The sequence below is a fragment of the Notothenia rossii genome, assembly GCF_949606895.1.
Source record: "Notothenia rossii genome assembly, chromosome: 1".
NCBI classification, from domain to species: domain Eukaryota; kingdom Metazoa; phylum Chordata; class Actinopteri; order Perciformes; family Nototheniidae; genus Notothenia; species Notothenia rossii.
The window spans coordinates 45,293,958-45,438,136 of NC_136912.1; the positions used below are offsets into that span (position 1 = coordinate 45,293,958).

General features: G+C 42.0%; 4 protein-coding genes and 1 long non-coding RNA gene across 24 annotated transcripts in view; 2 read left to right on the plus strand and 3 right to left on the minus strand.

The window, feature by feature from the left end:
* LOC307030494 (E3 ubiquitin-protein ligase TRIM21-like) overlaps positions 1-3,957 on the minus strand; it is a 12,001-nt gene extending 8,044 nt beyond the window's left edge. The window contains exons 1-2 of one of the 4 annotated variants that reach the window (XM_079666967.1): positions 2,360-2,378; positions 933-1,023 (exon numbers count right to left, since the gene is read on the minus strand). The gene's annotated coding sequence lies outside the window, so the exon portion shown is untranslated. Of the gene's footprint in view, positions 1-924; positions 1,024-2,359; positions 2,379-3,872 lie in introns of those variants that run through there. The other 3 variants (XM_079666966.1, XM_079666965.1, XM_079666968.1) reach the window with 3 other exon arrangements.
* Positions 3,958-29,608: 25,651 nt separating this feature from the next.
* LOC307033882 (uncharacterized protein) lies at positions 29,609-89,270 on the minus strand. Of its 3 annotated transcripts, none has more exons than XM_079672513.1 (26): positions 89,146-89,270; positions 63,113-64,883; positions 61,243-61,304; positions 60,298-60,327; positions 59,815-59,972; positions 59,375-59,476; positions 55,695-55,876; positions 54,806-54,892; positions 53,945-54,133; positions 45,131-45,229; positions 44,909-44,943; positions 44,750-44,796; positions 41,564-41,595; positions 41,239-41,355; positions 40,863-40,994; positions 40,661-40,702; positions 40,182-40,319; positions 39,883-40,047; positions 37,979-38,572; positions 37,372-37,827; positions 37,105-37,269; positions 36,509-36,704; positions 35,514-35,858; positions 32,775-32,897; positions 32,562-32,683; positions 29,609-29,855 (listed from the first exon to the last, which is right to left on the minus strand). In XM_079672513.1, the coding sequence occupies exons 1-26, from the start codon at positions 89,157-89,159 to the stop codon at positions 29,814-29,816; spliced, it is 5,445 nt and encodes a 1,814-aa protein (XP_079528639.1). In that variant the 5' UTR covers positions 89,160-89,270; the 3' UTR covers positions 29,609-29,813. The 3 variants fall into 3 exon arrangements, with proteins under 3 accessions (XP_079528639.1, XP_079528638.1, XP_079528640.1); XM_079672512.1 differs by having other exon boundaries at positions 41,239-41,358; positions 89,146-89,269; XM_079672514.1 differs by lacking the exon at positions 54,806-54,892 and having other exon boundaries at positions 41,239-41,358; positions 89,146-89,268.
* On the plus strand, positions 84,946-86,160 carry LOC307025198. The gene is made up of 2 exons (XR_013804109.1): positions 84,946-85,092; positions 85,700-86,160. It is a non-coding gene; the product is annotated as an uncharacterized lncRNA (long non-coding RNA).
* A 13,124-nt stretch (positions 89,271-102,394) lies between the features above and the next one.
* LOC307014786 (sterile alpha motif domain-containing protein 3-like) lies at positions 102,395-118,561 on the minus strand. Of its 15 annotated transcripts, none has more exons than XM_079642939.1 (8): positions 115,664-116,104; positions 113,267-113,337; positions 113,027-113,095; positions 109,420-109,518; positions 108,869-109,147; positions 108,266-108,421; positions 107,435-107,527; positions 102,399-107,003 (listed from the first exon to the last, which is right to left on the minus strand). In XM_079642939.1, exons 4-8 carry the CDS (start codon positions 109,489-109,491, stop codon positions 106,698-106,700), a joined length of 906 nt encoding a protein of 301 aa, XP_079499065.1. In that variant the 5' UTR covers positions 109,492-109,518; positions 113,027-113,095; positions 113,267-113,337; positions 115,664-116,104; the 3' UTR covers positions 102,399-106,697. The 15 variants fall into 15 exon arrangements, with proteins under 15 accessions (XP_079499071.1, XP_079499065.1, XP_079499064.1 ...); XM_079642938.1 differs by having other exon boundaries at positions 109,774-113,095; XM_079642941.1 differs by having other exon boundaries at positions 108,869-109,138; positions 109,774-113,095; positions 115,664-116,050.
* A 16,210-nt stretch (positions 118,562-134,771) lies between these two features.
* On the plus strand, positions 134,772-140,324 carry LOC307022462 (uncharacterized protein). The gene is made up of 5 exons (XM_079655269.1): positions 134,772-135,585; positions 136,050-136,127; positions 136,227-136,293; positions 136,433-136,516; positions 139,363-140,324. Exons 2-5 carry the CDS (start codon positions 136,067-136,069, stop codon positions 139,496-139,498), a joined length of 348 nt encoding a protein of 115 aa, XP_079511395.1. The 5' UTR covers positions 134,772-135,585; positions 136,050-136,066; the 3' UTR covers positions 139,499-140,324.
* Positions 140,325-144,179: the final 3,855 nt, after the last annotated feature.

The window sequence follows — 144,179 nt, forward strand, 5'->3', positions numbered from 1 at the left end:
GGTGTCGAAGATCTCATGATTTTACCGTAAGGGCTATACTGTATATGAGGCCCTAAAGCAACTGCTCCATTATCTGTATCTAATGCAAATATTGATGCCACCAAATGACACAATACAAATAGCAATTACTTAATTTGAATTTATTTACATCTTAAATTATTAATGTAGGCCTACACACAAAGATGTTTACAAATATCCAACCTTCAAATTGCTATTTTAAATCATAATTGCTCTGCACACTTGCTAGAGAACATTTTTGATGAAATCTCAGTTATAGGGCTGCGAGATTATGGCCAAAAGTATGCTGTACATTTCACTGTAAACCAGCGTTTCCGCCAGGGGGGCGTCTTGCCGCCATTTGACGCCCTTATTCAGCTCGGGACGCCCTGAACGCGAGCTGAGGGCGTCAAAAAATATTAATAATTCGAGAGAAGATCGAGAGTTTTTATTGCTTGAAATAACAAAAAGGAAAAAGGACAAAGACATCCCTCTGTTGGAGGGGCAAAGGAGTCTGGTGGGATTCTTTTCGGAGTATTGAAGATCGTTTCCCCGACATCGAAGGTGCCTGCTACAGTACAACACGGAACGTGCACGATTTGTGGAGCACGCGCGTGAGCTGCGAGCGCCAGAGCCTCGCAGCGGCGAAACTGAGGCTCCGTTGTAAACTGTGGCAACATGAAGAGCCGTTTGGGAGCCGAAACAGCCGGCGCTTTAAGAGAGCAGAGCCAAATGATCCGGCTCACTAACGTAAAAAGTCAGTATCAATAAGGGACGGCTCAAGTCAAAATTCAAAACACCCCCTCCCGCTCTCGGGGTGGACGCCCTCTCAGCCCTGGTCTGGCGGAAACACTGCTGTAAACGATTTAATCATCACCAAAAGTAGATGTTATTATGACCGATCAGAACTCAGCTTTATGCACTCACATACATACACTTAGCTTGGTTTAGGAAACGGGCTCCGTGTTACAGGATGGGTCGCGTGGTTTCGCGGAGTCCGGGCGGGGGGGCTGCGGGCTGCAACTCCTGATCGGAGCAGAGACACACGTTCACTAAGCCAAAAAACGATATCCGGTCACAGAGATCTGCTATTTGAAAGTAAAGTCAATACATATCGACACTATAGTCTATATTAACAACGAAAAAAGTTTTAACATAGTTTTTTGTATATGACACATTTGCGAGGGTGATGATGTCAGACCATCGTCCTATGTGCCGGGGCTGAGCCCCGGACAGCCCCGGCCCAATTTAACCCCTGTAGGTAGGCTACTATAATAATATTATATATAATATGAATCATTTATTTTCAGTGTCTGGGTCCCTATTCCCAAGCTTCGTTTGGGCGTCCCATTTCACATGTCTCCATCATGTCTTATGATTGAACTTGTATATTTTTTTAACTTGTGAATAATTAGTGTGGATGTTGTGTTGATGTTGATTGGAGATGGTAATACCTAATTGTAATTGTCATGAAAAAGTTAAACATGGCAACAAAGTCGAAACGTGCAAGTCATCCACATCCACAGCTAAAAATAGTGCCAGTCAAACGCCAATGTGTTTCTGAAGTTTACCAAGTTATACATTTGTTTGCTTGGGTTTAAAGTAAAGCAAAAATGTTGTTACAATAGAGGCAGAGTATAATTTATTCTGATTGGTTAGCAGGAGTGCAACTGGTTTCCGGGGTTGATATGTTCCAATTGTATCCTGTTGTCAGAAGAAAACAGTAACTCAAACTGAACAGCTAATGAGTCTGTAACAGTAATATCAATATGATGTCACAGTGATGTCACCAGGGTTAGGTCAGTTCACACTGGGAGACATCAGATTATAGTGCAGAGCGCAACTAATGACAAATTACCATCTGTTACTATTGCATTAATACTACTCACATTGCAATGATCAAGGTGATTTTAGATTGTATGACTTTGTAGTTTACATTAACAACAACATTATTGTAAATAAGTGTCAGTGTAATAGCTCTAATAGTTACATAATATTTCCCTGTTACTCTCATTGTTTGCAATGTGTTTGTAGGAAGTATAGTAAGCAGCACACACACACACACACACACACACACACACACACACACACACACACACACACACACACACACACACACACACACACACACACACACACACACACACACACACACACACACACACACACACACACACACACACACACACACACATACACACACACACACACACAAACACACACACACACAAACACACACACACACACACACACACACGCACGCACACACGCACGCACACACACACACACGCACACGCACACACACACTCTGTTTTTGTTTTACCCGTACAACGTCATATTTTGATGAGAAACTCTACCTGACCTTTGTTCATGTCACATATTTCTGAGGGATCAGAATGGCTGATAGAAGTGTTCCCCTTCACACAGTGGGCACAGTTTGGGGCTCTGGATGACACAACGTTTAGTAAAGAGAGTGCTGCTCAGAAACATAAAACACATTCAGGCTTAATCTGACTAGATTGGATTTATTGTCCAGACACTTCTGAAAAAGTGCAGCTCACAGTGGGTTCCTCGTAGATGCCAGTCTGGTTGTATTATTATATAACTACCACTTCTCCAAATCTCAGATTATTATCTTTCACCTTACAGAGGCCCTAACAGTCATACAGTATATTTTTGCCTTTAGGTTTTTCTTATTCTTCTGCTTTATGTCTGTATTAGATTAGAATACCTTATTTATCCCAATTTGGGAACATCTTTTGTCACAGCAGCATGATCACAAGGCCTTGCCCATATATGAAATGAAAAAGCTAACGTTAATGCTAATGTTTTGCATGATGCATTTAGCGTTCTCATTAACCCTTTTTAGCAACCGCTGTTTTTAAGACAAACAAAAGCGTCCGGCATTCAGCAGCAGGTATTTAAAAGTTAAAATAGTTAAAATAGAAACATTGAGACAAGCGTACCCAAAGTGCTGAAAATGTTGACTAATTTCCGTGTTTTATGACCCACTCCTTAACCCCTCTAATGCAGGGAAAATTCAGTATTCAGGTGCATTTTCAAAGCTCTACGTCCTTAGACTAGGGCAAAAGGTTGACTTTGATTAAATGTTTTATTTCAAAAGATTTCACAAAACTGTATTAGGTTAGTTGAAAGCAATACTATTAGGTTTATATACAAATATAAGGTTCAACTTAATATTAGTGCTTCCAACTGACCTATTACAGACTTGTCAAATCTGTTGACATCGTTCAGTTCTTTCAGTGTGTGTTACTAAGAAAGATTAGCCTATCTTAGCGGAAATACTGAAAGCAGAACTATTGTTATTATGATTGTTCTGATCAGAAATGTCCCAGGCATGTTTGTTTGTGTTATCCTGCCAACAGCAGCATTCAGTGCATTGTTGCTAAACTAGTCATGAGTGGAGTTGTGCATGGGGAAACAATAAAGCTAATGCAGCAGGCTCCAGCAGTCTGCACCTGTATTATCTGACACTCTTTCAACACATTGGTATTACATTCCTTTAGCTTTTGTCCAAAGCAACATCGAGAGGTGCTCAGCTCAAACTCTGTACATATTGTGTACTTACTGTTGAATGTTATCTCACATTAGATAAGAGACAACAGTGTGGCTTTCTGCATGTTTTTAAAGTACGACAGACTGCTGAGGCCATTAGCACAATTTGATCCTAAAACAGTATATAAATAACTATGTTAAGAGACTATATGTGAGAGTTGGTTAACCTAACATTATGTGAAGTCTTGAGTATTAGTTCACTTTATAATATGTTAAGAGACTGTTAGTGGTAGATAAGTGTATAATAAAGAGTGGGTTAACTGTATAATGTATCAAAGTGTGTGTTAAATGTGCCTTACCTGTTGAGAGGTGGTTTCTGTGGTGCTGTATTCCTCTGAGTCCTCTGTGTCTCTCCCTCTCTACAGTCAGTCGTGTTGTTGTTCCCCCCCCCCCCCCCCCCCCACACACACACACACAGACACTATGCAGTCCAACCTGCTCTACAGGTGCAGCCTCTCTCTGCTCTGTGAATCCTGACACCAGGCCAAACTGTCAGAACTGTTACAATCACACTTTGTGAAAGTGTGAATAGTATGGATCAAGTGAGCCAAATAAGTCTTTATATATTAAATGGGATTTAAAAAAGAGCTGTTTGATTTGAGTCTTTAAATAAAGTAATGTGTCTTTTCCATGAGTCTTGTTGCATTTCTCTCCACACTGAAGCTGCAGGGTGTTCACATACAGAGTCCACACTGTTGCTTTTCTGTAACATGCATTACAAAATCTAATTCTGGCTTCATGAAAGCCTTACTGAAAAAAGTACATTATGATAATAGGCATATCAACCTTAAGAAAAGGATAAATTAAGTGGAAGAAGGAAATCTCCCTTAAATTGCATTAATAGAGTAACGGTATGTCTCCCTAATGTAGAAGTGTGCACAAGTTTAAAATGAATACAAAATGGTTTTAATTTGACTCAAATGTACCTTTGTTTTTCCTTTTGAAAACGGTACTTTGTATTGTTATTTTCTCAGAACATCAAAACAAATGCAGATGTATTCTCTTTAAATTAGCCAAACCATTGGGCTGGTTCCTTAGTACAAAGTTAGTGTTACCATCTCTTTGTGTAACACGCTATCAGCAAAAAACTCCCCGTTTTTCAAAAGTGAATTTTGACCATGAATTGCATGGCCACGAAGATGCAAAGAAAACAACTGGAAACCACTGGACAATGGACATCAGTAATCAAATATAACTACCTCCATGTACACTGAAAGGAAACTGAAACGTTGACTTTAATTAAATGTATTGTGTCAACAGATTCTACATAACTGTAATATTAAGTTGAACACAATATTTTTGATTTAAAAGTATATTATTATAAAAGAGGTGGAGAAGGGATGGATAGACCAGTATGATAGAAGCAGAGAGAACAGTGTAGCACACGTTATACAGAGGGGGGTCCCAGCTCCCTGACAGAGGCTTTGTCCATGCTTTAGTTAAGTGTCGGTCAGTTGTCAGATTTCATTCTAATAATCCGGAAATCATGTTATAATACAAATAATAAATCAAGTAAAACCCCTCTGATTTCTCTGACCAGTTTGTCATGCATTTCTTTATTCTTACGTGTATTTGTTTGATCTGCCCCCCCAAAACACAGCTAGAATTTTAAATCTTGCAAAAAATCATGATTAGTCATTTTTCAACCCTATTGTTTATTCATTGTCTTACCCAGAGGTGGAAGAAGTACTTAGATCTTAGAGAAGTACCGGAGTGTATGAGTACCCAAGTAAAAGTAGAAAAGTATTAGCATCAGAATATACTTAGCAACAGAAAAAGTAGTCATTGTGCAGATTGGTCCATTTCATAATAATATATATGATGTGTTTTATAATGATTGATCATTAAAGTGTTCTCAAAGCTGGTAAAGGTTCAGCTAGTTTGTACCTCTGAATTGTAGTGGAGTAGAAGTAGAAAGTACCCTTAAATGTAAATACTCAAGTAGTGTCAAATAACCTACTTAGTTACTTTAACCCGCTGGTCTCACCAAATATATAACATTTCCTAAACTCTACTACACAGCTTTTGATTTGAGCTCTCGCTCTAACATGGCAGCTTCCCAGTCCTGCTGAGGAATAAGAGAGCCTGCACTGAGCTCCCTACAGTGGACAGTGTGAACGCTGTAGTTGTCAAGTCAACTTTTATAACGTCCTTGAGGAAAGGCATCAGAATGAATGGAACCACATTAAACACTAGCATAACCAGCACCATGCAGATGATGTTCACCGCTCTCTTCTTCTGCCGGTTCCCCTCCTTCTCTTTTTGCCCCGGGCCGGGCCTCCTGAGGACCCTGACGATGGACGCACTGCAGAAGAGCTCCGTCAGGAGGAAAGGGACCATGAACAGGAGGGCAACAATGTAATACAAAGATGATCCTTCCGGGAGGTGGACATGCATGAGCCCACAACCTAGAAACCAGCAGAGAGACTGACAATGGAGATCTTAATTATACTGAACAAAAATATAAACACAACACTTTTGCTTCTGCACCCATTTTTCATGAGCTAAAATCTAAGATCTAAGACTTTTTCTATGAACACAAAAGGCCTATTTCTCCTAATATTGTTCACACATTTGTCAAAATCTGTGTAAGTGAGCCCTCACACAGGGATGTTCAAAAAAAACGCCAGTATCTGGTGTGACCGCCATTTGCCTCAAGCAGTGGAACACGTCTCCTTCACATAGAGTTGATCAGCTCCCAGGAACTGTGAACAGATCCTGGAGGACAAGTGGCACCAACGGCCTCCTCACGGTATCTCTGTGAGTTCAGAATGCCATCAATGAAATGCACCTGTGTTCGTTGTCCATACCATACGCCTGCCCATACCCTAACCACCCCGCCACCATGGAACACTCGATTCATAACGTTGACATCAGCGAACCGCTCCCCCACATGACGCCATACACGTCCCTACAGTCAAAACCGTGATTCATGGGTGAAGAGGACACCTCTCCAAAGTGTCAGACGCCCAGAGGTCCTGGGACGGCTTATAGCGGAGAAATAACATTACACAGGAAAGAGTCCTGGTGGACTTTCCTGCAGTCAGCATGCCAATCGCACGCTGCCTCAAAACCTGCAGCATCTGTGGCGTGTGATAAAAGTGCACATCCTAGAGAGGCCTTTCCTAACCTGGGCAATGATCATGCTGTCCAAATCAGCACCTTGATATGCCACACCTGTGAGGTGGGTTGAGACACATTTGTGATCAATACCTGAGAGAAAGAGGCCTTTTGTGTTGATAGAAAAAAGTCTTGGAGCTTTGATTTCAGCTCATGAAAAATGGGAGCAAAAAAAAAAAGAGTTGCGTGTATATTCTGCTCAGCGTCATCTTTGGAATAACCGTTGATTGATCTTTGCTTACATATAATGAGCAGCCAACCAGCAGCCAGACAGGCACACCGATACTTGATCTGTTTGTACCTGAAGAGCAGGGAGGAGGAGGAGGAGGAGGAGGAGGAGGAGGAGGAGGAGGAGGAGGAGGAGTAGTAGAAGGAAGAGGAGGAGGAAGAGGAGGAGGAGGAGGAGTAGAAAGAGGAAAAGGAGAAGGAAGAAAAAAAGGGAGGATGAGAAGAAGGGGAGCAGAAAGAGGAGCATAAAGAGAAGGAGAAAAAGAAAGATAAGAACAAGAAGGAGATGAAGAAGAAGTGGAATAATAAATAGGAATATAAAAAGAAGAGGAGAGAATAATTCATTCATTTGTACATTGAAACACTGAATTATTATGTTAACAGATTAGGTTAGTTGAAAGCAATAATATAAAAATTTAAAACAAACATATTAACTTCACTTAATATGATTGCTTTCAACTACTTATGTGAAATGTTCTGAAATAATCATTTTAATTAAAATCAACTATTCCGTTTTTACAGTCAGTCTTTCTATCTGTGTGTGTGTGTGTGTGTGTGTGTGTGTGTGTGTGTGTGTGTGTGTGTGTGTGTGTATGCGTGTGTGTGCGTGTGTGTGCGTGTGTGTGTGTGTGTGTGTGTGTGTGTGTGTGTGTGTGTGTGTGTGTGTGTGTGTGTGTGTGTGTGTGTGTGTGTGTGTGCATGCGTGTGTATGTGTCACCTGAGGAAGACAGTTGGGTGCAGCACAGCCAGGTACCGGTCCACACACATGTGACACTGGAACAGAACCCTCCCCACCACAGACATGGCGTGGTAGAACTTCACTATCAGGTGGAGAGAATGCACACGGCAAAAAATAGCGACGAATGAAAAGAAAAAACATATGGAACACATGTTTTCCATGAACAGCAGGTTCAGAGTGAGGAGCTCTGATTGGACGAGGCTCCTCTTCCCCGACACGATGAGCCTCAGAGCCCAGCTGTTCAGAGGCAGACCCAGCAGGTTGTCAGCCGAGCCCACCAACAGGTAAAAATACAAATTAGGGGAGAGGTGCCTCGCAGATATGTTGGCCATTTCCTCTCTCTGAAGATCAGTCACCTACAATTAAAATCAGAGGACACTAAAGGGAAGAACAGTGGTGTAAAGTATAACTAGTACATTTACTCAACTATTGTACTTAACAACACTTTTGAGATACTTTCCATGTTATGTTACTTTGTACTTCTACTTCACATTTCAGAGGTAAATGGTGTACTTTTCCTCCACTACATGTATTTATTACCTTTAGTTACTTTACAGATGTGGATGAATGATGTGAAATATAATCAAGTGTTGAATCAGACTTTAGTTCCACCTGGAGTAAATCCACAAGCTACCCTGCAGTATACAAAGTTATTCAAACTAGCTGCACCTTTACCAGCTTTGAGAACACTTTCATGATCAATCATTATAAAACATATATAATATATAATATGTTCCCTCTGGAACTCACTCCCACAACCCATCAGAGACTGCACTGACCTCACCACCTTCAGAAAACTCACCTCTTCAATCTGGCTTTTAATGTGTGATTGTTTTTGTATTGCTTGATTTTAATTTGACTTTAACTATATTTATTTGTTGTTCTTTTCTTTTCACTATCTTTGTAAAGCGACTTTGAGCACCTGTAAAAGCACTAACAAAATAAATCTATTATTATTATTATTATTATTATTATATATATATATTATTCTGAAATGGACCAATCTGCACAATCACTACTTTTACTTTTGGTACTTTCACTATAATTTGATGATAATGCTTTTCTAATTTTACCTGAGGAACATTTTGAATGCAGGATTTTTACTGTAACAGAGTATTCCTACACTCTGGTACTTCTACTTGTATTTAAGATCAAGGTCCAATAAATAAATAAAGTTTTCAAAAAAAAGAATAAGATCTAAGTACTTCTCCCACCTCTGGGTAAGAAAACAGTTGCAGAGGTTGAAAAAGTACTCAGGTCATGTACTTAAGTTAAAGTAGAAGTACCAGAGTGTAGGAATACTTTGTAGCGTTCTATGCTGACTATTTACAAATGTTTCTATTCTAGGCTATTCCCTCTAAATGCGTCATTTCTTACCGTTCCAGCTCTCAGACCCACATTTTTATTATTAAGTAATAATATACATTATTATGTTTATAGTGTTTTACTCACCGTTCAAACAGTCTGCAATCTGGATAATAAAACAGTAGTAATAATAATAGTGTACATGCAATATCTATCATTGCGTATAGCTACATTTAAAAGTGCAAACACTTACCTGCTGTGTGTGTGTGAGTGTGTGTGCAGCTGGTTCTATTCAATCACAGATTTCATTTGATACAGAACACTTTGCATGTCTGGTTATTTGACTAAAGGCTCACTTTTCCTAACGACACATTATGAAACCTCTTGGGAAGCATTAAACAAAACACAATGAATAACTCATTCAAATCAGATCACGGAAACACTGTTCCTGCCATGTTCACGCTGCTGTCAGATTCTGGGCTTCAACTCATCAACATGATGCTGCCATTAGTTTGTGGTCTTCTCTCAGGTTCAAACTTGCAGACAAAGATAATGTGCAGGTGATTGTGATGCATGTATAAAGTATATGGAATATTTTTTCCCATCAGACATTTGAGTAAAACGTTAAGCTTCATCATCTAGTATGCACAATATATACCAAAGCAAATTCCGCATATGTAAATATACTTGGGAATAAAACCAATTCTGATTCAGATCTGTGCATTAGGTGATGATAATCTCATACAATGTATCGACATCTGCTGTTAAATGAATAACACATTTTATAAGATTTATACTTTATTTCCCCCCTCTTTAGCATTATTTAGAAAACAGCAAAATGTTATGAATAATACTTGATCAGTAATGTTAAAGTGTTTAGGATCGGTTCTTCCGGTTACGGGGGCCACGTAAGAAGACGAGACACACACAGCTCTGCTTAAAGTAACGGCCCGTCCACACAGCGGCGTGCGTTGAAGCTTGCTGGCGGGCGTGTCTGAAACTCGACCAACAACCAATCCCATGAATCTCCCGCCCCCGACATACAGTTTACGAAGTAAGATTGCCATCGCTCGAGTACAGAAACGGAGAGTATTCAAGATAATGAAAGGATTTGATAGAGAAGGAAAGTGAACGAGGGGGCATGAACTGAAATTGTTCAAACAAAGAGGCAGAACAGAGCTGTGACGGAATGTAATAAGCCAGCGTGTAATGGCGTCCACATGGCGGCGTGCGTTGAAGCTTCAACGCTTCTGCCCATTCACTTTGAATGGGGTGACGTCACGCTTCGCCGAACTGCATTGTGGGAGCGTCGCTACGCGTTGCTCGCTGCAAAAGTTGAGCAATGTTCAACTTTAGAAGCTTCGACGGAAGCTTCAGCCATTCAAATCATATGCCAGTACAAGCTCTATCCAATCAAACCACGTGCCCTTGTGTCCGGGGCGGGAGATTCATGTGATTGGTTGTTGGTCGAGTTTCAGATACGCCCACCTGCAAGCTTCAACACACACCGCCGTGTGGACGCTGCGTAACACAGGACTGCAGCAATTTCCGGCAAATCTATAAATAGCGCTACAGATGACCATGACTGAATATTAACTCGATTAGAATTCATTTCAGAGATAGGAACAACTCACAGGCTATGCCTATATACGGTGACTGCGCTGAGTGAGTCTCGCAAGTAGAGTTTCGGATAGCAAACGCTGTGCACGTGGCTAGCTATCAAGCTAAGGTACACAAAAGTTAAAAGCAAAACCCTGAAAACCAGATCACGTATGAGCAACCGAAGACTGTAGTGAATCTTCCGGAGGGGGCTGAGCGATGGGACCCGTGTGCATTTTTGGAAAAATTGATTCCGGAGGTGCTGAAGGAAAGACACTGCAATCCCCCCCCCCCCCCCTCCCCCCGAGTCATAGAACGGACGCACCGCATCAGACTGGTGAGGGACGCCGAGCAGCCATTGACATTGATATTGAAGTTTCTCAACCACAAGGACCAGCAGGCCATTACTGCGGCTACACGAGCTGCAGTGGACATTCAGTACAAGGACCATGTGAGACTGATCGTTGAGCGGCCCGACCAAGCAAGGAGGCAGAGAGTTCAAATATAACCCGGTGTGGGAATTTATTACTCCTTGTGGTACATGACACAGCCACAATCTTACTGTCTCATGTGAACACAGTCACCAGCAACAAGGACCTCCCACACACAAACAGGAACCACAGAGCCTAAATACCCACAGACTAATCAACCAACAACACACAGGTGAAGGGGGAGGAGACAACACAGGGAACCAGGTGAACACAATCAACAACAATGAAGCTATACAACCCGTAACGGAGACCGAGATCTATGGGCCCAGAGATCACCTCCGTGACAGACCAGCAAGTACGATTTTATTCGGACCTGGCCACAGGAATACATCAACTGAGGAAACGGATCGACCCGGTACGACAACCGAGGGATCAAACACTTGGGAAACCATGCTGGCAAAATGTTGATAACCCATAATTAGTGAATTCCCGGCCGAGGAACAATAGTTTATTACATTTTCTGTTTCGAAAGGTAAGCTGTGCATCCTAGTTAGAAATGTCTCAAGGAGTAAAGCTTAATGTTATTTATTTGAACTGCAGAGGCCTGCAGAAACTTAGACAAGTCAAACAGGTGATGAATAAAATAAATGATCTAGATTCAAAAATGTTGTCCAGAAATAACTCACTTAAGTAAAAAAACTCATCTATTTGAAGAGGATGGTACAAAATGAGAATACTGTGGCAGGGTAGTGTATTCACAGCGTCATTCTCATCCCAGGCTAGAGGAGTTATGATTCTTATTCATAAATCAGTCCCATTTCATGGGGATCAAAGATAAACGAGGAAGATATGTGATTGTTCAGGGCCCTCTACTGGACTCTATGGGTACTCCCCTTGATCATATCATGCAAGCATTCATCCACTGAGACTTCTATAGACGTAGCCGGCCCCGGGGTGGGCCTACCTGAATGCACGCATCTCACCGCATAAAAGGAGGCCTCGCCTCCTGACTGTCACCCCTTTCTCTTCAGCAAGCAAGAGAACAACTGAGTGAAGAGAGACGGAAAGAGAAAGAGAAAAAAAATGGACTCACCATTACTGGAGCAATGACCCTGCCCTTCGTGCCTGGGCGTAATTGCATAATCTGGCGGCGTGTGGAGGCTCCAGTGGCAACATGGGCTGGAATCCCAGTGTGTGTCCCAGTGTGCCCCCCTTCCACAGGCAGCCGGGTGGGCAAAGGGGAGAAGGCCCCTGCCCCCGCTGCCGCGTGACCGTGAAATCCTGAAATATCTGGATAGGATGGCGGCGGCGGCCAATAACCTTGGCGTGTTGGGAGTCTCGCTCAGCAGGACATCCCCGCCTACGGACGGGAGTGATTACTCGGACCGCTGCGTGGGCCAGATGAATAATCTGGCGTCGCGTCACGTGTGGCTAGGATTGATCCTGCACATAACCAAGTTGGGCTTTGCGATCAATTGGAAGAAGAACACCCCCATACCTGTATTTGGGAGTGGTGCTTGATGCAGGCAGGCTTCGTGCCACCCTGTCAGAGAGCAGACAGGCATCCTTGCTTCGGGCCGGGCCCAGCGCCACGAGGGGGCAAAAGGGGGCATTGCCCCCTCAGTTGTCTTATTCACCTTGAGCATCATTCATCCATCAAAAAGTACAATAAATGTCACAATTATTAAATAACTTTAAATAATTATTTTTCCCAATGTTTAGATCAGATATGTGGACCGGCAGTCAAGCAACATGTAAAAAAGCCTCAACCCCAAGTGAGCTTGTAGTCTTAATGTTAGCGTGTGTGCTTAGCTGTAAACACAGTCGGATGGGTGACCAAAACGTCCCTGTTTTCCAGGCAAAGTCCCCGTTTCTGGTGGCCGGTACCCGGTTGAAACTCCCAAAAATGTTCCCATTTTTGAATATGTGTTAAAAAACAGAGCAAGGTGAAATGAAAATGTTACATGTCAGTAAAAACAGAGTAACAGTGTTGTGCCTTTTTGTAGCGTTAGCGTATTTCTTCTTATACTACTTATTCTTCTACCTCTACTTCTCCTTCTTCTTCTTCTACTTCTTCTTCTACTTCTTCTTCTTCTTCTTCGGTGGTGGATGTGTGTTTGAAGAGGGAAGAGGGAATTTCAACTTTAACTCTTGTGTTTCTGTTTCAATCGTTTCTTTACTGTATGATCTTTCGTTGGGATTTTTGTACCCTTTGCAAGTATGGTTAATTTGTTAATTTAGTGTTTTTCCGTGCCTCGTGGCGGGGATGGCGTCCTCCGGGGCGCCGCCGGTGTCTCTGAGACACGGAGTGCGGCTGGTGGCTCAGGCCGCAAGCACAGTGGAGCAGGTGCTGTTGGCTGTGGGGGATCAGGTCGGTCATGTAAATATCTCCTATGCTACCCGCATGAACAAAGCGGTCGTGGTCTTTTTGAAAGACCAGAAATATGTGACGGAACTTATCGAGAGCGGATTAATGATAAACGAGGAATACATTCAAGTTTCACCGCTGGCGACACCGTCCACGCGGATCACTGTGTCTGGCGTTCATCCCGAATGAGGCGCTGGAACGGGAGCTGAAGCGTTTTGGTAAGTTTGCCAGTAGTCTCCGCACTGTTGCTCTGGGGTGTAAGGATGAAAAGTTAAAACATGTCCATTCTCTGCGGAGACAGGTTTTCATGTTTCTGAATTGTCCCACTCAGACCCTAGATGTGTCCTTCAGGGTGAGGCACGAAGAGGGTTTTTATATGGTTTATGCGAGCTCAGGGAGCGTAAAGTGTTTTGAGTGCGGGGAGTCGGGTCACAAACGTGTTGCATGTCCACAGAGACGGCACGCCGCTCCGCCAGGTGCGGCTGGGCCCGGGGCCACCGAGCCGGGGGCCGCCGGGGCAGCTGAGCCGGGGGCGGCCGGGCCGGGAGCCGCTGGGGCAGCCGAGCCGGGGGCGGCCGGGGCCGCTGGGGCGGGACCCAGTGTCGCGGGGGCTGCTGCTGCACCCGCCGGGGCCCCGGTGGCTGCGGAGGAAGTAGGGATGAATATCGTGAGAGATGAAACAGGGACTGTAGAGAGTGTGGTGAGTGTGAGAGGAAAAATTGTGGAAACAGGTAAACGGGTGAGAGATGATGTAGCAGGGCAGGTGAGGACTGGTGCTGTGGGACAGGTAGAGGCTGTTGGCACACAGAAGGAGCTGCCGTCTGGCTCTGGGCGGAAAAATGAGCTTCAACAGGCTGCAGACAATAATGAGGTGACAGAGATGGACACAGACGGTGAGGGGGATTCTGACTGTGGTTCAGTTGCAGATAGTCTCTCTCAGAACGCAGAGATATATTCTTTGGAAGAGATTAATGTCTTTTTAGACGAGTCTTTTGGCAAGTCAGTGGAAGTGAGAGATTTTTTCCCTGACATTGACAAGTTTCTTCATACAGTGAGAACTCTTCAGAAAGTTGTAGGGTTAGACGTGCTGGATGAAAAGAAACGTTATCGTCTCAGGAGGCATGTAACTGCTGTGAAAAAAGATACGCCAGGAAGCAAAAGAGGGAAGAAACTGAAAAGGTCTAAATAATTTCAACATGATCATGCAACACTGGGTGTCTCCTCTCTGCTGTGTGTACCTGTCTGTTCTTTCTCTCTGTCTCCTTCCTCTAATGCAGGCTTTAAGGGTTGCTTCTTTGAACATGAACGGGGGTAGAAGTGCACAGAAAAGAGCTTTAGTGTTAGAAGTCTTTAATCAGAAAAAATTAGATTTGATATTTCTGCAGGAAACGCACAGTGATAGCCTGAATGAGACGGACTGGGGGATGTGGTGGGGGGGTCAGTATGTACTCAGTCATGGCTCAAACCTTAGTGCTGGAGTAGCTGTTTTATTCTCCCCCTCTCTAAATGTAAAGATTTTATCCAGCACTGAGATAGTGGCAGGTAGAGCCTTGATGGTGAAAGTGGAACTGTTAGAGTTCAGTTTCACCTTTATTAATGTGTATGCACCCAATCAGGGCCCTGCACGTGTATCTGTGTTTCAGTTATTAAAAGACAAGCTAGACACTAGTGTACAGGGGGAGTGTGTTATACTGGGGGGGGACTGGAACGTTTGCACTAATGTCACTTTAGACAGAATAGGACGGGAGCCTCATCCTCAGTCGTCCCTTTTACTGTCACAGGTGATAAGAGAGGCTGACTTAGTGGATGTGTGGAGGATGAAACATCCCTCCGTTAAACAATACACCTGGATGAGAATGCTAGATGGGGGCGTCAGTGCAGCCAGGCTAGACAGATTTTACATGTCTTCTTCTTTTATTACTCGTGCAGTGAACTGTCACATCCAACCTGTTGGTTTTACAGATCATCAGCTAGTTTCTTTGGATTTGGTTTTATCCAACACAGAGAAACTTAGATCGTTCTGGCAGTTTAATGATAAAATTTTACAAGATTTGATTTTCTGTGAGAATTTTAATTTGTTTTGGATCAACTGGAAATCAAAGAAAGAGTCTTTTCCCTCCCTGAGTCAGTGGTGGGAGGTAGGAAAGGCTCAGATTAGAGTGTTCTGTCAACAGTATACAGCCTACTCCACTGCAAACACTAGGAGAGCTATAGAGCAGTTAGAGAGAGAGATCAGAGAGTTAGAGAGTGTGTCTGCTTGAAATATAGAGCAGTCCCTCCTAAAACAACAACAGCTTAACTGTTTTCTTCAGGAGAAAGCCAAGGGAGCTCTGATTAGAGCCCGTTTTACTTCCATGAGAGACATTGATGCACCAACCACCTTTTTCTTCAACCTGGAGAGGTCTGTGGGCCAAAGGAAGCAGATGGTATGTCTGCGTCTTCCCGATGGACAGGTAACCTCTGAACCTGCTGAGATGAGGAGACATGCAGTGTCCTTCTACACCAGGGGTTCTCAACCTTTTTTGGGCCAGCGCCCCCCTGTCCATTATCCAGGTCTCTTACCGCCCCCCATCAAAATAAGTAGACTTATTTTCTTCCCTGAATATTAATGTTGACTAAAATTCTGTGTTATATCATTTAAAAAGAATGTCACTGAATGCCAAATAATAGATTTGATTTAACTGGGCAGTTGGAATATCATTATCATTAGTTTACCAGAGAGCAGAAAAGCCATGTGAATGTGAATTAAAATGATATTTATGAGTGTTAAACAAACTCAGACAAGAGCAGAGAATACAAACAGACTGCTACGGAACAGCAGCAATTTCACACATGTCCAGTGCAGAACAAACAGTAGGCTACAAAACTGTACATTAGGCCTACAGAACTAACAGGTCGGAAAGGTGTTGCATTTCGCCGAATTGCGGGGGGGGGGGAAGGTTAGTGTGAGCCCTGCGCTTGGTGGTTCTCCGCCAGTTTCTTCACTGCGGGTTGCAGAGAACTTAGTTTCAGTCGCAGTGCACCTGAGGCCGTCAAGTTCAAGCGATTGCGGTACTTGGACTGCATGTGGAGGACCTGGCTGAATCCCTGCTCCACGAGGTATGTGGTTGGGAAAGCCAGAAGAAGCAGCCTCGCTTTCTCCCAGAGAGCCGGGTAACGCTGAGAGTATTTGACCCACAAGTTGCCCCAGCCAGAGGTGCGGAAAATAGCCTGGGCCTCATCGTCACTCTGGATGTCGATGAGATGCTCCTGTATTGCTGGCTCGCATTCCGCCACGTCCGCCTGAAAGGGCTGCACCACCCAGGTGGGAACATCGAGGTCCAAAAGATCTCTGAAGCGGATCTTCAAATCGGCATTCACCATCCTCAGGTGGTCTGTGTAAATGAGAAGGCGCTCACCGGTAAGAGCCTCAGACACCTGCAATGAGTATAACCAGGAAATTGTTATCGGTGCAGAATGTTACCATCCGATTTTAAACTGGTTATTTTATTGCTAATTAGGCTAGTTTACTAATTGATGTTTCTTTATTCTCATAATACATTCAGAACATAAGTTATTTATACTAACCAGGAACACAAATATAGTGTTGCATAGAGTAGCCTACATTTATTACATGTATTATTTATTATTATCATTATTTAGTAGCCTAGGCTAGATCACCTTGGTCAACAGCGGGAAATGAGCAAACTGCCTCCTGCCTATGCTCTGCCGGTATAGATCCAGCCTGGAGGTGAGACTGTGGATGACCGCCTTGCTCTGGATCAGAGTAACTCCTTTTCCTTGGAGCTTCAGCGTTACTTCATTCATTTTGCCAAAGAAGTCTGTGAGGTACATGATGTCGCAGCGGCTGGATGACACCTGTTCCCCGAGAGCTGCATCCACCTCCTCCAGGAACTCCACGATGCTGTCAAACAGCTCACAAAAACGAGCAAGGCAGTTTCCTTTTGAGAGCCAGCGGACATCAGTGTGGAGAAGAAGACGCTCAAAGGTCTCATCATTTTCCTGACACAGCTGTCGGAACAATCTGTTATTCAGGGCGTGGGCTTTTATTTTGTTTATTGCCTTTACTGCAACATTGAGACTTGTGGAGAGGTGGACTTTTAGATTTGGCCACAAGGTTGTGGCGGTGCAAGACACAGTGGACTGTGAGGACATGCGGGACCTGCTCCTTCAGCAGAGTGGTGAAGCCACGGTATCTGCCAACCATGGAAGGGGCGCCGTCAGTAGCACATGCGAGGATATTGTTGATCGGGATTGACTTATCCTGTAGATAAGCATCCAGTGCATTAAAAATGGTCTGGCCCTTGGTGTCTGTGACCAGATATTTGGAAAATAAAAATTCCTCAGCCATCTCCTGACTGTTGGAGGTGCTATAGCGGACATAGGCCATCAACAGAACATTGTTGTCAGAAGTGGTTGTCTCATCCAGCTGAAGGCTGAATGGAGTTTCCCGCAGGATGGCACACAGCTGCTCCTCTGTATCAGCACTCATTTCATCAATCCTGCGTGCTACGGTGTCATTATTGAGTGGGATGGATTTCAGCACCTGTGTGGGATCACGCTCCATCACAGTAGATATGACCTCTTTGATGGCAGGGAGTACCAACTTCTCTCCGATTGTGAACGGCTGCCCACATTTGGCTATCAGCAAGGAGATGTTATATGACGCTATTAGCCCGCTGTCAGTCTGGGTGGTCTTCCTAGCGAAGAGACTGCTGATGGTGCTCCTACCATGTTTCTCTTTGAGGGCCTGGAAGAACGGACGCTCCTTATCTGCCTTATCCGGGTGGATCTTGGTAAGGTGCTCCTTTAAACGTGAGGGTTTCATTCCCTCATTGGAAAATACATGTTCGCAAAGTAAACACATTGGGAGTTGTGCATTGGTAGGAGACGGTATGAAGCCATAGCTAAGATATTCAATAGAGTACTGTCTGCATTTTATCTTTTTCGCGGCCATTTTGCTGATGTGATATGATTTTTGTTGTTTGATGATGCTAATATTTAGGGGGTGGGGGGTAGTGTCACGATAACGCTAGAGGGCTAGCTGGTGACATGACAAGACATCGTGCCGGGAGCGGACCGGAAGTCGTTGTAATTTTGAACAAACATAGCTCTGTGTGGAGCAGCCTGGCTAGCCAGCTCTTCCATGTCGTAGCAGACATAGAAACGGGTATTATTTTCATAAACTGACCACTTAGTTCGAATCTGTTAGTGGAATTTGTCATATGAAAACATATCAAAATTTAACAAAGTGACACAGATTATTAACAGTCGCGATCCCAAAATTACAACGACTTCCGGTCCGCTCCCGGCTGCTTTTTGTAGGGTACGTTCGTAAATGCGCTCAGAGCGCTCCGAGCGTCCCCGTTCCACAGTCCAGAGCGCTGCGCTCTGAGCGCTCACAGCTGGGTGCTCTGGCGGAACAGACGGGTTGTCCGAGCGGACTGACCGTTCGTGCATTTACGAACGTACCCGTAATAACACTGCTGACAGCTGACCAATCGCAAGCAGAGTTGTGGTTTCCTATAGCAACAAAAGATGCTGACAGCTGCTTTTTGTACAGGAAAAGACGCTGTGGCTAGCGTTTTTCATGACAAAAAGACATTATTCGTGAACGCCCCCCAAGAACACCTCAACGCCCCCCTTTCAAAAATATTGCTTCCAGCGCCCCCCGACGTTCTCTGAACGCCCCCTGGGGGGCGGTACCGCCCCCGTTGAGAACCAGTGTTCTACACGGACCTGTTCAAAGCCGAAGGTTGCGACGTGGAAGCCGCTGATGAACTTTTTCAGGGTCTTCCACAGCTGAGTCCAGCCGAAAGGGACACCTTGGGCTCTGACATTACGCTGGAGGAACTGACCTCTGCGGTGACACAGATGGCCTCCGGCAAGGCTCCGGGCATAGACGGTTTACCTGCAGACTTTTTAAAACATTTTTGGAGCATTCTAGGACATGATTTGTTGGATGTATTGATGGAGTCCTTTGGGAAAGGGACTCTTCCAGCTTCCTGTAGGCGTGCAGTGATTTCACTGTTGCCTAAGAAAGGAGATCTAACCCTGCTGAAGAATTGGAGACCTGTGGCTCTCTTATGTACGGACTATAAGATACTGTCAAAGGTTTTAGCTAACAGACTGAAGTGTTTTATCGAACTTCTTGTTGGTACTGATCAAACATATTGCATCCCTGGCAGATCAATTGTGGACAATTTGTTTTTGATGAGAGACACTTTTGATGTTTGCAAACTGTACAATATAAATGTTGGTATTATTTCTATTGACCAAGAGAAGGCCTTTGATTGTGTGGATCACACTTTTCTGGCTGCCACATTGCAGGCTTTTGGTGTTGGGGAGCATTTTTTGTCCTGGGTGAAGTGTTTGTACAGTGATGCATGTTGTGTTGTGAAAGTGGGGGGAGGGCTGAGCAGACCTGTACCAGTTAAAAGGGGGATCAGGCAGGGCTGCCCTATCTCAGGCCTATTATATAGTATTGCCATCGAGCCACTTTTGTGCAGGCTTAGAAACCGGCTGAGGGGCCTGAGTCTGCCAGTGTCAGCTCAGGGCCCCCCGGTGGTTGTATCAGCTTATGCTGATGATGTCAGTGTTTTTATCCAGGGTCAGCGAGATATCCAGGAGCTACAGGACAGTTTAGTTTTGTATAGGAAGGCTGCCTCAGCCAAAGTTAACTGGGAGAAGAGTGAGGCAGTTTTGGTAGGTCAGTGGAGTTTAGAAAATAGGCCCAGTCTTCCTGGTAACCTCAGCTGGGGAAACGAGGGTTTAAAGGTCCTGGGAGTTTGGTTGGGGTCTGAGGACATGGTGGCACAGAACTGGGAGGGATTGCTGGGAAAGGTGCGAGCAAAATTAGCTAAATGGAAATGGCTGCTACCCCAGCTGTCCTACAGGGGAAGAGTTCTTGTAGCCAACAATCTGGTTGCCTCATCTTTGTGGCACAGACTCCAGGTGTTAACCCCACCGCCGGACCTCATGAAACAACTGCAGCGGCTCCTCGTGGATTTCTTCTGGTCGGGTCATCACTGGGTGCCAGCATCGGTCCTGTACCTCCCTGTGGCGGAGGGGGGGCAGGGCCTTGTGGACATTACTGCGAGGACTGCTGCTTTTAGACTGCAGGCAGCTCAGCGGCTGCTGTATGGTGCCTCTCCCTGCTGGCTGGCTATGGCCCGGCTGTTGCTCTGGAGGGCAGGGGGCTTTGGATTTGATAAACACCTGTTTCTGCTGAAGGCCACTGCGTACAAGATAACTGGACTTGCACCTTTTTACTGCTCAGTCATCAATGCCTGGAAGATTCTGAGTTTTACCAGACCACCCGACCCCCGGCCTGGGATGTGGCTGTTTGAGGAGCCCCTGTTTGACACTGGTTTTCTTTCCGGAAGCATTTTCTCTTCAGCCGCCCTAAAAAATGCGTTCATTGAAGCGGGAGTGGTAAAACTTGGCCATTTGACAGGGATCTCCACGGAAAAACTGGCTGAGGTGACGGGCATTCGATCAACTCGAGTTCTGGAGAACCTGGTAGAAGAGGTGTGGCAGTCGCTGTCGCCATCCCACCGGACTTTTGCTCTGGATGCAGATCTGGCCGACCAGTGGAGAAAGGGACATGATTATGTTTTTCCTGCCTTGAGGGTGGGTCCTGCGGTGGGGGAATGGAGAGAGGAGGATGGTCTCCTGCTATCACTGGGGACTCTAACACCTGGAATGTTCAGCTCCTGCAATGGGAAGAAGCTATATCTTAGCTGCGTAAAGGTGCTAAACCTCAGCTCGCTCGCAGGCGTCAGAGAGTCGAGGTGGACAGATGTGTTTGGTTTGGGCTCTTCCCCTCAGGGCAGCTGGCAGATCCTGTATAAGTCTCCCGTTGAAAAACGGATGGCTGACATCCAATGGAGAATTATACACGGTGCAATAGCCACTAACAAATACAGGGCTCATTTTGACCCAGGCACAAGGGGGGGCTGTCCGTTCTGTTTTATGGCAGAAACATTGGAGCATTTAGTGGTGTCCTGTCCCCGGTTGGCTGGTCTTAAAAAAATGTTACAGGAGTGGGTGGAGGGGTTCGGGGAGGTTTTCTCCATACCACTTTTTGTCCATGGCCCCAAATACATCCTGAAAAAGAAGGAAATCCTACTATTGATCAATTTCTTGTTTGCTAATGCAAAATTAGCAATCTGGAAAAGTAGGAAGAACAAACTTGCTGGAGTAGGGTGGACGGATGCAGTGCTCTGTCTGAGGGGGCTGGTGGCAGCGCGTCTGAGGGTGGAGCATGCATACTATACGCTGATCAATCATCTACAGGGGTTTCTGGATGTGTGGGCTGTTGGGCAGGTTCTGTGCTCACTGGGGGAAAATGACTCTCTAATATTGAAGTTTTATAGGGTAGGTGAATTTTTTTGTTTTTGAAAGTGTGTAAAAGATGATGTTTTGAAATGGGTAAAACGTTTTCAAATGACATTTATTTGGTAGATGTGAAAATCTGTTTATTTATTTGATTTGTGTAATGTTTTTTGTTTTTTGTTTCGGTGTATAGTTAAAACAAATGGAAATAAAATGTGTTTTAAAAATCAAAATCTTCTTCTACTACTTCTTCTGCTTCTTCTTCTTCTTCTTCTTCTTCTTCTTCTTCTTCTTCTTCTTCTTCTTCTAATTCAATGTACCTGCTGGCGAGATATTGGACAAAAGAAACTTGGCTAGTAGTGTAAACTAAATCTATAGTATTACAACAAAAGTACTTTAAACGAGGTAAGTTACGAATGTATGTTCTCAATCGCCAAGTATGGGATTGAATTTGATTTTTCTCATGGCAGTTTGACTCTAGAGCAGAGTCCTGCACGGGTCGGATTTTCAAGACCCGCTCCCGCCCGCACCCGCAACGTGCAATACCGAACCCGCCCCGCTACCCGCACATATTGCCAATTAGTTCCGCAACCCGACCCGACCCGTCGGCACAAGAACCGCAACCCGACCCAAACCCGCATAGCCTATGAGCAGTGAAAACGTGCAATTATTAACACACGCAGTTGCATATTTGTCTCAAAAAGCGTGGGATGTTGGTTAATTTCTGCATCTAGGATGACACCAAAAGCCGCAGACGTTGGATTTCGCTCTTGAGGAAGTGTTATTGAAAATGCTGTATTCTCCGCTAGAGAGCTTCACCTCAGCCATTTCGAATGTGGCGCGCTCAGCTGCAGATTGATGCGCTGCTGAGGTTATGATTATGCGCGGTCCCGCGGGGAAGAGGTCAGGATTAAAACATTAAACACATTTTTTTATTATTTTAATATATTTATTATGCAACACCCGCATCTTCTTTGTTTAACCCAGAACCGAACCCGGAAAAAAGCGTTTGAAAAAATACCACCCGCAAACACTTTTTTTGTGGGACCGATGCAGGACTCTGCTCTAGAGACAAACCAGGGGACTTTACTTTTAATCTGTGTCTGTCCATTTGGTGTAGTGTTTTATCCAATATGACATTTGGTTTATATATTAGTCACTTTCTTATGAAATGCCAGGTTTTAGGTCTTGGTCTGAACATTCAATCCTGGAAATAAAAAATTAACCAGATACATTTTTATAGATAGATAGTAAGTAAGTAACATCTGTATAGGAAGATGAGTTATGGGATAGAGGAGAAAAGGCCAATTTATAAATGGAGGAAATCAATATTAGTCTGTTAACCAAAGTGCAGCCATCTAATAATGTACTATCTGTTATTAAAGATCAGAGGAAAAGAACAGAATGAGAGGGGTAAATCCGGAATACAAATAAAGAAGCAAAGAGATTGTAGACCAGTGAGAAGGAAAAAAGCTTGGTGTGTCAATTGATTACATTGCCAGTATTTCCGTTGTTGTGAGAAAAAAAAATCGCCCCCTCGGATTTTTAACAGCCCCCTCAGTCATTTCATCCTGGAGCCAGGCCTCCTTCGGGCAGTTTGCAGACTGCGACAGGGGGCAACAGTGACAGCTTTGCAGTCAAAGCATGTCAAAAGTCATGCAGACTCTGGGTCTCATGGCGGCTGCTCACGTTGTGGTCCCGCTCGGGTTACTGCATATGCGCCGCCTGCAGAGGTGGTTCTCCAGCCTGCATTTAGATCCCAAGAGGCACAAACGGCGTCTGGTGACCATCCCCCCCTCAGAGGAGGGCAACCTCCGGTTCTGGGGGTCCCCGGATCACCTCCGGAGGGGGTCTGCAGTGGGACGGGTGACCTCCTACATCACAGTGTTCACGGACACATCCAGAACAGGATGGGGAGGGACCTGTCTGGGGAGAGCTATAGGTGGGCGCTAGTCTCTAACAGAAACACGGCACAGCAACCTCCTAGAGCTAAGGGCAGTAGTGTTGGTCCTCCAGCATTTCAAACCCTTAATTCGGGGGAGACATGTACTTGTCAGGAGCGACAACAGCACCACAGTGGCATACATCAACAGGCAGGGCGGAGTCCGCTCCGCCGCTTTGTTGACCACAGCGGAGAAACTGTGGTTATGGGCTTCAGAGGTAGTGTTATCTCTGAGAGCCCTCCACATCCCGGGTCTGGAGAACCTCATGTCGAGGGGCGGCCCCCTGCCAGGCGAGTGGGCGCTTCACCCGGGGGTGGTGAAGCAGATCTGGGCCCAGTTCGGGACAGCAGAGGTGGATCTGTTCGCCAGCCGGGGCAACAGCCACTGTGCCCTGTGGTTCTCCATGGCCCTAAGTGACGACCCGCCCTTGGGGGTGTACGCGTTTGCACACGAGCCATGGCCAAGAAAGCTGCTCTACGCCTTTCCACCGCTGCGTCTCATTCTCCCTCTCCTCGGGAGAGTGAGGCGAGAACGTCTGTCAATCATCCTAGTGGCTCTGGATCGCGTCTGGGCTCCGTGGGCTCCGTGGCACTCAGAGATGACACAGATGAAGGTGAGCCAGCCCTGGGCGATTCCCCAGTTCTGGGGGGCGATATCTCAAGAGGCAGGTGCAATCGGGGAGTTACCCACTCTGGGCCAACCTCTCCAGGCTTGGCTCCTGAGAGGGACAGGCTGAGACAGGGTGGATTGTCTGACAGTGTTATTCAGTCTATCCAGGCAGCTAGAGCGGGATCCACCACAGCCTGTTACAGGCCGAAGTGGCTGGGATTCCAGCAATGAGGAGCGGAGAATAGAGCCCTTATCTTGTGAGTTGGGCTCTATTCTTTCCTACTTAAAGTTACTGGTGGACAGAGGACTTGCTCATTCCACAGTGAAAGTGTATGCAGCAGCCATCTCGTCCTGCCATGAGGGATTTGGCGGCAGGTCAGCCTTTAGTCAACCACTGATGTAGCGGTTTTTACGGGGGGTCAGGACAGGAGGCTGCGCCCAGTAGTGCATTCCTCTGCCTCGCAGTGGGACCTGGCGCTGGTGCTCGAGCAGGGTCGGCGTTATGGCGTCATGGGGGGGCACAAAAATGCACGCACAATTAGCAAGTCAGTGAGACGAAGCTAATGCTCTCACTGACTCTGCTTTAATCAAAAACAATCAAGCTGCTACACGGCCTCCTCCAACTCCTCCACCGACTGAAAACGAAGGGAATGCACCCAGCTCCAGCATCGTCGGCACCACCTCTGAAGAGCTGGAACGGTGCTCTTCGACCAGCCAATATACACCTGCTAGCCAAGCCCATCCACCTGCTGCAGCTAACATTAGCGCTGGAAATCAACCCATAGATGATCTTGGAACTGATTAGCACAACCAAATTGTCTTAAAACAGTACCCTTACAGCATCCTCACTGGCAGGAGGCGTTCGTTTGTCTCTGTTTGGTATCACAACCGAGACTGGCTTGAATACAGTGTCAAGGCCGATGCTGCGTTTTGTTTCTGCTGTCGGCAGTCTAGCAAAACCCGGAGAATGGATGCATTTGTGACTGTTGGCTTCCGTAACTGGAAAAATGCGGTGGAGAGAGACAAGGGATTTCATAAACATGGAAATTCAAAGGAGCATCTCTCTTGCAATGTGGAAGGAGCGAGAGGCGTGCCAGCACTGGAAAGGAGATTTCTACACTTGTTAACGCAGACCAACTACGTAGAAACAGGTATTATATCTCCTCTGTTATTGATGTTGTTGGATTTCTGGAGGAAAACCAGCTGCCTTTACGAGGATAGAGGCTTTTGATAACATGTCAGAGGGGGGCAGTGGCCTTTTCCTCTCCCTGCTGGACTATACGATCAAAAAAGACCCCAAATTGGCTGATGTAGTGAAATCAATCCCTCCACTTACACTTGTCACGAAATGCAAAATGAACTCATAAGTACACTCAGCAATGTGGTGACTGAGGCTATAGTGGAGGAAATAGAAGACTCCTTTTACACACTGAAAGTAGATGGAACCTGTGACCCCACGGGGTGTGGAAACATTTAGATTGTCATTCGATTTGTAAATCAGACATATGACGTCACAGAGCGCCTGCTGATTATATTGACAGCTGACAAAGGTGATGCACAGACATTAACGGACACAGTCGTGGCAGAGCTCAACAAAGTTGGACTGGACACATCAAAGATACTAAGCCAGGTATTTGATGGGGCTGCTCTGATGTCTGAGGAACATGGTGGCGTCCAGAAGCTCCTGTATAAAAAACTAGGTCGTGAGATTCCTTATGTACACTGTTTGAACCACCAGCTACACTTAGTTGTAGTAGGCTATGTCAGCAGCAGGGCCGTTTCTAGCTTTTTGGGGGCCCTTTGCAAGATGCTGTTTGGGGGCCCTAGTTCTTTAAATACAATGGGGGGGATTCCGAAGCCTTTAAGATGATCTGTGGAGATGCATCAATCTGTTACACTTTAATAGGAAAACAGGCTAATTTAACATAAACCAAGCATTTGAAAATTATAAAAAAAGTGATATTAAAAAGGTAAACAATAAGGCTCCTCTATGTCAATAAATGCAAGAGATGCAGCATGCTCTCAACAATGTTTAATTTACATTTTTCATCTTCCTCAGACTTCAATCATTGGCTGTAAGCCCAACGATGATTTGGACTTTATTACCCCAAAAACACAAGCCACACCATTGCTATCATTGCAGTTTAGTCGTGTTTATATCCTACATTGGATGTGTAAGCATATAATGCTTCACCGAACACAGGAGGGGGCTTGGCTGTCTACAAATAAAGACGGCTCATTTTAATTCTCCCCAAACATATTGAGGCTGAACCTGAACTTTGAATTCTCTGCTCCCATCCTAATCTTGGCGATCTTGTTAAAATTGTGAATGCAGAATTAGAAATACTATGTAACTGGTTTGCAGTTAATAAATTATCCCTTAATGTGGCCAAAACAAATTACACGTTATTCAATACAAAGTCTGAGAGTAGAAATGACTGCATTATACGGATTTGCAATACCGAGAAAGAAAAAGTTGGTGCATGTACATTTTTAGGAATGCTTGTTGACGAAAAACTCAATTGGAAGCACCATATAAATTATGTACAGACTAAACTGTAAAAAACAATAGGTATTTTGTATCATAATAAGAACATTCTTGAAGAAAAAATACTCTTTATAACAGTCTATTTCTCCTTTACCTTTACTACTGCTCCGAAATATGGGGAAACACGTACTCAACAAATCTACAAAAAATAATAACATCCCAAAAACAAGTATTACGAAAAGTCTGTGGTGTTGGTAAATATGAACACACAACTCCCATATTAAAAAAAACTCAATCTATTAAAATGTGTTGACATAGTACAGCTTAAAACAGTACTGATTATGCACAACATTTTCCATAAGAAAATGCCTAATAACATTCAAAAGCAGTTCCAAACCACAGCGTGAACATATGAATGTAAAAAAGTCACTTGAAAATAAGTGTTCACAATGTTTTTGCAATTATGCATATATTATTATATGCATATATTATTATTATTATTATTATTCATTTGCCAAGTACATGTGTACATATGTATATATTTATATATAGTATTTCCATTTCCCAAAAAAGATAGCGCTATTGACATGTGCAGAAAATGAACCTTGTATTGTGGGGAACTGTCATGCTGGAACAGAAAAGGGCCTTCCCCAAACTGTTTCCACAATGTTGGAAGCATAGAATGGTCCAAAATGACTTGGTAAAATGAAGCATTAAGAATCTCCTTCACTGGAACTAAGGGGCCCAGGCCAACCCCAGAAAAACAACCCATAGCATTATCCCTCCTCCACCAAACTATACAGTCGGCACAATGCAGTCAGGCAGGTAACGTTCTCCTGGCATTCGCCAAACCCAGACTCAATAGAACATCTTTTATAATGTCTTCTGGCCAATCAGAATCACGATAACGGCGTGGTGTTGTTGAAGGAAGTCCCCATGGAGAATACTTTTGCTGTAGTACATCTCTATATACATCGATACAACATTACGTGTTGATAGAAATCAACACGTAATGAAATAAGACCCCACGGTTTGATGATTGATGGGTGTGTGGGCTGTCTTTCATTTTGACACACAGAACAATGGGGGCTATCCACATCCACCCTTATCCACAATGTAAACTAATTCACACAGCCTCTTTCCTCTTCTCTCTGTGAGGAGCAGCAGGTTCAGCTTTCAAAACAAAGTAACAAAAAACTAAAATGGCATTAATCTTTTTAAATATGTCGTGGAGTAATAGATTTATTTATTTTTCTTCTCAAGAGAGTACCAGAATCTGTATTTTATGTTAGTATTTCAAAAAACCTCCGGGGGTTGAATCCCCCCAGACCCCCCTGCAGGGGTTGGGTTTTCAGCATGTCTGTGGAGAAATTGCAGGACTGGCTCCAGGTCGCCCTTTTTATTTACTACAAGACAAATGTGCCTTTTTATTTCATATAGTTCAATTTGGATTGAGACAGGGAAATAATCTAAACCTCACGCATGGCGTTTCACTGTCAAGGGGAGCGTGTATGTAATTACATTGCAAATACTGACTTGAGCCCCACCACTGTAGATTACCCAACAAAAATACACTGCTCCCCAGAACACGTTTCCTCCAGAGTCCAGTGGTGCTTTACACCCCTCCATCTGACGCTTGGCATTGTGCTTGGTGATGAAAGGCTTGATGCAGCTGCTCGGCTAGGAAAACCCATGAAGCTCCAGTTTGGTGCTGATATTAATGCCAGAGCTGGAACTCTGCAGTTGAGTCAGCAGAGCCATTGCCACTTTAACGCACTCTGCTCCTCAGCACAACTGTGGCAATGGGACTGAATGAAACCTGAATTCAGAGGAGTGTCCTACTTTTGTCTAGTGTATTATAATTGATATATGTACTGTATGGCACTACCATTATCTATAATTGGGAGAATCAATGTTTTAAATTTTTTATATTTAACCAAAATTACTTTATTTCGAAAATATTCCCCTGCCAACTCCATTAGATCTTTTCTCAAAAATTTAAAAGAAAATGGTTAAATTAATATGGAATACTATGAGGTCAGGACTTCCTTTGTCTTTATTGTATTGACCATATGATGGAGGAGGTGTACAGTGTCCACATGTAATTTGGCACTACTGGGCTGTGAAATGAAATTTTAAAACCCATGATAAAGATCTGGTATAATGTGAAAACATATTTCAAATTCGAATTGAAGAGGAACAAAGGTACTAAGATTGTTTTTCGTATGCAATGACTGGCTGGCACCATGCAGTTCACATTTAGAGACATTCTGATCACTTGCAGAGATATTATGCAGTAAACATAAAGCTGTGTGCAATAGAGTCATGTACAATATGCCCTCATGCAATTTACACCTTATTTTCTTAAAATGTATTTATAATCTGCCAACAATACGTTGTTATACAGCATATTCCAGGAACTAGACAATTTATGCAATGTTTAAAGTTGTAAAAAAACGTGTGTGTAACCTCAGGTTGGGCAATCCTAAAAACTGTTCCTCTACTAATGTAGCATTCTGCAATGAAAAAACTGAAATGTTGACTTAAATATCAACATTATTAAATGTATTACTCATATATTCTCATAACTGTATTAGGTTAGTTGAAAGCAATAATATTAAGTTTAACCTAACCTTTTTATTTAAGCTTAAAAGTATTGCTTTTAACTAACCTAATACAATTATGTTAAATCTGTTGACATGATACATTTATTAAAGTCAAAGTTGATTTTTTTCAGTGTGTGTTTGGTCACAACTGCGAACAAGTATGCAGTTAGTGATCTGAGAAGAGCGAACTCCTAGTGACGTTCACTTTGTGTCAGAGCTCTAACCGTGTGAACAGACGCAATGAAGGAGTGATAACGCACAGTTTATTCAAACAGTTTATTGATTGTGCACAGTTCTTACTGCCAGCCATCTTCAACATGTTTCTCTTAAATCGTAAATGAAAAATCTATAATACATATTCAAACTGACACTAATCTACATCAACATGAGAATCAGGAACCTTGAAATTAAGAGACAATACAAGAGGAGGGGAATGATACATTCAGTGAAGATGTCCAAAGCCACATTCAGGTATTCAGGTTGGCTGTGTCCATGCTGTGCAGGTGTTTCTAGAAGAGAGAGAACAGGGAAGCAGGATTAGACCTTCAACATTTGGCTGTTGGAGGTATTAACACCGCAAGTGTCCATTTGTTCTTCTTTACAGCCAACAAGAGTCATTGTACACCTCCAGGCTAGGTTTTTTTCTCTTTTGTGCCATTACATCTGTAAAACTGCTTTGGTGCCTCTACATCGAAGTACTTCTTCCACCTCTGATCATGAGGAACAAGGTTTTTACAGAGTGAGGGCATTTGGTCAGTCCTCTTGAAAGGTTTATCATGGAGTGGTAAAGAGTCTAAAACCTGGAAAACACTTATAATTTGAGCACTTTCCGTTACCTCGTCTTGAAGTTTTTAGGAAAGTGTGTGGTTAACACGAGCTTAAGAAAATGGGCACGTTTTATTCTATGACATAAAATACGCCAATAGATGCTTCACTCCTGCATATCCGAAGCTTATTCAAAATGTTGGTTGCAAACAATTAGCTAAATCCGGCAGTGGCTCAGTCAGTAGGGGCTTGGACTGGGAGCTGTAGGGTCGCCGGTTCAAGTCCCCGACCAGACCTAAAATATGGAGTGTGGACTGCTACTTGGAGAGGTCCCAGTTCACCTCCTGCCCTGCCGTGGTGACCTTGAGCAAAGCACCGGACGCCCCCCTTCCCCCCTCGTTCCCCGGGCACTGTACAATAGCTGCCCACTGCTCCTAGTACTAGACTACCGGTATTAGGATGGGTTAAATACAGAGAACACATTGCACTGTGTGTGCTGTGTGCTCTGCATGTGTGACCATTAAAAAGAGGGTTTCATCCCTCCCAATGATATTCTAAATAATCTTCCTAAACGTCATCACGGCAACATAATCCGCCTTTACCTGATATGTAGCCATGTGACCGTGATGTAGTGTGTTTTTAGCCTAGCGTTAGCTTTTTATTTCAGGTCAATTGTATTTGAGATTATCCTGCTGAACAAAACGTGTTGCGTATCATAAGCGTGTATTAACCACTGTTGAGATATTCATATTAGGTTGAATAATTAAAACGAAAGTTAGTTATAACAAAATATAGTCAATTATATTCTTGTATAACCCACAATGAAAATGCTTCATATTTTATGATCTTCTATATTTACAGTATAAACAAAACACAAGTGGTTTGTTAAATTGAATGTGTAAGGCTTATAATGGGTTATGGGTGTCACTGATAAGAGGAGAGACAGTTTCTTCCCTCTCCCCTCACAGCAGTACACAGGGAGGAATACATTGAGGCCCCAAAAAGGTGGTTATGTCATAGCCGAGAATAATATTTTGCGAGTCCTGCAGAGTAGGAGTCATGTCCTTTTTACACAAACATGAGAAGGTGTGTCTTATGCCATAGCCATATAATATGTCTGGTCATGTCCAGTCCTGTACATCAGAGGCCATGCCCAGTTTCCACAAATATGGGTATGGAGGAGGTGTCTTTAGGTTTTTATATCCTGTTGTTGAGCATAAAGACACTGGCGGAGAGGGAGCAAACGAGAGAGAGAGGGGGGGCTCCCCTGGTATACTCTCTCCCGGTAAAGCTCTCTCCCTGAGAGTTCTCTCAGACTTGGTCAATATCTCTCAAATTTCTTGGTTGAATGCTAAGTGAATTTCTTTGTGAAATGAGTAGAATGATTTGATATTTGATGTGTTTGTGAATATTAGGCCCGCCACCTGTGAGGAATCTTCCTCCGAATTCATGCGGATAGGTATGGGTTTTTGAATGTTATTCCCGCCACCTGTCGGATAGGTATGTGTTTGTGAAGATTAGGCCCGCCACCTGTGAGGTATCTTCCTCCGAATTCATGCGGATAAGTATGGGTTTCTGAATGTTATTCCTGCCACCTGTCGGAAAACATAGGTATGGAATTGATGTTAATTAATTTGGTGAACGAAAGTTTGAATGTGCTTTTTATTATCACCGGTCATTGAGGTAATGCCTTTAAATTCGATCGGGAGATTTAAAAATCACAACTGAATTCGGCAGTTGAAGTTACAATTTAATGTAATAAATGTAAAACTGTGAATTTTAAAGTTTCATATTAGAACATGATCACAGCATGAAAACCCTGTATACGTTTGGACCTATTTTTCTTCAAATAAACTGATCCCACCTTTTGGACTGGGACAACTTAAAAGACATCTGCGCTCTACTCTCCTGCTTCAAAGGTAAGATTGCACCCTGCCACACTCACCCTTAGTATAGGGCCACACCTCATTTACTGATATCAAAATCCTTCGGGATCGCTTAAACAGATTAATAGGGTTGTCTGAATTGAAACAGCAGTTAATTGAACCTGGTTCTTCAGGAGTTAATAGAGGTGCGATCTCGCTGACGTTGGTGGATCTGAGCCAAGCAGTAAACTTACATAGACTCAATAACTTCTGTTAGGTTAATTAGTAGGTCTGAGTAATTTGCCGGAATAAATTATCAGCTCCTCCCGACTCTTACACCACAGAGCATATTTTCTGCAATATACCGGAACCCAGAGGGGAACTCTCATAGCTTTTTGTTGAAGGAGCCCTGCGATGCTAACTGTCAGGTCTGGTCTTCAAACATACGTCATCAGTGCACTCTATTAGACTGAGTTTAGAGAAAGGCTAAGGGTTGGGATTAGTTGTGATTAGTATGGATGCAATATGTCCTGAGGGTCCTCACCACGAAACCACTACAGGTATGTGTGTGTACATGTTGCCTACCTGCAGGCTCTCGTAGTGTTTGAGGGTCTTGCAGTGGTTTATCTCTGCCTCTTTGGTTCCGTTGAAGAACCTGTTACACACCTTACAGAAGAAACCCGTCTTTGGGGTCAAGAACTCCATACCTGTGGGAACACACACAGGCAAAAAGCTGATGAACACTTTTGTAGAAATATAATGGCAGGCATGGTAAATAAATACAGACATGGGTCTTACCAACTGGGCTTGTGGGGTCAAAGGGAGGGAGGGAGTAGCCTGTGCTCATGGCAGTGTCCATCTTTTTTTTCTTTTTCACACACTCCTCTGCTGTGTTTTCAACTTCAGACATCTTGTGCTTTCCTGAAGAAAGAAAGAAAGAAAGAAAGAGAGAGAGAGATCTTATTCATCTGGAACAGGGAGTGGTTCCAGGACCTTGTGCTGCTTTACTCTGCATCCATCCTAGCAGCTACATAGCACACAGATTAAGCACCATCCTAGATGAGGACAATTAGGACCGTAAGCATTACATTAATAAATATAGGCGCTTCGTTAAATACATCTACATGTTGTCCTGGTAACAAGCCTGAGTGTCTACCCACTAAGGCCCAGCTGCCACTCACATATTCTAATACACTGCTGCTTCTCAAACTTTTGGCTACAATATGTCAGCTCCCTCTAGTGGGACTTTGCGGAATCCCTTTAATATTTTTAAAGAAAACGATTATTTAAAAAATATGTATTATATAAAAGACTAAATATTGAGATCATAGAATTTAAAATACAGTATTAAAATTAATGCTGTCAAAATTATCGTGTTAACGGCGGTAATAATTTTTTTGAATTAATTGCGTTCAAATATTTAACGCATGCGCAGAATGGCCCGCCCCATATATCCCACCAGTGGCAGCGCCAGGGTATGGCTGGGGTAGGCTACACCCATACCAATAAATGGCCTAGCCCCACCTGCCCACCATGAAAAATGATGTTAAAGTAAGCAAAATAAAGTCTGCCAACTCGCGGAGTAAATTGCACAGACAGCAGTTAGTAAGATTGATTTCAGTAGCCGCTTGCCAAAGACTAGAAACGGTTTTGAAAACTTTTGTCACGTAGTAATTGTCTTCTCAATAGAACATATTTGATAATGTCTTCTGGCCAATCAGAATCAAGATAACGGCGTGGTGTTGTTGCAGGAAGTCCCGACGGAGAATACTTTTGCTGTAGTACATCTCTATATACATCGATACAACATTACGTGTTGATTTCTATCAACACGTAATGAAATAAGACCCCACGGTTTGATGATTGATGGGTGTGTGGGCTGTCTTTCATCTTGACACACAGAACAATGTACACACACACACACACACACACACACACACACACACACACACACACACACACACACACACACACACACACACACACACACACACACACACACACACACACACACACACACACACACACACACACACACACACACACACACACACACACACACACACACACACACACACACACACACACACACACACACACACACACACACACACACACACACACACACAGGATGCCAGAAACTGACCATGATCAAATTCGAAAATCGGACAGCCCTGGCGAATGTTAATCGATTATTCGCCTGCGCTGCTGGCTTCCTCCAAGTTTACAGTAAAACAACTGGTGGTGTGACCAATGGCCATTTACAATTATTAATACTATTACTATTATTAACATTAGTCTATATTTTTGGTTGAAACTAAGCCAGGAAAAAAAAGAAAAACATAAATAATAATAAAAAAATATATAAATAAAATCGAATTTTAAAATAATTTTCAATTATGGAGACTAACGAATACTCGAAAAATCGCTGGCATCCCTAATACATACTGTATGTTAAATGGATATATCCACCTTCTTTCATTTATCTTTCCATTCCCACAACAATATACATAAAGAAATGGCATATTTTGGACATAGTTTGAATGGTGATTAATCATGATTAATTAATTTTGAAACTGTGATTAATCTGATTAAAAATTGTAATCGTTTGACAGCCCTAATTAAAATACATTTGTTTTAACTTTCCCACAATATTTCTATTTCACCATGCTTAGAAACCTTTTCAGTCAGATTGGTTTACGAGCTTAAATAGTAGACACTAGACAGAGGTGAAATTCATCTTAATTTAATGGCAAACAAGTAATCTCAAAAAGTGCAGATCCAGAGGAGAATATTTTGACGGCCCTTTTAACTCCACTGCTAAAGTCTATTTAACAGTGGTGTGACGATTTCAATACTGAATAGAAAATCATTTAAAATCAGATTTGGATCTTCAGAATCAGAGCGGGATCGGCAAGTCTCTCATTATTTGTTTAACACCCCCTTATTTGAACGTTTCTGAAAATAACTATACAATAACTATCACATCGACTGTGTTTACCAAAGCCTTCAGCGGCGCTTTCCTAGACACCATGGCCACATCTACTGCGTCTTTAACAGAAACACTGCACTTGGTGGCTTTTGCAGTTGCCAATGTGCTGCGTTTCAGTTTTCATTATAAAAAAAAGAATTGGAAACTTATATGGCTTGCTCCATTTCCAAAAACATATATGAGATGTATTAGTTTGAGACCATGTACCTTATATATGTTTTTTATGGTAATGACAGTTGTCCTCTTTCAAATCACCTGTAGTTATTTAAAAAGCAGCACTTGAACATTGACATAAACGCCAGGTGTGAATTTGATTCCAACAGCTTTTCCAATTTGTCACTAAGCGATTTAGAATTGAAAGTGGAATCATGCCATCTCTACTATTAAAGCAGCAGCAGTGAAGTCTCCACAACAATGCAAATGTTCCAAACATGAGGTACCTCATGTTTGGATTTAGCTCAACAGGGTAGTCATGTATGTCACGTTTGTCCTGATGGTGGTAAGTCTAATCTTTTTGGAGATGAAACAACTGAAGTCAACCCTACCTGTCTCAACAGCAGGAGCGCCCGTCTCTTCGTCCTTTATCTTTTCCTGCTCCTCTGTTGTTTCTTGTTCATCATTCATCTTCTCCTGATTCTCGGCGTTGTCCTCTTCATCCTTCAGCTTGTCATGTTCCTTTGTCTTTTCAGTTTGATCCTTTATCTTCTCTTCTTTCTCCGCTTGGCCCACTTCATCCTTAACCGTCTCATCTTCCTCAGTTTTTGCTGACACCATGTCCTCTTTCTCTTCTCTTTCACTCTCTGAAGTCATTGTTCCTGTTGCTGGTTCATGTGTTGAGGACTCGGCTGCAGGAAGCACTTCACCCTCAGTGTTGGAGTCCAGAGTGGCTTCTAAACAATAACAACAGATTTCAGCCAAAATTATCAACAATGTTAAACAATCAAAGGTCTGAAGGTGCGTTGACACCGGACGCGAAGCACATTTTTGCATTAATTCACTTGCGCGAGTTTGGCTGGGGTATTAATTTGTGTTTACTCGCGTCAATCACACTAGACACACTGGCGAGGAGGCGGGGCTTATCTCCATGTAGATACCATGGTAGATGCCAACAAAAAAAGGCACATTGTAATACATGTTTCACAATGATGCCGAAATAACTACATACTTATACTGGTTAGTTAAAAACATTAATTAATGCTTTGGTGAGTGTGTCTGCAAAACTGCAGACGAAACACTTTTAAAATAAGTGATTTCTGAATGAAGATAAGATCGATCAGGCTAGGTTAAGCTAGTCTAGTTTCGGAACAGATATGAGGAACTGTGAGCTCGGTGTACCGTTGCCCAGAGCAAACAGCTACTGTACTGGTTTGGTTTTCTGATTCAATAAAGTCAGTGACGAGAGGCTGAGATTTTCCCCGCTATTGGCTTTCACAAGACAGCATTACGCAAATCTATCACTCCTTTGCGTCCGCTGTGAACGCACCTCAAGAGGCTGTTTCCTTCTCTTCATTAAAAAGGTGAAATCAGTGTGACGCTGTACCTGTGTCAGGAGTGATTTCAGCCTGTTGACATGTAGGCACGTGTGTTTGTGAATCTGCTGATTCTGAAGACACTAAACCATCGGAAGTCTCAGCTGTCACCATGGTCACAGCTTCACACTCTGATGCGTGCTCTTCCGGCCGGGGCCCCGGGGTCTCAGACATCATTGTTTCGGTTGTGACCTCCATGGGCGTGTCCTACAAACAGAGAACATGAAGAGGACCATGTTTTCATTGCATTGTGGAAATGGAAGTGAGAAGTTTGATGTATTCATACAATATATCCTGTAAAAAAGACACTAAAAAGATGTCAAACTGATACTGACTATTCTTGTAATTTCTGTAATTAACATGAAGAAGCAATTTGTAATTTATTCTATCACTCTTTTACTCTGAAATGTTCATGTCGGATTTTTTCTAAAAAGGGAAACATTACTTTTTATTTGCATCATATTAATCTTTATATCTCTTCCTACGTATTATATTACTCCTCATGTCAACGTTTTGTGTATACAATGTACATCAAACATTGTATGTATTTTCTTGAATAAAGGGGGGGGAAGGGAAGTTTGATGTATTAATAGGAGCTCTACTTTACCTCTGGAGTGTCCTGCAGGACAGATGTGGGAGCAGCCTCCCCCCCCCCTGCTGTTTCAGTGGGACCAGAGGGAGGAGTGGAAGGAAGGTCTGCCACATCTCCAACTTCATCCAGCGTCACAAAGTCACTCATGTTGAAGGGGAAGTCGTCATTCTCCTCCTCCTCCTGAGTTTATGACGGGACAATAACATAAAAAGCAGTAGAAGTGAGGAAGAGGATGAAGAGGAAAGAGTTCCAACACGTCTTCAGCTCACAGCTGCATCTTACCGTTCTGTTCTTCGGTTCCTCCCTCCAGGAGCTCTGCTTGTACCCCCCTGATCTTCCATAGGACCTTGACCCCTCCCCGTGCGCTCTCTTCCTGTCCCTTCTGTCTCTGTCCTTCCTCTCCCACCTGGCTCTGTCCTCCCTCTCCCTCCTGGCCCTCTCCTCCTTATCTCGCCTGGCCCTCTCCTCCTTTTCCAAGGCCCTTCTCTCCCTGTCCTTCCTCTCTCTCTCCCTCACCTCTTTCTCCTTCCTGGCCTCCCTCTCTCTTCTCTCCCTCTCCTGCATCTTCCCCCCCTCCTCTGTGTTGTTGTTGGTGGGCTCGGTTGTCTCCTCTGCTGTTTTCTCCCGCTGCTCTGTCTCCGTCAGGATTTCCCTTGGTTCTCCATTAGCAGCTGCTCTGTTGTTGGGATGGTGAGTTCTGCACTCCACAAGCAGTGCGTTAACCATCGCTTGAGTAACCTGATAACAAAAAAAAGGTGGATTATTATTATTATTATTATTATTATATATATAATTTTTTTTGTACAATGGAACTGAAACTGAAATATAAACTAAGTTATAAAATAAGATGTTGGAGGATTGAGACCTGAGCTACAGAAACAGATCTGACCTTAGGGAGCTCGGGCAGGGCCGTCTCCTGGGAAGCTGCTTTCCCCTCAGATATGGATGGCCTTCTTCCTGTATCAGCAGGAATCACATCATCTCCTGCTGTGGATGCAGTGACGTCCATGTTCTCTTCCGAGGCCTCCAGGACAGTTTCAACTGAATCTTCCCTGACGTCTGTCGCCGGGCCTGCTTCCGGTTGGGCCTCCGGTTGGGCCTCCGGTTGGGCCTCCGGTTGGGCCTCCGGTTGGGCCTCCGGTTGGGACTCCGGTTGGGACTCCGGTTGGGCCTCCGGTTGGGCCTCCGGTTGGGCCTCCGGTTGGGCCTCCGGTTGGGCCTCCGGTTGGGCCTCCGGTTGGGCCTCCGGTTGGAACTCCGGTACAGCCAGAGAGTCAGAAGCAGGAGCAGGAGGCTCGTCCTTTTGGATCACATAGTCTTTACTCGACTCTTGTCCCATGACTTCACCTTTAAAAGCTGTATTTGTCTCCTCTTCCTGCCCGTGAGCGTCTCTTTCAATCACCTCCAATGGAGATTCAGAGCTCTCTTTATGGACCGACTCTTCTTCAGCTGTTTCCGCCTGGCTGCCTTTCAAAGGTGTATTCTACAATCAAGGGGGAAAGAATAACGATACGTCAAACATCATGTCTTAGAAACTGTAAGGGTGTGAGGAGTACGGAACTTAGGCGCAGTGGTGGATCATAAATCAATTATTTGATAAACTTTCACATATCATTTTAGGTGAAGATATTCTGCAGCGGTATTTCAATTATTTCAATTAGTTCTACAATAAACAACAGTGATTAAAACAATTAATAATCATAATGGTGACCCAGTATCTCTATATATTTACGATTCTGAAATGGGCCATATGGACTACTTTTACTTGAGTAAGATTTTGAATGCAGGACTTTTACTTGTAACAAAGTACTTTTAAAGTGTATTATTGCTACTTTTACTAGCGTGGAAAATAGGAGTACTTCCTCCCCCTCTGCTTTGGCGCGGCTCCAACCTAAGCAGCACGGTCTAACCTCTACCACTTCCCAGTGAACCAGGCACAACCAAGCACCACTACTACCTTATATTAAACATGAGAGAAGGCTACAAATAGGATTGAAATGTATCCCAACACCAGTGGTGGAAAGTAACCAAGAACATTTACTCGAGCACTGTACTGAGGTACTTGGAATATCATTTTTTTTTCTGTGCCACTTTATACTTCTACTCCTCTACCATCAGAAGGGAAATATTCTCCTTTTACTTCACTAGATTTATTTTACAACTTCACTTACTAGTTACTTTATGATTCAACGATCTGACATTATATTTTTGAACACCTAAAATATTGAGTGGGTTGACAGAAAATAAATTCAATACAATCAATTTAGCTAACTGTTGGTATTTTTGGAAAGTTCTAGTTCTTTTTAAAATATGTTTTACAATTTAGAGACTTTTTCTGCAATGAGTATTTTAACTTCAAATACTTTAAGCACATTTAATTTGCCGCTCTGTTGAAAAGAGTACAACAAAGTTTAAGTTAAAAATAGCTGTTACTAGCAGCATCACATACCCTCTCTCATGGATATGACAATATTAATGTTAAGCCTGGAAACTTTACAAATAATTAAACACTTAATCCTAAGTACAGCAGACTTTAAACTTGAACCAGCAATATTGACTTATCTTTGGTTACATATTAGCAGCTATATTTGATTACATAGACAAATGTTATAACAAAAAGCAGAAGCAAATAATATAAGGTATATAAAGTGCATTTTATAACTTTCACTCCTCTTCCTGTTACGTGTATCCACAACAATACATACAAAAGCTGCAGATACGATATGATAACGTATCGAAATGAATTTCCCACAACTCTTTACAACCATTCTAAATGAAATATCAGTAACCCACCTCAGATGGATCATAGGATTCAGTGATGACTTTGGTCTGTGTGCGGGCTCTGGGGTCCGGCTTGCGGGAGAAGAACAGAGGGTTGTTCTGGATGATGCACGGAAAATTCCTAAAGCGTTTCAGAACAGACAATGCCATAGCTGCTGTTGCCATCTCACAAACGACCTGAGCAGGGAGATACAGATCGCTATGTCAACAACATTTGAGATGTGTTTGCCTGATGAATAAAGAATTGAGACAGAAAGATTGACCATAGCTGTAAGTGTTGGGGGGCACGTGGTAATGGTGAGCACCCTCACCAGTTTGTTGAGCACTAGGGTCTTGATGACGGTCCCAAAGCGTCGCACCAGCTTCTGGACCTCGGAGCAGCCGGACGGCGTGTTGGGAACGTTTCTGATCACCAGCAGGCAGTTCCAGGCGACTGCAGCAAAACTCTCCTGCAGGACGCAGCAAGTCCAGTTAAAAACATAAAGAACTCAAGGCCTCAGCAACTCCACTGCTTTTAAAGGTTTAAATGCCCAATTCATCACAGCCTTTACGGTGACATAACGCAGCCACAACTTACTGACATCAAATTTGTTCCTAAACATTTTTCATCATCAATTTAACAATTTTGTCTTTTTTGCCCTACATAATTCTGAATAATCAATAACATGAATATTGTAAAGGTAATACAAAACAAATGTCATTTAGATGACTTATTATGAATGTGCACTGCCCCTGTTAAAGGGATAATAAAAATGAATTAGACAGAATCTATACTGGATGAAATACTCACTAATGGGTCCACTGATCCCATCAGAAGATTGTAGAGAGCCACCTATGTAAAGAGATGAAGAGTATTCATCTCTGTTATTGCAGAATGGTTACTGTTCCACACAGTATCATACCAAAGGAGGTGAGATAACGGACAAAGAACAGAAGAGATAAGATGGTCATGTTATTGTACAAGAAGATGGGATAAGGGATGGGAGCCATACCGGTGTTCCGACACTGATCCGCTGGTTGAGAGGGATCATCTTCAGCTCTGAGTCATTTATCCTGGCAGGAGTGAAGGAGTGGACTTTTACCATCTCTTGAGCAATCTCCATGTCTGGCACTGACACAATAACCTAACATACACAAAGATAGTTTCATATTAGTTGTACGCACATCAACGTTTGTTACAAAAATGTAAAAATAAAACAAATCATTTATTTGGACATTTCTATTACACAGCTTTGCAGCCAAAACAGAAAGTGAACTATCTTGCAAAAACAAGGTACTTAGAATGTGTTTTAGCTTCTTTTACTGCTATCCTGTTGTGTTTCTCCCCTCCGGGAAACAGCAAAAGCTTCAGATGAAACTGTGTCCAACCTTTCCGATGTGTGCTGCCTGGATGATGTCAGAGGGAGTTCCAAAGGGCTGCACCAGCTCAATGATGCTGTTCTCTGACCAGCCGCTCTCAGGAAGTCCTGTGATCAACACCATGGCCTTCTGTGGCAGAGATGTATTGGAAGTTAAATGGGATGCCAAATGATTTAATACCATGATTCTATTATTACACAAAAAACCTGGATTGCACATCCAGGTACAATAAGATACAATAAGGCAGAATGTGTCAGCTTGAGAGTTTGTTTGACACTCAGCAGGAGATGAGCACACAATAATTATGTTATACAGGGTATGTGTGATCATGTACCTCATCAGACGTCTTCTTTTCAGACTCAGCTCCTGCAATAGAAATTGAGGGAGGAGATCGGGCAAAGAGCAGAGAGAGCTACATTAGAACATTTTCAAAAACCACAACCCCACTAATATGTGAACATGTGCATAGCCCTGTGGGACCAGAATTCACAGGGGTCAGTTGCATTGTGAGCCAGGCAGCAGGTTGAGGGCACGGACAGACAGATAGTGAGGGAGGTGGATTGCTACCACCTAGATATAGTTGGGCTAACCCAGGGATCGGCAACTCGGGCCGCATGCGGCCCTTTAAGCCCTCTGCTCTGGCTCCCTTGAGTTTAGACAAAAATAAGAAGGATATAAAATAAAAGTATTTGTAGGACTATTTATATTTTGTTGCATGGTTGAAAATGTTTCGTATCTTGTATTTTGAGGTGATACTGTGACACATAAATAAAAAACAAAACGGTTTTAATTAGGTCAATTAAAATATGCGTCACATCCTGCTACGGTCCCGCGTGAGCGCCTTTTCTTGGAGGCGAATAACCTGACCCCCGGCTCGATGAGCGAACTATGGATAAATCAAAGAAAAGTATTTGAGGAACACAGGATTTAATTCTGCGTGGACAGAGTGCTATGCTTTCACAGCAAACGATGCTGGTTTACCGGTATGTTTGATATGTGGAGAGAAGTTGTCAAAGGTGCTGCAGCCTTTAGGTGTCGAGGAACAACACGGGAGAGGAAGACAGCTGACGATCTTCAGTCATAATTCAATGGGGTATTTAATTTATTTCAGAAAACACTTTTTGTTATATTCAATGGAATGCTCTTAACGTCCCGATAGCAATGAATATATTAAATGCTTTGACAATAAATACATAAACAAATTAATCTGTGGAAGCCGTAGCGCTGTAAAAAGCACGAGGGCTAAAATGATTGGATGGCCTACCTGCCTGTCAGCCTTCCATCTGTGCACAAACTTATCTCGTGCCCTCATTGGTCATGTGTGCGTTCGTGTGTGTTGGAAGAGGGACTCTGTGAGAAAGTCTGAAGGAAGAGGCATATTTGTTCCGGTTGTGTATTTTCAAATTCTAGCGCACTCGAGCTGGTTTCTCCATTCTTACCTACCTTTAACTCTTTTTAGGGTGCAGCTATATGTTTTATTTATTTCAAAGTGGGCCCATTTTAATAATATTTCTTTTTCCTTCAAATGTGCAGATGACTCCTCAAGTGCTGTGTTTAATTTATTTTAAAGTAGGCCTGTGTATTATTTCTAATTCTCCTTATAGGAGTTCTTTGTTTCTTATTAGAGGTTAACAGTTTTATATAATGTAATAAATAGCCTAATAAATGCAAAAAAAAAAAAGTTGTGTCTGGTATAACAATAAATACAACTTTATTAGCTATCAAGCTATGAAATATGTTTTGCGGCTCCACACAAAAAAATGTTTGGGAAAAAGGAGAAAAATGGCTCTTTTGGTCAAAAAGGTTGCAGACCCCTGGGCTAACCTCTATAAATAGGTTTAGGAACTAAACTTCTGGAGATGGGCAGGGTTATTCATAAATGCCCTGGTAGCAGATTGTTAATTGACTTGATGAGGGTGGACTTGGGAAGTGTGGCTGAGGCCATGTTTGTGAGGTTTCCAGGTCCAAAAACTCCACTTAGGAGGAGAACCAAAGGGGAACTTATGCTGCAGAAATAACCTGCTCCAGATCAGGTTATGTTCAGAGTTTAGGCTTGAAATCAGCCAACTTTGCTGTTTACCAACTAGTTCTTTTTAGATAGCGTGCCTTTGTATTCAATCTATGAGGGGTAAATATTCTTATCAGAATATATTATTATTATATTGCAGCTAATACAAAAGCCGATTAGAAAATTGATATGTCTATTGTATCACAGATATAATTTAATCAATACATTTCATTTAAAAAAGGACACTGTCCAACCACATATATGCAATTTTAAATATCTGTGTTTTGAATCTGCTGAATCAAGCTTATAGAATAAACCGGAGGCACAGATTGCATCGAGTGGTAAATTAAATACATTTCTCATGTGTTTACAGATTAGTATATTTCTTCCAATACTCATCTCCTTTTTGAAGTAACAGGTCGGCTTATGCTGTGTTTTAATTTGTTGTATTCTTATAAGGCAGAAGTGGGCGACTATCAATTGCTTTCATGCGGTTCATGACTCAAATGACGCACAAAACGCAGCTTTTTATGTGAACAAGCACAGAGCCTGAGGAGGAAAGCCTGGGTTCACAAAAACAGTTGATAACCACCTTCGTAGTACCACTTATCTCTGAACAGGGGTTTTGGTTTGTAGCCAGCGGAGTCAAAGACACCCTGGCTCTGTTGAATTCACTTCATAGTGTTAGAAGGATGTTTGTGCCTGACTTGGCTGCAAGTCAAGTACCGTAATTTTCTGACTATAAGCCGCGCCTTTTTTTCGACGCTGCGGCTTATATAACGGTGCGGCTAATCTATGGATTTTTACAGCTAACGGCCACCTCCTTTAACTCTATGGGCTCTATGACCGGTCCGCACCCCCCACCTTTAAGCGGCGGGCTCCAGCAGGAAAAGCTGGAGGCCGGAAGAGAGTGAGACAGGTAGCGCGCAAAAGTAAAAGTGGAACCGAGAGTGGTACGAGAGACAGAACGAGAGCAAGAAAGACAGACATTACGAGAGCGAGACAGTTTGTCCCCGTACTACTGGTTGAAAACCGCTGCTGTTGATCACTGCCGGTACGTGCGCTGGGATAGCACCGTTTAAGTTTGAAAGTTGAAAAGTTTGTGTGTCTGAAACGCTATGTGATACAGTACAGTTTACACAGCACAGTACATGTTCTGTAGCTACTATTGAACTAAATGGTAACACTTGAATACGTTATGCAAATATGCAACTTGTTTGTTGAAATGTTAATAAATGGGAGCTTCCTCAAACAGCCATCTCTTTCCCGACAATCCCCTCTGTGCACGAACCCTTACATATGGTAATTAAACATTAAAACACCTGCGGCTTATAGTCCAGTGCGGCTTATATATGTACACATCATTCAATTTAGCTGCTGCGGCTTATATTCAGGTGCGCCTTATAGTCCGAAAATTACGGTACATGGTTTAGTACCTGCAGAATAAGCTACGGGATATATCAGCCATGACTTATTTTATTGGTGGATAATAATCTCTGCTACTTGTCCTACCATAGTCTGGCCCAGCAGCCCCACTGTCCGGTCCTGGAGCAGGTATGCTGTGAAGTCACAAATAGAAATAGTTGAGTGAAACCAGAACAGTTCAAAAATTGGTATGGTAACCATCCGGGGTTAATACGGGGAATGCTAAAGAAGATAGCTGTAACAAACCTGTTAGCTTCAGAAGGCCATACTATTTCAGGTTTCTAAAACATAGAAATAGAATGTGTTAACTGAAAGTGTGCATGAGATGACATACATGTGTCCAAAACAAAGGCTTCTTGGTGGAAGCTCTATGTTTTCCATGTATCACAAGTTTTAATGATAGAAATGCCATTAATGTTTTATTATAAATATAATAATGTTTCATTATAATATTGTGATTGAAGGTACCTTGGCTGTTAAAGAAGTGATCTGTTGGTCTCTAATGGAGAGATGTGTGGAGTTGGCCAGAGCCAGGGCATCTTCAGCCCTCATCATGCAAACCGATGCCTGCAACAGGGGAATGTGACAATGTTATAGTGTGCACAACCTGAAGAAATGGCCAAAATGAAAATATATGTTTTTTGCTGGTATGTTATAGCCTTTTCTGTAATATTAACATAATTATTGAATGAACAAAAAACATCTCTGTAAAATTCCTTTAATAGCTCATTTCTTTCCAAATGCAGGGTTCTTACACCTTTTCCAAAGTCAAATTCAAGCACTTTCCAAGCATTTTCAAGGTGCATTTTCAAGCTTTTCAAGCATCTTACAGCTGTTGTAAATTACATATTTATATACACATACTTATACTCAAATGATTATTTCCCTACCTCACATTAAATCAGATTTTCTTTATGCTATAAACAACCAAATGTGTGTTTCGTGATGGCATTTTACATGAGGATGAAAAATTAAAGAAAAGAAAACTAAGTTTAATATTTCAAAATGAGTGATCTGTACGTAGACTGGGCATCCCATATAACCTGGCTGAGCCAATATAAAACAATCAGCCAAATAACTTTTAAATACATTATCGATAAACACAATCAACCACCAACAGCAGGCTCACCCCAATGGCGTTCACATTGTTGCAGGAGATTTCAATAAGGCCAACCTAAAATCTGTCCTGGACTAAATTCTACCAGTATGTCAAGTGTCCGACCAGAGGGAAAAACACTCTTGACCATGTGTACTCCAACATCAAGCACGCATACAGAGCCATAACTCTCCCCCACCTAGGCCTGTCAGATCATATCTCCCTGCTACTGACCCCTGCATACACCCCCCTTAGACGGAGAACAAGTCCAACAAGAAAGTCTGTTACAACCTGGCCTGAGGATGCACTTGCTCAGCTTCAGGACTGTTTTGAACACACCCAGTGGGATGTATTTGAACATCAGCACCAGGACCTGGCAACCTACACAGAGACGGTACTGTCCTACATTAAATACTGTATCGACTACGTCACTAGAGTAAAAAGCATCATCACCAAACCCTGGATGACTGGCCGGGTCCGCATGCTGCTCAAGGCCTGTGACTCAGCTTTCAGGTCAGGGGACAGAGTACTCTAAAGTGCTGCTCGAGCCGACCTGAGGAGAGGAATTACAAAAGCCAAGACAGACTACAAAATAAGGATTGAGGAGCACCTCACAAGCAACAACCCTAGGCAGGTGTGGCAGGGCATTAAGAACATAACCAACTCCAGGGGGTGTGACATGGCAACTGGGGACTCAAGCGTGTCGCTAGCAGAGGAACTGAACTGCTTCTTTGCTCGCTTCGAGACACCACAGCAGCAATCAGCAACTCCACCCCAGCCACCAACCGCCTCCAGCACCCCCCCACTTACTGTGGAGGAGCATGATGTGAGACGTGTGATCAAAGCAGTGAACCCCAGGAAGGCTGCTGGTCCAGATGGAGTACCTGGGAAGGTGCTCAGAGCGTGTGCCAACCAGCTCTCACAGGTCTTCACCAGCATTTTTAATCTCTCCCTGAAACTCGCTGTTATCCCACCTTGCCTTAAAACTGCCACTTTCTACAGAGCAAATAGATCAACTGAAGATGCCATAGCCATAGCTCTCCACTCTGCACTGAGCCACCTGGAGCATCGTGGGAGCTATGTCAGATTGCTCTTTATTGACTACAGCTCAGCGTTCAACACAATCATCCCGGACATTCTAGTTTGCAAACTATCAAACCTAGGCCTTCCCCCACCCACCTGTTCCTGGATCAAAGATTTCCTCACTAACCGGCCTCAGTCTGTGAGACTTGGCCCCCATCACTCCTCCACCCGCACTCTCAGCACCGGCTTTCCTCAGGGCTGTGTGCTGAGCCCTCTCCTGTACTCGCTCTACACCCACGACTACAGTCCAGTCCACCCAGAGAACATCATCGCCAAGTTTGCTGACGACACCACTGTGGTGGGGCTCATCTCAGGAGGAGACGAGTCGGCCTACAGGAGTGAGGTACTGAAGCTCTCAGCATGGTGTTCAGTGAACAACCTGGCACTGAATCCCACAAAAACCAAAGAGATCATCGTAGACTTCAGGAGGAATACTACCGACCACGCTCCCCTCGACATTAACGGCGAGTGTGTGGGGAGGGTCCACACCTTCAAGTTCCTCGGCGTCCTCATCACCAACAACCTTTCCTGGAAGGACAACACCACAGCTGTCATCAAGAAGGCACAGCAGCGTCTGCACTTTCTGAGGGTGCTCAGGAAGAACAACTTGGCCACTAAGCTGCTGGTGACCTTATACCGCTCTACCATCGAGAGCCTATTACCATACTGCATCACAGTGTGGTACGCCAGCTGCACTGAGGCCGACGGGATGAGGCTCCAGAGTCGTAAAAGCAGCACAGAGGATCATCGGCTGCCCTCTCCCCTTCCTGATGTACATTTACACCTCCCGCTGCCTCAGTAGAGCCAAAAACATTGTCAAGGACAGTTCACACCCCGGCTTCCACCTGTTCAACCTGCTGCCCTCCGGCAGGCGCTACAGGTGTATCACATCCAAAACAAACAGACTCAAAGACAGTTTTTTCCCAAGAGCCATCATTACTCTTAACACCTGAAATCATACCTCTTAATCATCATAAATGTGACTCTGTACATATATGTACTCAAGAACATCTGAGTACTTATACTTGTACTCAAGTACAACATCTGAGTACTTATACTTTCACTACAATGTCTGAGTACTTATACTCAAGTACAACATCTGAGTACTCAGACCTTGTAGTGAAAGTATGAGTACTACTTATACTTGTACTCAAGTACAACATCTGAGTACTTCTACTTTCACTACAAGATCTGAGTACTTCTACTTTTACTCAAGTACAATATCTTGTATTGAGTACTTAGTCCATCTCTGGTAGCGTATTAGCTTGAATTGTAGCCACAAAATCACGCAGAGCTGCATAAAAATAGACTCACAATGGTAACAAGTGGAAAATAATGTTTAAAAATGTGTACAATGATTTGTAGGTAAGGTTGACTACTCAAGACACCTGACTTATACATCTTCAAAGGAAGACTGTGTTCATGTTACAATTACATGGGATTAAAGCAAAAAGTAGTTTTACTTGTATAATAATTCAATTTTATATAAAAGACAGTTTGTTTTCATCTGTTTTCAAATAAAGAAAGTATTGGCTTTCCGAATATTAAACTTGTTTCGGCAAATTCAGACGATAAATACAACTTTGAAGCTTGTAACGGCATAATTACAAGCAGAGAACGGAGTAATGTAACGTCACAGCAAGCATAACAACAGCCGATGTTTCTTGTGAGTGTTTCCCCGGTACACAAACGCAAAAATACACACACACACACACACACACACACATTTGCGAGCTTCCCCCGAACCAGTAATACAAACGAAAATGTGTCTTCGTGTCAATGTGACTGATTTCGATAGAGCAAGTCACATTTGGTTTAGACACGAAACATACTACCAGTAGAAATACATTGCTTTTAAAATTGCTCTGTGTCGAATCAATAGATTATATGTCGTGACTATAACACGAAATGCCGTGAGTGCTTTATCCGCTTCATCCTCTGAACACCACAGGATGGCGACTGACATAACATAGGTACGCTCCTCTGAAAAAACATACTTGCCAACCCTACCGCTGTAAGCGGTAGTCTACCGCTTTTGACATGTTTCTACCGCCTACCAATTTAGCTGGCTTTTCCTACCGAATTTCATTCTTCCCAAATTATACAAAATAAAAATGACACTCCATAGACACTGGACTCAACTTTTAGCGGTAACCGATTGCAGCGTGTCTGTGGTCCCATCATACAAACAGTCCTCTGTGTTTCTGAAAGAGAAACAACGTGCAGAGCAGCGTTTCCGCCAGGGGGGCGTCTTGCCGTCATTTGACGCCCTTATTCAGCTCGAGACGCCCTGAACTCGAGCCGAGGGCGTCCAAAAATATTAATAATTCGAGAGAAGATCGAGAGTTTTTATCGCTTGAAATGACGAAAAGGACAAGGACATCCCTCTGTTGGAGGGGCAAAGGAGTCTGGTGGAGAGGAGTGCACCCCCCTCTCCGCTCTCGGGGGTGCACTCCCTCTCAGCCCTGGTCTGGCGGAAACACTGGTGAAAAGGAAGGGCAGCGTTACCCCCGGGGCTGCGGTCAAGCCAGCCTCCACTTCGGAAAACACAGTCAAGCCAGCCTGCCGCAGTCCAGCGGGACTGATAATAATCAGTCATCACTCCCAAATGAGTTTAGGGGAACAGAGACGAGGCATTTGAGTCCTGCAGGGTTTCCCCGTTAATGTCAGTGTCTCGAAAACAAATGTTGGCGACTGATGCGGCTTTCAAACCAGCGCTTTTCCCTTTCTAGCTCCGAGATAGAGCTTTTCTGGTTCAGCTCCGGTTTCCCTTTTCTGCTCCCGCTCTGTTCACACCGCCCAGAGCCCGACTGGTGCAGCCGCTGCTGCGTCACAACGTCACCGTTTACATCGCTGATTTGCTCACCAACGGCGCTCACAACAACAACAACAACAACAACAACAACGGGGGACTGCGTCGGGTCGATGATCGTGTTGCTTTTAATCATACGAAGTCGGATTAAATAAAATAACGACTTCTCCAAGCTTATACTTTTCTCCAGAGTGCCGTGGTTCATTGTTTATTAATGTGTTTCAGCGGCATTTATCGACCGCTGCAGTGCTGCTCGTCCACTGGAGTTTATTCTCCCGTTAGCTCTGGGTTAGCTAATACTTTAGAGCGGCCTCTACCTCTGCCTCCCCTGTCATACTCCAATGTAACAGAAAAACAACTAAAGAAAAACTAAATAGTAATAATAATAAAATGTCTCCACTGATCTATGATGTAAGTGTGATTTATGTATGATTCCAATCGCTTTTTAAAGTCAAAATCAGCCAATTTGCCAAGCTCCGCTACAACTACAGGTAGCGATGAGAAGTGAGGCAGGGACGAGCTCTGCCTTTCGTAAGCCCACAGTAACTTGCTGGAGCACGGGCACTTATTTTGTGCCCGCGCTCAAGCCAGTTACTGTGGGGTGAGGTGAGGCACAGATGAGCTCTGCCTCACCTCAGAATGTGTCACCCCACAGAAACTGGCTGGAAAGCGGGCACTAAGCGCATGCCTGTTACCATCTCACTGTAGGTCACCAATGTAATGTTTGTAGATCCCTTTATTACATTTATTACATAGTCTCTAAATAAGTTATTTAACGTATATATGATATTTAGGCTCGCTGGTCTCATCATATAACGGCAATGAAAAAAGCAGCAGGAGAGGCAGCCATAACCTCTGCCGCACTGAAGGGGGCGCACGTGAGCCCACAGGTTCTTGTTGCTACTGTTATTCTACGCAGAGACGGATAGACACAAACAGCAAACTACACTTTTGAAACTACAGGAAGATAAGGAGGACTTTTACAAAAAACTAATAGAGATTGTTGTCCAGAAGGAGAGCATGGACTTAATCAAGGTAAGACCACAATTGTAATGAAAATGGGATCTTACTAAGAAAGAACAATCCAATATTTGGATTTTGGGTATCCTTTTGTTGAACGGTTTGTTTAAAATGAATCGAAGCATCAGACTAAAAAAGCTTTTGAAAATAACCGAATATTTTTGATTAAGGTCAAAATATAATATTTGTAAATCTGACTCTGAAAGAATTCAGTGCCTCACCAACCATGAACCTCACCGCACGTCACTGCCCTTAAGTGAATGTGTGTCAGTCTGAATTGACGCTGTTTGGCATCACAACGCTGTTATTAAAGTTTCTCTGGTATAAAATGGGTGATGTTAGCATAGTAACCGAAGCTAAACTGACTACTTGCTATTGCTATTCTATTGTGGCATAATCCGTTTTCTACAGGCACATTTTACCGGCGTCTTTTTCATTATGATTCTACTTGTGATAGTTGGACATGACAACCTGTGCTGCCCATGTATTGATTCCATCCGATAGCTGCTATAATACAAAACAAAACCTCTGCCTGCTCTCCACAATGATCAATAACAGTGAACGGATGATCAAAGTAAGGTACAAATAAACAGAATCACACAAAGCCTGGTTAGTGTTGCCTGACTTTATAAAGTGTGTTTTTTTTTATAATTGTGCGGTTGCCTTCTAGTCACTTTGCTCAGCACTACTGCTTGTAGGCAGGCATGATGAGACTCTTCAGTCGACCCATGTTCAGGGGAGGTGGGTTTAGTTTCCTGCACGCCGTAAGCGACGCCGCCTCTTAGCTCCGAAGCTCTTGCCTCTAGACCAGGGGTCGGCAACCCCTGGCACGCGGCACCGTAACCAGTGGCACACTAGGAATAAGTGGAATAAGTGTGCAAAATATTTAAATTAATTTTCGGATCCTGAACGCGAGACCGCCGCCAGAGCGCGTCTCCCCGTTACCTGCAGAAGGAAGCCATTCACGCAACGCAGCCCAGCTCTCTTTATCTCCAGTTGACTTTCTGCCGCTTTCCTCCGTGGTGCAGTGCTGATCGTTTCACCACGGAGGAAAGCACTTCACTAATTGCAGTACCCATAAGGAGCTGTACAAATGACGCAGTTTTTGTGTGGCTGTGTTTATTTAGTTGAAAGCCCAGTGGCGATCTGCTCATCTCTCATCGAAATAATATGCTACAAAGGGGCGGACTGGCCATCTGTGTGTAGAACTTTCCTGTCGGCTCCCAGACCGTAGTCGAGGAGGGCAGAAGCAACAAGCTTCAGGTTCAATAACCCACTTTAGAGAGAGGCGAGCTCTTCTTGGGAGGACGTTGCATTCATTTAGCTGTTCTTCTGTTTCACAAAATACATCACAGACCTCTGTTTTTCTGCTTTCCCGTTTCACTTCCAGAAACATACACACGTTCCCTCACTGTCGCTCTACCATTCACAAACACACATGCACAAGCCGCACCCCTCTCTCTCTCTCTTAAAGGGACAGCGATCTCATCTCACTCTGCATGATCCTAATATCATAACATTTGTGCTCTGGAGAATCACAGAACGGACGATCGTCCTTATTATTATGCCGTTTAAACAAATTATTTAAATGTGTTTGTTAAATTCGGCATCATGTAAGTTGCGCTGACAGGTCCACACACTGCTTCCCCGCAGCGAGGCTCCCCCGCCCTCCTGCTGATAGTTGACGAGCGTCAAGCTCCTCAACCCCCCCCCCGTTGATAATTATCGATCGTTTGCACGCTGATAACATTTTTTTTTTTTTTAAATGGCACTTCATATCAAAAAGGTTGCCGACCTCTGCTCTAGACCGACAATTTTTTGGAGCTGAAAGTGAACCGGATTCTGGAGCTAAGAAGCGGCGCCGCTGCAGTGTGAACAGGAAAAAAACTGTACTTTTCAGGCTGTAGCTCCGAGCCGGAACTGAAAACGCGTTGGTGTGAAAGGGGCATGAAAGACATCCAGTGTTTGGTCTTTTCCTGAAGCATCCTTCACCTACAGTGTCTCAACTGAAAGAGGACCACTTACACACAAAAAATATAATACAATTTTGAGATTTTGGGATATTTATCTCCCATTCTTTCACTTTTTCGGAAATTTTCAACACCAAACATGTCGTTAATGTCTCTGTTTAGTGAACTACAGCAATCTGAAAGCTTGTACATTATTTATATCACACTTTATCAGTAGAGAAATGCAGGAAATTACTTTTTTAATGCAGTATTTTCTGATTTATGGCGCAACACAAAGATATTTTGCTATGTGCAAACCTTTGACTAATATGTCAACAACATGGAACAAGAATATGAACCTGGCTTTATCCAATGTTCACAAGAGTTCTGGCTTTCCTACATCCTTACAAATCCTTCATACACTGTCTCAACTGAAAGGGGACCAGAAACACACAAAATATAATAAAACGTGGAGACTTTGGGATATTTATCTCCCATTCTTTTACTTTTGGACATTTTACAGGCCAAACATGTCGTTGATGTCACTGTTTACCAAACTACCACCTTTTCTGAAAAATGCATAAAATGATGCAATATATGTTAAATAAATGGTTTATACATGTAATTACTCGGGTTCTAATTCTTCTGATTACCTCATTTGGGCGTGCACATTTGCCACGCGCAAACCTACCTCTTTTGGATTTGGAAAGGTTGGCATGTATGAAATGATTGTCCCCTGCAATTATTATTATTATCCCTCAGCGAGTTCGCTATTCAGCTTGCTAAACGTAACATGCAACATTAGCCTAATCTAAAATGCTCTACTACGGCGTACCTTTCATTTGGCTCGTCAGCGCAGACTCTCGCATCGTTATTTTTGCAAACTTTGCAGGAGGCCACTCGTGGGCTTGACCCTCGTCTTAGCCATGGCTTGTATTTGTCTTCTGCTAGCCAACGCTCGTTGAAAACGGCAACCTCCTGGCATACTGTCATCTATCACTCATCAGAATGCCCAGGTCACACGTAACAAAAACACTTGCAGGTCGCGCGCATTGCGCGGGAAGGCCGGAGCGGAGATGCTTTATGTAAAAAGCGAAGCAATTAAGCGCGCTCCGACTTCTTTATTTTCTTTTAAACTAAAAAGCAAAGTAAAGCATTTACAATTTCAAGCACTTTATCCCAAATTCAAGCACCATTCCCAAAATTCAAGCACTTTTCAAACCTTGAAAACACCTTGTACAATTTAAAGCATTTTCAAGGATTTCCAGCACCTGTACGAACCCTGCAAATCACCAATAACCATTATGTCACATAAATATCACCTTCTGCCCTTCGTCCTTCTGGCTCTCTTCCTCAGAGCTTGGCATGAGGATCACGTTGTTGATCTTGCCGAAGGACCCCACCAGGTCAGTAACTTCCTGTTCAGATGCATCATTTGGGATGCCAGTCAGATAAACCAGACCCCCAAAACCCATTTTCTTCTTTTTCTTGGCTGGTGGAAGCTTGGCACACTGGAAACCAGCAAGCAAACACATTACATTTCAGAGACAAACCGGACAATATCAAGTAGGGCTGCAACAAACGACTAATTTGATAATCGATTAATCTATCGATTAATGAAACGATTAATCGATTATTCAGATCGTTAAGGTTTTAACTGTACTACTACTTATATCAATACTGCTTATCGATCCGGTCCTTTTAACGATAGTATTAACGGTTCTTTTGACAAGAAATAAGGTAAACTAATTAAACAAATTGTGAACAAAACTAACATTGCTTTTTATTTGAATTAAATGCATAATATTTCACATCAAAAGAAACAACAATGTTTTAACAAATCATATTAAATAATGTGATGACAGAACTGTAAACAGAATAGCTGAAACTTTAACAAAATAACTCAGTTACCTCTAATCCTTAACCTATGTTTTTATAACTGAGTTAACTCTGTGTGTTGCTGCTAGCATACATAACACCTGACGTGGAAACGTTACTCGTGGACGGGGCTACAGAGCTACTAGAAAGACAGTCGAAACCGGTGCATTCCTCTGTCTGAATCTGGTGCACTTTTGCTAAATGTTTAGACAAATTGCTCGTTTTATGCCTTTATATGATAAACTGTTATTGCACTTTTGGTAACGAGCATTGTCCACATCGAGACGGCTAAAGTTTAACCACACCTCGGAGCGCGTTCTCTCCGCCATCTCCTGCGTGTGTGTGTAAACTGCCCCGCCCCCTCGCAAGCAGGCGGGGGAGAGATCTCTCGTCTGAATTGGGAAGATCGAAAATACATTATAGACGCATTTTGTAGTCATATTGCATATTAGAAACTGAGTTGGCGACACTAAGACTGCGATATAATGTTTATGTAGCAATAATACATATGACATATGTTTTAAATGTCTCCTGTACCGATAAAAAAAGAGCGATAACGTTGGAGCTTAACGGGGTGTAGAACACATGTGATGACGTCACCAACGAATCGACGACTGAATTAGTTGCCAACTAATTTGGTAATCGATTTTAATCGATTAAGTCGATTAGTTGTTACACCCCTAATATCAAGTACTGCACTCTGAATCTTTTTGTCACAAAAGCATTTTAGTTGTCTTTAGAAATGTTGATATTAACTTATAATATACTGTATTAACTCATTAGAAGTTAATTATTTCTAGAAATCATCTGCGAGCTGCACTTAAAAACAAATGCTTGAGGTCCTATTTGCAACACCTAAAACGATGTTAAAGTTAGTATCTACTGGACTGATTTTTAATATGAATAGTTCAAAAATATTTCCTGTTACTGTTTGTTTACTGATATCACATTGACTGTGTCAATCAATATTTCACTTTACCAATGAGTCACTAAACTCGGACAAAGCCACTAAATGAACACAGTTGATTTCAGACACACTAGCAGGTGTTTTTGTGTTGTTTTCATTTTTGCACTCAAAAACATCTGTACGATGTACCATTCCTTATAATCCACACAATTAGGTGTGAAAATGCAGAAGACAAAAGAGCAGACTTCTTTGTGAAGCGTCGCACTACTCGTGTGAAAAACACTTACAGCTCCAGGAGGCTTGGCACTTGTTGTCTTGGTCGTCTTTGTTCCAGGCCTGCGTCCGCTCTTGAAAGTTTTGCCGAAAGAATGTGGCGGTCCATGCTTGAAGCCCTGACCCGCCCTAAAGGAGGACGGATGTCGGCTGATGTCATCATGTGGATGCTTCACACCACAGCGAGCGTAACCCCCTGATCATGAATTAGAGGGAGAAGGACAGGGTTCAAATAATTCATTTACAATGAAATAAAAAACAGAAAAACGATTAATTTCCTGCATAAGAAAAGATAAAGAAAGCAAATGGTTGATCGTTTCAAGCTTTTGTGAACACAGTTTCGTTGGGGTTTTCTAATTTGGGATGTAAGCATATAGAACATTTATAGAAAACGGCAACTACTTTGCGCAATATTATAATGTATATAGTGTTGTATATATTCACTGGTGAATGGTGTGTTTACTTCTTTCAGACCAGATATAACCACGTGAAGACACGTTACGCTCGTGTTGTGTTCAATGAACCTGTCCTTGGCCAGGAAAAACAGGCACTCGCTTGTTTAATTATTTTTGCGATCTAGATTTCTTCTTCTTTTTTGAAGTGACCGGACGGACGGACTGACGACGACCACCCCCCCCCCCCCCCCTCAAAAAACAAAAAATATTCGGTTCTCAACGAATTACACAAGTCACCCAAATCAGCGTTAAAAAAGCGGGAGGCGCCGAAAAGCGACTAATTTGCATCACTGTGATAAACGTGTGGAGAGTATGTGCTGCAGGGAGGTGGAAGCACCTCGCACAACGCACCCAGCAACGAAAGCTAGCTCCGGTCCTTTTTCTGTTAGGGAAACTGTGGACTCGATGTCCTGACAGGCTGGAGTTTGTGCAACCTGCACAAACACAGGCTCACCATGATTACAAATGGTGAAATGCAATGTAAAATTACCGAAACAATACCAGCTCACTAAATCACAACCGCTCAAAACTACAAACTACTACCGCGGATTGGGCAAAAGGAAGGAGTCCGAGAAAGTTGCTCCCCCATGTGACGTAATATGACGCGTTTGACGTGTAACGTTAAAAAACAAAGCAGTTTTTAGTAGCAGAACTCAAAACGGCTCCTTTCCCTCTGAATTCCTGCCCTTATGTCTCGTAAAACATATCAAATCCTGCATTAAATTTTTTAATTGTAATTTTCAGGCAAGGTTAGGCATAAATGTAGTAAAAAAAAAACCCTGCAAGTTACTCTTTAATAACTTTCATTACGTGTTAGAAAAATAACATAAGGTTTGACAAAGATGAGGTTGTTAAACGGGCAGCGGAGCCGCTGCTTGTAGAAAATCAAAGAGAGAGAGAGGCTGAACTGCACCGATCAGCTGATCCAGAGCATAGAGAGAGAGAGAGAGAGAGAGAGAGAGAGAGAGAGAGAGAGAGAGAGCTGTGGTCCGCGGGGACACGGACAATTTACGAATTAGTTCTGCCTTTTGAAAGCTGAATTTATCAATAATTTGTCAATAAATATGGGTGAAAAATGTGGAATGGAAAGATGTACTTGTCCGATATTGTAAATAACACGTCCCGGAAGATCGGAGGTGTGCTTTTTCGCACACTGTGTATATATATGTGTGTAATATCTATATACAGGGTTCATACACTTTTTCACCAATGATTTTCAATTACTTTTCCATGACTTCTCAATTACTTTTACCTAATTTTCCATGACCAAAAAAAAATGACCACTGAAAATGGTTTATTTTAACATGGAACAGGAAAATAAGGTCGGCATATGAAACATGTTGTGCCTATCTAAAACAAATCAAATAGTTTACTAGCTTACTAGCTTCTACACGCTTAAAGCAACTGTAGTCAGGGATGCAAACTCATCAGGTATGAAAAAGGTGACAAGGATTCGAGCCCCCCGACCCCACGGAATATCGGCTTTAAAATGAGGAATAACAGAGGATTTTAGCAGTCAGAACAACTAAAGCAGTTAATAATAACAGAAACGCCAAAGAGTCACATCTAATAGAAATGTATAAAAGCTTTTACTTTAATTGTGTAGCAGTCAGTTTATAATTTTGGCAGCACTGTTGAGCATTTTGAAAATGTATTTTCATGCCTCTGTGCAAGGCTTAGTCTTTTTATCTGTATAGCCACTGGTGTTAAGTTCATAAACTCAACAAGTACTATACGGGGGTACGGTTTTGAGATACTTGTACTTTATTAAGTATTTCAATGTTTTGCTACTTTGTACTTCTACTCCTCTACAATTCAGAGGTAAATGGTTTACTTTTCCTCCACTACATGTATTTAATACCTTTAGTTACTTTACAGATGTGGATGAATGATGTGAAATATAATCAAGGGTTAAATCAGACTTCAGTTCCACCTGGAGTAAATTCACAAGCTACCCTGCAGTATACAAAGTCATTCAAACTAGCTGCACCTTTACCAGCTTTGAGAACAATTTCCTGATCAATCATTATAAAACATATCATAGATATTATTCTGAAATGGACCAACCTGCACAATGAATACTTTTACTTTCGCTACTTTCACTATATTTTGATGAAAATACTTTTCTACTTTTACTTGAGGAATATTTTGAATGCAGGACTTTTACTGAGTGTATTCCTACACTCTGGTACTGGTACTTTTACTGAAGTACACGATCTGAGTACTTCTACTTTTACTCAAGTACAAGATCTGAGTACTTCTACTTTTACCCAAGTACAAGATCTGAGTACTTCTACTTTTACTCAAGTACAAGATCTGAGTACTTCTAATTTTACTCAAGTACAAGATCTGAGTACTTCTACTTTTACTCAAGTAAAAGACCTGAGTACTTCTGATTTTATTAAGTACAAGATCTGAGTACTTCTACTTTTACTCTGGTACAATATCTATACTTATACCACCTCTGTTTATAGCCTATGAAAAAAACTATTAGAAAACGAAGGCTAAAGCTAACGTTAGCAGATAGTGACAATGTATGCTAGCTAGCTAGCTCAACGATTCCTTAAATGATATTGCGACAGAAAAGGTTTTCAGTTCACATCACGCTCTGCCGCTCTGCTCTGAACACCTGAACGGCCTGTTCTAACAGCTGTTCGCCAGCGGTGCAATCTGTACCACAGTGACTCCGCACAGTTAACGAACGCACCATAGATAATGTAGCTGACCGGAGCCGGCCCGACAGGCAGGAAGACTCGAGCACACGGCTCGCGCTTCATATATAAAAAAATAACACCATGCGCGTCATGATGGCACATAACAGCTCGCGACCGCAGATTATTTCAGCTATTAGATCAAATGTAAATTATATTTGACGCAACTTTAGTTACATTTCCATGACTTTTCCAAAACTTTGGGAAAAATATTGTTTTCCATAACTTTTCCAGGGCCTGGAATTTGCATTTTGAATTTCCATGACTTTTTCCAGGTTTTCAATGACCGTACGAACCCTGTATATATATCTTTCTACTGTTGATGTGTATATTTATTGTTTGTTTATTTTGTATCTTTTTATATTGTTTTATTTTAACTCATTTTTGTTAACATGCTGCTTTGACAAAACGCTTTTTCAATTTTGGAAAAATAAAGTTTATCTAATTTAAACAGGTTGAATGAAGCCAGGATATGTTTATACATTTTCAAACAAATAAATGGTTGTCTCCAAATCTTGCAGGCATTACCTGATGCCTCCCTGTCTCTCCTTTCAGGCCGGTTCTCTCTGAAGAAAGGGGGGACTTGGTGTGATCGAGTGGGGTTGCGAGAGCCGGGTCGATAGCTGTGCTCTGAGGAGAGCAAAAGAACATGGTTGAGTCTCTCATCCCAGTCATATGTTACCGAGTCTAAAGCAATCCGTATGTCCAATAATGAATGAGCAGTGCTCAACTAAACTAAAACAATTAAATCAGTATTTTTATTCAAATACAGCTATGTATGAATGTACCTTTAGTAGTAAGGTTTAAAGTAAACAAAGGATACTAAATTAGAGAGAAAAGCCTATTTCAATACATTTCTAAATCCTAAAATCCTAAATTGATATTTAATATAAAATCTTCATGACATGTTATTAACATTATTGGAATTCTTGCAGTAAGTTTGAGTCACTCTCTTGCAGACAGTCTACCTGTGTAGGGTTGGTGTCGAGGCTGGTCAGGCGAGTACGGCCTGGTGTACGGCCTGGTGTGCGGCCTATGGGGCACGAGCCTGCGTCTGCCAGCAGGAGGAGAACCAGAGAGGGACCGAGGCACAGAGTGGGATGGAGAGCTGCCCTGTGGTCCGCCCCTAATGGATAAAAGAAAACATTCATCAAGTGGAGGAACTGGTGAGGGCATCTAAACTGTTGTTAATACAATTTGCATTGGTAACGAGCAAAATAATGATGGGAAAGAAAAATGTAGGAATATTTTAGGTTCTAAAACATGAAAATAACTATGCTTCACTTATACACTAACCCATTTATTCACAAGAAATGTAAAACAATTAATAATAATTTTTGGAAAAGGATAACGAAATGATCTGTGTCAATTTGCCGTTTTGTTAAATGTGTGGGACTGACTCACAGCTAAAAACTGATTATTGGAAACATAACAACAAGAGTATAACTCACCTTGGTGGATTTGGTTTCCAGTCAGGGTACCTACACACACACACACACACACACACACACACACACACACACACACACACACACACACACACACACACACACACACACACACACACACACACACACACACACACACACACACACACACACACACACACACACACACACACACACACACACACACACACACACACACACACACACACACACACACACACACACACACACACACACACACGATGCCAGAAACTATCAAATTCGAAAATCGCCAGGGCTGAGACCGAGGACTTTTCTATCAGGGTACAGTGGACTAAACCAGCAAAAGGTACACCTTAGAAACACAACTTCACACAAAAATGAATACTGAATACTGAGGATTATAAATGCATACCAGCTGCACATTTATAGGAAGTACATTTTAAAAGACAGTTTTGGCCAATGGCTAGGTTGCAGCGGAGAAGGAAAGGTAGTGCGATGCATACAGTATGCGCTACTGTAATTGCGAGGCTTTACTTAGTGGCATTAATGTGATCTTATGGCTCAACATGATTACATTTAAAAATGATTCCCTCAGCTGAGTATAGGTACCACTTACAGATTGACTATAAAGCCAGGTTATTTTCAAAGGATCTAGTTAGTGCTAATTTCAAGCCTAAACTCTGAACCTGGTCCAGGGCCACCTTGGTAAAACAGAAAACGGCTTGGTGTTGGGTCAACATGCCTCCTAACCAACTAATTTGTAGTACACCCTTCTGGATGTGAAAGAAGACCATTGAACCAAAAGCATTAAGAGCCTCTCTGGGTTGTGTTTCCCATATTTTGTTTCATTCTCTTTAGAAATTCCTTTTTTAATGTTGACATGCTTTTTTCTGAGTAGCTACAGCATAATAGTGAATATATACTGATGAATTTAAGACTTTAGCAGAACATTAGTAGTGCCCTCACTTGTTGAGCAGGTCTCTGCAGGCAGCAGTGTGGTTGACGGTGTTTATATGGTAAAACCAGTCCTGCAGAAAAACGACAAATGGGAGAGGAATATATCACAATCTGACACCAACATAAATATTCAGCAACAAAACCATTATCACAATTCACAGGTATAAAGTTAAACAAATGAGTAAGCAACCGTTTAACCAGGCCATCTACATTGAAATAATGAGTAGTAAAAATAGTAAGTACAGAGACAGAAGCATGATTGGATCTTTGACTTCCTTTAATTTCAATAACTAATTATTGTTTTGCATTTCTGTTTTGCATAAATATAGTCCTGTAAGACATATTCTGCATTCTACTTTCCATTATCTTCACTGTGACCATACGTTTACCCCATTAACACACTACACTAGCAGAAACAAACAAATTGTTTTTAATCTTCTTGGACCAAATGCTGTTCGGTTAACTTATTATGTCCCAAGTAATGACCACAAATCAAACAAATTATTCAACAAATTATTACCTTATGATCTGTTCATCCACCAATCTGTTACCTATGCTATATGAAATTCAAGACAGCAAAGTAAAAAAAAAAAAAAAAAAATTCCCTATCTTTCACTTGTTTACTTTCTCCAGAGGCGCAGTATATAGAATTGATCAATCAATTTTAGGGCATGTGTCCACATAGCGCCTCTACTGGCAGGAAATAGCTGGCAGGGTGCTCAGTCTGTCAGCCTAGAGAGGGGAGTACGATCCTTGCACGCTGGTAAAAGTTCAACACCCACAGATGGGCTTTTCTGTCTTTGTTTTAGGGTTTCTGTCTGAAAGACATACCGAAAACAAGCCTCTCCTCCTATTTCTACAGTGACGTCACTGCACTTATCTGAGAGTGAAAATATTTCCAACTCAAAGCTCCTGAAGTGGCCACACAAAAATAGCGGAGTGCTCCGAAAAAAGTTTCTGGGTTGAGTGCTTCTTCACGAGGCGGTTGCATGCAAGGGCATGTGCTCTGTTCTGATTTGAGTCAATTAGAAAAAGCTCAGAAAAGGCGCTATGATGGCAAAGGCCTTAAGCGACCAACTATTCATTAGGGTAGAATGCTTATTATTTTTTATAAGGACATTTTTGTAGATGTGAGGGAAATCTTTAGACCAATAGATTCAGGAAATTAGGCTGACATAAATGGCAGTTAAATTGGTTCCACATGTACTGGACCGTTTTAAATTTTACCCTTGGCATTATACAATAAGATAGTCCCACTCACGTCAAGTAATTACTGTAACATTACTGAAGGAACGTAAAGGGAAAAAAAAGTTATTTCTCCTTATTGTCAAACCAACACCATTTGAGAACATGAGAAACCAGAGCACTAGACTTTCTCAGAGAAAAACTGAAATCTCTGTTGAATAAAGGACATATATATATATATAGTCTTATATAAGTTTAAACCAACTTTTGTGAGTTTAGTGTTAACAAATGTTCTTAATGGAACAATTCAATAATTGTTCCACCAAAAACAAGAGACATGAGAAGATTGTATTAAGTGTTTTTATCAGCAATTAGCAGTGCTGCATCGGAACTCACTTCAGCCCTCACTATATCTACCAGGCATGATGGTGGCCAAATGCAGTCATCACAATGTGGGGTATAAATAGTTTGTATTGATTATTCGAAACAAAAAGGTTGGCTTCTACAAGCTAGGTGGGTCATTATAGCAATAGTTCCCAACTATTTCAGTGGAAAAAAAACATGTAAAACACAACTTAAATGACAACATAATCACTGTCATCTCTAACGGCCTGGTGAAATATAGGATAAAAACTAACATACAAATGAAGGTTTTCCTTTCAGAAATCATTAGGAGGGCATTTTTGGCACTCACCTTTTCCTGATCACACTGAGTGTGGCACAGGGAGCAGGTATGGGGATACACCTTTGGAGACACAGCTGAGAAATCACTTATCATGATGGGAGTAGGTAACTTCTTGCTGCTGCTACTGCTGTGAGGTTGGGAGCCAGATGAAGAGGAGAGAGACCGCCTCGAGGAAGCTTCGTTCTTGGTTTCAGGTGAGGGCCTAGGTTTGGGTCCTTCACGCCTGTAGTCTTGGTTTAGATTACGAGATTTGGATGATGGTGTAAATCTTCCCCCTGATGCTCGATTGCTCTTGCGATGGTCGCTATCCGCCCTGCGATAGTCCCGGTCTCCGTGCTTGCTTGATTCACTGTGTTCCAAACGAACCTGTCGCTTTTCAGTTTTTTCTAATTTTGGAGCCGATGAGGCTGATGAAGATGGGAACATTTTAACTGTCCTTTCGCTGGAGAGTGGCTCTCTTTTAAAAGTTTCTCTGGTATTGTTCTCCTCCTTTGCCCGACTTGCATGACCATAGTCGATGACTTTACCTGCTGTCTGTGTAACAGTCAACAGACTGGGCACTTCCGGTGAGCGTGAACGCGCCAATTTTGAAGAGTTGGAAGCAGACGGATCATGGATCCCACGTGAAAACGCAGAGGAGGTTGTGGGAGCCACAGTCTTCTGGGTGCCTGACTTGTTGATCTGGATGTCACGGAGTATGAATGGTAAAGTATCTGGGGTAAGCTGATCATCTGGGTAGTGACTCAGCACTTCCAAGTCCTCATTAGAAAGTCCAAAGCTAGCCAAGATGCTTCCTGCACTCTCAGGCGTGTACAAAGCCTGACCATCCCCACCGCCACCACTCCTGCCACCATGGGGATGTCGCGCTGTGGATGAAGCAGAGTCAGTGGTAGTCCAGTTTGGCATGCTTGTTCCAGCATGGCTGCTCTGTGGCTGCTGTTGAGGCCCCTGGTGTCGCTGGGACTGGTGGCTATTACTAGGTGGAGGACTGGCAAACAGTTTAGATGGAGGTTGGTAGTTTGACCAGTCTACTCCTTGCTGATGGTCAGGCTGATTATCAGGGGTAGGTGTTATTTGGTTGGAGCCGTAGCTTCCATGTTGGCTGATACCAGAACCTGAGCCTTGGTTCTGTCGGTTTGTGTGGTCAATGAGGCGGTGGTCCATGTCCCTAGCACCCCGGATAGCCAGGGCAGACTCTAGCTCCGCGGGGAGCTGGGTGGGACGAGGAAACTGGAAACCCATGGACAACATATTGGAGGGAGAACGATTTGCATGTGGATTTTGAGCTGGCTGATGATGGGGAGGCCTTGACCCATTAGAGAAGGGCGGTGGCCCTTGTTGCTGGTTGTGGTGGTGGTACATGGCAGAAGACGGATTCCGTTGATTTTTTCTGTAGATTTTGTTGTTAATGTTTGCCCCAACAGCATATACCTGATGAAAGTTCAGGAGAGCCAGATGAGGAAGCAATGCTACTGACAATCCGTTGTTGTGATACTGGTTGCCAATAGTTATGGTTGCAAGAGTGGCAACCTGCTGGAGGGCAATTTGCGCCCTAGTCTCAATCTGAGCCAATGTCAGAGCAGTCACAGCAGCAGCAGCAGCAGCAGCAGCAGCAGCAGCAGCAGCAGCAGCAGCAGCAGCAGCAGCAGCAGCAGACGACGACGCAGGTCCAAATATGAAATGGGTCCCTCTGGTGCTGTTGGCAACGGACAATGTTGCACTGGGCTCCAAACCAAGGGCAGGAACGCGTTGGAAATTACTGTTGGTGTGCACAGCGAGGCTGTGAGGTGGAAAGCAGAGATATACTATTACAGATGAACAAGATTTAATTTCTCATTTTAGAAGTAGCTTTCAGTTGAAGTCCTTTTTGGCGCACTCCTTATGTTGTTTGTTGTTTTTTTGTTAAACATTTTTAAGAAATTGCACCTCGTTACTGTAGTCCTGCTGTGCTTTTCTTTCAGGACGGTAGAGCAAAGCAACATTATGCAACACTGAATTACTGAAAACCATGAAAACAAAAACACCGTTTACAGATTTAACCTTCTGGGACACAACAAGGAAACTTGTATAATACCGCTCACATGAAATCATTGCAATGTCTACACATTCTTATCACACTTACCATCTTCTCCAATGCATTAAAGTAAAAACGCAGATAACTATAGTGGTTTTTATTGCATAACACTAATGATAAATAATATACAAATGTTAAGCACTAACTTAACATATTGAACAGCATGTTAATAGGCTCACAATGTATTTATTTTTATTACTATCAACTGTATCATATTTTCTATATACTGTACCTGAGTCCAACGTGGGCTGAGTTGTTGCTTGTTTTCATTAAACTAAGATCTACAAACTCATTTTACTCAAAACACAGTGTCACTCAATTTATACTCTCATGAGAAAACAGTCAACCCTGGCATCATGTTTAAGTTCATGTTATAAATATACTATAAGCTGGTGTGCACAATCCGTTTGGTGAAATTCTCCGGTCTTTGAGGACAAGTCTACTCTTAAGAGACCAAGCCGAGCAACCTATCATCATCTATTAGTTTTATGCTGGGCAAACTAGAGAAGCTTTTGTTGCCAATCATCTTAGAAAATATTAGGGAAGGAGGTTAAAAGGTTAAGCCAAGTACCATTTACAAACACCAATTCCGATTGAAGTTGAACAAATAATAAAACAATGATTTGCAAATCCTTTTGTAGACTTGTATTCAATTGAATACACCACAACGACAACATGTATAATGTACACACTGATAAACTTTTTTTTTGTTGCAAATATTCACTCATTTTGAATTTGATGCCTGCAACACGTTCCAAAAATGCTGGGACAGGGGTCACAAAAGACTGGGAAAGTTAAGTAATGCTGAATGGAATATTCCACAGGGGAACAGGTCCATTGGGTGAGTGTCATGCTTGGGTATAAAAGAAGCATCCCCGAAAGGCTCAGTCGTTTACAAGCAAGGATGGGGCCAGGTTTGCCACTTTGTTAACAACTGCGTGAGCCAATAGTCCAACAATTTAAGAACAACTTTTCTCAATGTAAGGTTGCAAAGAATATCCTCATCTACAGTCCAGAATATCATCAAAAGAGTCAGAGAATCCGAGCAAATTCTTTCTTTTAACTCAGAGGGCTAACTTCCCACAGGACTTTTAACATTAAATACAAATTATAGAAACCATCCGCACTTGGTCAACAGAAAGATATTTGCATTAATCATCTGAATATAGGCCATGTTAACTCAGTGCATTGTTTGCAACTTTCAGTTATTGCCACACAATATTTGATTATTTCTACTGTAATTTCCAAATCGCAGTAAGCACATTATTTGATAAGGGCAAATTATGTGAAAATATCATTACATTACAAATCCTTGTTTGGTAGAGATCATAATGAAAAAATAATAATTGTGCAGCCCTACTGTCAGTAACTGGCTTCACCTCAGGTTGCCTTGTTTTATTTGTAAAGTTCAGAGGTACGGTGGCCGGCAGGTGCAAATGCAGAACAGCTGAAAATAATTACATGAAAAACAAACAAATCCAACAAAAAAACGCTGCATTTACAGAAATTATGCAAACTAAATACAACACACAAACCCTGAAAACAAACGCAACAGAAAAACGCTGCAAAAACAAAAACGATATTCAAAGTCAAAAAACACATACAAACCCCAAAAGACATACAAACCCAAAAACACACAGTGCTCCAAGCCTCTAGGGGGCGCACTACGTGCAACAGATTGATGTCTGACCAGACATAGAGAGAACAAACAAGAGTGATGGAAATTGAAGCCGGAGGAAACAAAGTTGATTGAAGTGGACAAAGTCGATATATAAGAAGGTAAGTTTTGTTTTTATACAAAGAGCGTCATATTTACGCAGCTAGCGTTAGCTTCCCTAACTACTACACCAGCTGAGGAGAGGAGAGCTTCACGTGAAGAGAAGATATAGTGAGGGAAGAACATTGTTAAAAGAGATGACAAATCGAGTGTAAGTAAATAGGCGCGTTCACACCGGAGTACTTTTCTCCGTACTTTTCCCGTTTAGTTCCGTTAGTACCCCTCTTGTCGCGCTCACACCAAAAAGAGTACTTAGTGCCGGGAACTTTTACCCGCATGTTTAGTGCCTGCTAGAGAGGTTGTACTATCCTGGGGAGAAAAGTACCAATTTCTATTGGCTGGGCGAATTGCAAACCACACCCCGTAAAACTCTGAAAAGTTTTGTGAAGCCGCTATTGTATTTGCTGGCATTAGCATTATTAGCATAAGCCCCGCGCACCAACGAAGAGTAATAACGTACTTTCCACTTGCCCGCTCGGGCCACTAAAAATATTGCTTAAAAAAAATTAAATTGTCCTGTGGTATAGGTATTTTGACAAGCAATGTTGTTAAATTGTTTCGTTTATTAACGCTACAACATAGCGTTTCGTGAGGCGGTTGTCGTTGTTGGGTGAAAAGCAAACAGCTGTTTACTGCGGAGCCAGCGCGAGCAGGCTCCCGTTTGCCCGTGAGCGCCGGGCAAAAAACTATCTTCAAATAAAAGAAAGTCACCGGAGGAGTTAAAGGAGAGTGACAGGTAGCATGAGAAGAAGAGGGAGAGAAAGTTTCAGCCAGCTTGATCGATGGAGTTGTTTTCTAGTGGTGCAGTGACGCGTCCTAAAACCCTTTTATAATCTATCGATTAGATTTATGATTCGAAAATTATAAAAGTAGGGTAGACATGTGGATATTATCCGGCTGAACAAAACGTGCATTTATTAAACAGGTTTGTTTTCCAAAGACCTTATTTCCAGCTATTTTCCAAAACCCTGTGGAGAAATCCCATTGCTTTTTGTCGAGGGAACCAGCAGCTTACTTCCTGGTTTTAGGACGCGTCACTGCACCTCTCAATATGATGCCAATATAAACAAGGTCTTCTGTCGGCTCTTTACATCAATGCCGACCTATGCTGACAAGTAAGTGAAGAGTAGACAATATAAAAAGATATTGGCTATAGGGAAATGTCCCAGCAGTTTAGTAGAATGAAGGTTCTAATCTAATCTAATACATAGCCATTACATGTCTAACTCCTGATAATGACAGGAAGACAGAAAGCGCATTATACTAATAATAATAATACTACTCATAATAATAGCAGACATTTTTGAACAATGACCACAATATCATTATTTTAATAAACCAAATATGAACAATTGAGGAAAATGAGGAAGAACTGATTATTCAAATGTTGTAGTACAAGTAGTAATGTAGTTAGTTAGACCCTCCAGAAAAACGTGGGCAAAAATCCTTGATTATGCGGGCTAAATTCCTTGATTATGCGGGCTAATATCCTTGATTATGCGATTAAACATGCAGGGTTTTTATGTGATTTTATGCGGTGAAATGGCGGGAAGTTGCGAAATATGCGGAAAGTTGCGAAATATGCGGGAAAAAGGAATAACAATTGTTTTAAATATTGGGCTGTCTTATTTATTCTCTCTCACACACAACCTGCCACTAACGTTAAACCCCTTTACTATTCAATTAAACAAATTCAATGTTTATTTACTGTAAAAGCAATTGGGCTATTTTAATCTCACACACACCCCCCCCCCCCCCCCCCACACACACTTCTCCGCCTCATTCTGTTTTCATTTACTCGTTCGTTATCTGACCAGCTTCAATCTTGTAGGCTACTCACCTCGTTTCTTGTAGCCCTCGAAAGGATTTTGGAGGTTGATGCCTCGGTTAACGTGCGTTGTTTGGCTTTCTTGTCCGCAGCAGCAGAAAGCATTTTCGAATGTTTGAATGAATCAAAGTGGGTTGTCACCGTCGATTTTCTCTTATGCTCCAACACACAGTTGCACGGGGTGCAGAATAGTTTCCCCCCACTTTTTGCCCGGTCTTTAGTAGAAATGTTCGTCGCTAAATGAGATGGATTAGATTTTTTCCTCTTGGTGTTTTCTCTATCGTGTGAGCTCCACACGTTCACTCTATACAGTGTTGTTTACATTCTGTGATGCGCGAGCTGATGACGTCACGTCAAGACAACTTTTTTTCTTCTCAACTTTGTGTGGAAAAATGCGCGGATTATGCGGCCTTTTGATAAATATGCGGCCTTTTAAAAATCTGCGCCATTTTGCTGATTATGCGGTAAATTCTGCGATCGCAGAATCACGTTTTTCTGGAGGGTCTAGTTAGTGCATAAATTACTATTGCAACAAATGTGTTAATTTTCTTCATTATTAGTCGATTTTTTTAATGCAGACATATGTTGCAGGGACTACTAGAATCATCATACTGTCGTGACTGTAAACATCAAGGGGTTAAATAAAAAAATGTTATGTGTTTTAGAGGACATTTCAGAATATCACAATATATATCGTATATCGCGATATAGTCAGTAAATATCGCGATATCATTTAGAGACCATATCACCCAGCCCTAATTCGAACTGACAAGTGCAAATAAAAAAAATGTTTATGACGCTACAAAAACGCAGTGCCGGCACTAAGTACGGCAAAGTACTTGGTGTGAAAGCGGCTATTAACACGGGCTATAGTGAGTACCGCGGAAACATTTGAAGAGAGAGACATTCTTAGCAGTTTGTTTATACAGGGTATATGCAGGACTCCTGAAGTCAAATTTAATACCTTTTAAGACCTTTTTTAAGACCCTTTCCATACATTTTAAGACCTCATCGCAACTTCGAGTTCTAACCTGTTACATTGGCGACACACTTTACCTCACATTTACTATATTGATTGTAAGATAGCACAACTAAACAGAGTGCAGATAGACTACTGAAGCCTCCTTTCCACATGAACTTCAACCTCTCTGTGAAGGTCAGGTTTAATGCAGTATGCTGCTTTTTTGCTTCTGTAGACTCTGTGCTCTTTCTTTCCAGTAAAACTCCTCAGAAACCATTAGAAACCAGTATTTTACCAATAAACAAAACACTTGACAAAACTTTGAAATATATTCAACTTTGTTAAGCTTCAGCGGGGTAATGCCATATACGAGCTCCCTCACAAATACCAGGGGTTCAATTGGGCTGGGGCTGTCCGGGGCTAAGCCCCGGCACATAGGACGATGCTCTGACGTCATCACCCTCACACATTTGTCATATGTTTACAAAAAACGATACATATGTTAAGACTTTTCTCGTTCTTAATATAGACTATATTTAGGGTCGATATGTGTTGACTATACTTTAAAATAGCAGATCTCTGTGACCGGATATAGTTTGGCTTAGACCCCGGCCCCACGAGGACACATATGGTAAAACGTATACGCAAACGCAAAAAAGTCTTCCGTTCACACTAGAGATGTTAAGATTCACCGATTCGCATCGGTGCACCGGCATAAACGTTCAAGATGCGAGTGCACCGGTTGAAAGAGTGCACATCGGCTACAGTTTGGGTTGAACTCGCGATGCATCGATTGCGTAGCGTCTTTGAATCGGTAAAAAAACGATTCATTCATATAAAATCCCCTTATCTTGTCAACGTTCAGCAGAGACGATCTTTGATATTTGCTTCGCCACTACGGAGAACAAGAGTCTCAGTTATCAACACACACGGAAGTTGAGGAGAAAGAGAAACACAGCGCAGCGAAAAATACCTACAAATCAAACGTTTGGCAACACTTCGGATTGTTCAAGAAAGACGGTGTAATAGTCATTTATGCTATATAGTTGACCGCAGGTCATGGAGAGTAATAAGGTATCCGTAGACCTTTGTATGAGGTATCTTTATTACTTAACAGGTCTACAGCCATGATACATAGATCCGTCCTAGATGCGGACTTGCATACACACAGTATCACTCCGCAGCCGCACCCCATCAGTAACGTCCTGATGGTATATGTGCGCGGCACTATTACTACAGACGGTCAACTTGAAAAATCACTCGCAAATTGTTAACGATGCCGAGCCGCTTTAAAGTACACAAGTAGTACGAGGAACTTAGCGACGCACATAAAGAGGCGACATGGGGTCTGCGGCTGAAAAGAGAAACCTGAAAGTGAGACATATGAGTTAAATCACTCAGTGAGGTGTTCTGTCAGAGAGAGGTGTTTAGCTTACAGCAGCCTGTGACGGCCAATAATAATTTAAATGTCTTCCTTACTGTAAGCAGTTATGAAATACCTGTTTGTGAAAGGTTATTTGTTTTCTTTATTGTTCAGATAGAAACCAATGCTTTCTGCTCACTGGTGTGTTAGCCTCTGAGTGTTAAGCACATCAGGCTGGCAGCTGTATGGGCATTGCTCTATGGTAGCTGTTATTTGCACATTGTTAATCATGAGCAATGCATCCTTACATTGTTTAACTGTGAGGTGTTATACAATTGTACTCTGGAGAGCTTTTAAAGGTAAAAAAATAAACGGCATGATGGGATGTGCAGTACCAAATATGTAAAGCACTTTTTTGTTGATGTATGATTTGCTGCATATAAGGAATAAAACAAAAATCCTCTGTCGTACCATATTGAAGTATCATTATTTTTGCATCGTGTTGAATCGCATCGTATCGCCCCGAATCGCATAATGTTGAATCAAATCGTATCGAACTGTATCGCAACAGGGGTGAATCGTATCGCATCGCATCGCCTGGTGTTTCAAAGGTATCGTTAATGTATCGTATCGTGGTAACGTATCGAGATGCGCATCGCATCGGCCTCAGTGATGGAGATGCACATCCCTAGTTCACACGCATTCGATTCATTAACGTGTCCGTTCACACTAGACCGCTGGAAATGCTGGAAACGCTGTAGTACATATGCCAGGCCTGTAAGTGGCGTTGCTGCTGCCACAAAATACACCAAAAGCAGCGAAGAAGACCCCGGAGCATGGTTGCCCTTCTGTTTATTCTCCGCGGTGGACGGCGTGTTCTTCTGCTGTATATCTCTCAGGTAGTCCACCAGCAGATGAAAAACACCCACCTCTCCGCCTCTTCCAAGGAACGAGGGGACCGCGCGGCAGTTTCCGTTAAAAAAAGAATTCCGCTGGTCAATATGTCCATTAAAGTTTAAATCTTCCATACAAAATTAGAAAAGTGCCGGTCAGAGGTCTTCTTTGTTATTTATTGAGCTTTAAAACAAATTGATAACGACTCTGTTCTCTGTATAATAATATTTAATAAACGGTGCCTGCCTCTCTTTTCCTCCCCCTCTTCTGACAGCCCAGCAGCAGCAGGAGACGTGGGGAGAGGGAGGCGGGGCTATTTAATCGTTATCAGAAAATGATCATATAGGGCTTACACATGGAGCCGTTGGACCCCCAGAGCGTTGTGTATGCCGGTCTACCCACCTTGGGACCCATTAGCGTTACCGTAGCTCCACTCCCACAGAGCGGAGCAAGGCAACAAAACTTAAAATAAAAAGCAGCATTTTACGGCGCGCTATGCATGGGGCCGCCTTGAGGGGGTTTCCCGACATGTCGTTTCAGTAAATTAAAGGGTGTTTCATGTTGTCGTTGCTGTGGACCTTCTTAATACCTTGGAAAATGCCGTTTAATACTTTTTAATAGCCTTAATTTTCGCTAAATTGATTTATCAACTTTTAATACTTTTTAAGACCCCGCGGACACCCTGTTATATATATGTATTTGTGTATAGATGTCGCAACTATACAGAGCTTTAGCAATACTGTAACTATGGTCGACGAAGAAGTGATACAATGTGAAGAGGGACAAAGTAATGAGAGGAGAGTAGTTTGCATTAGACATGCTCAAGAAAAAATATAGAGAAGACATTCAAGGAGAGAGAGACAAGACACAGATTCAACGGTAAACATGATGTATCTTTCTATTTATTTAGCTAACCACTATTTAGACTATGTGTTTTTGATTGACTTGATTAAATGGATTTACTACATCAATGTATGTCTTTTCAGGCTGCCATGTTTTGTCCTTTCTGTGGCCAACATCTGGGGACAGTTCAAGTGTTCTGTGGCTCCTGTGGCAAAAAAGTACACTTTTTGGCAGAAGTTGAACACAACAGTAAGTTCACTTTTTTGTATTGTATCTGTTTCAAATGCAAGAAATAAGGATTCAACACACTACTCTGTTTAGAATACTAATTGCAGATGCATACACTAGTTATCAGTATGAAGGACACATTTTTTCATTGTCTGTTTATGTAAAATATTTAGAAGCCATCATTAAATTGTAGACCAATGCATTAAATACACAAAACAGCTTATATGATACATTAATAATTGTGTATTAATTCTATCTTTATAGAGAACATTATACATTTAGAATCAGATTTTGAAACAGTTGCTATGACATGATGCTTTTTTCGCATTCTCAGGCATTCCATAAGGAGGGTCAGGAACTCACGCATGGGACCACCAGTCTCCACTCCATCCTCAGTTTGTCCCTCATCATCAGTGAACTTGACTGACATCTCATGAGAGGGGTCGAATGAGGCACGTTTGAAGCCGCGGATTGCTCCATCCCATACATTGGCTCTATTAATATTGAACCTGCTGCAAGATGTATTTGTTATTTTTGCAGCGAGTTCTGCAACAATTCGATCAACTTTCTTTCCTCCGGCTTCAATTTCCATCCCTCTAGTTCGTTCTCTCTATGTCTGGTCAGATATCAATCTCTTCCACGTAACGCGCCCCATAGAGGCCTGGAGCATTGTGTGTTTTGGGGTTTGTAGCCTATGTGTTTTTGGGTTTGTATGTGTTTTTGACTTTGCATATCGTTAATGTATTTGCAGCGTTTTTCAATTGTGTTTGTTTTCGGGGTTTGTGTGTTGAATTTAGTTTGCATAATTTCTGTAAATTCAGCGTTTTTTGGTTGTATTTGTTTTCAGGATTTGTTTGTTTTTCATTTCATTATTTGCAGCTGTTTCCTGCTTATCTGTGCGTTTTTGGCCGTTGTTCCGCGTTTGCACCTCCCGTCCACCGTACGGAAGTGATATAGATGGCACGAGTAGTGATTATTTTACGCACTGAAGTACATGCAAACTATAACATGGTCAACATATACATGTATGTGAATTATTTGGAGATTTCAGATATTAGTTAAGAATAAAGTTTCCGTTACATCATATTTTCACAGTGTATTTCTCCTCCGTCTCGTCATATTAACCAGCTCAATATTCAGATAGCGCTCGTTAAGTAACGTTACATCCCGCGGGATAGATGGTTCTCAATCACGAGTACCTGGGTAACATTTGCATTAAAACTAAAATGCGCACGTCTGTTTTACCTATACACACGTTTGTTTACTGTAATGTACATGCGGTATTGTTTCGAGAAATAATAACGTAAACAGGGAAATACAGAGCCATCCGTCATAGACCACGACAGCCATTTTGGGTGTTTTCACTAGCCGGCTAGCTAGCGTTAGCTACCAAGAGGAAAGCGTTTCAGCTCCGTGACATTAATGTCCACTCGCACAATTTCTGACCTTATCACACGTTCTATAAATACCTGTCAATGAGTCGATGTATGTGGGTCTTTGTTGGTACCGGACGGTACCGGATAGTCCAGTTCAGCGGCTTATTCGGTTTATTCCTATGGTTTATTCACATAACTGTCTGAGTTCCACCATCGGAAACAACGAAATACACTTCCGCCCTAGTTTTTCAGAATAAAACCGTCTTCGTGACGGTGAGCCACGTTCATTGTATAATTTCCGATAATTTCCTATTTCGACAATCATACATAGTTATTTTTTTACACATTAAGGTATTTTCCAAACTCCACGTCTAGAGATGGAAATGAGCAAAGGTTATGTGCACTTTAAGATCCTAGCTAATCATTGTCTTTTATGTTAGGCATTACTTAAAGAGCATCTTGCAGGTTGTTTTTTTGTCTACATTTATGCTTAAACTTGCTTGAAAATTACAATTAAAAAAGTGAATGTAGGATTTCATATGTTTTACGAGACATAAGGGCAGGAATTCAGAGGGAAAGGAGCAATTTTGAGCTCTGCTCTTAAAAACTATGGTTACTTACGTAACCCCAGTTCTCAGAGTAACATGTCCTGAGATGTCTCTCTATGGGATGCGCCTCATCGCGGAGCAAACAGAAGCATCAATCTCATTACGCCAATCCTGATTGGCTGGTGATCTTGACGTCAGCGTCAGGGAATCCACCCACCCTTTAAGTAGCTTGCGCCACGTCGCAGCCAGGGCTCTCGACTAACTTTTTTCACCATCCTCCCGGAACCGTCCCGAAATACAATCTAAGCAGTCTCGAAGTTAATGTGGACCGTCCCAAATTTAAAATATTAGTTTTTCTACTACTTATCATTAGTTAAAATCATTCAAAGTGACCTTTAACATAAATAAAACATCATACAAATCATTCGATGATAATTCATCAATCTTTTTATTTGAGTAAATCAGTCAATCACATGACAAAGGCCAAATATATTTAAACAAACACACAAACGAGAAAATTACTAATATTGAATCAAATCAAGTCCCATCCAATTAACAAAAAAATCCAACACTCTGTCCTGAAGACAGAACCCAGAGTAACCACTAACCAGGAGGACAGTCTGTAACACAGTCAGGAGACCTTTACAAACTGCCCCGCCCCCTCGCACACAGACGGGAGAGAGAGATCTCGTCTGGATTGGAAAGCTCGAAAATACATCATAGACGCATGTTGTAGTCTTATTGCATATTATAAACGGAGTTGGATAAACTAAAACTGCGATATAATGTTTATGTAGCAATACTACATATGACATATTTTTTAAATGTCTCCAGTACCGATAAAAAGTCAGATAACGTCTGAGCTTAACGTTAACACTGTCTTTAATCATTCCGGCCCGGGCGGAGCCCGTTTAATACCGGGGCTCGGTACCCATCCATACATGGGGAGAGGCGCAGCATATTGCTAAGGACTAAATACGATGGAGGGTTCTCATCTCAGCCTTATTACCCATAGGGGATGAAGTGGAGTAAGTAAATAAAGAGGCCGGCGCTCCAGGGTCTGGTTCTGCTGTGCGTTTTTGTGATGTAACGGTAAAACATTTCAGAATTCCTCCACGGGATACCATTGTCATTTTACATCACTCAACCCGGGAAATACACACACTCAGTACATAGCCTACTGTAGATAGACCCGCGAATTTGCGGGCCAGGAATTTGCGGGTACAGCCAGCTGTGCGGCTGGCTGACAGCCATGGGCACAGCTTACGTATGTGTGTGTGTGTGTGTCTGTCTGTGTGTGTGTGTGTGTGTGAGTGTGTGTGTGTGTTTCGCGGGTTGCTAAATGTTTTGTGTGTTTATGTTGACAAGGAGGTTTAATAACTGTGTGCTACACACAACGTGCAGTCGATTTCATTTTCATCGCCGTTTGTAGTAGAGTTAGCAGGGTATTTTTATTTTAACTCTCGTCCAAAATTCGTCCCAAAATTATTTTTTATCCTCCCTGACACTATTTTTTTCGGTCCCGGGACGACGGGACGTCCTTAAGCTCGAGCCCTGGTCGCAGCGTCATTCAAAATAAGCACCTCTTCTCGCTTCACCTTAGCAAGGAGGGCCGTCTGGTGAGACGTCTCACTACATGTTACTCTGAGAACTGGGGTTACGTAAGTAACCTATAGTTCTCATTCATAACACTCCGTTCGAGGTCTCACTATGGGATATTGAAGCTCCCGTATTGCCAGAAAAGCTTATCTCGAAAATCACCAAACCAAACAGGACTTAACAGGTAGAGCTCTGACTCAACACGGGGCCCAGCACTGCGGCGAGGACCAGCACTGCGGCGAGGACCAGCTCGCCGCTGCACAAATGTCTTGGATGGAAACACCCTTGAACAAAGCCCAGGATGTAGCCAGACCCCGAGTCGAATGAGCACGCAGACCCGTAGGTGCCTGCAAACCCTGACTCGCATAGGCCAAAGCAATCGCTTCCACAATCCAGTGGGAGAGCCGTTGCTTGGTAACGGGCTTGCCCTTCTGAGGGTTAGCCCAGGATATGAAGAGTTGGTCACTATAACGAAACTCTTTTGACCTGTCCATATAAGTGCGTAAAGCACGAACTGGACACAGCAAATTCGGCCGCTGTTCCCCGGTGGAACACAGAGCGGCGGAGGAAATACCTCAATGTCAATTGGGGTACATGAACCAACCACCTTAGGTATAAAGGCAGGGTTGGGCTTCAGCAACACCCTCGTTTGCCCCGGGGCAAACTGAGTGCACGAAGGATGTACAGTGAGCGCATGAATATCACTGACTCGCTTGGCGGATGCCAGGGCCAGTAACAGCACTGTCTTCAGCGACAGGTGCTTCATGTCAGCTCCTTCCAGGGGTTCAAATGGGGTTCGAGTGAGCCCATCTAAAACCACTGAGAAGTCCCATAAGGGCACCAGTGACCTGGAAACAGGGAGGAGCCAGCGAACTCCCTTCATAAAACGGCAGACCAAAGGATGTTGGCTAGACGTCTTACCCTCAAGGCCCACATGGCATGCAGCAATAGCAGCCAGGTATACTTTGATCGTAGAAAAAGCTCTGTGCTTATAAATTAGGTCCTGTAGAAATGATAAAATCACCCCAACAGGACATTGAAAAGAGGTGTGCCCTTTTTGAAGGCACCATTCCTCAAACACCCTCCACTTACAGTCATAGAGAGACCTGGTGGAGGAAGCTCTTGCACTCTGAATAGTGTTTATCACCTTCTGCGGGAGACCCACTGTATTCAGATTGTACCACTCACGGGCCAGGCCCATAGGGCCAGGCGCTCCGGGTGTGGGTGAAAGATCGTCCCCCCCGCCTGAGACAGTATGTCCCTGCGTAGGGGGAGCTGACACGGCTGTCCGCACAGCAGCTGATAAATCTCCGCCAGCCAGTACATTGCAGGCCAGTGCAGAGCTATCAGGATCAGTGTGTGGCGCTGTTTTCTCACTCTGGCCAGAGTTGGGGGTATCAGAGCCAGGGGTGGGAACGCGTACAGGAGGACCGGAGGCCAAACGTGCGCGAGCGCGTCCACGCCTAACGGTGCGTTTAGATCGCGCATTGAAAAGAACAGCTGACAATGAGCATTTTCTTTTGATGCGAACAGATCTACCGGGGCTCGGCCGTAACGCACCCACAGCTGACTCACAACCATTGGATGTAGAGTCCAGTCTGCATACAGTGGTTCATCACTCCTGGTACGTGCGTCGCTCTCAGAGAGAGGAGATGATCGCAGCTCGACAAGATCAGTTTGCGTGCCAGCATGTGTAACTGGAGAGAACGCAAACCCCCTTGACGGTTTATATACGATATTGTGGTCGTATTGTCTGTCCTCACGAGGACATGGTGTCATCTGAGAAAAGGCAGAAAGCGTTTCAGGGTGAGGAACACCGCTAAAAGCTCCAGGTAATTTATGTGCGACCGTTGGAAGAGACCCCTCACCGGTCGACCTTCGTAAATACCTCCCCAGCCCGTCAGACATGCGTCGGTGGTGTCCACCTTCCGCGATAGGACAGCACCCATAGGCACTAGATATGTTAAGATTCACCGATTCGCATCGGTGCACCGGCATAAACGTTCAAGATGCGAGTGCACCGGTTGAAAGAGTGCACATCGGCTACAGTTTGGGTTGAACCGGGTTGAACTCGCGATGCATCGATTGCGTAGCGTCTTTGCATCGGTAAAAAAACGATTCATTCATATAAAATCCCCTCATCTTGTCAACGCTCAGCAGAGACGATCTTTGATATTTGCTTCGCCACTGCGGAGAACGAGAGTCTCAGTTATCAACACACACGGAAGTTGAGGAGAAAGAGAAACACAGCGCACCGAAAAATACCTACAAATCAAACGTTTGGCAACACTTCGGATTGTTCAAGAAAGACGGTGTAATAGTCCTTTATGCTATATAGTTGACTGCAGGTCATGGAGAGTAATAAGGTATCCGTAGACCTTTGTATGAGGTATCTTTATTACTTAACAGGTCTACAGCCATGATACATAGATCCGTCCTAGATGCGGACTTGCATACACACAGTATCACTCCGCAGCCTCACCCCATCAGTAACGTCCTGATGGTATATGTGCGCGGTACTATATACTACAGACGGTCAACTTGAAAAATCACTCGCAAATTGTTAATGATGCCGAGCCGCTTTAAAGTACACAAGTAGTTCGAGGAACTTAGCGACGCACATAAAGAGGCGACATGGGGTCTGCGGCTGAAAAGAGAAACCTGAAAGTGAGACATATGAGTTAAATCACTCAGTGAGGTGTTCTGTCAGAGAGAGTGGTGTTTAGTTTACAGCGGCCTGTGACGGCCAATCACAGTTTAAATGTCTTCCTTACTGTAAGCAGTTATGAAATACCTGTTTGTGAAAGGTTATTTGTTTTCTTTATTGTTCATATAGAAACCACTGCTTTCTGCTCACTGGTGAATTAGCCTATGAGTGTTCAGCACATCAGGCAGCAGCTGTATGGGCATTGCACTATGGTAGCTGTTATTTGCACATTGTTAATCATGAGCAATGCATCCTTACATTGTTTAACTGAGGTGTTATTGTACTCTGGAGAGCTTTTAAAGGTAAAAAAATAAACGGCATGATGGGATGTGCAGTACCAAATATGTAAAGCACTTTTTTGTTAATGTATGATTTGCTGCATATAAGGAATAAAACAAAAATCCTCTGTCGTACCATATTGAAGTATCATTATTTTTGCATCATGGTGAATCGCATCGTATCGCCCCGAATCGCATAATGTTGAATCAAATCGTATCGAACTGTATCGCAACAGGGGTGAATCGTATCGTATCGCATCGCCTGGTGTTTCAAAGGTATCGTTAATGTATCGTATCGTGGCAACGTATCGAGATGCGCATCGCATCGGCCTCAGTGATGGAGATGCACATCCCTAATAGGCACGCCCCGTACTAGAAAAGTCGGGTGCAGCCAGTGGCGCAGTGCCATTACGCATTTCACAGTGACCATCACTCTCCGGGCGCCATGACGCGCGGGGTTTAGTCTGAGGGCGGCTACCCAGCGCTGAAACTCCCTCATGTGTAAGCGTCCCAGTCGTACCACCAGGATGGCTGACGCCATGAGCCCCAGTAACCGCAGACATGATCTGAAGAGAACATATTTGCGCAGCCGGAAATGAGCGAGACAAGCTCTGAAAGCTTTCACTCTCTTTCCGCTGACAGGCGGGCTGTAAAGGGCACCAAGTTCAGGTGTAGACCCTGTTAGAGTACAGTCTGGGCTGGGGACAACATGCTCTTTTCTGTGTTTATTATGAAACCCAGGTCGAGCAGGTGTTTTATGAGGATATTTGTCTGCGTAATAGCCTCCTGTTTCGACTGTGCGAGAAGCAGCCAGTCGTCCAGATAGGTTGCCAGGCGAATACCCTGTTGTCTTAACGGGGCTATCGCGGCTTCCGTACATCGCACAAACACTCTTGGACTGAGAGACAGACTGAAGGGAAGTACTCTGTACTCGTAACAGACACCCTGAAATGCGAACCTCAGATATTTCCTGTGTGGGTAATATACCGGGATGTGGAAATACGCATCTTTCAGATCGACTGATGTGAACCAGTCGTTTTGTCGCACGAGACGTAGCAGAGATGTGTGAGTTAGCATTCTGAATTTGTATCTTTTGAGATAGCTGTTCAGAGCTCTCAAATCTAGTATTGGCCGAATTCCGTTCCCTCCCGTTTAGAAACGAGGAAATACTTGGAATAAAAGCCACTCTGACTCTGTTCGGCGGGTATTATAGATATAGCCTTCTTTTCTAGTAGCGAGAGAATCTCTCGCTCCAGAATATGGGCTGACTCTCCCCGGGCTTGTGAATACAGAAAGCCCGAGAAGCGAGGGGGGGTGACAGCGAATTGGAGCCTGGAGCCCCGTGTAACTGTCTTGAAAACCCAAGCAGAAGCTGTGAGCATCTTCCACCTTTCGCTCCTTAAAGCGAGCGGAGATGTCACGTCTCTTTCCCTCTGAGTCTCTATTTATTGTGTTATGGGGCCCTCTAAGTCTGAACACGGCGGTACCCCAGGTTGATAACCCCAGCCGACACTGCGCATGCTTATGGTGGTGGTGTCTTCACAGCTCCAGCCGGCACTGCACATGCGCGTGGCGGTGGTGCCTTCACAGACCCATCTATTATCCACCTTTTGAGAGAGGCCGTAGCTGCACTCAAAAGAAGGACAGGTGACAGACTGTTTATTGTTTTTATTGTTTTTCTTTTCATTTTTTTGGACTGCGCCCTCGGCTTGAAGCCTGGATGCGACAGTGAAAAATGGTTTATTTGAAAACAACGGTATTTGTGACATGTGTTTTTGTGACTTAGGCAGATCGCAGAACTTGCTGTCTCTGGTATTAAGTCCGTTTCCCTTCTGGCGTGAACTTGAGGATGGCGTTGCGGCATCACTCGAGACGGTGGGAAGATGGGGGCTTGGTGGCATCCCGAAAACACATCTGGAGCTGGGGAACAGGGAACATCCAGCTCTGTCACCGAGGAGAGGAGAGGAGGCAGTCAGGCCGCCCGCTTCTTCTTCCTAGACTGGTGACTGAAAATCTGAGTCGGCTGTGCCTGAACGGCTGCTGCCGGAACCGGAGATTTTCTCGGCCAGCTCGTTCTCGTCTCCTGCCTGGGCTGGGGACTCGGGGTGGGCTGTGGCCTCTGCTGCCTCGGTACCTTGAACCGGGCAGGACGTGAGGCAACTTGGGCGAAGGACTGCCCGGGAGAGCAGCCATCGCTCCCGGCTTTGCAGCCTGAGCTGATGACACGAAGATATCATCTTCTTGCTCATCCGAGTCGGAGAGGAGGAACTCAGAGGCATCCTCTTCGTCCTCCATGTAGACCAACTCCAGGACATCCTCCGCGGGCGAGACCATGGTGAGGTCCAGTTGGGAGCCCCAGCCTGACACGGCGCGGGGCTCCGGTTCAGCGGCTGCCGCTGTTATTGAGCCCCAGCCTGACACAGCGCGGGGCTCAATTTCTGCGGCGGACGCCCCCACGTCTTGATTGCTGGCCGGCGAATCAGTGGACATGAGGGGGTCCTGTCCTGACAAGCTAGCTTGGCGTGCTAGCCGTCGGCGGAGGCTCTTGATGGTGAAGCGGGCACAATGCCCGCACGAGCCGGGGTTGTCGATAGCCTCCTGGGCGTGTTCCAGCCCGAGGCAGGACGAGCAGACCTGGTGTGAGTCTGTGCCTGATATCTTCAACCCGCAGACTCCTCTGGTGTGAGGGAGAGAAGCATCCATCTTGTTCGCCGTGGTGACGGCGTGGAGAGGACACGCTCATAACAGGTACGTTGCTGAGAAAAAATTATTTCCCGACCTGTCGTTAATCCGGAGAAAAAGCGACGGTGTACAATTTTATTCTCAAAGAATATTAACTGGTGTGTTAATACCTTTTTATCTTCCCCTCCTCTGGTGTGAGAGAGAAAAAGTAAAAACGTCCTCGCTACGGTGGTGTCGGTAGTGAGGGAAGGCAAGCTAGCAACAGGTATGTTACTAGCTTGAAAAATCAAAACCTTACCTTTATTTCCGAAGAAAGAAACGGCGAGGTAGATTGCAATACTAACTGGTGTGTTAGTATTAACAGTCTTCTTGCGAAGCAGAAAAGTAGCCGGCGAGCGCCCGTCGACCGAAAGTTAGCTTTGGGTTCAGTCCGTGGACTGTTAAGCTAGCCCGGCTACTAATATATCGAGATGTGCTCTGAAGCGAGAAGAGGTGATGCTGCGACGTGGCGCAAGCTACTTATAGGGTGGGTGGATTCCCTGACGCTGACGTCAAGATCACCAGCCAATCAGGATTGGCGTAATGAGATTGATGCTTCCGTTTGCTCCGCGATGAGGCGCATCCCATAGTGAGACATCGAACGGAGTGTTATGAATGAGAACGGCTTTTTTTTTACGTAAAACGCGTCATATTACATCACAAAGGGTAAACATCTCCGCTCTCTGACCGCAGGTATAGTTAGTAGTTGCGTTGAGTTGAGCGGTTGTGTTTTAGTGAGCTGGTATTTTTCGGTAGTTTTACATTGTATTTCACCATTTGTAATCATGGTGCAGTATTGTGTTTGTGCAGGTTGCACAAATACCAGCCTGTCAGGACATCGAGTCCACAGTTTCCCTCACGGGAAAAGGACCGGAGCTAGCGTTCGTTCCTGGGTGCGTTGTGTATCCACCTCCCTGTAGCACATACTCGCCACAGCTTCATCAGGAAACCGTATTACATCTCTCTCCCCCGCCCCCTTCGCTGCTCTCTCTCTCCCCTCCGGTACACGGCACCGTAAGACGTAGTGTGGAGTTGCATTAGGTAACGCTGTGGTGGCTGTACTGCTCCAGCCGTCTCCTTTGTGTTTGTTTGTTTCCCCCTGTCTGTGTTGTTTGTTTGTGTGTGCGTGGTGGCTGTCACTCCTGGCTCCCAGCTCAACCTCCACTCACCTGCTGCAATCAGCTGTGCACCCTCCCCGACTACACACCTGCTTTCCATCAAGCCATTTACAACGGCATATCAACGGAGGCTCCACAACCTTACTCCGCCAGATCGTCAAGTATCAGCCATATCTCGCGTCTCCCCTCCGGTACACAGCACCGTAGTGTGGAGTTGCATTAGGTAGTTTATGGATCAGTATCAACAGTCCTGCCAGTAACGTTACTATATTATCAATGTTACTTTAGTTATAGCCTGATATATGATTGCTAACTCCACAATGTTGTGATGTGACGTTAGCTAACATTCTGTAGCTAACGCCGGTCACTCACCAAGATAGCTGCCCAGTTCTCCACTGGTTCTCCTCACACCACAGCTCAATTTCTCTCTGATGGCCCTTATTTCTTCTAATCCTTGGCTGCTCCTGGTCTCTTGGACGCATAGCAGGCTCATAATTATAAGGTTGTGGTTAGGGCTGGGCGATAATTCGATCTCGGTTCGGGATCGCGATAAAATTTTGATCGATTGCGATATTATGCTTGGGACATATTATTCGATATGACATCTTAATAAAAAGTAGGCCGCCTAGGCGCAACAACACCAGTATCAGTTTGGCTGCTGTATGCCGGTAGGACACGCCCACGAGCGAGCAGCGTGGCTACAGAGTGAGACTGAAGACAGAGGGAGAAAGGGATGAACAAAGAAGTTGTCAAAAATGAGCGAAACTAAAGAGGACCGTGAAAGTGAAATTATTGGCGAACGCGAAAGCGACACCGTAGGCCTACTAGAAGACATAGTTGACAAAAAATGTCACACCACGTCAGCTGTGTGGACATGGTTCGGTTACGGCAAAAGCGACCAGGAGCAGACGAAGCCGGTCTGCAAAATATGCCGGTGGGTAGTACCAGCCAGGACGGGGAATACGACTAACCTTTTCAATCACCTGAAAAGGCACCACCCCACTAACTACACAGAGAGTGTGACACTGCGGGCTCAAGCTAGCACACCACACACGAAGCTAAGCCACACACACACGTCGCCCGGTAACATCAATAAACAACAATCCATCCAGTCGTGCTTTGCAGCCATTGCCCCGTATGAAAAACAGTCAAAGCGGAGCAAAACTATAACGAGCGCTATCACTTATTGCCTCGCTAAAGATATGATGCCCCTGTACACAGTGGAAAAAGAAGGCTTCAGGAAACTGATCAAAGTGTTAGACCCCAGGTACGAGCTCCCTGGTAGAAAATACTTTTCCAGGACGGCGATGCCACAGCTTTATAATGAATGCCGTCGTAAGGTGGAAATTCATCTGAATGATGTTAAATACTTTGCCACCACCACCGATCTATGGTCTAGCCGTACATCGGAGCCATATATGAGTCTCACGATTCATTTCATTGACGAGGAGTGGGCTCTACACAGCAAATGCTTACAGACAGCATACTTCCCAGAGGACCATACTGGGGAAATCATCGGCCAGGGGCTGGAGGATGCACTCAAATCCTGGGGCCTTAGGGAAGACCGACAGGTGTGCATCACAACAGACAACGGTGCAAACGTTGTCAAGGCTGTTTCCCTCAAAGGCTGGTCCCGGCTGCAGTGCTTTGGTCATCGACTGCACCTTGCCATTGGTAAGTTCATGATGATAGGCTAATAATAAAAAAAGTTCATGATGATGTCAAAGGCTACATTTTCAGCTCTAATAATAGCTCAGTGTAATGATTCGTATTCTTATACACTGTTGCCCATAAAGCTGGAATAAAATGTATATTTTTACCTCTTCTCATGAAATGATAGTAACAATGTGATTTATTCTTCATAAAGTATATTCTCAAAATTGGTAACTGGGACTCAGTAGCCTATGTAATTATTGCACCTGGTAATTACTGATGTGTATAAATTGGAATAGAAATAGGAATGTATCTGAAAACAAAATTATTTCACTTTACATGCCTCAATAAACCAATGTACAGGCTATCACTTTATAACTATTGATACTGATACTAGGTGATAATTCGATCATTACTAACATTTTGCATCTAAGATGTATTTGAATGAAGAGTTTATATTCTATCACTGTACTCAACTTAAATTGAGGAAAAATATGTTTATGTGTGTAGTCTAATTGATTTTCATATCAAGGATGTCATGACAATATTATGATTTATTATTATAAGACAGAAACTAATTTTTAAATAATACTTAATACTAATAATACTACATTTTTGTCATCTACAGAGCGAAGTGTGAGAGACAAGAGAATAGAGAGAGCCATGGGTGTGAGCAAAAAAGTGGTTAGTACTTTCTCATACTCATGGAAGAAGAAAAAAGAACTAACAGCTGCACAAAAGGAGCTCGACCTACCTGAGCACCGGTTGATGACAGAATCACCTACCAGGTGGGGTTCTCGCCATGCAATGATAGCACGAGTACTGGAGCAGGAGAAGGCCATTTCAAAGGTTTTATCTGCTGATAGAAAAACAAGGCACCTGGCTCTCTCATGGCAAGACATTGAGGTCTTGGAGTCTGTACACAAGGCCCTTAATCCACTTGTTGAGTTCACTGATGCCCTCTCTGGTGAAGCACATGTCAGTGTCTCTTGTGTGAAACCTGTCCTACAGCTCTTCAATACAGAGGTCTTGAAGCCAGGAGAGGATGACACAGAGCTAACGAAGGCCATCAAAACTACTATCACCACATATTTGAATGAAAAGTATGATGATGATGCCACTGATGACCTCCTTAACATGGCATCTCTTGTTGATCCTCGGTTCAAGACCCGCTACATCCAAGGTGACAAGGTAGAGGCTGTGAAATCCAGAGCTGTGGCATAGATCCTGGGTGACTGTCAGAGCACACCACAGTCTACTCTCACACCTACAGCTACTGCTACTGCTACAGCTTCAGCTCCACCAGCCAAAATGCAGAGGAAGACACTGGGCAGCTTTTTCAAGAAGTCCTACTCTGTTTCTACCTCTAGTCTAACAGATGAGCAGGATGTTGAGGCTGAACTGAACAGTTACCTGCTAGCTCCAGAAGTAGACGGTGAGACCAACCCCCTGGCATGGTGGAAAATCCACTGCACATCATACCCCAGAGTGAGCTTCCTGGCAAAGCGGTATCTATGTATTCCTGCCACCAGCTCACCCTCAGAGCGTGCTTTTAGTACAAGTGGCAATATTGTGTCCTGCCATAGGGCAGCTTTAAAGCCAGATGTGGTGAACAGACTTGTCTTTCTTGCAAAAAACCTGTAATGGGGTAAATGATGTTCACTACTGCACAAGATGTAGAATAACTGTGACTGGTTTACTATGTTTACACATTACACATGTTTTTTATGTTTAGCACTTTAATGTGTCAGAGGGTCTGACCCACTTGGTTTTGTACTGCCTTGGTTTTGTACAAATATTTGAGATTATTATTATTTAATAATTGTTTTTGTTTTTTTATTCTGTATGAGCGAAAGCATTTTGTTCTCACTATTGGAAGGCATTAAACTTTATTATAAAGTTTCAGTGAATCTCTTGTTTCTTCAAGCTTCAGGATGTCCCTCACACTGGCAGCATCTGCAAAAACTACATATCGTGATAAGAATCGAGATCGATCAATATGGAAAAACATATCGTGATAACATTTTTTTCCATATCGCCCAGCCCTAGTTGTGGTCCGTCATATGCATTCGAATATTCATGTTCAACTTCTTCTGTGTCTTCTGTGTCGAAACTAGCATTGGGATCCATGTTTATTAATACGTTACACCGGCCGCTCTCCCCCTTGTTTCCCCCATGTTACGTCACACGCAGGAGGTCACGTGTCGAGGCTTTTTTATGCGGAAGTGAACATTTCTTACAAAAACGGCGCCAGATGTCACTGTAGTGTATATTTCTGTATATCTTTTTGAAAATCTAGTGTATTCATCATTTTCCTACACGTTTATTCACAGGTGTCTTTAACCTGGAAGTTGCTCTTTAAAGAGCGTTTCCTCCAAACATTTTATGATTATGAGGAGGGGACAGAAACACCATATCAACAGCTCTCTTTTCCCAGACTCTGTCCTTTTATTATTATCAATTTTATGTGGAAAAAAAATGATGATTGAAGAGAAAATATTTCAATTGGAAATAATGCACTTTTTAACATTTCCTACACAGCTAGCTTAACTCAAGTGATTATCGACTGAGCCGGACCTGTTCTCCTGAAAATGGAATATTATAATCTGCTCAGAAGATGTTTTAAAAAAAGACCTTTTCAATATATTGTACAAGCCACTGACCCCTAGAATATTGAAGAAATATAAATAACAGCGAAACCGAGCGATTTGTATGTCATGTTTGTATACAGAATATTATTAATTTCTAAATTACTCAATACTATTTAACTGCCAGCAGTTGGGTCTATCTCAGAATCACAATAGCCTACCTTTATTCTTCCCACAGAGGGGACATTTACATTGTTACAGTACTTTAATCTTTATATTGTAAGTAAAGAGCCAAAAGTAACAAGATATTAATCGAGGCATGCATACCATTTTAAGGATAAAATATATAAAACACACATCCAGGTGGACACAAAAAGTACCAGTACAGTATTTACAAAAAGGTGCAGCATGTATAAAGAGTGTGATAGCAGCCAGGTAACAGCAGTATTAGTGGAACTATATTTACAGATTTATAACTACCTTGTCCTATTTTCTTATTCTGGCTGTTGGCTTTTAAGCCAAGAGAGGGTATATCACTTAGGGGGGCCAGTGACACTGACTTTGGACCCCCCTGTGGCCCCCCTGAAAAAAAAAGAAAGAAAAAAAGTTTATGATTAAACGATTTCTTGGCTGACGGAATAGGCGGAACTAACGATATTTGTCATTCGTCTGACCCATTAGAGCAGGGGTCTCCACATAATTCCACTGGGGAAAGGGGGGGACATGTCGAAATCCTGTTTCCCCCACTTTACAAATATGTTTAACGCAAGCCGTCATCGCCACGTAGGAGCACACAGCCTCTGTGAGCGAGTGAGAGAGAGAGAGAGAGAGAGAGCTAGAGAGAGCACACCTTTATCTATTTAATATAGTTGTAAAAAATAAAGTAAGAGATCATTCCAACGTGTACTATAATAGGGGTTCCCAAACTTTGCCATGCCAAGGACCCCCATACAGTATATCATTATCCTCTGGCGGGGACCCCCCTGTTGCAATTTTTTTTTTTTAAATGATGTGTACAAGTGCGATGGAACATGCAGTGCGTTGGCACTACATTTGGGGCCTTCAGCCTGATCGGAGCTGTCACTCCGCTTTTTTTGCCTGTCATAGCCCCACTGCCCCATCTGAACACACACCCACACAACGAGACCAGTCAAGTCCGTTTGAGATGATGCATCTAAAACTTCATCTAAATGTCTCTACATGTGGTCCTACCTTCCAGTGCTTTGCAAAATAATATTTCCTCAACAAAGTTCTCTTCTGAAATAAATATGATGTATGCAAGCAATTCTGCGACATTTGCTACATCCGTGCTCTCATCCAGCTGCAGAGCGAAACATTCACTAGCTCTGCACTTGCTCCAAAAGCTGAGCAGATTTTCACTCTCAGTAGCGGCAGCTCGATTCTGATTGGCTTGAAGGGCGGTCATGTGATTCAAAAACCAATCGAAGCAGCAAGCCAGATAGAAGGTAAAATGCTGTAATTCTACCTCCCATGGATCATCTGCTGGGTCCATTTGTGGGTCAGTTCGTAATGTTACGGTGTGTGTAGGAAGCAGGACCCAAAAGCAGATTAAAGTGACAAAAATAACTCCTTTATTTCAAGGCTAAACTATGAACAAAGACTGAACAGAACACTCACCGCAGACCAAGTCAATACACAAGATGAACCGACAAAGACAGACAGAAAAACCAGAACTTAAATACACACAAGACTAATCATACAAACAAGACACAGGTGAGGAGGGAGGAGAAAACACAGGGACACCAGGTGAACACAATCGGGTAAATTAGACACACCAGGGAAACTAACGATAGGGAACCACAGACAGATCTAAACAAGACAAAACGCAGACAGAAAACCAAAGACAGATCTAGACAAAACAAAACACAACACAGACAGATCGTGACAATAATACTTTTCAGGGTTATAGGGTTAGGTCCGGTCTGACAGCGCTTAGCTCTCTGCTGCAGAGAGGAAGAGAAGATCACTGCTCTAAACAAAGTAAAAAATCGTAGGCCTACATCCAAATAGAATAAATATAATTAATTATTATTAATACGTTACGTCTTGTTCATTGTTTTTCACTTTTATTAAATGTTTGATATTTCCGGCACAGACCTTTTTATACCGGCAATGCGATAGAAACAACAGGAACTGCGACAGCACAAATATGCAAACACAAACCAGACTGCTGGAGAAAAGAGATAACAGGGGGGGGGACACACATTCCGATGGCCAATTAGTTTTAAACAAAGAGTTTGCAACATACGCATAGGGGGTGGGGGTTGGTGAACGGTATAGTCAATGTTTGTAAATACTGTGAAATGTTGACTTTATTTGATCATTTCAGTTAAAAACTAACGTTCATATTTCTCTTTTTGAGAAGAGAAACATGCCCAGCCCCATGGTCTGTCACAGTAGTGCGGGAAAGAGAAGTGCCCTGTTTTGCCTGGCTGGACCTGTATTGTACAGGAAAGGAGTAAGCAGAGGGTGGAGTTGTCGATTCTTGTTCTGTTTTCTGTGAACAATCCTCACCCTCTCAGACTGGGGGGAGAGAGCTGTGCCTCATGGACCATTAGGTGTGTAAACACACAGCTGAGAGCTGCCATTTCATTCAGACTGTTTAAAAAACGGTAAGAACAGACTATTTTTCTGAGCGGATGCATGTCAATTTAAATCAATACATACAACTTTTTTTTAAATCAATAAAAACATTTTCTAAATCCATAAAAGCATTTCAATTAATATTGGGACTCATGTCGTTACTTTGTTGAGAATGTGGCCATGTAATAAGCGGGATAATGTGCAGCGACTTGGTCATTATGGGGAAAATAACACCCTTCATCCTGATCTGCCTGACGAGGTTCCATTAAAATATAAATATTTTTAGTGAATTACTGAGTTTAGGCACGTTAATAACGTTTTAATGAAGTTGACTACAGTATATTCATATTTGTCAGTGCTTTCATGTAAATTCGGCAAACATAAACATAAATGATCATGGTGAAGAGGATGATTAAATTAGAATTAAAAATCGAGAGCGTTTCCTCCCGTTTTTGGAGCCGGTGTAGGTACCATATCTGCTCGGGTACCATATCTGCTTGGGGTCATATCCGTCGCTTACCAATGACGTCACGCCCAATGACGTCACGCCCAATGACGTTACGCGTTGAGATTGGCTGTACAGTAATTTACCCAGGGGTGCTCGGGGGCGCTGTCTAGAGTATAGCGGGGGGTTGTCTGATCAATATATTACATTTTATAAAACGGACAAGTCAAATCCAGCAATCTGATTGGTTCTTAGCCGTGATATACTGAGCGTATACCACGGGTAAAATTGTAAGTTACTTTTCACAACAAGTCAGTATCCCTCCGCGTCTGAGAAAAACAGTATACCGTTGGGCTGAAAAGCAAAACTGCCTGCAGTTTGCTTTTCATACTGGAACAAGAAAGTAGCTGAGAAGTAACGGGGCAGAAAGCCTCCTTTTTAAGCAGCGGTCCAGACATAGACATCAAACGGCAAAACATATTCAGTGTGCAGTTCCTTTGGCATTAGGGCAGGGATATCTAGACACTTTCCAAGGTTTGACATAATTAATTGTGCTACTTTTAAAGCAAGCAACGATGTTTTCAAATCTGTAATCAAAGAGGTCCGCAAAAACACTATCGACCAATCAGATTGCTTGATTTGACTTGTCAGTTTTATAAATATATTTAAATTTCTTCCGTTACGAAACAAACTTACAAAGCATAAGATGGAAACATTTAAAGAGTAACTTCGAACTCCGGGGGGGTATTACTATGGAGGAGTGAATTTAGCAGTGCCTATCTCCAGAAAAAAAAGCACCTAAACGACGGCATGCAGAGCTACGAGAAGAGCAGGTAGACCAACTGGAAAAGTACCACCGTTCAAAAGCTTTCTGATGCGGGTCTTGAAACAAAGCAGAGAAATTATGACCGTTAGTGGCCACAGGTGCGAAAGCTCTCTCCAGAGCTGCTGGAAGCCCAATCTCGGGGACCGGAGAAAGTGGAGCAATATTCTCGCCACGCCAAGCAACAGCCTAGAACAACCTCAACCTATACAAGTCACCTCGTAAGCCATGCTACTATGTACTGATGCTGGACAGTTTTTCAGTGGGTGCACAATAAACGGCAACACACATGAATGTAAATAAACAGCCAATTAATGGATCAACGCTCTCTGTCTAATATGTTCGCCAGCTGTTAGTGTTGTTGCATAGCAACCACGTCGCACTATGTTTTGTGCAGAAGGCAACGGAGGGACTATTTTATTTTGAACATCATTATTCACTAATAAAAACTATTTAAATTAGAGCGTGTATTTTTCTTTCATATTGCCACACTCGGTAACCGTTTTATAAAAGCAATAGCTCACTTCAGGCCGTGATATATGCTCATTATATCACAGCTAAGGGGGTTGTCGACCCTCCGCTTCGCGTCGGGCCGAACCACGCCCCTTAGCTGTGATATAATGAGCATATACCACAGCCTGTCGTGAGCTATTGCATAAATATTACATTGCATTTAGCTGACGCTTTTATCAAAAGCGACTTACAATAAGTGCATTCGACCAACAAGATACAAACTGTGGACAAAAGTGCCCGAGATCAGCCTCTTAATTTACCCAGGGCCTAGTGCTTGGTTTTGGGCATGAAAATTCAGGAAACTCCCCTGAGTATTTTATTAAATATCTGAACTTTGGGAGGAGTTGGGGGACACACGACTAGGGTTGGGTACCGAGAACTCCAACATTCCAACATTTCGATTCCAACGGCATCATTTAGAAATGTGAATTTCGGTTCCGCTTTTCGATGCCTGAGGAAATGTTTCTCGCCACTCTCCGTAGCCTACTGTATGACTGCGGCGGGCGGGAAATGTAGCGTTGTACCTACACTTCCTACACTTCCTACAGCGTAACCTGAGACCAGGGCCGGTGTCGGTACCAGATGTGTTCGGGGTACCATATGTGTTCGGGGTCCGTCTCTTACCAGTGACGTCACGACGTAATGACGTCACGCATTGTGATTGGCTCTACGGTAATTTACCCACGCTGTCTAGAGTATAGAGGGGTTTTTTGATCATTACATTACATTGTATTTAGCTGACGCTTAAGTGCATTCGACCAACAAGATAAAAACTTGAAGAAATACAATAAAACTTGAAGAAAAACAAAGACGAATGAGGAGAAGAACAAGAGAAATCGAAGGTAAGAAGTATAAAACGTAATATGGTAGGTAATATGTAATATGTTCAGTGCCGTTGGTACGTTAGTTCAAACAGTAACAACGGACTATTTTTCTTAGCGTATGCATGTCAATTTAAATCAATACATACAACTATTTCACATGTACAATATTTTCTTAGCCCTAATACTTAATACTACTTATTCGTTTTGATTGTTATATTTGATTATATTATATATTATCAATAAATTATATATTATATATCAATATGATATACTTTTCTATATAATAGATTATCAAAAAAAGTATTTATTAAGTAAGGGATAATGTGCAGCAATCACAATCAAGTCCACAATCGAATCCATAAAGACAAAGTAAATCTGTTTACAGTTGTTTCATATGTATGTTGAGAGGTATCCATATATCTCTTCATTTTGCTCTCAAAGTGCACCAGATTGATGCATTTAACTTCAATATTTAAAAAAAATCACTCCAAAGGGAGTGCTTGTTCTTCCTTCTGTCTGTCTGAATCTGTGTATTCTCATGTTCCGATTAACCAAGCCAAATTTTTCTTCTTTTGTGTCTTGATGTGATCTTGAGTCGAGGCTGATCCTCTTGCTGTAGTCCCGCATCCTGGATCCTCTATCCTGAGTTCTGGATTAAGTCGTGGACTTCGGGTCGTGGCTGAACCTGTCTCTGCGGTCCTGCCTGGGTCTCGTCGTGCTGCCTCCCTGAAGGCTCCCACAGGATTGTTGACATCTTCGTGGATTCATCCTATTATTATAGACGCATGCATTTCCTAACATTTGGTCTACCTATGTTGCAAATGTATTATCTCCTCGATTTACACACGGCATCTATTGCACGTCTGTCCGTCCTGGGAGAGGGATCCCTCTTCTGTTGCTCTCCCCGAGGTTTCTCCCATTTTTCCCTTTAAACTGTGGGTTTTCTCTTGAAGTTTTTCCTTGTACGATGTGAGGGTCTAAGGACAAAGGGTGTCGTTTTCTTCTCATACTGATATTCTGAACAAACTGCTGTTGTATTAGCTGTAAAATGTCTTTACTGTAGGGTATTTTTTATTATTTGTACAGCACTTTGGCTCGACCAAAAATCGTTTATAAATGTGCTATATAAATAAAACTTGATTTGATTGATTTGATTTGAAAGGGTGTGCGCCAAGGTTCCATATTAGGACCAATAATTTCACCATATATGTAAATAATCTCGAATAATCTTTCAAATGCTGCTTTCCATTTTTATGCAGATGATACTGTTATTTATTGTTCATCCTCTTCTATAGAGCAAGTCTTGATTTCCTCCAGTCTGCCTTTGATGTTATTCCATCCCATTTATCTCAATTCAAGTTAGTATTAAATGCAGACAACTCCAAACTCATGATATTCTCAAATCGCAAAAAGTTAACTTATTTTCTCCCCAACATTTGTACTGTTCAAGGGACTGACATTGACATTGAAAGGGTCACTACATACACATATCTAGGTTTTATTATTGATCAGAACTTATCTTTCAAGTCACACAGTGAAAATGTTGTTTTAAAATTAGGTTTCTCCTTTCAGACAAGGAAACATTTGATCTCTGCAACGTTTTTACCAGTATTGGATTCTGGTGATCTGCTTTACATGAATGCCTCTGACCAGTGCCTAAAGAGTTTGGATACTGTGTACCATTGTGCATTATGTTTTATTACATATATATATATATTGTGAGTTTGGAATAAATATGCACTTCATGAAAATTATTAGTTGGTTACTGTTAGTAAAAAAACAGTAAGGTTAATACTGGATGTTTGTTACACTTGGATATGTTTTCTGTAACACTTGTAACATAATTATTCTCCAGTTTATGCATTTGAGTGACTTGCAGTTAATGCTCGACATTCAATTCAAAACCTTTATTTATCCAGGTAAAATCCCATTGAGATCAATGATCTATTTTTCAAGGGAGACCTGCAGCAGTAGGTTCCACATGAAGACATAAAAACATAAACAACAGAACAACAAAAGGACATCATACAGCAAAAAATACAGGGATTACAATTTACATATCTATCCACATGTACAGGTACCAACAGCATCTGACTGTGGAGCATCCAACCAAGCTTTAAAAACATGTAGTGGTACCAGCTTGGTAATTTTACATTCTTTTTGCAGACTGTTCCAAGTTAGTGGAGCTACACATCTAAAAGCTTTCTTCCCTAAGACAGTCCTAGCACTTGGCACATTTAATAAAACCACAGCATGAGATCTCAGGCAATAAGTACATTCAATTTGCCGAGAGATCAGGGAGCAGATATAAGATGGTACTTTATCCAACATGGCTTTTCTAAATGAAAATGTACCAGTGACTGAGCCTCAGTACAGTAAGTGATGGCAAAACCGCCTTGGTTTACAGTGTACAGTGATGCGTAAGTGCTTTACAGTTTGTCACAAATCTCAGTGCACTGTGATAGTAAAACCTTATTGTGGTGTAATTATATATCCAAAGCAGTCAGAAGTCAGAAAATCTTTAGTGATGTTTAACCACTCAGAAGACAGCCCATCAAAATGAACACATTGGGACCTTTCAGAGAGGTAGTTCATCTTCTACATATAATAACGGACAAAGTAAAGAATGAAGTGTAGGCTATGTTTAAATGTTCGGAATTTGACCGTGTATGATGGTCCTCTTGAGTTGCCGTACAGCCAATGGCGTACAGCCATTGCTCCGTTTTCATGTTTTTTTAACATGTTTTTCACAAACATTTTCACACGCTAGGAGCATATGAATAATTCAATTCGGTTCGTCATGATCTGTAGATGTGATTTGCCCCCGAGCACCCCTGGGTAAATTACCGTACAGCCAATTACAATGCGTACAATGCGTGACGTCATTGGTAAGAGACGGCCCCCGAACACATATGGTACCCCGAACACATCTGGTACCGACACCGGTGTACCATATCTGCTCTGGGTACCATATCTGCTCGGGTGTATTTCAGTCGCATCCGTCATCCGTCATATCCGTCATATTGTACGGCAACTCAAGAGGGCCATCATACACGGTCAAATTCCGAACATTAAACATAGCCTACACTTCATTCTTTACTTTGTCCGTTTTTATATGTAGAAGATATTACTTTTTTCTCCGTCATGTTGTTTCCATAGCAACAACTTCAAACAGGCATAGCCTACACTTCATTCTTTACTTTGTCCGCTATGTAGAAGATATTACTTTTTTCTCCGTCATGTTGTTTCCATAGCAACAACTTCAAACAGGAAGTTAACCTAAATTACATTTAAGACACTGCAACGAAAGTAACAAAAACAATGTAAAATCCTTTTTTGTTTCACAGAACACAAATTGGGTTATTTACATAATTATGTTTACACTGTCGATTGTTATTTTTTAACATTCAAACATAACAAATAACAACTAACCGCTAGCATCACAGCCACTGCTCTGTTTTCTGATACTTTGCACACGTTTTTCACAAACATGTTCACACGCTAGAAGTATGGGAGTCCTTCCATTCGCTTAGTCTTGGTCTGTAGATGTGATTTGATGTGTCGTGTGTCCACCAACTCCTCTCCAAAGTTCAGATATTTAATAAAATACTCAGGGGAGTTTCCTGAATTTTCATGCCCAAAGCCAAGCACTAAGCCCTGGGTAAATTAAGAGGCTGATCTTGGGCACTTTTGTCCACTTTCCCTGGTGCTAGAAAATCAAGTCAGGCATCCCTGGAATCGTCTCAGAGAGTAGATGATCAGTGGGGCCTTGTTTTTACTGAATGATGTGTTTTTTTAAGGGGAATTACAATATGAGCTTATTTTTAGGATAACTCTAACCTACATCGTTTTGTATTTCTAAATTGGCATTTTACCCTTTCGAACCTCTATATAAGATAGTAAAAGATATCAGGGAAATAATTTATTGACAAAGCCAAATCATTTTAAAATAAGTATTATCAGGTGAACTGCATAGGATAACTGATTTGGTAAAACGTGTAAACTGCCTTGAAGTGTTTTGCTATCTAAAGTGATATGTATGATCCTGGCTCCCTAACAGATCAATCCATTCCAAACAGTATAGACCTGATTCAAAGGTTATTTGTAACCTGATCTGAATTGAATGAGCGTAAGTGTTATCATCTCCCTATTGATCAAAGGAGGTGATGAAAAACAATACAATAGTTCACAACAAGCTTGGAAGAAACCCAGACAATCATTAAATGCCAAAAAGTTTCATTTTTAAACACAAGGTATTATCGTTTTTGTTGCAAACCTGACCGTGGCTTAATGATAGTACATAAACACTACTACAACAGAAACTGGTCAAATGTGACTCTTTGTTTGCTCTTGTTAAAGTAAATGTTTTAACCCATTTGCGGGTAAAGACGTGCAGACATACGATGCTATTGTGTTTGTTGAAACAGATAACCTTGGATTGTTTTTGTTTCCGTGGAGCAATAATACGACAGCTGTTTTGTAAATTCTAGTGGTTTGTGCCAACTGAATGTAAACGTAGCTACTAATACCACACCCTGTGTCCAGTCTCTAGTGATGATGGTGTATCTGTAGGAACATTTTTGAAATATCCAATTCTCAAATAAAACTGGATGTTAACAAAAGATTGATGCTTGTTTATTATATCAATGTTTTTACCCTTCCTCTGAATGTCCTCAGTTTGTATATGTGGAGTTACATTTGGCATTAGATGAAAACTAGAGTTACAGGTTTCTAAATTATGTTCAGTGTGGTCTTCAAGGATTCTTAACATCCAAAAAAACACATCCATTGTGTCATTATTTAAATTTTAAAATAAATAAACACATTTTTGGAGTTTTAAAGAATTCCTTTTTAATGGAGAAAAAATACTAAAAGGTAAATAAAACATTAAACATAATGACAAAATAACAACCTGAAAGATATGTATTCTTTTTTTTTTTTTATTCTCTTTTTATTCAGCTTTTCACATGTTTACAGTCATAGATAATACAATATTCTCTGTAAGCCTTCTGTAGTTAACAGTAAAATCACAAATCAAACTTACATATTTGGGGATAATACAGATGCAGGCCTCACTGACCGTCAAACATGCTATAACATATAGAAAGAACATAAACACAAACAGGGTTATGGGGTGTACCTGTAACTTATTCAAACAATGGGGGCATAGAAATAAAAAATACTAAAAACAAAAATATATAAAAGTCCCAAATGATGGTCGTATCGGTGTAACATATATTATCAATTTTTCCCATCTTGACAAAAAGATTCCCTGTTGCAGTCTCAAAGCAAGGATTATCCTCTCCATCTTAAAAATATCATACACAATGTCAACCCACTCATCCAAAGTAGGTTTTCCTGGTTTTAACCACATTCTGGTGATGACCTTCTTGCAAGCAGCACTCAGGATTCGAAACAGATATCTATCTTCAGAGGAAAACATTTCTGGTGGTAAAGCACCCAAATATAACGATTCAAATGTAAATGGAATGTATACCTGAAAAACCTTTCGTAAAACTCCATGAACCTGCTGCCAGAAAGGGTTCAATGATGTGCAAGACCAGAATATATGAAAATGGTTTGCCATAAGGCATCCACACTGTCGCCAGAGGAATTAGTGTAATGTCTCTTCTGGGCTGGAGTAATGAAAAACCGAATGAGGTTTTTCCAACAAAACTCTCGCCATGAGGTTGAACTTGACGTTTTCCATTGCATTTCACATAAGTTCTCCCAATCTTCTTCCTTCAGAACTAAATGTCCTTCCCTTTCCCATTTTTGTTTTACATACATACAGCCCTGTCTCGTTCCCCGCTCCAATGGAAAGGAATTTGAAACGGCTCAATTCATTTTGATTCTCGCCCTGGGTCTATCATATAGAGCCTGTATAGTTTTTATAAAAGGTACTGTGAAATCCAAATGTATTTAAAACTCTAAACAGGAAAGTCCGATTTACACAATCAAATGCGTTTTCTGCATCTAGCCCAACTAATACTGCTTCCAAATTACTTTCAGTTATATGGTTAATTATATGTAGTGTCCTTCTGATATTGTCCTGGGTTTGTCTTTCTCGTACAAATCCCGTCTGATCAAGGCTAATAATTTGTGGTAATAATCCCTCTATTCGTTTGGCTAGTATATGGGTAAAGATTTTATAATCCTGGTTCAACACGCTAATTGGTCTAAAATTACTGCATTCAGTTTTATCCTTTCCCTCTTTTGGAATAAGTTAAATTACTGCCTCTTTCCAGGAGAGGGGTATAATGTTCTCCAGTGGCGGCCGGCCCATAGGGGCGCTAGGAGCGCCGCCCCCCCTCTTCCCACATGTTTGATCGTCATTAAAAAAAATATATATATATTTAAAAATATATATATATATATATTTTTTTTTTAATGAACAAGGTAAATATTATATAGTTGGTATCAGTAAAATGTATAATCTACAATAAAATCTCGTTTAAAATTGTTTTACAATGTCTAAAGTTACTGATAAGTCACATATTTCCTGCCTGGTGTATCATTACCCTCTCTCGTCCGGGCGTTAGAAAGGAGCCCTCAGCCAGAGCAGCAGCAGCCAACAAGCTGACTGTTGCTATCTGTAAACTATGCCGCCGAAACATAATTTCGGCCAATCAGCGTCGTCAGATCTGATGCTCAAAGGGCGCCCTGTCAGCGCCCTGGCCTGTGTGTCTGTTGCGTCTTTCACACCAGCGCTTTTCCCTTTCTAACTCCTAGCGGGAGCTTTTCTGGTTCAGCTCCGGTTTCCCTTTTCTGCTCCCGCTCTGTTCATAGTACCGCCCAGAGCTGCCGCTGCTGCGTCATGATGTCACCGTTTACATCGCTGATTTGCTCCCCAACGGCGTTACGGCGCTCACAACAACAACAATGGGGGACTGCGTCGGGTCGATGATCGTGTTGCTTTTAATCACACGAAGCCAGATTAAATTAAATAACGACTTCTCCAACCTTATGCTTTTCTTCAGAGTGCCGTGGTTCATTGTTTATTAATGTGTCTCAGCGGCATTTACCGACCGCTGCAGTGCTGCATGCTGCTCTTCCACGGGAGTTTATTCTCCCGTTAGCTCCCGGTTAGCTCACACTGCATCGGCCGCTCTAAAGTATTCACTGTCTGACTGTCACACAAGCAGCTGATACATATCCCCAGTTCCCCTTAAGTGAATGTGTGTCAGTCTGAATTGACACTGTTTGGCATCACAACGCTGTTATGAAAGTTTCTCTGGTATAAAATGGGTGATGTTAGCATAGCAACCGAAGCTAAACTGACTACTTGCTTTTGCTATCCTATTGTGGCATAAACCGTTTTCTACAAGCACATTTTACCGTCGTATTTTTATTATGATTCTACTTGTGATAGTCGGACACGACAACCTGTGCAGCCCATGTATTGATTCCATCCGATAGCTGCTATAATACAAAACAAAACGTCTGCCTCTCTCCACAATGATCAATAACAGTGTGAAAGGGGCATGTGAGTCGTATCCAAGGTGACGCTACAGTAGTTGTCAAGGATGGCTGCGTCTGCAGCATATACTTTATATATAAAGGTCTGCAGGTGGAGACTGCGGTGCTAGTGGATCGCCGGAGCTGTAGATTAACATTTACATGCTTATTGTAGTTGTAAGGGCAATGCCTGTAGCACCATGGAGCATATGTGTGGGTTGGACCTGTATTTTACAGGAAAGGAGTGAGCAGAGGGTGGAGTTGTCGATTCTTGTTAAGTTTTCTAACTCACCCGCTCAGACTTTGAGTTGCGCGCGCTGCTAAAGAGACGCGCTACCATGGAAACCAAACAATAATGTAGCTGTATTAAAGTATGAAATAGGGAGTCTCCCGCGAAAATCTGGAGGGTTGGCAAGTATGACACACACACACACACACACACACACACACACACACACACACACACACACACACACACACACACACACACACACACACACACACACACACACACACACACACACACACACACACACACACACACACACACACACACACACACACACACACACACACACACACACACACACACACCGTATTTAGTGTCCTGATTTTAAATGGGAATTAAATCATTTGAGTGTTCCCAAAGCACCAGTGTTCTGCAGTTTGTGTGGGCCTACTGTACTGTTGCACACTTTTGGAAGATTCATAAATGCAAAAAAAAATAAGACTTCCAACCGGGGGGGTCTTCATATTGAGCCTGATTAATCCCTGATGGTGATAGGGCTCTGAGGTAAAGCCTCCCCACCTGGCAGGTGTGAGAGGGCCTTCATATCCTACTTCCATGTTATTGTCCATCTGTCGGCTGCATGGCTGAAGATTAATACCCCCCGACCCTTACAGAATATTCTTAGTTATAGCCTGTACAATGCTTCTTTAGTGTGCAGAACGTGATTATAGTCTTAAGTCTCTCTCTTGTGGGAGCCAGCTCTTCGGCTTCCTCTACTGAAAATAAAAAACTCACCCGTTTATCGGCAAACAGCTGCTTTCAGTTCACTTCCATTCACGCTGAGTCCTTGTGCCTAAAGGCCTCTAGCTTCTCCTTGTAGTTAACATTCCCGCCGGCTCTGTCCCGGGTCCCCGGTCTCTTGCTGGTGCGCCAGGTAATTCGCTGGATCCATTCCAAAAGTGAATCTGGGTGCTTAATGACCGACACCGGGAGTCCCCTCTTTGCCATATCCTCAGTCGCTTCCTCCGCCGAACCGTATACGACAATTCCCTCCTCATAGAAGACTCTTAACCTGGCCGGGAACAGAGTTTGAAATCTTATCTTCCTCACCCTCAGGACCGTTTTCGCTTCTGCATACGCCTTTCGCTTTCTTAACACATCAATTCTTTCAGTATGAGGCTCATGTCCGCTCTCCCAGTTTGGTCTTCCTCAAGGTGCGTTGGAGTTTCGTCGTCCCCCACCACGCTGCTAGCAGAGGAAGCTAGGCTAGCCCCGTCTCCGTCAAATAACGCAGTCTGCATTAGTTTTTTACTCTTTTTTTTAGACATTATCAAGACCAACACTCTTAAGCCAAACTGTAAAATAAATGTTTTATGTATTCCGGTTGTAGTTGGTAGCTTTTAGCACCGAATGTCGGGAGCACGATCTTTAAGTAGCCATCGCGTCGCTCACCAAACCAGAAGTTTTCGAAAGATATGTATTCTATCTACTCATTTCGTAATTATCTAATCTAGTGGCCTTATAAAAGTGTTGGCTAAAGTAACGAGGAATATATATATATTTTTTATTGTAAATCATTAGAAACATTATTTATGTGCACAAGTACATAAATATAAAAAAGGTCAAAATGCGGGAATAAGTATAAACAGTGAATGTGTAAATAAACACATGCAGAAATATGAAAAAATAAATGAATAGGGAAAGTAAATGAGATATACTGACAAACAGAGCTACAGATCAAGAAATAAAAATGAGTACATAAGTGTGTCATACTTAAATTGGTATTAATTTCTATTGTATTTCACTGTTCCTATTATTCATATTATTGTTATTATTATTATTATTATTATTATTATTATTATTATTTCTTTCTTTTAAATCTATTTCCCGTGTCAGTTTTGGGACCCCACACATAACAAGCTGTCTTTGTTCAGGCGGAAGACACATGGCATGTAATGAAATCTGCTGAACAGAGGAGGGCGCTCCGTCCCAGCGCTGGGAGCAGAGGGAGGTGAGATGCCGTACGTACAATATGACGGATATGACGGATGACGGATGGGACGGAAATACACACGAGCAGATATGGGCCGGTTATTTTTTTATTTTATTTTTTTATAAATATTTTATTGAGCATTTTTAAAACATACAAAAGCTCGGTGAGGATATCATCAACTTATCAACATAAGTGAAAGACATTCATTCACAATAAGACAAAAAAACATAAATAATACATCATGTGTATGTCGAAGAAAAGGGTTATTATTTTCTTGTATTTTGTCTTTTCATACAAGATATGTTTTTTGAATGTTTAATATTTTCAGACATCACAATGGGAAAAACAACAGCAGAGAGACAAAGAGAGTACAGGGCAAGAAGGAATGCAGACCCAGATAGGAGGGAGAATTATCTCAGGAGTGAGCGCAAGAGGTGGAAAAGGAATACTGAGGAGGGGAAAAAGAAAACTGTCAGTGATCTGAGTGACAGAGCTAAACGACAGAAGCGTAAGATGTGGAGGAAAGCTAAAAGAAGACAGAAAGAAAGGGAAGCTTTCAGCAATATCAACACTCCTCCACAAAGTCCTAATATTCAGCATGCAGTGCAGCCCAGATCTGAGTCCCCAAGGTCAGGGAAATATGTTGTTAGGGGTTTGTGTGTGTGTGTGTGTGTGTGTGTGTGTGTGTGTGTGTGTGTGTGTGTGTGTGTGTGTGTGTGTGTGTGTGTGTGTGTGTGTGTGTGTGTGTGTGTGTGTGTCAATGGGAGTGTTTATAATGTTGTTTAAAATATTATAGTTTGTCCATGTTAGATGTTTATATGGGCTGGAGTTTTGCTAATTATGTATTGCCTGGTTTTGTTTTAGGCAACGTTTGGAGAGCAAAAAGCAATCCCGTAGATCAAGAAACAAACTGCGCAAAGAAATAGAACAACTCAAACGTTCACTGAGAAAGGAGAAACAACTTTTAAAAAAGTACAAAAAGAGGTTCCAGCAATCAGCAACACATAATGAATCTCCAAGATCCAAAGTCCGTGAACTGGTCAAGAATTGTACTGTGAACAGCAGGGTCAGAAAAACGTTACTTCTCCATGAAGCCCTTGTTGCTGACATCAAAAGAAATTACCAAAAGACCAGAAATGAAAGAGATAAGCAAATCATATCTAAGGTTACTTTGGGAAAGATTGTCAAAAAGTATAGGCTGCAGAGATGGTCAGAACATGCACTGGGGATTTCAAAGGAAAGCAGAAACCTTTTGAACACTAATAGCCTAAGCAAATTTACCAGAAAGCCTGTGAACAGGTATGCAGATGCATCTATGAAGAACAATGTAAAGACCTTCTTGACAAGAGATGATGTCAGCAGGATAACTACAGGAAGAAAACAAACCATTACAAGAAACAAGGTAAAGATGCAAAAAAGGTTCCTTGTAGACACAATAAAAAACCTCCACAAAAGATTTCAGGCAGAGAACAATGTGAGGATCCCATACCCTGCATTTTGCCGCCAACGTCCCTTTTGGGTTGTGCACCCATCCCTGTCTGACCGTGACACGTGCATTTGCAAACTGCACGAGAATCTTAGCTTTCTGGCAGAAAAGTTTAGTCAGTTGAAGTTGATTGAGACCTCAAATCTTGAGGCACTCACCAAAATGGTGTGCTATGATACTATTAGAAAGGACTGTATGTATGGGGGGGGGAGTGTGAACACTGCAGAGACAAAACAGTTCCACTCTCAAGTACATATGACCAGTGCTTGAATTGGGCCGGTACTCACCGGTACGCAGTACCGGCACTTCTGATTTTTACCCATGTGCCGGTACTCAGTAAGAAGTGCCGGTACTCAGCCGCCGGCAATATACGTATATATTGTAAACGCAACGCAGCGCAAATGTGGGTCTGACTCTGCCTCACAGAGGGTGACTGGCTGTCTACATGACGTGGCCTGCCGACATTGCCACTTTCATACAGATCATACTAATGCCCTCGATTGGTCTCTGTGTGTCATTCAAGCTCGGGAGGGTGTGTGTTGGTGTATGTGTGGCGCGAGCGAGCGAGAAAGCGCGCGCACCGGTTACGTGTATTGTTGTTAGCATCTGGTGCTAGCTAGCTGCGCTAACGGATATAAGGAGCTTTTTCAACAACAAGGTGGAGGGAGAGTCCTTTGCTGTCAGACTGAGAGGCTGATAACTACAGCTCTGGTGAGGTAAATTACTCTCTGAGTCTTTAGATAGTTAACTTAGTTTAAGTTATCTCAGTGGGTCTCAAACGGTTCGGTCACCATTTATGTAAACACATATTTCCATTTGAGGGGGTAGTGATTAGTAAAATATGCATGAATAATACAAACAAAATGTTAACTAGGTGAAAAAAGGTAAGATAAACTTGTTGAGAGCTAAAACTAGTATTTGCTGTTGCCTCAAAGAGGAGCAGGGGGGAGAGGAGGGAGACAGGAGAGGCCGATTCAGGAGCCCAGACACACTCACAACTATAAATGAACCAAAAACAAATAAATAAACAAGTTTCAATGTTTTTTCATATTGGATATTGTATGTTATTGGTTATGGCCATGTACTTATGATTTTATGATTATTTAAATGTATACATTTTTGTTTCATATGGGTGTAGTCTCTTTATTTCCCCCTCAAAATGCACCAGATTGATGCATTTAAGTCCAACATTTAAAAAAAAATCTTACCGGGGGAGCATGCCCCCGGACCCCCCTCTAGGATTTGAGGCCCGGCTCCACTGTTCCCAAATAGATTTGCAATTTTTTTGAAATAGTAACCCATCTCCATATGTTTCTTTTTGGGTAGTAGATTTAAACTAGAGGGCTATCACTTTGTGCAGCAACGCTATTGACAAATAAATCCAGCAAAATGGCACAAAAAACTGGTAGTGGCCTCAGGGACGAGGAGTCATTTAACCAGCCAGTAGGAGTCAAGCTTTACTTTCTTTTATATCCATAAAGAAAAAGTAAATCTGTTTACAGTTGTTTCATTATGGATGTTGAGAGGTATCCATATATCTCTTAATTTTTCTCTCAAATTGCACCAGATTGATGCATCTAACTTCAATATTTAAAAAAAAATGTTCCCGGGGGAGCATGCCCCCGGACCCCCCTAGACTAGAGGTTGTCAGGTCCACTCCCCACTTATAAAAATAGGACTTTACCACTGCAACCCCTCTAATCTCAGATGCACCCTAAGTCATTTTGTTTAAGTACACTCAAAAAAATAATTTCTTGGACTTACTTAATAAAGTTATGTCAACAAATTCCACAAAACTGAGTTGAGTAGGTTATAATTAAATAACATTAGTAAGAAGAATATAACTGACTTATGTTCAGCCAACACGACCGTGTTAATTAACTTCAACAATACCCGGTCACCCTGGATTTAATAAATAGCTGTGTCCAGCTAATTTAACTGAGCAATATTAAGTCAACACAGTGCAGTTTCTTTAGACATACTTGATTTTTTGATTAATGCCAACATAAAGATATTATATAATACTAACTTAACTCACCTATATTAATTTGACTTAAAAGTAAGATCTGCTATACTTTACTGTATTTAGTAAGATCAACTTAACTTTAATTTGTAGTTCCAACTTAACAAACTTAAATCATTTTGGAAACTACTGCATTCCGTGTTACTTAACTGGTATTCATTGCTGTAATGGAAGTCATTTTAAGTTCACTTACTAAACCAGACTACGTCAACAAATTCCACAAAGTGTAGTTAAGTAAATTCAAATTAACTGACTTTGGTTCAGTGAAAAAAAAAAAATACATTTATTTCACATGAAACGCAATATAACCACATAGGCATCCAGGTTTACCAAGTTTAAAATCATGGAAACCCATAGACCCAAGACTTCTTTGTATCACACCTTATCAACAAACATACAAGGTTAAAGTTGCAGAACATTTAGCTAGCAACAGAAATGTTCAAAAGAGCACCATGTTTTAACCATAGCCCAAACTACAACTTGTACGTACAAACTGTGAACATGAATCATTTGTAACATTCCTATTCAGTAACATTCAGTTCCATAGATAAAATTCCCTCCAAAATATTTGGATAAAACCCCTGCTCCAAGATTTCCAACGCGCCGTTTCAAGGCGTTACACTTGTAGTGTTCAAATAGTTCATTCAAACAGTTTGTTTTTCAGCACTTGAGCCTTTGACAGGTGGCGAACATCCATTTCCATCAGGATTTTTTGAAGAACCTTAAACGTGCATCTCAGGTTTTTTGGATAGCTCAAGTCCAATGCATATGTGAGTCCAAATAAAATTGCCAGTGCATTCGCAATGTTTTGAAGATCGTTCAGCACTTCCACACCTTCAATTACAATCCCCACATCTGCGAGGGAATCTGTTGGCTCTGCACCTTCCTTCTTTATGGCGAAGATTCCCAAGACCATCTGATCTACACTCTGGTCAGTCTCAACATCCTAAAAGGCAGAAAAAATAGACCATCAGCCAGACTTACACACGCAAGGGAAAGAAGCAACACTTTTGCTAAGTAACATATATACAGCTCCCAGATAAGCATACCTACAGGCTACATTGGGTGTAGCTTTTCTAGTTGTTGACGGTATCTACTAGGGGCTTGGGGGTATTTAGTTAACCATGGATATGAAAATGGTTTTACAAAACTTCAAAATTTGAGAAACTCAACAGTTTCAAGCAACGGTCTACAAACTGCTGTTGATAGTTTGAAAAGGGAATTTTACTATGCATGCATATGGGCTATTTTCCAATTGCTCTTTCAAACCTGTGGTGCCATTAGTTTGTTTAAAACCAGCTAAAAAAAGTACGAAATAAATCACTTTTTTTGTTTCCAGATGGTAATACTGTGGAAAGCAGAGGCACAAATACTTACGAGGTACTCTCTAATCAGGCTTTCGGGGTCTTCATTAAGGTACACAATTAGTGCTTTTATAACGCAGGCTCTCCTTGTCTCGATGGCGTCATTCTTTAACAAAGGACAAGGGAAATGCGTAAGTGGGGGAATAGTATTTTTACATTGTGCAGCATTTAACATTAGATGCATTAATGCACAAGCAAACTATCCTGTTTTTTTTTTTACATGCAACTTCATACCATTTTTTACATTTACAGGCAGTGTCTAAGTGCATTTTATTATGAAGGGCCGAATGTGCATTCAACTGGAGTACAAGTTCTAATACCACAAGAAGCATCTGTAATGCAAGTGTTTGGTTATTACTAGGTAGTGAGTTGTACTTTAAAAGTATTTATGTTATAATCCAAGACACTGTATTTATTTAACTGGGAACTAAGCATTATGAACCGTAACATAATCTTAGAAATATGTTTCAGTATAAGCATGTTTTCACTACCATCATATGCAGCACAGTAATTCAAAAAAGCCAAACTTCTGCTTTAAAGACTAACTGATGTGAATTTGCATTCATGAAACACTATGTATTACTACATTCCACAGAAAAGGTACACAAATATGCAAATCTCTTTAGATGAAAATACAATTAATTTATTCATTTTCATTTTGAAAATGACTTGATCAAGTACATTTTAAACTTTGTGTGAACATGACTTAAAATGTCTTCCATCAGCCACATGTCTCCAATATTTTACTGCATGCTTAAGTAATACAACTGCACAATTAATACAATAAAATGAATTTAAACAAAACAAATATTTCTAATAACCAGGCATTTGTGAGATAACACACCTTGTCGTATTCTGCCATGATATTCCTTATTTTCTGCCCAGCGGCACCCCCTTTTTTCTGGAAAATCCTTAACAGCTTGGAGGAGTGGTGATCTAGCTGCTGCATGAACTTAGATCTCAGTGGGACAGTGGTGATGCGAGCAAACTCGGCTTCCACCTACAAACATTTAATAAAGACAAACACATAAATAAAATCATAAAATCAACACATTTTCTTGTTGGCTGCAGCACCACAGTAAAAGTTAATGGAATGACGTTTCTTTTTTTACTTCCTGATGATTTCTTTTCAAAGCATTGTAAGAATGATAAAATAATGAAAATATAGAATAATTATTTTTCTCAAAGCTATCATTTAACATGAAAGTTAGGTTAATTTCTTAGTATGATTCTGTAGTCAGGTTCCAATGACAAACATAATAAGTGTTTATGTGGCAAGACTTTGGACGCATTTGCCCTAATGTTTTCTGGCAAACTGCATCACATGTAGAAGGAACGTTCAAATTGATTTACAATAAACGATACTCACTATTGGTAAAATGTTTCTTTAAATTGAACCCCCTTGTCAAATATAATATTTAAGTTATCAACAAAATATAGGACTGACCTCACGCTCAGAAAAGAGAGCCGGCCACCTTCTTTTGAATTCGGCAATGAATGGCTTGTCTTCAATCACCTCATGACGCCTATAGGCAAATGTCCTCTCCATTTTATCCTTCACCACCTGTTGGTTATTGTTCTTATGTACCTCTGACAGTAGTGCCAGCCTCTCTTCCTCTAGGCTCTGTTTGGTTTGTCCTGTTGGATAGTCTGGAAAGTAGTTTACCTCCGCTCTTTTAGGTTTCTTCACTTGATTGCGAGATGTGCGTTGATCATCCTGTTGACGCTTTAAAGAATTGACAGTCAGCTCTGAACATCCAATGTTGCGCAGCTTAGTGCGGTAGTTTCCCATCTTGAATTTCAAACTGATCTTCCAACCATAAAAGCCAGTAACAGAGCCTTGCTCCCTTAAACATGGGTGCTTTTTCATAAGTGCTTCAGCTACCGAATCAAATTCAGCACTTGAGGGATATGCTTTATATTTCACAATCTGTGATGCTAACATTTCAAGAATATCTGACTTCATTCTTGGATTAGGACTGAAGAGGGTACCATTACTTTGAAAGTCAATATTGGCACGCTGGAGTTGGATCTCGACATCATAGACAAACTCCGGCACGGGAAAGGCATTTGGCCATGGCTTACTTCTGAGGGATGCTGTTAACGAAGAATCAGAAGATGAGGGAAGATCAGTGTCCACAGATGAAATTGAATTGATCTCATCCTGGCTGGATGTCTGTGCAGAGAAGCCAGGACTGCTTGTAGATAAGGCACTTGGGGGGTAAATTAATTTGATTTTCCCCTTGTTTTGAATGTCTGAGGTAGAGGTAAGGTTTATAAACTCATCAAAATCAAGGTCCTTGTATTGCAGTCTAAAGTCTCCAAACACCTCACATTGTCTCTTAATCTCACTTTGAAGTTCCTCAACAGAGCTTGGTATTCCCAAAGGCAGGGTTACTTTTGCAGAGTCATTTTCTCCTAGGATGATGCAAAGCACTGCAGAAGTGGCCATACTTGTCAACAGGTTACTCTAAAGACAAGACAGAAGAAGATATCTTTTTTTAAACAGCAGGTAATACAATTTGAGGCAGTTCCAGTCATCATCAGTAGAGGGATCATAGGCATTGAAAGCACTGGGTTAGTGTGATGGAAGTATTCTTTAAACTTTAGTAACATATTTAATTATGTGTTGTGTAAATATTTATATTTTAATGACTCTTGCACGTGTGTAGTTATAAAGCCATAGTAAACATTAAGGCAGCATTATCATTTTTGGTAGTTCAATTAAAATGCAGACTGATTTGAATTGTCGGCAGTTTCAAATGTATATTGTAAATGTTACAAAATGCAACTTGACTTGATTAACTAGCATGCATAGATTTAGTTAGGGTACGCCAGCATCCGTGTAGAGTTGTGTTTTATTATTTCTGTTAACCTAACTTGTTTCTGACTCCAAACCCCAGATGTTTTTAATTGATATTCTGTGTCTTATTTTCCCCACATTCCCATGAAGACATTCAGTCAAAGTCAAATACATTTTTTAGGATAATTACCTGACATGTGTATGTATCTTTTAAGGGTGACCATTCGGAGGGTTCCACACTTGTAGTCACTCAGGGGATAGTTGTCAGTCAGTTCACTTAACTCTGCCAACACAATCTCTCTGGCTGAAGATGACTGGAGCTCAAATGCTCCCTGTACCATGAAGACAATTTTCTGCATATAAAGATCAATGTGTTTTTCAATTTACACATTTGAAGTATTTCTGCAAATTCAGGCAGTCCACCTACTGATCCATGCAAAAGAAGCATTCCAATTCTATATTCAATGCCATTGCTAGAGACAATGTGTGCTAGCGTGACTGTTGTGAGGTTAGTGTATTTCTGACTTAGTTGAAGTGCTATGTCTTCTTTCATGATATCTAATGGAATTGTTGAGACGTTTGACACGTCAAAGGCTGACCTCTCATTACTCCTTGTGTGCATGTGATAGCCAATCATCAGCTGGTGCTTATTTGCCAGAGACAGTGTAATGTTCTTGAAACACTTTGTGTGTCTTACAACCTGTTTGAAATAACTGTGCTTGGCCTCAAAACGCATAGTCCAAAACATCACAATGGGGCCGAAAAGCTTAATCATTTCTGGGTAATGCTCCAAAAAGTGATGTTTTGGCAAGAGTCGCTGATCTGGAAATACTTCTTGGTATCTCTGTCTGTGCTCTGAGATTTTAACCTCTAAATATGCCACAGACTCCTCACAGTGGATAGGTGCAACAACAAGCTCTACAATATGTTTCAAGTCTAGAATCACTTTCCAAGCTGGTTCGTCTTCAGGGATCAACTGCCCAATCATAAACGGCAATAACCTCAATAAACACAAATTTTCGTGCGCGTTGCCACCAATTCTTTTGTTTCGGACAAAATTAACTGGGACCAAATTAGGTCGGTTTTTTTTGTCCCCCCACTTGTATGGAAAGTTTTTGATGCTCTTGTTGAGGTTTTCAAGCGTAAAAAACTTTGGGGAAATAAGCACACCAAGGCACAGTGCAAGCTCTACTGGGACTATGCCCTCAAAAAGATCATGGACAACATCAGGAGGATACCCTGATGTGACACTGAAATGGGCAAGTCTTTCTGTGAAAATACACGCTTTTTTTACACCAAAAAAGCTACCTCCTTTTGCCTGTGCAGTATTAATATATACTTGATGAAGCTCCTTGTTTCTTGGGGTAAATGCACCCGATTTCACTTCTTTAACCTGAGTTTCTGCTCGCTGAGCTGTACAAAACCTACAGGCATATGGGCCCGAGAAACTTTCCACAAATCCAGCTATTCCATGTGCTGCAAGGTTGTCTGACACTACACACTGAAGTGTCCCTTTCACAAATGTACCCAGTTGTGAGACAAAAACACCCTGCCGCTCCAATGTAACAAAGTCTTGTAGTAATGGTTCAAATACTTTGCAATAGCCAAAGGTCTTCACGTCATCACTTCTACATAAAAGAGCCAGGTATATTGAGGTCAAAGAGGAATGGCTGCCAGGAGGCAAATTTCCCAAAATCCAATAGACGGCACAGTTTGTGTGTTCTACGTGAAGTACCGAGTGGGTTGCAGACTTCAAAGTCATCTACGTATAGACAGATGGAGATTCTCAGTTCCTCCCCTGACAGAAAACCATTGTTCTTGAAATACTGGCCATCTTGAAAAGATTTATAGTGAAGGTGGTCACTCACTACCTGTTGCTCTCTTCTCTTTTCAACAACCTTGCTAAGCACATCATTTTGATTAAGTAGCTGATGTAAAACCTTTAGCAAAGGGACATACTGAAAACTTATTTTCGTCTTTACATCAAGTATGTACTGAACTGGATCAACAATATTGAAATGATCCTTGTAGTATTGCTTCCTCTTAAAAGCAGTGGCTAAAGGTCCTTCCTTTTGTAAAGCTTTTGACAGAGGTTGGATGTACAAAGTGTACAGACTAACTCATTAATGAGCAATTGGTCAACTTGCAAGTTATGGTTACTGAAGAAAGCAGCTAGAATGTTGTTGGATACTGGAACCAGAGAAGAACTAATCAAATAGTGCAACTCGTTTAGCAGCTCATCAATGGCAGAGCCTGGCACATGGAAACAGTTTTCAAGTTTTAATAAAACAAATGCCAGTTTCTGTTCTATAAATTTATGCAAGTTCTCTGAAGTTTGGACCAATGCACCAACCTCAAGTTCATCATCGTGAAGTATCTCATCACTCTCTGTCAAGCATGTATCTCCCAATGTACAACTCAATGAATCTGCCCTTCCATTTTCCACAATTCCTGCTTTGAAATGGTTCAGTGTATGTGTCTTGTGCTTTCTGTTCTTGTGTGATTGATATGTTCCATAAATATTTGTTGAAAAAGGAACAATTTTCAAACACACAACATATGGTTTCGTGTCTTTTGAGATGGTTGTTAACATGAACGAAAAACTCTCTCAATGAGACAATGCCACTACAAGAACAATGATGGCAGCTAAATGTTGTTAAATTTACAGATTTTTGTGATGTTTGATCAAAATGTGATCTGGATAGATGACTTCGAAGGGCATTCCAAGTTTTAAATGTGCATGGGCATTTAGAATATGTGCATGGATAAGGGTGTCTGCGGCCAAAGTGGCCATGTTTTAACCTGTAGTGCTTTAATAGCTGAAATCTTGAGGTTTCCTCTGCAGCACAGTCTTTACACTTCCACATGTAACTGAAAATGAAACAAACAAAAATATTAAACAAAAAATGACAATCAGAGTATAGATATACGAGTTACCAACTTTACTGTAACCACTTTAGTGTTAATCTAAGATAAACTTTGATCCTTTTTTTAAATGTTAAACACCCATGCATTAAATAGTAAGATGACCATTGTACTTACTGCTAATGAGGAGCCATAAATATGTAGAACGTCCGCGGTTCAAGCTAGAATGTTCTTCACAAGGAGACGTCCTGTAATAAAAAAAATTATCAGACATGGTTAAATACATTTTTGAAATAGAAAGTAGAACACGCACTCTCCTGGTGTATAAGAAATATGAACCTAACCTCCTCTAGGGGGCATGCTCCCCCGGGAACATTTTTTTTAAAATATTGAAGTTAAAAGCATCAATCTGGTGCACTCTGAGAGCAAAATGAAGAGATCTATGGATACATCTAAACACCCATATGAAAGAACTGTAAGCCGATCTTTCTTTTTGGATATTTTACAAATCGCTCTCCTTTTAAACTCTATTCTTGTTATTTTTAACAACTTTTTTGTTACTGTCATATAGTATTTTATACCTGTTAATAATTGAGTCTCTAATGTCTCATTATAATTATAATGATCATATCAAGGTGTGCCTTAACCTCACTGAGCTGAGGTTATTTGAGCCTCTCAGGAGAGAGCTCTCTTCAACCTGGTTGTAGAAAAGCTCTTTAAATTCGTTAGCATAGCTAGCTAACCAGATGCTAATAACAACAGATCGCCACTGTGCTTACAACTAAAGACTAGGGATGCACCGAATATTCGGCCGCCGAAAATTATCGGCCGAAAATGTTTAAAAAGGCCCTTTCGGCCGAAAGGGTTCTAGCACCGAAAAAATATCACCGAATGTCAGAGAAGAGGGTTACGTTGGTAAGCTAACGTGTTGTTGTGATGACGTAATCCAAACGCGGCGACAAGCACGGTGCGCGACCATGCTCGCGGCTAGCTCACAGCCAATATGTCTGTCGCTTGGAGATATTTAAAAATATCAGAGAAAGAGGCGCGGATTGCGATTTGTAAAACGTGTTCAGCTGACAATTCTCGAGGGGGTGTAGCTGCAAAGACTTTCACCACTTCGGGATTACTCCACCACTTGAAATCAAAACACCCGGACAAATATGCGGGGCAAGATCAAATCACAAGCACTGACAGCGAGAGACTGTTCAGCGCTGCCTCTCATGTGCTTGATGAGAAGAGGAACAGACTTATGGCTGATAAAGCAGAGAAGCTAATGGTCATTAAAAAGAACCTCCCACTTTTCCTTAATAAGTAGACAAGGCTGGCTTATCATAAGCTTATCTAGTTCTACATGTCTACTCTATACCCACTTTCCTGAACAATTTTCATTGTGAGTTATAATTCACCATCTCAGGTTATCATTAGGGGGAAATGACAGCAGCACAGTGTTCAATATATTGTACTTTCGGTATCTAAATGATACAATGTTGTTTACATTGCTCATGAGGACAGACCACCTTATTTGCAGATTCTTGAAATTGTAATTTAATTTGTAATTGATTGTGGATTTTGTATCCAGTTTTCACTTTATGTATCGTTATACAATGTTTACTACTTTGCTTATGAGGACAGACAGCCTTATTTACAGATTCTTGAAATTCAATTGTAATTTCATTTGTAAATAGTTACATTCATGTGGATTTGTTGTTGTTGTTGAAGGCCTGGCTGTCAGTCTTTATTTACACTATTTTGATGTAGGCCTACTGGCCTAGATGTTTATGCCGTTTTAAAGCACCTTGGCTTTGTTCTGAATGCACTTTGTTGTAGTTATCCTACAGAGAAAAGAAAATGCACTTGACTTGGAATTAATGTACTGTATGCATTCAAAAGTGCTGAATAAATGTTTTATGGACCCATAATAGTGATTATTATTTAAGTTAAGTTTTGCCATAATCATGTATTTTTCCATAATCAGGCAGCTGAACAACATTGGTAAAAAATGTATACATTATATATATATATATATATATATATATATATATATATATATATATATATATATATATATATATATATATATATATATATATATATATTTCTATTAATCATTTTCGGCCTTTCGGCATTCGGTTTTCGGCCAACTGTTTCCTATTTTCGGTATCGGTTTCGGCCAAGAATTTCCCATTCGGTGCACCCCTACTAAAGACACAGCCTCACAAACACTGCGGCATGTGTACGGCTCCTTATGGGTACTGCAATATTTGAAGAGTTGGAGCGGCGTTCCGATGCACTCCGTTACTCCTTTCAGACGAGACATAACCACGTGAAGACCTATGGTGAAGACACGTTACGCTCGTGTTTAATTCAATTTAAAACTGTTTGGTTGCTACTGTGATGTATTCCTGCTGGCTAGCATTAACTTAGTTAGCTAGCTTTCCAGCTAGCCAACCTTAGCTGCCATATGCTAAAATTATTGCAGATATTTCTGCGAGTTACAACACTCTCAATTTCACATTCTATCCGCATGTTTATAAACCAACTTAAAATGTTGCATAGGAAAAACATACTCACTCATATTCATTTGGATGTCGCTCAGGTCTCTTCTCCTGTGCTTCCTCACCGCAAAAAAGCCCGCGTCACAATCATATCCCTCATGCGAGCCTCTGCGCATGCGCCACAGTTCCTGTGCGATTTACACAGCTGTGTTGCGTTGGAGATAATCGAGCAGCATATGTGGCTTCAACAGGTATCCATTTTAAGAAAACCCTACTTAAATCAACTAGGTTTAAACAGCTAACTCAGATATATCAATTAAATTGGGTAAAGATGCATTCAATAGATTCAACAACTCACTGAGTTCACTTTTTTGAGTGTACAGTGAGCCTTTCTAAAATATACAGTAAAGAGACAAACCCACCAGCATTATAGGATATACTATGACTTTGTGCCAAATACTTGTTGCTGATTTAGAGTACTGGCACCTTTTTTATTCCAATTCAAGCACTGCATATGACAGTGCAGAAAGGGTGTCCTATACTCAGTGGGGGACAGAAGATAAGGCAACAATGAATGACCAGGAGGGGCCAACAGTGAGGATAACTGTTAAACAGATTGTTGAGGGCACCCAGGAGCAACTTGCTGAGCAGTTCCAAACACTCCTGAGCAAGTTCAAGAAGCATTCTTTTAATATTAGGCAGCAGTATGCCTACTACCGTGAGCTAAGGATGGCCACTGATGAATGCCTAATTCACGTAGATTTTTCTGAGAACTTTACCTCCAAGTACAGTTCGGAAATCCAAGCAGTGCACTTCGGATCATCCCACCAGCAGGCAACACTGCATACAGGGGTTCTTTATGTAGGTGGCATCCAAGAACCAACCTGTTTAGCCACAATATCCCCATCAAAACACAAAAGCCCAGCAGCTATATGCGAGCATCTAAACCCTGTACTGGATCATGTGCAGGCAACATACCCAGATGTTTCTGTGGTACACTTTTTTAGTCATGGTCCTTTTACCCAGTACAAGCAGAAGGGCAATTTTTTTCTTTTTAATGTAGCACCGAGCTGAGGAAAAGAGGCCTTAATGCAGGGACTTGGAATTTCTTTGAGGCCAGCCATGGTAAGGGAGCACCAGATGGTGTTGGCGCAGCCTTGAAGAGGACTGCTGACATGCTAATAAGCCATGGTCATGACATCAAAGATGCATGTGAGCTCTTCAATGCCCTTTTGGAGACCAATACATCAATTAAGTTGTTCTTTGTCAACAGTGAAACAGTTGAGCAGGCACTTGAGAGGATGCCATCAAACCTAACAGCAGTCCCAGGAACCATGCGAATCCATCAGCTGGTAACTCTCGCTCCAGGAGAGATAGTATCTCGTGATGTCAGCTGTATGTGCTCTACCCAAAAGCAGTTACACTGTGAATGTTGGAATACACAGCATTTCAGCTTTCTCAAGAAGGTGCCCGTGGCTGTGTCACAGAGGCCAACGCAAATCCAATGGGAAGACACAGAGGTGCTGGGGCAATGGTGTGTGCTCACATACGATAAGGATTTGTATCCAGGAATAATCCTAGCAGTGGATGAAACACAAGTTCAAGTCAAATGCATGCATCGTGTCGGACCAAACAGGTTATTTTGGCCTGTTCGTGAGGATGTGCTGTGGTATATGTTTGATGATGTGCTTGAGCTCATCCCCCCCCCCCTAAGCCTGTGACATCACGACATATGGAAATTGAGAAAGAAGTGTGGGCCAGGCTTTCTGATTAAAGGATGAAGCAACACTTCACAAACAAATATTCAGAGTTCAACTTTATGTACTGAATATTAGTAGCCAAATTAGCAATCAAAATTAGTTACATTTTACATTATATTAGGAATTGTTGTTACTGCTGACCATATGGACTGATTCATTCCATTCATGTTTTTTATGAATTTGTGCTTGATATTTTTTAAATGTAATTTCACATTGCACATTTTATTAGGAATTGTTGTTACTGCTGACCATATGGACTGATTCATTCCATTCATGTTTTTGATGAATTTGTGCCTGAGGTTTTTTAAATGTGATTTTAAATACCGTACTTCATGTTGTATCAAATGTTTTTATAATTCATGTTGTATCAAATGTTTTGATAATTCAGCTGTAAGCAATTGAATGCATAATCATTAATTGCTCAGCTAAATAAATCCATACCATATAGAAAAATGTGTTGTCCTTTCAACCCTGTTATCATATTCAACTCCGTCATGCTGAGTTCAACCCTGTTATTTAATAGGTTTGTATTAATATTTTAGTGATATGAACTTAATATGAACTTTGAAGTGTTGTATTGTGTTTACAGTGTACAAGATAATCAGACAAAATATGAAACCTAAACAAAATTCTAAGTTGAATGCATATTTTTGATAACATTTGAAGGCCGATGTTGGATAAAGTTCTAATGATCCCCTTTTGCAGCCAAATGGTCTACTAATGGTCTAGAAAAAATGTACTTAACATAGGTGATCCTAAACAAGGGACTTCTGATGATTAAGGTTCAACAAGAATTAACTTGAATATCTTTTTGAATCATATTCACACAGACTCCAAGTTGACTGTGACGGGGTTGAACTCCAAACAACTTTTTGTAAGAAGGAAATTCCTAGTAATTATTGGGATTGTATGCCTGAGTTGGGAAAATGTGTTTTCTCAAAGGTTTAAGTAGTCCTCTACCAGATGTTATGCTAAAAAATGCAATATTTTAAAGTATTTTCTTAAAAAATGCGAAGACCCAAAGGGCACCCGATTCAGAGAATCACCCCAATAGAGTCACTCCCAGGGGGAGAGAAAAAAGCATAAAGGCACAAAAACATTTAAGGCACAAAAACATTTAGGAGGCATTAAGCTTACTTAAAATAATAACCATTTGGAAATGTCATTGCAAATCTTTATAGATATGTTACAAGATTGTATTTTCCTAAGGGACAGAAAAAAGGGCTTGAACTCATTTATTAAATAATAATAATAATAATAATAATAAATGGAATTTATAAAGCGCCTTTCAAGGGACCCAAGGTTGCTTTACATGGTGGACAGACAAAACAAAACAGACAGTGAGGAGCGAACAAACAAGAAAACAAATAAGATAAAATAAAGGAAGCCAGGGGACCAGGAAAGGACTAGGGTCCGAAGGCCATGGTGAACAAGTGGGTTTTTAGTGCAGATTTGAAGATGTCCAGTGACAGGGAAAGGAGGGCTTGCCTCCTCTCCATTTACTACAATGTAAATGGTATTTACCTAAATTAATAATTATATTTACCAAATCAGATATGGGAGAGTCCAAATTATCAATATAATATAAAATATGATATATTTTGAAGGCCGGAATAAGTAACAACCAATCTCTCACATTCGACCAAAACAATTCAGAAAAAGGGCATGAGAAAAATAAATGTTCCAACGATTCATCAGATAAATTACAAAAGGAACATGGTTCCACTTCAAAATTAAATCTTGAATTTAAAAAAGTAGAAACCGGGTAGATTTTATGAACAATTTTAAAATGAGTTTCTTTTGCTTTAGGAGAAATAGGCCATTTTATAAAATAAGATAGAGCTTTTTTTTTTTTTTTTTTTAGCATAAACATGTGCTAACAGTTTGTAATCATTACATAGTAGGGTAATAGGTCTCCAATTATCCAACAAAAGATTATTTTTATTTGGTTTTGGAATTAAAGTAATAAGGCCATGTTTCATGGTTGGCGAAAGGTTACCTGCTGAAATGCAATCTGTGAAAGCCTTATAAAGCATTTCTCGCACATCTGACCAAAAACATTTGTAAAACTCTATGGTTATACCGTCTAGCCATGGTGATTTGCCACCAGACATTTGCAGTAATGCACTATCTAATTCTTCAATTTTTAGTCGATCGTCCATATACTGTTTAAAAGGATCATCTATTGTCTTTTTGTAAATTGTTTCATTTTTTTATTTTTTATGGGCCGGTTATGGCCATGGATGTATAATAAGAACTGGATACAGCCTGGGAGGCGGGGCCTCATTCATTCCTATGAGAGTTGCTAATTGGCGCATGATGATAAAATGGCCTAACTTTCGAGAGAGCGAAACGTCACAGATTACCCGGCATGCCTGAGAAGTACCCGTATGTGTGCTCATAGCGCATGCGCAACTTTAACCATGCCCCCAAAATGCTCGTTCACATCAAGCACGTCAATTTGCGTGCACGTAACAGCACCGCGCGTTCATGACAGCATGGCACTGGATTGTTATATGATGGAGTTTGATATTAACGAGGCGGCCGCGGCAGTTAGCAGCTAGCGGCTAGCTAGTAATTATGCTAATGTAGACATCAATCGTTATGTACTTTTATATTACGCTGATGTAACAGGATCTAGTGATATCCAAGCAACAGAGCTGAATTTAGCATGATACTTGTGTGGGTTGTACATGAAACCACTTGACATATATGTAATTTGAATTATGATCAATTGTCATTTAAATCTTTATCTAAAAAGTAAAGCTGATGATGGATTACTGTGGTGGAGTTAAAATAACAAAAGCCTATTTCTCTATGAAATGTGATGGAGTAAAAGGATAGTACCCAACAAGTAACTAAAACGTATAATACTTGAAGGAAAGGTGTAAAATGTTTCCATAAATACCAATATCACAGTACAACACCCCTTGTTGTTAAATACCAACCATGTATATACAGTGCTTGAATTGGAATAAAAAAGGTGCCAGTACTCTAAATCATCAACAAGTATTTCGCACAAAGTCATAGTATATCCTATAATGCTGGTGGGTTTGTCTCTTTACTGTATATTTTAGAAAGGCTCACTGTACTTAAACAAAATGACTCAGGGTGCATCTGAGATTAGAGGGGGTGCAGTGGTAAAGTGCTATTTTTATAAGTGGGGAGTGGACCTGACACCCTCTAGTCTAGGGGGGTCCGGGGGCATGCTCCCCCGGGAACATTTTTTTTAAAATATTGAAGTTAGATGCATCAATCTGGTGCACTTTGAGAGCAAAATGAAGAGATATATGGATACCTCTCAACATCCATAATGAAACAACTGTAAACAGATTTACTTTTTCTTTATGGATATAAAAGAAAGTAAAGCTTGACTCCTACTGGCTGGTTAAATGACTCCTCGTCCCTGAGGCCACTACCAGTTTTTTGTGCCATTTTGCTGGATTTATTTGTCAATAGCGTTGCTGAACAAAGTGATAGCCCTCTAGTTTAAATCTACTACCCAAAAAGAAACATATGGAGATGGGTTACTATTTCCAAAAAATTGCAAATCTATTTGGGAACAGTGGGGCCGGGCCTCAAATCCTATAGGGGGGTTCGGGGGCATGCTCCCCCGGTAGGGTGGCCATCCGTCCGGTTTTAGGTCGGACAGTCCGGTTTTCAATGTCTGTGTCCGTCTGCCGGCGCAGCCTTGAGCCGGACGCTCATTTGTCCTCCTTTTGAGGTGATCCCCATTTTATACTTTTAGGGTATAAAAAAAAAATAGACAATTATACAAAGAAATACAAAAAATAAGTTATGTGTAAGTATATATCCCTGTAAGACTTGTGGTCTTACAAATTATTGGCTGAATGTGATGTCAAATAAATATCTTGTATTTCATTGGTTAATAAACGTAAACAATTAGCCATGTGCTTCTTGACGTCACGTTCACGGCATGGCACTGTGGCACAGAGTGACGTTAGCGCTAGCAGACTAGCTCATGAGCCAACTCCGCCTAGTTAGCGGTAGGTTAAACCGCAGAAATGCCGAAACGAAAGACTTCATTTAATCCTGAATGGTCGAAAGAGCATGGATTCCTCACAAAAAGCCGAAAGGACGACTTCCATGCTTTTTGCACGTTGTGTCGTTGCGATGTGGAGGTAAGTAGCAAAGGAAAAGGTGCTGTCGACAGACATGCTAACACAGATAAGCACAAAAGCAACGATCAAAGCGCAGGTGCCTCTTCACTTTTATCGTTTTTCCGTGAAGCTTCATCGCCTCAAGATGACAAAATCTCCGCAGCAGAACTTTGTAAAGTTTATCATGCCGTCAAGCATCACCAGTCATACAGGAGTGTAGACTGTGGAATAAAAGTTGATCGCACAATCTACAACGACTCATCAATAGCAAAAGGGATGACCTGTGGAAAAACAAAAGCCAAAGCTTTGTGCGAAAATATCCTAGCACCCTACTCTGTCCAGACGCATGTGGATTACATAAAAGAAAATGAACTGCATTATTCAGTGGCAAGTGATGCATCAAACAAAGGTACGATCAAGTGTTTCCCCATTGTACTGAGATATTTTCACTTTGAGGAGGGCGTGCAACATGCACTGTTGGATTTTTACAGTGATAGCAACGAAAAGTCGGAAGCTATAACAAATCAGCTGCTATCTAAACTGGAGATGTCTGGACTAGATGTGAAAAAAATGTCAGCATATGCAGCAGACAACGCCAGCGTTAACTATGGAAAACACAACAGTGTTTATCAGAAACTGAAACAGGCTCAAAAAGACGTGCTCGCTGCAAACTGTTTAGCCCATATTCTGCACAATGCAACAAGATATGCAGCAAGCAACTTGGATATTGACATTGAAAATGTTGTGCTTAAGGTGTATAGCCATTTTAGCATCTCAGCTAGCAGAACGGCGCAGTTGAAGGAATTCTGCGAGTTTGTGGAAGTGGAGGAATGCAATCTGCTGCGGCACGTTGTCACGCGATGGTTGTCTCTGCTGCCATCTATTGACAGAATCCTGAAGTGTTGGAGACCCCTGACCAGCTACTTTCAGAGTCTAGGTGAGGAGGAATGCTCCAAGATTTTGTGGAAATGCTTTGGAGAGGATGGCAACGAAGTATCTGAGATGTATTTTCTCTTCCTCAGTCACATTCTGAAAGTGTTTTCAGACTGCATTGAAGCACTTGAGGCCAAATCATTCAGCATAACCTCTGTGTTTAAGGTAATGACTGAACTGAAAGGGAAACTTGAGAGAAGGTTAAAGGACACATTTTTTGGCTTTGCTGTGAACAACAAACTCAAGCAGCTAACCCCTGATCTGGCTAAGAAATGTGAGGCTGATTTTCTTGTTTTCTATGAAAGAGCCAAGAAATACGTGAGTGAAAGGTATGACTTCTCTGAGAACAGCTTTCATAGTAAAGTGTCAAAGCTTGGCCTCACAACTGCTGTGTCCTATGGAGAATACAGTGATGCAGTCCAAGCCTGCAGCCTGAAAGACATTGACATGGATGGACTCTATGAGGAATATGGCATGGTGGAAGCTATTCTCAGCTCTTCAGAAATGGAAGGATGCCACAGTGAGGAGCGGTATCTGAAACTGTTTTCCAAAGCAGAAGTCCCACTTGTGAATCTGAGGAAGATCAGCGCCTACATCTTCTCCATCCCATGTAGCAATGCACATACAGAACGTGTGTTCTCAATGATGACCTCAGCATGGAGAAATTAGAGAAATCGTCTGGATGTGGACAGTGTCAAGGCAGAGCTGCAAATGTGTGTCAACTTCACATTTGAGTGCACAGACATGTACCAGAGACTCCTTACAAACAAAAAACTCTTGGAAGCAGCCAGGAAAGGGCAAAAGTATCGTAAATAGACATTCAACTTGTGGTTAGTACACTAGAGTCTTATTGTGTTTTGAGTGTGAAGGATTCAGTGAAGCCAGGATAAAAACTAAAAGATAATCCCAAAGTGTCCTCCTTTTTGGTGTTATGGAAATGGCCACCCTATCCCCCGGTAAGATTTTTTTTTAAATGTTGGACTTAAATGCATCAATCTGGTGCATTTTGAGGGGGAAATAAAGAGACTACACCCATATGAAACAAAAATGTATACATTTAAATAATCATAAAATCATAAGTACATCGCCATAACCAATAACATACAATATCCAATATGAAAAAACATTGAAACTTGTTTATTTATTTGTTTTTGGTTCATTTATAGTTGTGAGTGTGTCTGGGCTCCTGAATCGGCCTCTCCTGTCTCCCTCCTCTCCCCCCTGCTCCTCTTTGAGGCAACAGCAAATACTAGTTTTAGCTCTCAACAAGTTTATCTTACCTTTTTTCACCTAGTTAACATTTTGTTTGTATTATTCATGCATATTTTACTAATCACTACCCCCTCAAATGGAAATATGTGTTTACATAGATGGTGACCGAACCGTTTGAGACCCACTGAGATAACTTAAACTAAGTTAACTATCTAAAGACTCAAGAGAGTAATTTGCCTCACCAGAGCTGTAGTTATCAGCCTCTCAGTCTGACAGCAAAGGACTCTCCCTCCACCTTGTTGTTGAAACAGCTCCTGATATCCGTTAGCGCAGCTAGCTAGCACCAGATGCTAACAACAATACACGTAACCGGTGCGCGCGCTTTCTCGCTCGCTCGCGCCACACATACACCAACACACACCCTCCCGAGCTTGAATGACACACAGAGACCAATCAAGGGCATTAGTATGATCTGTATGAAAGTGGCAATGTCGGCAGGCCACGTCATGTAGACAGCCAGTCACCCTCTGTGAGGCAGAGTCAGACCCACATTTGCGCTGCGTTGCGTTTACAATATATACGTATATTGCCGGCGGCTGAGTACCGGCATTTTACTGAGTACCGGCAAGAAGTGCCGGTACTACATGGGTAAAAATGAGAAGTGCCGGTACTGCGTACCGGTGAGTACCGGCCCAATTCAAGCACTGTAGTATATATATATATGCCAACAGCAAACAGTTAAATCCAGATGCATACATGAGATGGTGGCTGTTAAAGGGAAGGATAAATAGATGCCTGTTCAGGTCCAGCTTGTGACACTGCTGATCACAAGCCTCTGGAGCCTTTTTAAAGACTGTAAGAAATCTAAATAATAATATTAATAAATATAATTAACACATTCATAATGTAATAAAAAATGCTTGAAAGAAAACATCTGAAAAAATCACATCTGATTCTCACGTTCACATTACTTGTTGATCCATCTTTATCATCATATTATTTATTTGAGTGCATTTCTTTGTATTCTATCCATCTTGCATGAAAAGGAAAATATAGAGATTCAAACGTTAATTCTACAGAATGAGGTAATGTGCCAACATTCAGGACTGTGGTGGGCAGTTGTTAAAGGTAGAACTTCAACATTAATGTTTGCAAGTTCAAAGTACTTTACATCTCCTATGTTACTCAAAGAGTATAAACGATATACAGACCATTGTGTGCACATTCTTCAACAGGTCTTATATGGCATCTGCTTTATCCAGCAGTGAAGGCCCTCATGATTTCATCATTCATGATATAAATAAGTACTTTTCCCATGCTTTCCATTTCTGATGATTTTTTCAATCACGCTGCATATAGCATTATTGCAAAAATGTTGATCTACAAGATAAAGGAAGTCATTACAAAGTATGCAGTTTACTCTGTGTATGATGTGACACATTGTTCTTCAATTTGTGACACTTGATGTGACTACGTCAGTACATAGATGCAATGTTGCTCATATATTATGGACTTGCCTTTGACAGCAGGAAATATGGCTAACGTTAGAGAAGAAGAAGGGCAAGTGAAGTTAGCAATATTGACCCGACTGAGAGAAGAGACGCTGCTACGGACAATCTTGCACTAATGTACATTCCCAAGATATTGAAGTGACTGTTATTTTGTATATATTGTTAGTTTTTTATCTTAATGTGCGCACATGTATACATGTGTCTGTTGATTGTGTATATATAGGATATACATATTTTATAGATATTTCTATTTTTATTTTTATATTTGCGATTGTGGGAAACCGTATTCCGATCTCTGTCTGTACACACAAACTGAAAGATTGACAATAAAGTTGACTTTTGACTTGACTTTTGAGACCATCCTAACCACCCGAGGTTGTACGTGAGCAGGGCCGTGGGAAGTAGGGGTGCTGAGGGTGCTGCAGCACCCCCTGGTGGATGACAGGGGATCTGCACTTCTACAAGACTAATATAATACAAAAAAAAAGAATTTTCAGCCTTGATGTAACAACATTCATAATTAAGTAAAGATAACACCCTTTTCACCCCGGTTACATTTTCCATTTGCCCTGTACGATGGGCGCTGTAGTGATGAAAGTGGGGGATGTTGGCTCAGGCGCCCGCAGCTCACAGCCAAAGTGAGAGAGATAGAGAGAGGGGGTGCACCGGTACCGGCGGGGATTGTTGTTAGCTTCTGCTGCACTAACGGATATAAGAAGCTGTTTCTACAATAATGTGGAGGGAGAGTTCTGTCCTGTCAGACTGAGAGGTTCAGTGAGGTAAAGGACTCTGAGGGTTTAGATAGTTCATTTTAGTCTAAATTATCTCAGTGAGTCTCAAACGTATTGATCACAATTATGTAAACAAATATTTCCAAGGCACACCTTTATAATTATTAGGATAAATAAAAAAAGGTTTGAAATCATTCCAATGTATAGCGTACTATAGGACAGTAAACCAAAAATATTGTTTAAAGTTGGAGAGATTTAAAAATATGCATAAATAAATGTTAACTGGTCAAATAAGATATGAATGAACAACAAAAATAAAATAAGTTACATTTATTTGTTATTGGCTATGGTAGGTTATTGAAAATGTTCACATACTTATTTGATTAATAAAATGCAAACCGATCTTTTTAATATGGGTGTTTTGAGTTGTACCCCCTAGATCAGTCTCTAGTAATTGGGCGCTCAAAGTGCACCAGATTGAAGCATTTTACTTTAAAATGTTAAAAAAAATCTTCCCGGGGGCGCAACCCCGGACCCCCCTAAAGGATTTGAAGTCCAGCCCCCAATTAAAACATATTATAATACTAAATACATTTCAAGCCTTTTTATATAAGCTGTCCACCATGTCAATATGTTTCTCTTTTCATAGTGTATTGGTCTTTTGTAGAGGTTTTTCATTGCCAGCTAAAATCTTGCCTATAGGGCAGCACATTGGTCAGAAGCAGCCCTGGTGTCATCCCCACAGCACCCCCCATTTGAAATATGTTCCCACGGCTATGTACGTGAGGGAGATGTTCTATAAAGCAGCTGGTAGTTATGGCTACTTTTTAGTTGAGTGCATTTCAAACCCATACTTCTTTACCTCAACTTTTACCAGAGTATTTTTAAACACAAGTATCTGTGCTTTGACTTGACTGAAGGATGTGTGTACTTTTCCCATCTCTGGATACCAGAACCTTCAGCCAGCCTCTGAGAGACAGAATGTCAGTCGGGCCTACCGCCAGGATGTCACTTATCAAGAGTTTAATGAGCAACTTCCAGGTTAAAGACACCTGTGAATAAATGTGTAGGAAAATGATGAATACACTAGATGTTCAAAAAAATATACAGAAATATACACTACAGTGACATCTGGCGTCGTTTTTGTAAGAAATGTTCACTTCCGCATAAAGAAGCCTCGGCACGTGACCTCCCGCGTGTGACGTAACATGGGGGAAACAAGGGGGAGAGCGGCCGGTGTAACGTATTAATAAACATGGATCCCAATGCTAGTTTCAACACAGAAGACACAGAAGAAGTTGAACATGAATATTCGAATGCATATGACGGACCACAACCTTATAATTATGAGCCTGCTAGGCGTCCAAGAGACCAGGAGCAGCCAAGGATTAGAAGAAATAAGGGCCATCAGAGAGAAATTGAGCTGTGGTGTGAGGAGAACCAGTGGAGAACTGGGCAGCTATCTTGGTGAGTGACCGGCGTTAGCTACAGAATGTTAGCTAACATCACATCACAACATTGTGAAGTTAGCTATCATATATCAGGCTATAACTAAAGTAGCATTGATAATATAGTAACGTTACTGGCAGGACTGTTGATACTGATCCATAACAGAAACCAATGCGCAAGTATCAGCTGTATCTCGCATTACCTAATGCAACTCCACACTACGGTGCTGTGTACCGGAGGGGAGACGCGAGATACGGCTGATACTTGACGATCTGGCGGAGAAAGGTTGTTGAGCCTCCGTTGATATGCGTTGTAAATGGCTTGATGGAAAGCAGGTGTGTAGTCGGGGAGGGTGCACAGCTGATTGCAGCAGGTGAGTGGAGGTTGAGCCGGAAGCCAGGAGTGACAGCCACCACGCACACACAAACAACACAGGCAAACAAACACAAAGGAGACGGCTGGAGCAGTACAGCCACCACAGCGTTACCTAATGCAACTCCACACTACGGCTTACGGTGCCGTGTAACGGAGGGGAGAGAGAGAGAGAGCAGCGAAGGGGGGGGGAGAGAGACGTAATACGGTTTCCTGATAAAGCTGTGGAGAGTATGTGCTGCAGGGAGGTGTATGCACAACGCACCCAGAAACGAACGCTAGCTCCGGTCCTTTTCCCGTGAGGGAAACTGTGGACTCGATGTCCTGACAGGCTGGTATTTGTGCAACCTGCACAAACACAATACTGCACCATGATTACAAATGGTGAAATACAATGTAAAACTACCGAAAAATACCAGCTCACTAAAACACAACCGCTCAACTCAACTACTAACTATACCCGCGGTCAGAGAGCGGAGATGTTTACCCTTTGTGATGTAATATGACACGTTTGACGTATGACCTTAAAAAAAAGCAGTTTTTAAGAGCAGAGCTCAAAATGGCTCTTTTCCCTCTGAATTCCTGCCCTTATGTCTCGTAAAACATATCAAATCCTACATTCACTTTTTTAATTGTAATTTCAAGCAAGTTTAAGCATAAATGTAGAAAAAAAACCCCCCTGCAAGATGCTCTTTAAGGAACTTGAAAACACGGTGCAGGAGACAGGAGAATTTAGATTATGCTGCAGAAGTTTCTCAGGACATTTGTCTCTGCAGTGACAGGGGAATCTGATGTAACTATGGGGAATCCAAACTGACTACCACAGACTTCCTTTACGAAGGAGAAAAGCTATAGATTACCTTTAAAAAAAAAACGTTAAACTTCATTTACAGCATTTAGGTAATCTTGAAATTGATGCAATTCATTCTCAACAATTGTTGTCCACACCACCATGAGGAAAATACTATATGAGAGTTGACAGATCATAGTAATCAATCCAACTGAAAGTCTTTAAATTGTGATTTTCAAAACGTTACTTATCACTCACATTCTATAGACAGGGGTTAGGTATCATGCTTAAAGAATGACATGCAGAAGTGGAAGTGGTTAGCAGATGAACAGGATGAGTGTTTTTATCGCTAATAATTACATTTACATTTATAGACTGATCAATGGGAAATCAGTGAAATATCAAACTCAAAAAGCGGATTTTGCCAAATGCAAACAAAAAAAGTACATCCTTCCTATCTATGTTGTTGAATGGCTTTCTCTTTCGTCAAATGAAAGAAACTCACTACCGAACTGCTTTGGAGAGGTTAGTGCTGGTCCTCTGAGCTCGCTTCTTCTTCATGGCCTCCTGCATCTCCAGACCAATATGGAGACCTGGGTCCCTTCCCTCAAAGATCCAGGGGATATAGATTGAAATTAAGAATGAAAATATCCAAGACAAAGGAGAGAAGTAATCCAAACGGTGAGGCCCCTTTGAACCATCTACAAAGTCACATCAGAGGAACTAAACTTAGACTTTATCTGCTCTGAATACTGCATGTGCAGCAGAGGTTTGAAGTGTTCTGACCTTCCTCCCTCTGGTTTGCCTCCTCCGTCTCTGGTATTTCACAGACACACAGACAGCTCTTCTCCCTGGATCCCACAGACAGACTGAACCAGTGTAAGGCATTTGTATTATTCCCCCTTAACTGTAACTCACACCTAATGAATAGTTTACAGTACAGCCAAATGTAAACTATTTACATTTGGCTGTAAATAGCCAAATGCATTTGAAGTGCTACATTAACAGCACTTCAAATCTATCATGTGGTGTCGCATAGATAGAACAAACAAGCTAAATCTGTGTCACACGCTCTGAAAAATCTCAGAAATTGACTTTAATTAAATGTATTATGTCAACAAATGTCACACAGCTGTTTTAAGTAAGTCGAAACCAATTATATTAAGTTTAACCTATTATATAATTTAAATGTAATATTATTGCTTTTAACTTACCTAATACAGTTATGTGAAATCTGTTGACAATAATACATTGAATTAAAGTCAATGGTTCATTTTGTTCTATGTGGATCAGCTTTTGTAATACAGTTTTACATGTAGATTACAACACTACAACATTTAGATTCCTATATTGTTTAAACTGTATGCAACTATTTCAGATATTTTTTCTTTCATTCGGTTTGCGGGCGTCCAGGGTTAGCCCTCTTTTACAGGATGGGGGTGATGACTGGGTCACAGTCTCCAGTTACAGCACATTGCTGATTCAGAGGTGGGATGGTGAGGCGTTGGGAGGGACAGCGAGAGGGAAGACAGGTCAGAATGATCTCAGAAGATAGAGTGACACGTGAGAGGAAAGAGTAGTTATGTGAATTCCTGGGGGGTGATCAATGTGATCAGTATGAGCAGTGGTAATGTCAAATAAATTGCGTTACAGGGGTAGGAAACACTCTGACGAAGGCTTGGATGGATGCAACAACAGAAACACTAGCGCTCAACTGTTAATTGTGCATCACTCAGAAAGTCTCAAATATCATTGGGACACATGGATCAAAGAGGATCAGTCACAAGTTGAACTTTACCAAATACAGAAAGGCTCTCGATATGTAATCCTAATTTAATCATCATCTTCACCATCGTTTATGTTCGCCGAATTGACATGAAATCACTGACAAATATGAATATACTGTATTCAACTTCATTAAAACGTCACTAACGTGCCTAAACTCAGTAATTCACTTAAAATATTTATATTTTAATGGAGCCTCGACGGCAGATAGATCTTGATTAGCATGAAGGGTGTTATTTTCCCCATGAGGAACAAGTTGCTGCATATGATCCCGCTTATTACATGGCCACATTCTCAAGAAAGTAACGACATGACTCCCAATATTAATTGAAATGCTTTTATGGATTTCGAAAATGTTTTTATTGATTGAAAAAATAGTTGTATTGATTTAAATTGACATGCATCCGCTAAGAAAAATAGACCGTTGTTACCGTTTTTAAACAGTCTGAATGAAACGGCAGCTTTCAGCTGTGTATTTACACAACTAATGGCCCATCAACCACAGCTCTCTCCCCCCTCCCCCCTGATCTTTCTTCTCCAGCAGCTAAATTAACTGAGTGACAAGCTTACAGTAGACACAACACTGTCATTGCAAGTGACCCTCAGTTAGTTGACTTTTATGTTCAACTGCTAAATTTGTTACTGATAAAAAAAGGGCTTCTACTGTACCTGATTACCTTAACACTAGAACCGCCAGAGGTTTGTGTATAGGCCTACCTAAAACCGTCAAATCCCGCTATTAGAATGCAATTTTTAACAACATAGGGTGCTACATAACACACTTTCAGGAAAAGTCACGGACTGGGAGACTTTAATATTTTGTTGAAAAAAAGTTACATTGCACACACACAACACACATCACACAAATTGACCCGATTGGCGGTTCTAGTGTTAAATAAACTCATTAATTAATGAAACCAGTTCAATACGCATTATTCTTATTCTTATCATTCTTTATGAGCGCAGAAAGTCTTAAAATCAGATCAGATAAATAAAATCTGACAGCAGGCAGTTAGCTCTGATCACCTATGATAAATGTGCCACACCTAATCGCTGGCCATTCAGCCACAGAGCTCCCTCTATGCAAATCAAACTGTAGACGGTGGGAGGCACCTACAATATTGTTTTAAATAATGGTCGGAATGTGACCTGTGAGCCTTCTGAATTACCGTGGGACAGACAGCACATTTTAAACAAAAATGTTCAATCAATAAAGTAACATCTTATCTTATCTTAATAATATCTTCATATTAATAATAATAATAAATCATACAGTATGTGTCCGAAAGGGAGCAGGAGGAAGTAAACACAAAAATATACTAAAAATATACTGCATATTAAAGCAAACGATTGTAAAGGTAAAAGTAAGAGCATAACAAATAAAGAAGTGTAATGTAAACATTTACATTATTATTATTATGATTATTTAATAAAGACTATATATTATTGAATTACAAGATTAGATATACTTTAGTTAGTAATCTAAAATATTGATGTGTTCAAATGCTCTTCAAAACACAACTGAAAGTCCATGAAACTTGTCTTTCTGTATTTGTGAATGACGCGCCATCTCCTGGTTAAAACCTGAAATTGAAAATCTGGCAACGCCCTCTTGGAAAATAGCGGGAGGGCTTAACATTCCTTGATACTGGTCTTAGGCAGGTCGTAGGCAGGAAGCTGTAAGCTGGAGTCTGAAATGAGGTGCTACATCTGTATGTATTCCCTCCAGAGAGGTGATGAGGGTGTTGTCACCTGCAGGAATCAGGTGCACAGCTGGTTGGAGTGTCTCACTGATCCTCTGATAGCTGTCTGTGTTTCAGGAGCTCATGGCTGAACTAGGAATTAGGATTTTATAAAGGGTAAAAAGCTCAAACTGCAGCTTTAGTGTGGTCTGCAAAGGTTCTCAAGTATGGAATAAAGGTCTTTATCTTTGTCTGTCTTTAAAAAGCGCTTAAAGCTTGTTAAGCAAATATGTCAGAGAGATTATTTCCTCTGAAATGCATTATTTATATGTACCATCATTTCCCCATATAAGGTGTCTGTTTCCATATTTTACCTGAACTTTTTAAACAAAAGTTTAGACTGATGAAATAAATATTTTAGACCATTAAGTAGTTTAGAGTCGTTTGAGGATTTTTGGTTAGTGTATGTCTTTGGATTGTAACGTTTTGGATTAATACATGATCTCTCTCAATTCCATAGTAATGATACATTATGTTACATTACATTGCATTTAGCTGACGCTTTTATCCAAAGCGACTTACAATAAGTGCATTCGACCAGGAAGATACAACCTTTAAGAAAACAGAATCATATAAGTACATCAGGTTTCATAGAGCCAAACATTTCAAGTGCTACTCAACTGGCATTTAGAAAGCCAGCCCTTTATTAGTATATAAGTGCTTTGTTAGTAATTCTATCGCTCGAAGTGGAGTCTAAAGAGATGAGTTTTCAGTTTGCGTCGGAAGATGTGTAAGCTTTCTGCTGTCCTGATTTCAATGGGGAGCTCATTCCACCATTTTGGAGCCAGGATAGCAAACCCACGTGTTTTTGCTGACGGGAACTTGGGTCCCCCTCGCAGTGCGGGTGCAGCGAGCTGTTTGGCTGATGCAGAGCGGAGTGCACGTGCTGGGGTGTACGGTTTAACCATGTCCTGGATGTAGGAAGGGCCAGATCCATTCGCAGCATGGTACGCAAGTACCAGTGTCTTGAAGTGGATTCTAGCAGTTACTGGAAGCCAGTGAAGGGAGCGGAGGAGCGGTGTGGTGTGGGAGAATTTGGGAAGGTTGAAGACCAGACGAGCCGCTGCATTCTGGATGAGCTGCAGAGGTCGGATGGCACATGCAGGTAGACCAGCCAGGAGGGAGTTGCAGTAGTCTAGGCGTGAGATGACGAGAGCCTGGACCAGAATCTGCGCTGATGTCTGGGTCAGCTGGGGACGTATCCTCCTGATGTTGTAAAGCGTGTATCTGCAGCAGCGGGTTGTAGCAGCGATGTTTGCAGTGAAGGACAGTTTGTTATCTAGGACCACACCCAGATTCCTTGCAGTCTGAGTCGGGGAAACAACAGAGGTGCCGATGTTGATTGTTAGGTCAAGAGTGGGACAATCTTTTCCCGGAAGGAAGAGCAGTTCAGTCTTGTCAAGGTTGAGCTAAGAGGGGGTCCAAGAGGGTGGAGAAGATAGAAAATATAAAGGTAAAGGTAAATACTTTATGATTACTGTCTGGTGATGAGCAGACATCCACCGAGAGATGTCTGCTAGGCAAGCAGAGATGCGTGCGACGACCAGGGTCTCTGAGCGGGGAAAGGACAGAATTAGTTGGGTGTCGTCAGCGTAGCAGTGGTATGAAAAACCATGCGGGCTAATGACAGACCCGAGCGAGTTTGTGTACAGGGAGAAGAGGAGGGGACCAAGAACCGAGCCCTGAGGGACCCCTGTAGTTAATTGACAAGGGTCGGACTCGGACCCTCTCCAAGTAACCCTGTAGGTGCGGTCGTTGAGGTATGAGGTGAGGAGGGAAAGTGCGGTGCCTGAAACTCCAAGTTCTTGGACAGTGCGAAGGAGGATCCGATGGTTCACCGTGTCGAATGCAGCAGACAGGTCCAGAAGGATGATGACAGAGGAGAGGGAGGCTGCTTTAGCAGTGTGCAGTTTGTCAGAGACAGCAAGGAGAGCAGTTTCTGTTGAGTGACCTGCCTTGAAACCAGACTGGTGCGGATCCAGAAGGTTGTTCTGATGGAGATAAGAGGAGAGTTGTTTAAAGACAGCGCGTTCAAGTGTTTTAGACAGGAACGGGAGGAGAGAGACGGGTCTGTAGTTAATAACATCAGACGGGTTGAGAGTGGGTTTCTTTAGGAGAGGGTTTACTCTTGCCTCCTTTAGACTGTTTGGAAAGTGACCAGAAGTTAGAGAAGTGTTGATGAAATGGGTGAGAAATGGTAGAATATCAGGAGCGATAGTCTGAAGGAGGTTTGAGGGGATAGGGTCCAGAGAACAGGTGGTAGGACGGGCAGAGGTAACGAGGGTAAGAACCTCACTTGGAGAGAGAGGGGAGAAGGAGGTCAGTGTGTGGGTGAAGGGAGGGTCTGGTGACCCAGAGGTGAAGGAGGTCAGTGTGTGGGTGAAGGGAGGGTCTGGTGACCCAGCGGTGAGTAAAGGTGAGTCAGAAAAAGAAGAGCGAATATCATCAACCTTTTTTTCAAAATGGTTAACAAAGTCGCTTGACAGAAGGGAGGAGGGGGGAGGTGCTTTGGGGGGGTCCAAGAGGGTGGAGAAGATAGAAAATATAAAGGTAAAGGTAAATACTTTATGATTACTGTCTGGACCCCTATTCTCAAGCTCCCTATAGCTTATTGGGGTGTCCCATTTCACATGTCTCCATTATGTCTTATGATTGTGCTTGTTTTTTTATTTAAACTTGTAAATAAATAAAATAAGGATGATGATCATCATACTAAATACATCCATAATGTGTAATAATCAGAGGCAAGAAATGTTGACAATTGTTTATTTTGCGCTATCAATTAAGCATTAGGAATGAATAATGATGTTATCAAGTTAGAAACAAAAGTGAGGGAATGAGAGTGCTGATGATTATTTGTGAATTTAAAAGATTAGTAACAGGATGTGCTTTGCTGTAAAAAAAATGTAGGCGGCTATCAATCTTTTTTTTTACAAAAGACCAACCAAATAGAGATGGTTACAGAAGAAGAAAGCCTGGGTTAATTTGAAACGCATCGTTGTGGTACCGTTATCTCTGATTCAAACTTTTCGTTACAATGGGTTTCACTGTGACATCACTGCAGTGCAGACAGCAGCAGAGTATATGAGGAAGTGGACGTGGACGCAGCGTTCACACGCGCGCACACACTGGGCTGTCCCTGGCCAACATGAGGCCCCCGGCGTCGCGAGACCCTTTTCACGGGGGCACGTGCCCCCCTGTAGATCTGAGGTGCCCCGGTATGCCTGGGTCACTGATTTTTTAATTAATTAATTAATTTATTCAGGGTTCGAAATGGCGACACGCCCGCACGCCCGGGTCTAGTAACTTTCCTATCGGACTAGTAACTCTATGCACTTGCCTGCCCGTGTGTCTGGTAACTTTATAACCCCTTTGCACGGAGCGTCTTTTACAAGCATTGTGGCCGTCAATGCGAACTCAATTTTGCTACTGTAAACCTCTCTTGCACAGCATAAGACTAGTCCTATTCAGCACACGCTGCTTTCATTTGTTTATTCGAATGTTTTTTGTCCCTTCTGATAACCCGTAGTGTTGATGCGTGTTTTGCCTTGGTAGTTCAGGATACCATGAAATAAAGCTTGCGGTCAATCTGGTAAGCAACGTAATTTTACGATGAACATAATCTTAGTTTTAGAAGTGAAGGTCACACAGGAGTAGGCTATATATTTTAATGAGTTTGCCTGGAAGCTAATCGTATAGCCTACACTGTTAAATGTTATGTGATTTGTATAAATAGCACTTTTTAATAATTTATAAAACATAATAGACTAGGCTAAATGGATGGAGATGTGAATAGCAGTGACATGCGCTGAGGTTCGTGGCTGGTGAGGCACTGACAGTTTCAGTGTCAGATTTAGAAATATATAAACCCAAGTATCTTAAATCACGAAATCTATTATTGAGGTGAAACATTTTCAAAGAAATGTGGCTTTGAACGTGAGTAGTCGATGGAGTTATCCTAACCGTCTTTTGAAACATACCTTTTAGCTCCGGCGTTGGTTTCCCATTATTTATCACTTCACGATTTGATTGATTTGATAGTATTCTGTATTTTAGTATTTAGTATCTTGTAAATGGACATCAGAAAGTTATTCGCTCGGAGCAGGGATAAAGCAGCAAGGAGAAATGAGAGAGGTAAGCTAGGTAACAAGGCAACCCAAACCACTTTTAGGTAACAACCCACAAGTTGAGTTCACCACTGGTCACTAGCCTAACAGTTACATATCTGTCCAGACAAAGAGGAGCAGCAGAGTGTCGGAGGAGGTGAAGGAGAGAGGGATGTTGATGAGCACGAGCAGAGGTGATATGGCTATTAATTTAATATTAATTAGGAATAACTGCAAACAGGTTATACACAAGTAACCTTACATCTGCATATGTAAAAATGTAGATAATGAAAATGCAGACATTAGACTGTAATATGTTCATGTTGTTTCAAGACTCAGTGCAGCAGAGTGCAGAGGAGGAGAGGAGGAGATTGAAGGGACACAGGAAGGGATGACACTGAGAGATGACACTGACAGGTGAGAGTGAGACTCAGCTGACAATGTAGTTAGCTACTGTAAATGTCCCTACTTATAGATGTGATGAATGTTATTTGAACTTTTAATGGTTATCTGAGGTAACTATTGAGCATATGATTTTTTTGTACGTTGCACCAGACAGGAGAGTCAGAGGGCAGAAGAGATTGAGCTGGTTGAGGCAGGGGAAAGGCAGAGAGAGAAGGAAGGACAACAAGAGACAGACAGGCCGGAGAGATCACACCCCAGAGATGAGACTGAGAAAACAGTTGCCACAGTGGCAGAGAACATTAGACTGGGGGCAAGAGAAAAAAGCAGTGTCCACAATCTTGAGGGACATACAAGTGATCTTGGGGGAAAGGAGTCTGGCCCAAACCAAGTTAAGTTGTCAAAATATCCCCAGCACAACTTTGGTGCAAAGAATCGATCATTTAACGCCAACTGGTTTGAAAGCTTTACATGGCTGGAATATTCCAAGGCTAAAGATGCAGCGTTTTGTTTTCCCTGTAGAATATTTGGGAAACATTTGAAGAATGACACCTTTGTAAACACTGGCTTTCAAAATTGGAAAAAAGCTCTGGATGTCTATAGAGAGCATGAGAAATCACCAGCACATAAGGCAAGCATGCAGTCTTGGTGTAGTTATAAAGCCAGTGAGGCTCATGGCAGTGTTGTCGACCATTTGGATTCTGCCAGTGAGCATGAAATAAAAGAGAGACGGGAGTACCTCAGCCGGGTTGTGGCTGTTACCAAGTTTTTGGGAAAACAAAATATCCCATTCCGTGGCCATGATGAGGGCATGTCCAGCGACAACCAGGGGAACTTTCTGGAATGCATGAACCTCTTGAAAGAGTTCGACCCTTTCCTTCAGACATATTCAGCACCATCACACACTACATACTTGTCACCTTCATCACAAAATGAAGTAATTCAGTGCTGTGCCCAGGAGATAACAAAAGCTATCAGTAAAGACATTAAGGAGGCTGGAATGTTTTCAGTGATGGCTGACGAAGCAAGAGATGGCAGCACTGAGCAGCTAGCTGTGTGTGTCCGATATGTTGCTGGGGGGAGTGTGCAAGAACATTTACTAGCTATGGTAGATTTGAAGGGTTTTGACGCGGAGTCCATTACAACTGCCATTGAACAACAGCTAAGGTTGAATGGCATAGACCATGTGAAGGTGGTTGCACAGGCTTATGATGGCGCCTCAGTCATGAGTGGGGCTGTTGGAGGGGTCCAAGCAAAGTTCCGAGAGAACCATCCCATGGCCATTTATGTGCACTGCTATTCACATCAATTGAATTTAGTGCTCTGTTCCACATGTCTGGCCATACCAGAGGCCAGGAAGTTATTTGACCTCCTGCAGAATGTCTATACATTCTTTTCTGGCTCCCTTGTGAACCATGACAAGTTTAAGGAGACTCAGAAACAGCTTGGCTTACAAGCTTCTGAGCTTGTACAGCTGTCCAAGACCCGATGGTCTTGCCAGCTGAGGTCTATCAACGCTATGATAGAGAATTTCCCAGCAGTTCTCACGTGCCTGTCCAATATCAGCAACCCTACGGCTGTGGGTCTGCATGCCAACCTTGCAAGGTTCTCCACAGTTTATCTATTGATGATGTTCAAGACTTTTTTGTCTGTGACAGAAAGTCTACACAAATACCTACAAAGTGAAACTGTGGACCTGGCAAAAGCTGAGGAGTTCAAATGCGCTGTGTGCGCCACTCTACAAGAAATGCGCACTGATGACAAAGCAGCAGAGGTATTATGACCGTGCAAAGGCCTTGTGCGAAACACACCAAATCCCTGAGTCATGTGCTGTACCAAGACAAAGGCAGAAGCAGAGACGCATGGAGGAGTATGTAGTCGAGTCTAGTTGTGGGGCAGCGAGTGACCTAGGGAATGCCGAGAAGTTGAGAACCGCAGTGTATCTACCTTGCCTTGACAGGATGGTTGCTGAGATGGAGCAGCGTTCTAAAAGGTGTTCAGGCCTGTAATCCAGGATCTAGCAACTTTCTCTGTGAGGAGGACCTCAGAGGTCTGGCAGATCATTATAATGTGGATCTAAAGCAAGAGGAAGTGCTGGTGGCTAAAAACTATCTGGCCAGAAAGCAGGAAAGCCTTCCAATCACTGACATGCAATGTCTTTTCAGTTTGCTGGATCATGTCATGTTCCCAACATTGACACAGGTCATTCAGATATCTCTGACCATTCCAGTGTCCAGCTGCACTTGTGAACGTACATTCAGCGTGCTGAGACGCCTCCACACGTGGTTAAGAAGCACAATGGGGCAAGACAGACTCCACCATCTTGCCATCATGTCTGTTGAGAGAGGAGCACTCTCCAAGTTAAGCCACTGTCAATTGATTGATAGCTTTGCAAAACTGAAACCGAGACGTTACAGTTTACTTTAAAAAAAATGAACATAGACCTCTCCCATCTCTCTGACCATGTACACACCTCATAGGATAGTCACCATCACACCATCATAGGATGGGGGGTTCTCTTTCAGTTTTCAGTTTTCAAGTCCATGTTTGCTGACAGATATTTCATGAAGATTCATTGTGCCTCTTTTGCCTTCATCAGTTAGTGATTTAGAGATACTGTATACAGTTAAGTTCACAAGTAGGCCAATTCAATTCAGTTTGGTTCAGGTAGGCTAGATATTTAATGATGCAGAAAATAACAATCTGATTGTACTATTTATTTATGACACTTTATTATAATAAATAAGTGCAAAAAAATGTTTGCTCGCGTGCTTGCATTAATTATCTGTGCCCATGCTTTTTTCAAAGAAATAACTGCAAAACATTTTTCTTTTCTGTGCCCCTGTTGTGCCCCTGTATAGTATTGGGTCAGCTGACGCCCCTGGGCCCCACGCCAATAAGTTATACGATGAGGCCCTCTGTTTCGCGAGCGTCGATGGCGACGGATGTGTTAGTGGAGCCTCACAGCGGAGAAACCCTGCTAATTGCGCATCATAGGCGCGTAGGTGCTCCGCATGTTCGGCTCAATTGAGGCTCCCTCCGCAAGATGATGCCCCCTACGCAAGGTGAGGCTCCACGCAGTCTGCGTGATCGGCCTGTAGTCAGGAACGGCCCTGCAGACACACTCATCAGAGCTCCGTCAGGCTCTTCTCACAGATCCACTGTAGTCTGACGATGCAGTTGACGTCGTTCAGGCCGAGGAACTGAGTCATGTCGTGAAGGTCACCGCATTCTTCTCCTCCCAACGAGTCATCAGGCTGCCCAGGGGCCCACAGCAAGCTACACACACACACACACACACACACACACACACACACACACACACACACACACACACACACACACACACACACACACACACACACACACACACACACACACACACACACACACACACACACACACACACACACACACACACACACACACACACACACACACACACCCTCACCTCTGTCTGTTCACCGGGGTCCCGTCCACCCAGACCCAGGTTCCCTCCCTCTCTCTGTCCGTCATCCCGACCCAGGCTGCTGGGCTGAATCCAGTGAGGAAGGCCTGTGAGAGCAACAACTGGTCACCATGGAGCTACAGTATCACACACTGTGTTTATATACACCACTCATCTCACAGAGCATTTCATCAGAGGCATACATTATCTCAGGCTAGTCCTTTAAAGATACTATTTCTTATGACTTCTAATTGTTGTTTATTTGTTATTTCTTCTTTTTTTCAACTGTAGTCTTGTTGTATCCTTGTGTCGTGTTCGAGTCAAATCTGAGCGATTTCATGCTTTCATCAATCATAAATATTGTGTTTAACATTTGATTGCCTCAAGGAATTTTGAGTGGTTTATTCAACTTTGTCACACCTTTGGTGTTCCCGATCAAAAATGACATCCATAGGAAATGAATGGGTAACCCTAGATTATGTTCATCCATCAGATACACACACATCGATAAAATGTTGATTTTGCTTGATACATTTTCAATGTCTATTCTCTGTATATTCACTGCAGGGACATTGTTTACAGCTTAAAAGTGAGTTTAATAAAATGTGGTGGTGATGATGAATGGTTTTCGTGTTAATTTAAAAGCAGCAGGGCTCTCAAGTTTTGAACAGAGTTCAGAGTGAGATTTTGACAGAGGTGTTTGGTACTCCAACTTCTGGCTCCCCTCAAAGTTGCGATCGCGAATGTCAACGGGGGGGTTGCTTGTGGAGTGCAGTGCACGCGTCTCAAACAAGCCTAGTTTGTTTACAAAATTGCCGCGCAACTTGGTGGGCGGTACCCTGGAAAGAAATCTCTGCGTGAGAAATACAAGGTGTGGCGTGTGAGCGTGTGAATGGAGTGAAATGCGTGTGTCTCACGCCAAATGCGTGAGACTTGAGAGCTCTGAAGGAGTCAAAACACACCGGTCACATTTGATCAGGAACACCAAAGTAAGGGGAGAGAGAGACGAACGTGACAGGGGGGTTAAGATGGCTGCTCAAAAGAAAAGAGAAAGACTCTGCAGCTGTACACATGCAGAGGAACATGGGGCTCCTGCCGGCTCTCGATGATCACCAGGTCAGCTCCTCTCTTCTCACAGTCCCTCGCCCGTCATCCCAGCTCCTCCTCTGGGTGGAGAAGAAGTAACAGCTGGAGCCGAACATCAGCCAGCCCTCAGGACAGCTGATCTGCTCTGGCTCACACACACACACACACACACACACACACACACACACACACACACACACACACACACACACACACACACACACACACACACACACACACACACACACACACACACACACACACACACACACACACACGCGTGTCATGTGATTTTAAACCAACAGGCTTTTTCAAAGATGTTCCTCATTGTCCCTCAGCTCAGTGATGGAAGAAGTATTCTGATGTGTCATTTGATTCAAAGTACTAATACATTTTTGTCAACATACTTAATTACAAGTAAAAGTCCTGCATTCCAAATCTTACTCAAGTAAAAGTAAAATATCAGCAAAATATACTTAGAGTATAAAAAGTAAAAGTAATCATTGTGCAAACATTTTTACCCAATGTGTGTATTAGCATATTTAAGTACAAGTACTTGAGAAAATGTACTTAGTTACTTCCCACCTCGGCCTAAGATCTACTTCACATAGTAAACAAGTCTCTTCACTCAGGTGTATTTCCACAGGCCCGGAAAACTGCTTTCATTAAACCGCTCTGAAAAAAGAATAATCTAGACGCTTCATTAATGAACAGTTACAGGCCTATATCAAACCTCCCATTCCTACAATCATTGAAAAAGGTTTTTTCAACAGCTGAGTAATTTCTTGCCTTGAATTAACTATTTAGATGAGTTCTTATTACTCTATACTACATTACCCTGTTTATGTTAATTATATTTTCTTTGCTTTTTAATGACTTTAAATCGTTTTTTTTTGCCATTTTATAATGTGATTCCGCCGCGTAATGCTCTTAATGTTTTTCACTTTGAATTGCCTTTTGTTGAAAGGTGCTATTTGAATGAACTTGCCAGAGTACAGAAGATAACACTGATCTGAGAGCAGCTTACCTCCAGCAGCAGGCTGACTGAGAGAGAGTCTTAGAGAGATGTTGAGAACAGCCTGCAGAACACACAGCAGAGCCACAGAGAGGAGAAGAGGGAGAGAAGGAGCTCTGCAACACACACACACGCACACACACGCACACGCACGCACGCACACAATGATACATGCTAACTTTACTAGTAGTTCTCCTATCTTTTACTTATCTCACTAATAATCACAGATTGGTCCATTTCAGAATAATATATAATAATAATAATGCATTTTATTTATATAGCGCTTTTCACAACTCAAAGACGCTTAATAATAATAATAATAATAATAATATATGATATGTTTTATAATGATTGATCATTAAAGTGTTCTCAAAGCTGGTAAAGGTGCAGCTAGTTGTAATGACTTTGTATACTGCAGGGTAACTTGTGAATTAACTCCAGGTGGAACTCAACATGGCAGATGTGGAAATAATGTATCATCTCATATTGATATACTGTAACCCCCCCCCCCCCCCCTGTCCCTCAGCACTCACTGGTCTTTGGGGTGTCCTCCACAGCAGCGTCCTGGGGCTGAGCTCCGGGGAACACCTGATACACTCCAACCTCCACATCGATGTGACCCTCACCGGGGGGGACGATCACGGCCATTTTGAAGCAGCTGCAGGGAGAAGTGTGCTTTATGTGTGATGTTGTGCAACACCCAAACCTTTTCCTGTCTGTGGAGAGGAACTATGAGTTTCCATCACCCTATCTCATTCTGCTACACATGGTTGCATAAAGAGATGCAGGACTTGTTCATTCTTTGGCAAGTGTGTTTTTCTTGTTTAAAGTAAATGTATTTTACATTTTTTGTCAATTGCTAAAACAAATTTTTTTTTATACAAAAGGGCTCATTTTGTCAAAACCACACACCCAAATTGCAAAACACCTCATATATCTTGCAAAAATGAATTACTGCACCCAAAACTACATAAACACAAACCTGCTGACAGCAGTGGGGTTTGAACCCCCTGATCCGAACACCTACGCATAACACACTGCGCCACACACCAACCGATATGCTGCAAATAACTCTTCAACTGACTTCAGTTCATCTCAATCAATCAATGTTTATTTATATAGCCCAATATCACAAATGTTACATTTGTCTCAGTGGACTTCACAGTTTGTACAGAATATCAGTATGACAATACGACACCCTCTGTCCTTAGACCCTCACATCGTACAAGGAAAAACTTCCAGAGAAAACCCACAGTTTAAAGGGGAAAATGGGAGAAACCTCAGGGAGAGCAACAGAGGAGAGATCCCTCTCCCAGGACGGACAGACGTGCAATAGATGCCGTGTGTAAATTGAAAAAATAATACATTTGTAGCATAGGTAGTTCAAATGTTTGAAAATGCATGTGTGTATAATCGGAAGATGAATCCACGAGGATATCCATCCAGGACTTATGATCCAGGACCACAGCCACGACTCAAGATCCAGGACTCGCAATCCATGACACAGGACCGCAGGATCATCCATGACTCCGGGTCCCGGCGTAATATAGACACCAAAAAGAAAGAAATTTGGGGAAGCTGGGTTAATCGGAACATGAGAGTACACAGGTATAGACAGAGAGAAGGAAGAAGTAAGATGTCCCCCGACAAACTAAGCCGATATCAGCAAAACTAGGGGCTGAATCTAATCAGCCCTAACTATAAGCTTTATCAAAAAGGAAGGTCTTAAGCGCACTCTTAAAAACGGATAGGGTGTCTGCCGCCCGAACACAAACTGGAAGCTGATTCCACAAAAGTGGAGCTTGATAAGAAAAGGCTCTGGCTCCCATTGTACTTTTAGAGACTCTAGGAACAACCAACAACCCTGCATTCTTGGAACGCAATGCCCTAGTTACGTAGGACAGTAGGGTATAATGAGTTATTTTAGGTAAGATGGCGTCTGCCCATTAAGGGCTTTGTAGGCGAGAAGAAGAATTTTAAATTCTATCCTGTGTTCTATAGGGAGCCAGTGTAAGGCAGCCAGAACAGGAGTAATGTGGTCCCTTTTCCAAACTCTGGTTAGTACACGAGCTGCAGCATTTTGAATCAGCTGAAGCGACTTGACTGACTACTTGGTACACCCTGATAAT

What these genes read in the sequence shown, in the direction of transcription:
- LOC307022462 (XM_079655269.1), top strand. Translation starts at nt 136,067, where the DNA reads ATGGACATCAGAAAGTTATTCGCTCGGAGCAGGGATAAAGCAGCAAGG. An exon ending in AGCAAGGAGAAATGAGAGAG is followed by an intron (nt 136,128 to 136,226) that starts GTAAGCTAGGTA and finishes ATATCTGTCCAG; the next exon opens with ACAAAGAGGAGCAGCAGAGT. An exon ending in GTTGATGAGCACGAGCAGAG is followed by an intron (nt 136,294 to 136,432) that starts GTGATATGGCTA and finishes TGTTGTTTCAAG; the next exon opens with ACTCAGTGCAGCAGAGTGCA.
- LOC307033882 (XM_079672512.1), bottom strand. An exon ending in AAAAGAAGACGTCTGATGAG is followed by an intron (nt 41,359 to 41,563) that starts GTACATGATCAC and finishes TCTCTGCCACAG; the next exon opens with AAGGCCATGGTGTTGATCAC. An exon ending in CCCTGCCCGAGCTCCCTAAG is followed by an intron (nt 37,828 to 37,978) that starts GTCAGATCTGTT and finishes TTTTGTTATCAG; the next exon opens with GTTACTCAAGCGATGGTTAA.
- LOC307014786 (XM_079642944.1), bottom strand. Translation starts at nt 109,873, where the DNA reads ATGGCCACTTCTGCAGTGCTTTGCATCATCCTAGGAGAAAATGACTCT. An exon ending in TCATGGCAGAATACGACAAG is followed by an intron (nt 107,528 to 108,265) that starts GTGTGTTATCTC and finishes CCTTTGTTAAAG; the next exon opens with AATGACGCCATCGAGACAAG. An exon ending in GCCTGATTAGAGAGTACCTC is followed by an intron (nt 107,004 to 107,434) that starts GTAAGTATTTGT and finishes TCTGCCTTTTAG; the next exon opens with GATGTTGAGACTGACCAGAG.